This window comes from Coptis chinensis, chromosome 5 (assembly GCF_015680905.1).
Source record: "Coptis chinensis isolate HL-2020 chromosome 5, ASM1568090v1, whole genome shotgun sequence".
Classification (NCBI taxonomy): domain Eukaryota; kingdom Viridiplantae; phylum Streptophyta; class Magnoliopsida; order Ranunculales; family Ranunculaceae; genus Coptis; species Coptis chinensis.
Genome location: NC_141460.1, coordinates 55,246,616 through 55,390,794, shown reverse-complemented (window position 1 = coordinate 55,390,794; position 144,179 = coordinate 55,246,616). Strand labels below are relative to the sequence as shown.

The 144,179-nt window shown below is 36.8% G+C and overlaps 2 protein-coding genes, 2 long non-coding RNA genes and 2 pseudogenes across 9 annotated transcripts; 2 read left to right on the top strand and 4 right to left on the bottom strand.

Annotated features, from left to right (window-relative positions):
- Positions 1 to 67,011: 67,011 nt before the first annotated feature.
- LOC147498017 (calcium-dependent protein kinase 26-like) lies at positions 67,012 to 70,055 on the top strand (annotated as a pseudogene). The gene is made up of 5 exons (XR_015194189.1): positions 67,012 to 67,330; positions 67,974 to 68,115; positions 68,200 to 68,352; positions 69,164 to 69,279; positions 69,770 to 70,055. The product of XR_015194189.1 is annotated as a calcium-dependent protein kinase 26-like (transcript).
- Positions 70,056 to 82,439: 12,384 nt separating this feature from the next.
- LOC147498016 (LIM domain-containing protein WLIM1-like) lies at positions 82,440 to 85,651 on the bottom strand. The gene is made up of 6 exons (XM_086560213.1): positions 85,437 to 85,651; positions 84,968 to 85,248; positions 83,687 to 83,783; positions 83,561 to 83,601; positions 83,345 to 83,434; positions 82,440 to 83,089 (listed from the first exon to the last, which is right to left on the bottom strand). Exons 2-6 carry the CDS (start codon positions 85,103 to 85,105, stop codon positions 82,877 to 82,879), a joined length of 579 nt encoding a protein of 192 aa, XP_086416339.1. The 5' UTR covers positions 85,106 to 85,248; positions 85,437 to 85,651; the 3' UTR covers positions 82,440 to 82,876.
- A 5,965-nt stretch (positions 85,652 to 91,616) lies between these two features.
- Positions 91,617 to 93,857, top strand: LOC147498015 (ATP synthase subunit beta, mitochondrial-like). The gene is made up of 5 exons (XM_086559015.1): positions 91,617 to 92,766; positions 93,001 to 93,066; positions 93,171 to 93,263; positions 93,428 to 93,611; positions 93,702 to 93,857. Exons 1-5 carry the CDS (start codon positions 92,335 to 92,337, stop codon positions 93,746 to 93,748), a joined length of 822 nt encoding a protein of 273 aa, XP_086415141.1. The 5' UTR covers positions 91,617 to 92,334; the 3' UTR covers positions 93,749 to 93,857.
- On the bottom strand, positions 93,281 to 93,868 carry LOC147498014 (uncharacterized). Its single transcript, XR_015194188.1, has 2 exons — positions 93,771 to 93,868; positions 93,281 to 93,604 (listed from the first exon to the last, which is right to left on the bottom strand). It is a non-coding gene; the product is annotated as an uncharacterized LOC147498014 (long non-coding RNA).
- A 3,874-nt stretch (positions 93,869 to 97,742) lies between these two features.
- Positions 97,743 to 101,110, bottom strand: LOC147498013 (uncharacterized). 2 transcript variants are annotated; one of them, XR_015194186.1, is made up of 4 exons: positions 100,747 to 101,110; positions 99,619 to 99,698; positions 98,366 to 98,430; positions 97,743 to 98,218 (listed from the first exon to the last, which is right to left on the bottom strand). It is a non-coding gene; the product is annotated as an uncharacterized LOC147498013 (long non-coding RNA). The 2 variants fall into 2 exon arrangements; XR_015194185.1 differs by lacking the exon at positions 100,747 to 101,110 and having other exon boundaries at positions 99,619 to 99,913.
- A 788-nt stretch (positions 101,111 to 101,898) lies between these two features.
- LOC147498012 (pentatricopeptide repeat-containing protein At4g18840 pseudogene) lies at positions 101,899 to 113,214 on the bottom strand (annotated as a pseudogene). 3 transcript variants are annotated; one of them, XR_015195353.1, is made up of 3 exons: positions 110,969 to 113,214; positions 110,555 to 110,666; positions 101,899 to 102,482 (listed from the first exon to the last, which is right to left on the bottom strand). The product of XR_015195353.1 is annotated as a pentatricopeptide repeat-containing protein At4g18840 pseudogene, transcript variant X2 (transcript). The 3 variants fall into 3 exon arrangements; XR_015195354.1 differs by lacking the exon at positions 101,899 to 102,482 and adding an exon at positions 105,729 to 109,059; XR_015195352.1 differs by lacking the exon at positions 101,899 to 102,482 and having other exon boundaries at positions 109,235 to 110,666.
- Between the last annotated feature and the right edge of the window lie 30,965 nt (positions 113,215 to 144,179).

Here is a 144,179-nt window from a genome sequence, read left to right as displayed (position 1 = left end):
CTCGAGAGGGGGCATCTATAGTGGCAGGATGTAGCACCGGGATATCAATGGTGAGATGGGCTGGGTCAGCATAGCACATAAGTCCACGATCCACCGGATCGGGTGACAGCGATGGTGGTCAGCGTGATACGGAAACCCTACACATGGAGCTAAGAGGACCGCGAGATGGAGGGACAGGTGGAGGGCCATGATGGATGAAAAGAAAGGTATAAAGAGTAATAGTGGGGGAGAGAAAAAGAGGGGGGCGGATCCATTAACCTAAGAAAGGAGGAGACCTAGGAGAGGAAAGGAGAGTGAGAGGGTTGAGAAGGAGAATAGTGCTTAAGGGCTAGGGAATAGTGCTCGTAAGAGAATTAAGGTTGTAACAATTGTCAAGTCTATGATAAGGTTTAAATTTCCAAATACATCTAACGATACCTGTAGAACAATGCTTAACTCAAACTCGTCATCCCAAGATTCCCCTTTATCCAACTTATTGAAAAACACAGACAGGAAATGTTGCAGCCAGTCACCTGAAGAAGTTAGAGCTAATTACAATGTCAGGATAGTATCAGGTCAACATTCTCTGCAAAAGAATAACATGACTCAAACCATACAGAGGCTCAAGATGAGCAGGAAATACCTGATCCTAATAAGTAAATAGCTCGTAAGACACCAAGTTCATCCATCAATCTCCAACCATGCATCAACTTTAGCAAAATATGTTGGCCTACATAATCAACCTAGCACGTAAAACCATAATTTGAGCCAATAAATGGCAACCATGTATATGAATAAGAATAAGAAACACACTTGAACCAATTACCTGTTTCTTGATGTAGAAAAGAAGACATTCCTGTATAATAACTACAGGAAGTGGGGTAGCCTTCGGTACAACAGCTTGAATCCAGTTTAGAACTCTTGATATGAGAGTGTTATTTTCATGAAATGGAAAAATCTCTGTTATTTGGAGATTTTCCTATCTCATGATTACATCTGGGTTTCAGAGGGGGGAAAGGGATACCTATGTACTATAATTGAAGACCTAATCACGTTAAGAAAAATCAAGCAAACCTGAAAGTGAGGTAGAAGAGTTGGGAAGGGATACATCAATTCTAATGCTTTTATGTCATTATTTGACCGAATATGCCCATATTCCATATATTGAAAACCAAACATGTAGTTTGTCTCCTTTGGTGCAGAAGTTGTTCCATCAGTTCTAGAAAAGATAGCCTGTCGTAAGCCATTATCATCTAGTGACGGAAGGTTGAAACTTCCTGATACATTCAGTTTATCATGTGAGGTCCTACTGTTGTCAAGAAGAGTTTGACATACAATAATGATAGGATTCTCAGGGAAAAATGATCTTGCGTTGACATTGCACACCAAAGCTAGAGATGTTGAATCTAGGAAATCACCACAAGGCACAAATATATAGGCCTAATCATAATATACTAAGATGTGATGAACAGATTCCCCAGAATCCCAGAGTCATGGCGCAAAAGAATGAAATCTACAATGTTGTGTTCATTTCATAAAGGTTCAAATGCTGAACATCTATAATGCATTAAGCATCAAGCAGAGGGGAGGGTAAGGGAGGGGACCTGGAAGGAACATTAGCTTCCCATCAAAACTTTAAAGGGTACTGGGGGGAAGGGACACTGGGAGGCTAAGATGATGATGGTAGTAATAATGAAGTATACTGCAATCAAACGATTAAGCACCCAGCCGCCCATTGATATCATGGACCCAAATATGTGAATCTTTGTGCTGATGGAAGATAATAGGAGATTTAGTCCTCTCAACTGAAGAGTCGCATCTCAGATGTTAAAGGTCTGCCTGGCATTCGTCGAATATCAAAATCTTGAATGGGAATGATTTTTCTATTTGCTGCATTATAAAAATGAAAAAGTTTCAACTTATCTACAGAACACCCTACCATCTGAGGCACAAGAACCATACTAAAATAAAGAACACAAACTAGAAAAGCAAAATTATAGGAACTAAATTCTAGCAACATATTTAACTTCTTTTTTGGTAATTGGGATATCCAAAATAAAATTTTATTTTGTAAGTTCCCGTAAAATGTCCCCATAAGGATGACACAGGTAGTAGCAGTGACAAGTACCTATACTGTTAAGAGTTGGCTAACTTTCTTTATCATATTTCAATGGAATAAAGGATAGTAACTAGACACAAGCTAACTCAACGGCATATAATTGTACTTAGATACTATTGAAGTATTCAACCGCATCAACTTTTTGGGTTCTTCTGTGTTACAGAAAGTATTCTTTAGACAATCGTAATAATAACAACATCACTATGTTAATTTCGTACTAGATGCATTTAGGCTGGAAATTATTGCTAACCTAGAAAAGAAGCCTGGCTATATGAACATAATGCATGTAGCCAATGCATGATAATGACAAAATGAACAATAGAAAGTAATAGAGGAAAAAGAAGCACCTTTCAGATGTTACAGGAGTAGGGATAACCATGGTACTCTTAAGAGGAAAACCTGTGTCATTTCTGTAAGATAAGACTTGTAAGTAACATAGTCACTCTTCTCAGCACAAACTAATAGCTAAATGAAAAAGGAAACACGAACTAATTGACCGAAAAGCAAAACGTCTGATCCTATTTGGTTGCCTGAGATGTGCCAACAACTAAAGCATTATGAACCCCTCCTTTCTCCTAATTCTGAGAGCTTTCGGTGCCTGCAAAGAACAATATTAATAAATCATAAAATGTAAATTCATATACAAATTGCAATGTCAGACAAAACATTTAGGTCAGCTTCAATGATAAGACAACAATGACATAATTATGATTTTCTAAAATGAAGATAGAATAACTAATTAACTATACACAGACATGTTTCGTACCTAGTTACAAGCCGGTCTAATAACAGAATCATCACAAAAAGGGGGGGAGAGAATGAAAAACACCCACCCACACACATCTACGAGGTGTCGAGACTAACCCGAGAGATGGACGAGAGAACAAGGGACAGCTGGAAAGGGAACTGGGATGGAGAACGAGGGATGAACGAGAGACCGCTGGGTGGGAGAGCGCGCATGGTGTTAGAATGCCGGTGTGAATTAGTTGGGAGGAATAACGATGAGGTCTCTTTAGCGTTTTTACGAGACAGAGTTTTTTTTTTTTTTTTTTTTTTTTTAACCCTAAATGTTCTTTTTATTGGCATAAGCAATTACTTGTGTCGCTTATTTATTTCAATAATTTGTTAATTTTGTTTCCGGTTTTTTTACACCCAGAAGTGACACAATAAGGCAAACCACTAGTGTCACATTCAAATAATGGGATACAAAAAATAAAAATATTTGTGTCACTTTTCCTAGAAGCAACACATCAACCTTCATTCCATACAAAAGTGACAAATCAAAACTCTGTGTGTCACTTTTTTCTAGTAAGTGACACGAGACAAAAAAAATAAGTGACACAAAAAGCCTTTCTTTTAGTAGTGAACAAGTTGATTGAAAGGAAATAAACAACAAGAAAATAAAAATATGAATTGAAAAACAAGACAAGAAATTAAACAAACCAAATGGTTTAGATCCTAAAACAATGGATGGTTTCTCTCTCCCTTGCTTTTAGCTTATAAACCCTTACTTTTGCCTTTTACAGATTTGCCCTTCTCTATTACAAACTAGACAACTCACACTACACTTTTACTTTTGCTTTTGCTTTTGATTTTTGGTTTCTTCTTGAACAAGGTAGGTTTAGGGAGAAAAGTCATCATATTTTGAGATAATGGCCTCAATATCTGGTCTTCTGATTTAAGGCCTTTAACTTTTTATTTTGACTTTTTCAACACTTTTCCATAGCAGCTACTAGTCTTCATAATAAGCATGATTAAGGCTCCTTTTGGTGCTAAGACGCAACTTTTATGATAAGTGGTCTGAAATACTCTTTAACCTAAAAAGCACAGTGAAAGCTATGAGTTGTCTTTTCATTGTCGTAAGAGAGACTATAATGCAACAATATACTGGTAATAAAATGCACATTTGGGAGCTGATCACCACCTCCAAATAGCATCTTGCTTGTCTTTAGGCAAGGATGAGAGAAAAAACTAAGATCACAAATGAGTGATTTATTATAAGTTATACTAATTTCGTTTCGCAGAGTGCGATTGCATTGATCGACCATATGCAACAAGGCATTAAACCACTAGGAATTCCCTAGTGGACGAGCTTTAAGCCTCTTGAGAGTTTTCCAGTGAAGGTACTCACAAACTTTTTCTATTTAGTACAAATGGTCTTGTTTCCTTATTTATTCTCAGAAGTTCATACATCTCATTAACGGTGAATGAAGACAAGCTCCTTTGAACTTAGAATAACATATATATAGTAATTTAATCATCTAAAGATAAATGTACAAAATATGAGCAATGAAATACAAAAGCAGAGTTGTTTCCGAGGCTTTTGGAGAGCTTCCTTAAGATGGGTTCTCACAGGGGTGTGTTGCAATCATAACTCTCTGATAGATTCACTCAAGGTTCGTTCTCTCAAGTGCAGCGGGCACTTATATTCTTCACATACTCAAATGACGTCTAAAGGAATCGGGGTCGATTGATCACGCTTGCCACTTACTATCACACCATCCTATTCCTAATCGAGTTAGAGGTCTTTTATTATGAGTTACAGGGCTAGGGTGATGGTTTAGAAAGAAAAAGGAAGGGAAAAACAAAATCTAATAAGTTGATAAATTGGGCCTTTAAGATATTTGTAACCAGAGAAGAACCTCGTTTGGTTCTTTTGGTTCCGATTTGTGATACATTCTTTTAGCCCTTTGGCTTTGTGACTCCAAATGATTTTGAATTTTGGGAGTTCTAACTTTGCTTTTGTTTCTTTTTGTTTTTTATGTCGTCTCCTTTTGATTTTTAACTTTTGGGAGATTCGATTTTTGACTCATTTGAATTTTTTTTTGAAGTTTTGGTTTTGGATGGGTTTTTCTTTTCTTTTCTTTCTTTTCTTTTTGAAGCAATTAACTGTTCTGTTTTTGTACAAGGTCTTCTCTTCTCTTTTTTTGATATCCATCCAGTTCTCAACTCATCAGCTGGGTAAGTTTTTTTATTGTGTGTGGTAACGGATTAGGAATTTTTGGTGAAGAATAAAAAGGCTTTTAGAAAGGGTGAAGGCTCAAGAGGGATAACTAGATAGAGAGCAACTATCTTTTTAGGTTTTTAACGTTTATTTGGCTATATCAATCTAAAAAGGGCCTAAATTCTCTCTTAAGATATGGCCTGGTGATCAAGCAAGTGGACATGTGGTCTTTCTATCCGGACATCCTTTGTGTCATCACTCAATAATCATTCAGATAAGGCTTTTGGCTAGATTATCACAAGATATGAAATGTGCAGTGAGACTTGGGGTTTTTAACCCCCTCAAGAAGTGTCTCGACCATTATCATTTCGATGGTCTTCCCGTCTGGGGACTGTTCCGTCTGAACATAAACCTTCTGAGGAATCCCTAGAACTCCACTCACCACCTCCTTGGTGTGCTCCAGCGAGCGTCCATCTTTAACAACCATAATGCAGTCATCCTCCTATTTAAGCATGTAGTTATAAAACGAAAGAGTAAGAGAGGGAGAATAAGCCGCACCTTCCAACAAAACCAAGGGTTCCCATCCTCTTCTTCTAATCTCAGCCATGAAGTGCACTTCAAATAGATCAGAATAGAAGAGGTCCTGAAAATTTTGCTCTGGCACGATTTTAAGAACTCGAGCCATTTAGAGTAGGAATTGATGAAATTGGGGTTTCTTGTTGGAATGGGGGTTGAAAATGGGGTCGGTTGTAAAAAAATTGGGTGGAGGTGTGTTGAAGTGGACAGGCAGTTGCGAGTCGAGTGGGGCAGCTAGGGTTGGGGATTTCGTGATGGAGAAGAAGGGAAGTGGGCGGTCGCGTGGGCTTAATGGTTTGATGGCACATGCGAGGCACGTTCCTCTTTAAAGAAAATGAATTTTTGGCCCAAGCGCAAATAAAATCAGAAATTCCAACCTTGCCCTCAGTGCCTTGCCAACTTCAAGAGCCGATCTACGCTTCGTTACTCGTTCGATCTTAACCCGTGAGTACCAAAACGATCAGCATCGAAAATGCAACGTATCGGTATAGGGTACACTCATATCTAACGTTAGATGAGAAACAGATGATGGAAAGAACTGTATGGAAATATGTACAGATAACAGAAAAAAAATTTAATTAATTTTTTTGGGTTTTGAATAAGTTTGACTGAAATTTTAAAAAGGTGGGTCGTTTTAAGTCAGATCCCCAAGACTTGGAAGTTTTTGAAAACTCGAGTCAATCCCAACCAGACGATTGGATTACTCTCTTCAGCTGTGCTCGATGAGCAGGTGCCTGATACTTGAAAATCGTAAAACCTGAATTATTATGAGGTTCAAGACTAGGGCAAGTTGATGTTTGACAATTCAAGCACCAACCTTCTCTCATAGCTCGTCTCTTACGTGCGTATGAACTCTTATCTAAACCAGGAATGATTTTCGGTATATGTGTCCATATCTTAAGCTGCAGTTCTCTAGGAAGCACTTGCACATGATCATTGAAACTGATCCATCTAGTCTTGATAGGTGGAGGATTTTTGTTTGCTACAGAAAACATTTTTGAAAAGTTTTTGAGAAACGAGAGAGATTTAGAAGGGGAAAAGATTTAAATGAGAAGGGAAATTTTTTTAAAAAAGGAAATTTTTGGAAAATTTTGAGTCTTTTAACGTCAGATTCTCGAGACAAAATAGAGAGGTGGAGGCAAAAAGATAAAATTAAACAGAGAATAGTATCACTTTGGGTTACTTTATTTGTTTAATTCTCGTTTGGAGACGCCTTGTTTTTTTTAATTGGTTTTCTGATTCAAAATATATCTCTATCAATATAGAGGTTTTGCCAAGAAAATAAAATTATATGTTAATCTGATATCATTTTGGTTACTCCGGGCGTATAACTTTCTTTTTTACATCCTCTGGTTTTGAAAACTATGTAGAGATGTTTTAAGAAACTCGTACTCAAAAGTTGTGATTCTAGATGTCACTACTTTAAAACAAAACATGATAGATAATCTTAGACAAATTTCGTGTCGGCTCTGTGGCGAACCCAATCTAGACAGATATAGCTTCAGCTACGCGAGTTAGGGGATTTATTGGGCAAGACATGAAATGTCCTGACCTGGGCGAATAGCTCAGTGATAGAGGTGACTCTTAGTAAGCAAAGTTGATCTCAAATTGCCCCTAGATTGCGTTGTTCTAGGGGTTTGTCTGTGTAAAATCCATTGCCCGTTTTGAAAAATCACTTAACTATTGATGTATCGAGAATCTATCATTAATAGTACAAAGAAAACTAACATTTTTGAAAAAGAAGTGTAAAATAAAGAAAAGAAAAATTGTATACTCACTTCACAGGTTCACACTTACTCCAACGACGAGTAAAAAATGTTTTACAAAGAATATGCGAGATATACTGTGGACTAAGGCTCCGACACTTACAACCACACCCTCCAAGTGGAGAGGTCCAGTTATCTTATTGATGTATCCCCTTAAAGCAAAGATGGAATGGAATGGGAAAGGAATATATCGGGAAAAAAGGATTTAATCCTCGTAGATGGGACCTTGAAGAAGGATTTCTTCGACATCCGTATACCGTAACTCATGAAAATGCTTGAAGTGCTGACCATTGACTTTAAGGGTATTGTTGTCCTTATGGTTCTTTAAAGTAATAGCCCCGTGAGGGGCGACTTCGGTTATATTAAAAGGACCAGTCCATCGAGTGTTCAGTTTTCCTGAAAAAAAATACAATCTAGAGTTTTAAAGCAAAACTTTTTGACAAACTTCGAAATATTTTCGTAAAATATACTTATCATGGATCCTTTTCATGTTGGGTTTGTAATGTTTTGAAAGGTCATAAGCATTGTTTCTAATCTTTTCGAGCTCGCTTATTTGTAGTTTACGCTTTTCACCTGCCGCATAGAGATTATAATTAAGGGTTTTTATTGCCCACAGAGCACGATGCTCTAGTTCAATTGGCAGATGACAAGGTTAAGGTTTTCCAAAGACAAGCCTATAGGGGGACATCCCTATAGGTGTTTTAAAAGCAGAGTAACGAATGCCCATAATGCATCATTCAGATGGAGAGACCAGTTTTTCCTATTTGGATTAACTGTTTTCTCCAAGATACGTTTAATCTCTCGATTAGAGACTTCAACTTAACCACTTGTTTGAGGATGGTATGGAGTTGCAACCTTATGGGTTACTCCATATTTTCTCATGATATGTTAAAAAACTCTACTGCAAAAATGTGATCCACCACCACTGATGATGGATTTTGGAACACCAAACCTTGAAAAAATGTTTTCTTTAATGAAACCGATGACTATTTTGTTATCATTGTTACGACATGGTACGACCTCAATCCATTTAGATATATAATTCACAATATCAGCATGCCAAGGTGCAGAGAGGATCGCGTAAAGGTACTCATCAGGAAAAGAATCTAAAATGGGCTCAGAATCACCATTACTATCATCAGTTAACTTAGATAGGTGGTCAGCCACTACGTTTTCAACACCTTTTTTTTTATCTTTTATCTCTAAGGTAAATTCTTGCAGGAGGAGAATCCATTGGATCAACCTCTGCTTAGCATCCTTCTTCGCGAGAAGGTACCTAAGTGCTGCATGATCAGTGTAGATTAATGTTTTTGAACCTATTAAATAAGGATGAAATTTGTCTAAAGCATAGACAATGGCTAAACCTATTAATGTTTTTGAGCCTCATTTAGTGTTTTACTTGCATAGTAAACAACTGTAGGTCCCTCCCTTATCATATTTTTGACCTAGAATAGCGCCAACAACATAGTCGCTGGTGTCACACATGAGCTCAAACGGTTTTGACCAATTAGGAGGTTGAATTATAGGTGCAGTTATTAAGGCGACTTTCAACTTTTTGAAAGCCTGCATGCATTCCGAGTTAAACTCAAAGGGTGTATATTTTATAAGAAGATTAGTTAAATGTTTAGCAATTTTTGAGAAATCTTGAATGAATCTTCTATAAAATCCAGCATGGCCTAGGAAGGCTCGTATATCACGGATGTTCTGTGGAATAGGTAAAGTAGAAATTTTGTCTATTTTAGTTTTATCTACTTATATACCATTTTTAGACACAATGTGACCTAACACTATTGATAAGAGCCCAAAACTGTAGTTTTAACCCCTTAATAATCATACTGTTAGACCAATTATGTGAATAATAAGTAAGAGTTAATACTGATTACGTGTTTTTATGCATTTTAGGCTTCAAAGTCCATTATGTGCAGAAATGTGCCACTTTAGCGAAATAAAGGAGCAAAAGTCACCGAACTTCCTAATGCCATATCTTTGGACTCAGACCTCGAATGAGGCCTACCTTATGTCAAAACGACCGGCGCGGAAAGAGCTTTGCAATGGTCCAAGCCTTGACCCAATCAGAGGAGCAGAAGTGGACGAAAAGTCTGTGGAAGCCAGCTGCAGCTGAAGAGGCCTTTTGATTTGAAAGAATTGGGTTTTGGGCCCGATTCTTCCGCCCAAAACATGGCTCCAAGCCCATGCACGTTTTTGGATCTGAATGTATAAAACAAAAGCTTAGCTCTTCATTAATGGTAGCCAGTGGTTAGAAAATAATAGTTAGCTTAGAATAGAAAGTAGCCATTAAAATAGCTTCTAGATCTAGTTTCATTTAATTGTTTTGATTAAGTATAGTTTCAATATCTAATTCATTTCATTAGATTAAACCTTGAATCTTGTTCTTCATTTGATTAGATCAATAAAGTAGTATTCTTTATCAATTTCGATTTTGTCAATTCCAATTCTAGATCTAATTTCAATTCATGTCCTTAGTTCAATTTAGTCATTAAATTAGATTTCATTATTGTTTAATTAAATAAATTTCAATGCTTTATATTATGTTTAGTTTTAATATAAATGGAAATGATTATGAATGATTCAAGGCTAAACCTCCATTAGAGGGGGTTGTGAAGCCTTGATGAAAGCTTGATTCCGATTATCGTAGAGTCGTCGTATTTTCTATTCCACTCTAGAAATGATTAGTTCACCATGAGAATGGGTTTAATTGTTCACATGCTAGTTATGAATTGGTAGAAATGCCATGTATAATTAGGGATTAGGAATAACCAATTGTTCTGCGAAGCAGTTCAATTTGGATTACGACGATTCGTCGTTAGTGGATTAAGTTGAGTTAAGGTGGAATCAATCCCCCTCTAACTCCTTATCATAGAATCAACGTAGCCTTCCCATAATTATTTAGATAATCATCTTAGTTGCATCTTGTGGGTAGTTGCATCGTAGTATAATTCCCTTCGTAAAACTCTCATAGACTTAAAAACGACTAGTTAGATTAGAAAACATCCATGCTAGAGCACTAGGAGTGGAACGAACTTATCTACTCCACTATATCTCATAGGATTGAGAGTAGAAATCTTTGATAACTCAAGCACGTAAAAGTCCAGTTTTAGTTTACTTACGTTGTGAATTCATAGTTCATTTCGTAGGTAAACTATTCATTTTTATCATATTCATTATAAATATTCATTTTACGTTTATCAAATGGCGCCGCTGCCATCTTAGTTGCACTTTAGCATTGTTTTCTTTGTAGAAGTAGTTATTTTAAGTCCCATTAAACCCACCCACCCTTGTTTGATTCATACCGTGGTTGCCGCTTTCAGTTTTGGAAAAATTCGCGAGAAAATAATACACACGCTTCAAAAGAGCGCAACCCGCTATATGTTACCGAATTTGATCAATACACCGAAGCGCCACCAGCTTCAAAGAGAGACCACCGCTAAGTTACTTGGACTTTCGAATTTACATAGAAGCGTGTTCGGCTACAAAGATAGAAGCGTGCGGCATGCCAAGCTGAAATTTCCGGATTTCCACAGGTTGATTCAAACTTCGAGTTGTCAAGTTTTCAGTGTTCTACTCTCTTATATACACCGAACACGCGTACACAAGACGCTATTCATAAGCGAAGCAAGGACGCAATCGTATTCCTTTCTTCCACACCTCGCGATCTCCTCGTTAGAGGTTTATACTAGTACATCGTAATTGTTTTTGGAGTGTTGCATGTTTAGTTAAGCTCGACTTAGCCTTGCATGAGATTAAGGTCTGGCCGAACAAAAACACCGAACGTAAATACACAACAACATCAACAATCAAGTCTATCTAGTATACCACAAACTACACCTCTAGCTACTATTCCACACACACCACCGATATAATGGGGAAGAAAGAGAGACTCCTCTCTCGGACTTCTACAAAGCCTTGAGCGATAGCCCCAAATCTTGCATCATTCTAGCAGACCCACCGGGATTTCAAATCCCTCCAAATATTTTAATTTGTTACCCGCTTTTCATGGTTTAGACCATGAAAAACCTTTACCAAAGATACATCGCGTAGGATTGAACAAGTCCTTAAACATTCCACCATCCTACGGTTGGTTCGAACAAATTAAATTAAGGGTATTCCCTTTCACCTTAGCCGATAAAGGCGGTGTTTGGTTAATTAAGCTAAAGCCCTAATTCGTGGACTCGTGGGCTAAACTTGTTCAAATTGTTTATGGAACATTTTACCCACCCCTAAAGACGGATGAGATGCTTTCCAAGATTCATTTCTTTCGACAAAATCCTCATGAATCATTTTCGAGGCTTGGAATCGTTTCACCGATCCGCTTATAGAGTGTCCACACCATAACTTAGCAAAAAGACACGTTAGTTCGTGCCTTTTTCAAAGGACTTCAACATCACCATAAAGAAGTCCTAGACATAATGAATGGGGGTAGTTTCTTAAGTAAAGGAGCCTCGAGGCTTATAAATTTTTAGAGGATCAAACTAAAGCGAAATAACAACCGGGGGTAGTGATGATATCCCCGCTCCGGCTTAGTTCTTCTTCCACGCTAAAGGCTACCGATGTTTGAGGTTAAATCAGATCCTGAGCTTAAAACTCTAATTGAATCCCTCACTAAAAGGTAGATGCCATTTCTGTACAACAAAAGCCAATCCCGTCATGAATGTAAATTCAAATCCATGTAGTTTACGGTTGAGTCCCGAGCATCCCGATTCACATCGCCCTATAGCCTATGAACAGGCTTGTTCCATTAATAGTGAACCTAACGCCCTTGGAGACAAAATCCCAACTTCGGTTGGAGGAATAACCAACAAGTCACACCTCAAGGGTACAATAATCAATATGTTAGGCCAACGCACGCCTTTAACCAAGCTCCACTCACGACAAGGGGCGAGTCGGGGTAATTTTAATAATTATAACAACCAAGTGCAACCCTCGACAAGGTCAAGCACAAGGTCAAGGTAATTATAATAATTATAATGCTAATAGAGGTATCGTTCCGTAAATAATAACTATCAAAATCCACCAATAAATAATTCACGGAAATAGTTCCAAGAATACCACCACCCGTGACCACTACACCCACACAACCGATCGTCTAGACACCTTTATACAAGTGAGCCAAAAACTTTTCCAAACCATGGCTCAATCCAACCAACAAATTTCTACAATCCGTAAATAATTTAACCCAACAATTGGCTCAAGATAAAGCCCAACCCAAAGGTGTGTTTCCGTGTAACGCAATACCTAATCCTAAAACAACAAACACAGCCTTTGAGGTCACCGATAATACTAGTAATGAATATGAAAATGTAGGTGAGATAAATGCCATCACCACTCTCCGCTTAAGCAGAGTGGTTGATAACAAAGTAACTATGCCTATAGTTACCCCACCAAGAGTCCCTACACCGCTATTTTACTAGATAATGCGAAATAGAAACCAAGAGCCTACCACCGTAGAGGTACCCGCTTACAACACAACCTAAGAAACAGAAAGCCACGGTTAAACATCCAGGTGATACCATTGCTAAATATAGACAGAAACCACCGTTTCCACAAAAATTAGCCATGTTAACTAGAGATACAACTTACGAGGAGATTAGGGACGTTTTCAAGAATCTAACTATAAACCTTCCTTTCCTCGAAGCTATAAAAAAGCTACCACACCATGCTAAGTTTCTTAAGGAATTGTGTACTACTAGGCGTAAGACAAATATACCAAAAGACGCCTTTTTATCAGAACAATTCCCAACCTTATCCAACATAATGGAATTGTTAAGTACAAGGACCCCGGGTCGCCCCCACTTGCAAATGCACCTTAGGAGATTCCTATACGACGACCGCGTTATTAGACCTGGGGGCTAGTGTTAACTTACTCCCATTTTATTTGTATAGACAAATAGGTCTAGACAAAATGCAACCCACTAAAATGACGTTGCAATTAGCTGATCGGTCTATTAAGTACCCTAAGGGTGTAGTCGAAAATGTGTTGGTAAAAGTGCAGGATTTCTACTATCCGGCTGATTTTGTAGTCCTCGATACAGAAGTCGCTAACGACTCTGTCCCGATCATTCTAGGGCGTCCTTTCTTGGCAACCCGCCAATGCGCCATTAATTGCCGTGATGGTTCAATGTCCATGTCTTTTGGCCATCTTGTCATTGAAGTCAATGTTTTTAAAACAAGGACACAAGCCGATTCGATTCGCTATGGATGGAGAGGTTAGCATGATCGAGAGCTTTGCTCGAGATTATTCAACAACACGTTCCTCGATAGTCATATGCGAAAATTCTTTCCTTTGGAAAGTCGACTCCAACATTTTCATTCCTACACTAGTCGATACACATATTATTGATGAGGACGGGATAGATAACTTTCTCAAAGATGTAGAGGACTACCATAGTAATGTGGATATGACCAATCTTGATGAGGAATTTGATGAGTTTCTTCGAGTAGGTGACAATTCACCCTATCAAGAACTAACTTGCACAACATCCACCTCGATTCCCCTCCTTCCACCCTTTCAAAGGAACCTCGAGTTTGCACTCGAGCCTCTTGTTTCTCCTGTGCTTCATAATTTTTTAAATCCTCCTAGCAAACGGATACTTCAGAAGGACAACCTATTTGACACCTTCATTTTCAGAATTGAGACAGTCCCTACACACACAATGAATGAGTTCGATGCTAAAACCACATCCTCATTGTGTACAAGCTGTCTTCCTACAACTTATCCATATCCACCATATTCTCCACAACCATTCACTTTTCCACACTTATTTACTAGAACACCCACTCATTCAAAAATGAAAAAGAAGGTGCATGATAGGTTACACAATAGGGTTATCCAACTTCGCTTTGGATTCCACTAGGGTCGTGGTCGTAGGAAATCTTGGTGTTTGATTGTGTTTGGATATGTTTTCTTCGTGATATTTATTTATGGAATGATCCACAACTATTTCGGTTGTTGATATATGATCAACTGCATGTTCATACATATGTTTTAGATAAAGTCTTGAGTATCTGACTATAAACGACTCAAATTTCTGTGTTGGTGCATTTCCTTTCATTCCAATATATTGGTGAGTGCACCATTAAGGTAACCGGGCCCTCCCTATGGAGTGTGTGGCTGTAAGTACCGGATCCTAAGTCCACGGTTCACATAATTCACGTTTTCCACTCTTGCATGTTTTCTTGGATTTTTTAGTCATGTTTCTCTATGGTGTGAATTATGTCATTATTGCTTATTGTTTTTCCTTCTAAAACTAAAATAAAAAAATAAAAATAAAAAAACATAGTAATCTAGGAAGTCTCGAATCGACTTTAAAAAGACCCATCGCTAAAAACAAATTTTGAAGCTTCACAAAAAATTTGTTTGGGGGGTGGGTGTTCATGTTTCCGCATTCTAAATGTTTTATGTCCCATTAGAGTTGCTTAGGCCGTTTTATTGTATTACGATTTGGATTGACATAATCTATTAATTTAGATTTCATTCGTCAAGATAACTTACGTCATGCACGCATTTCGGGCGTTTTCCACTATCACGTATGTCATCTGAAGTCGGAATAGAGTGTTTTATGGATCATTGGATAGGAAATTCTCTCCTGATCATTTCTATATTTCATTCGCAAAAATCGGACCGGTAACGAAGCGGGAATTTTGATTTGAAATTCGCGAAAAAAAAAAAAAAAATCAAAAATTTCGATTTTGGGCTTGGGCCAACCTTCACCACCAGCCATGGAGGAGAAGGCCACGCTCTTACCTTTTTTAGCAACAGTTCATCGTTCTTCCATCTTCCACCGCCATTAACAAGCTCAAAACCTAGAAAAATAAAAATTAAAAAGAAATACCATAAACCCACGCCAAAAAATCAAATCCCAACCCCAAATCGACTTCAAACACCAACCACCACAAACACCACCACCCGATTTCAACCACCAAAACCCACCAAAATTTACAAAATTTGGTGCTTTGCCGCTACCACCACCTCCACCACCACCACCATGTTCTTAAAATCGGTCGAAGTTAAACCACCACCACCACATCACATTTCAACCCTCACCCATTCCAAAACTAGATGGCTCAACGCCGAATCATACCGAGCAAGTTTTCATCACCGACCATTTCGCCGCTTTACGGTGATGAAATGGCTAGTAGAGACTGGAATAGTCTCGGTACTTTCGACGAGGACTTCTACCACGAAGACTTGGTCCGACGATTCTACAACACTAGGGAGTTGGAGGGGAGTAGGATTTTTGTGATGGTCAAGAAGAAGAGGAGGGAGTTGACTACGGGACTGTTGGCTGAGATTCTAGGCATTCCGCCTAGAATCAATCTGGATGCCACTTTACGGGATCCTCGGTTTGATTCGGTTGAGCCCTTGATGGGCATTATCGCCATCAATGGGAGCTACAATCCAAACTCCCATTGTGTTCGCCAAAGCTTCCTCGGGACCAACCAACCGGCTTTCTCGTGGATTGGTCGAATGTCCTAGGCAAGGACAAGGTCGATGACATCGGTCCGACTGCCTCCACGCCCTCCTGGGGTACTCCAGAGCGAAGTATGATTTCAGTATCCCGGAGTTTTTGCCGAACATGATCGGGGGTTCGAAGGTCTTTGGCACCTCTTCCCCGTGTGCTTATCACTAAGATCATGCTGAAGATGAAGGCAACTCCGGCATCTGAGAGGATTTACATTACCCTGCACCGGAACCCGCGCATCTATAGGGAGTGTGTCCAACAAGTTTGGTTGAGGGCTGAGGATAGAGAGGAAGAAGAAGAGGAGGCTGGGGGACAGCAGGATGATTCGGAGGAGGATGAGGAGGATGGGACTTGCTTTGATACGGATGCCTTCCAGAGGTGTTGGTCTGATCTTTGGCGCATGATTATTATGCTACATAGGGGCATCGTTCACTCAACACTCTCTGCGGACCTCCGGACTCGACAGGCGACCATTCACCACAACTTCGAGATCCGCACCCGGAGGGAGGATGAGAGATGGGAGCAGCGGGTCGGTGAGATGGAAGCCCAGCCCGGTTTAGAGTGGATATGCTAGCACGCTTCCCACCTCATACGACTCTGCCTCGAGGACACAAAATTTACGAGGCATGAGCGCCGTCGGACGAAGGACGCATTTCTTCGCTGGACCTTCCGAGCCCGTGAGCCACCACTAGAGATCGTGCCCTCCACCCACCGCGAGGTGTTTAGAGAGGATGAGGAATGATAGTCGTAGTTATTTTTGTTTTATAAGTTGTTGTTTTATTTACTTTTGTTGTTTTTATTGTAATGTAACTTTTATTTCCGTAATTTGAATTTTGTAAGTGAAAGGACCTCCGAATGAAAATTTTAATATAAGGGGTTATTTTCAGTTTGTGTGCTTGTTTCATATTGACCCCACCTTCCCAACTTGTTTGGGGGTGGTTTGATTATGTCAAGCTGTATTTTTTATAAAAAAACCCTAGTGTTAGAATTTACTGTGGAGTAAGGTGAAAATATGGAGTTTAGGCCTATCTATGATTGAGAATCATTGTAGGATGAAATCTAGATTAAATAGGTACATTCAATCATAAAATCCAAATAAGAGATACTGGGTTTGAATCAGAATCCAGGATATGAGTTGTTTCCGTTTTCGAGTTTGGAAATTTTAGGATTTCCGAAACTGCCGTAATTAGTTTTGGCAACTTTCCGATCCATTCTAGCAACTTTAAACCTATATAAACTTGATACAAACTACCCTCACAACTCACACTACACCTAAACTCCATCACTCACCCTTCACACACCCGCGATTCCCCGCGTTTCGACTCCATTTTGCAAATCTGCAACTTCGAGCCCGCCCTCCCCTTGTTGGCGCCATGGCGCACTACAATTCTGTCGAGAAAAATTTGGTCGAGGCCCTTCGCTACAAGTCAAAGCGCGACCAGCTAAGTTACCGAAATCAAAAAAAAGAGCGCCACGCCTCTAAGTTAATGGCGCCACGCCGCGCGACTTCTCCGGACCAGAAATTTTCCAGTTTTTAGCGTAGTATCCGGATCATTCGCAGCTATTCCAAAGCGTAATTTTGAGATGACATCTCCAATATTGATACCGGAACAGTCTTTCGAAGATTTGTTCCAAAGCACTACTTACGGTGCTTGGTTTCGCGAGGTGATCACATATGTTGGCTGGGACCCTCTTATGGTAAGGCCGGCTGAACTTTATTCTCCAGCACTTGCATCTTATTTTTATAATAACTGCATTTTCTTTGAGAGACCGGATGGAGAACAAGTGTTCTCCATCACCATTGACGATGAACCAATGGAAATTACCGTGTTCTTGCTAGCATTTGTTCTTGGACTTGCTATGCCCGCTAAGATACAAGACCCATGGTGCTATTAGATTCGATAATATGCATGTCTATACTTATGAGTCTTTGCACGAGGCTTATGGGCGTGCATTTTTTCAGATTGAGGACCAAGGGGACTATAACGTTGCCTTGGTAGCCCTGTCCATGAACATAGGAACTGTTATGTTTTGGATTATGCTAAACATTTTAGGGGAATGGCGTTTTTCTTCCTGCGTGAATGACGCCACTTGCAGCGCTTTCCTTGCTTTAGCCAATGGACGCCGGTTCTATGACCTTCCCAGACTTTGATGTCTAGTTTAGCACGAGCCCATACCATGAGGCATAAGTAACTTCTTATGCCCGCTCTAATTTCACGTATTATGCTATGTTTCTTTCCCCGTTTTTGTACACGCTTCCGGGATTGGATTAAGGTAGACACGGTCGCGACCCACCAATAGTATTATTCGATCTTTCCGTGCAATGACTTGGCATGGGTGGCGGATACAACCTCACCAGGTTGCACCCTACACCCCATCGGACAAGTGGCACTTAATAGGTTAGCAACCATAGATGATAAATGGCGTGAAGCCCGGCAAATTATCATAGCATGGCAGGATCGCTGAAGGAACCTCACTTCTTTATAGAAGTAGAGGATGACGAAGATGACGATAACAACGGAGTGGAGGTAAGTTTTAGTTCTGTTAGTGTCCGCTATGTCCCAAGCAATTTAATTATGTTAACCCCATAATGGGTAGAACTCTTATAGAGTTGTGTCGGTTTTTATTTCCTATATTAGTACGCGTTCTAACTTTGTTTTGCAGATGTTCCCGAATTTCACGCGTTTTCAATGGTATTTTTCCTACCCTCTTTATTTAAATGCTTTGAGGACAAAGCATGCTTTTGTTTTGGGGGCATAGAAACACGTGTAATTAAGACATCCGTTACGATATAGATAGACATAATATGCATTTGTTTTCTAGTTAAAATTTCAAAATTTAAAAAATATAAATAAATAAGTCATGCTATACACTTAGGAATATTGGTATTGTTTCTTTCTCCATGCTTTTAACAATCTAGAAGTCTCACATAGTCACATTTGCATCGTAATAATTGTTAGAAACTTAGGTTAATCGTAGGTAATAATCTTTGCATCTATCTATAAATATATTACATGAGTATCTATGATTGTTAGCAAAGAAGTTTCTGAAATCTAGGCTAGAGTACTTATTCTACAAATCCTGTGGAGAATATAGCCTAAAGCCTTATATGAGCGAAACATTTGAGAAATGACACAAGGGAGAAGTAAAATCCGGATAGAGAAATCACACGTCCACTTGCTTGATCACTAAACCATATCCTAAGTGAGAATTTAGGCCGCTCTTTGGATCGATATAGCCAGAAATTCAAACCTATGAATTATTTTCCGCTAGTCGCCACTCTGAGCCTTTCATTAGCCCTTCCATAAACCACAATTCCTTTACCCTGTTACAAAAACAAAAACAAAATAAAAAAAAAAAAAAAAGAGAATAAATCAACCTACCCAATTTAGAATAAGTCTGAGAATAGAATGAGTGAAGAAAGAAGAAGAGAAAAAAACCTGTGTAAACAAAAAAATTGTTAGTTGCTTCAGAAAATAAAGAAAAGAAGTTTCCATCCAAAGAAAAGAAAAATAGAAATAAAATAAAAACTCCAAAAAAAAAAAAAAAAATAGAATAAAAGGGAGTCAAAAGCCAAAGAAAAGAAAAAGAAAAATATGGCTAAGGATGGAAACAAAGTATAGAAGCAAAAGAAAATAACAAGGTTTTCTCTAAGTTACATAATACGAAGACTCTATTATCTCAGACTTGTCCTTTTGAATATCCATTTCCTTCCTTCTTAAACCACCTCCTAATCCCCGTAATACCTAATAAAGACCTCTAGCTCAATTAGGAATAGGTGAGTGTGATAGTAAGTGGCAGATGTGTTTGATCGACCCCGGCTTCCTTGTTGTCATTGAGATTGTAAGGTAAAGTGTGCCCACTGTACACCGGAGTAGCTTAAACTTGAGTGCAAAAAATCGAGTGTTGTTTCTTGACTATTATTGTGAGAACCTACTTAAGGACGCTATTCGAAGTTCTCGAGAACAAACCTCCTAAACATTTGATAAGTACTACTCATTGTATATATGTTTATTGTAGATGATTGATTATTATGCATATATTAACTTAGGGTTTTGACTGGTTATTCTTATGTAATTGCTAGAGATGTATAGATAGTTGAGCATGAATAAGGAAACAATAGTTTTATTTTCTTAGTCGTTGTAGTATAGATGAAGTTTGTGAGTACCTTCACCTGAAAAACTCAAGGAGGCTATAACTTCGTCCACTAGGGAATTCCTAGTGGTTTAAGGCCTTGTTGCATATGGTCAATGCAATCGCGACTCAGTGAAACGAGAGTAGTTAGAACTCCATTTTTGGTCACTTATTCTAATTTCTCATATTTGCTTGAGGACAAGCAAAATCTTTGTTTAGGGGTGGTTTGATAAGAGCCCAAAACTGTAGTTTTAACCCCTTAATAATCATACCGTTAGACCAATTATGTGAATAATAAGTAAGAGTTAATACTGATTACGTGTTTTATGCATTTTAGGCTTCAAAGTCCATTATGTGCGAGAAATGTGCCACTTTTAGCGAAATAAAGGAGCAAAAGTCAGGGAACTTCCGAATGCCATATCTTTGGACTTAGACCTCGAATGAGGCCTACCTTATGTCAAAACGACCGGCGCGGAAAGAGCTTTGCAATGGTCCAAGCCTTGACCCAATCAGAGGAGCAGAAGTGGACGAAAAGTCTGTGGAAGCCAGCTGCAGCTGAAGAGGCCTTTTTGGACTGAAAGAATTGGGTTTTGGGTCTGATTCTCTGGCCCAAAATATGGCTCCAAGCCCATGCACGTTTTTTGGATCTGAATGTATAAAAACAAAAGCTTAGCTCTTCATTAATGGTAGCCAGTGGTTAGAAAATAATAGTTAGCTTAGAATAGAAAGTAGCCATTAAAATAGCTTCTAGATCTAGTTTCATTTAATTGTTTTTGATTAAGTATAGTTTCAATATCTAATTCATTTCATTAGATTAAACCTTGAATCTTGTTCTTCATTTGATTAGATCAATAAAGTAGTATTCTTTATCAATTTCGATTTTGTCAATTCCAATTCTAGATCTAATTTCAATTCATGTCCTTAGTTCAATTTAGTCATTAAATTAGATTTTATTATTGTTTAATTAAATAAATTTCAATGCTTTATATTATGTTTAGTTTTAATATAAATGGAAATGATTATGAATGATTCAAGGTTAAACCTCCATTAGAGGGGTTGTGAAGCCTTGATGAAAGCTTGATTCCGACATCGTAGAAGTCGTCGTATTTTCTATTCCACTCTAGAAATGATTAGTTCACCATGAGAATGGGTTTAATTGTTCACATGCTAGTTATGAATTGGTAGAAATGCCATGTATAATTAGGGATTAGGAATAACCAATTGTTCACTGGGCGCTTTCAATTCGATTCTGACGATTAATCGTTAGTGGATTAAGTTGAGTTAAGGTGGAATCAATCCCCCTCTAACTCCTTATCATAGAATCAACGTAGCCTTCCCATAATTATTTAGATAATCATCTTAGTTGCATCTTGTGGGTAGTTGCATCATAGTATAATTCCCTTCGTAAAACTCTCATAGACTTAAAAACGACTAGTTAGATTAGAAAACATCCATGCTAGAGCACTAGGAGTGGAACGAACTTATCTACTCCACTATATCTCATAGGATTGAGAGTAGAAATCTTTGATAACTCAAGCACGTAAAAGTATAAGTTTAGTTTACTTACGTTGTGAATCAATAGTTCATTACATAGGTAGACTATTCATTTTACGTTTATCAACTATTCCTTTTTTTTTACCATGAAGTGACACTTTTCCCATTTAAGGACAAAATTCTTTTCTTGACAACGTGCCAATACTTTGGATAGGTTGGATAAGCAATCATCGAAAGAATCTCCATAGAGGGAAAAATTATCCATAACACTTCCATGAATCTCTCCACCATATCGCTGAAGATGTGTAGCATGCAGCGTTGAAATGTGGCTGGTGCATTGCAGATACCGAAGGGCATATGTGCATAAGCATGTGTTCCAAAAGGGCAAGTTGAAGGTAGTTTTTTCTTGATTTGCTTCATCAATTAAAATCTGAAAGTACCCTAAGTATCTATCCAAGAAACAGTAATAAGCATGCCCTACTAAACGTTTAAGCATCTGATCTACAAATGGCAGGGGGAAATGATCTTTCCTTGTGACGACATTCAGCTTCCGATAATCAATACAAATCCTCCACATGATGGGAACACGTGCTGGTATTAACTCTCCTTCCTCATTATGGACCATTGTAATCCCAAATTTCTTTGGCACCACATGAATAGGGCTAACCCATTCGCTGTCAGATATAGGGTAAATGATTCCAGCATCTAGTAATCTCAGGATCTCCGCCCTTACTACCTCTTTCATAGCTAGATTTAACCGGCACTGTGGCTCTCTAGAGGTCTTGGCATTCTCTTCCAGGTGAATCCGATGGGTGCAAATCTTTGGTTCAATACCTTTTATATCATCAAGAGACCAACCAATGGCAAAATGGTGTTCTTGAATCACTCTAATCAAGCGTTCTTCTTCCTTTTCTGACAACTAGGATGAAATGATGATGGGATGTGTACCATCGGTATCAAGATAGATATATTTTAGGTCAGGAGGGAGAGACTTAAGAGCAGGAGTAGGTGTTGTGGGTAACAATGTCTCTACAGGATTCTATTCTTTCATTGAAAACACCTGGGCTAGTGATGTCTCTTTCTGTTCAAGGAACTCATCATCTGAAGTGCATAAGGGAACTGATCCCAAAGTTACCGAGGTACCTTCTTTATATTGATCCATATCAAACTCTGAATCTCTGAAAGATAAGAACTGATGCCCCTCATTTTCTAGGAAAATCCGGTTACAGTACTTTTGCACTACACTGTCTATCATACTAACTTCGTCATCCAACTCTTCTTCCATCTGCTATTGCATCATCTTGAAAACATTGACTTCTACTGAAAGATTCCCAAAAGACATGGTCATAGATCCATTACGGCAATTTATGAGGGCGTTGGCAGTTGCCAAGAATGGGCGCCCTAGAATGATGGGTATGACATCATGAGCAATTTCGGTGTCAAGGATGACAAAATCAACAGGGTAGTAAAAAAATTTAACCTTGACAAGCACATTTTCAACAACTTCTTTTGGGTATGTGATGGATCGGTTGGCTAATTGCAATGTCATGGTGGTCGGTGTAAGCTCGTGGAAACTGAGTTGTTTAAAGAGGTAGTATGGAAGGAGGTTAACACTTGCTCCAAGATCGAGTAAGGCAGTTGCAGTGTACTTGTCTCCTATAGTGCAAGGGATGGTAGGACAACCAGGATCTTTATATTTGACGATTTTGTTAGTCTCTATGAGGGATGGAAATTGTTCAGTAAGGAAGGCATCCTTTAGAATGTTAGTTTTTATTTTGTTGGTGCACATATTCTTAAGAAACTTGGCATGCTTGGGTAAATGTTTGATGGCATCGAGAAATGGCAAGTTTGTGGTTAGCCTTTTGAACGTTTCTCTGATTTCATCAAAATTTTCATCCTCCTTGGGTGTCATTAGACGAGTTGGAAAAGGTGCCTTTGGTTTGTATTGTCTAACTGGGTTAGGTGAAGGAATTGATGGTTTAGGGACTGGAATATTGCTAGGAATATGTGGAGGTATTTGGTTTTCAATTTCCGATTTTGGTACTGGAATGGTTACCTCTACAGGTGTAGGGTCTTCTGGTAGGACTACTTTGTTGTCAACAGTTTTACCAGATCGCAAGGTTGTGACTGCCTTAATCTCTTGGGTTTTATGGGTTTGAACTTTTTGGCCTGGTAATGAATTTTTCTGGGTTCGCTCTTGGGCTAACAAGTTCAGAGATTGTTGCATGGATGCTAGGATTTGGGTTTGCTGTTGCATGAAATATAACATTATTTCGGTGGGCTTATCTGTTTGGACACTAGTTGATGGGTGTAATGGGAACTAGGTCTCTTTGGTTGTTGATAGGTGGGTTTTAATAGTTCTGGTTAAACTAGGATGAAACCAATGATCTGTTCTGATTGTTATAGGTACCTTGTCCTTGTCCTTGTCCTTGTCTGAATGTATTTGTTGGTTTGTTGAAACCTGGTGGTGTTTGGTTTTGTGGAATGTTGGTCCATGCGAAATTTGGATGTTGTCTCCATGGTGCATTTGGTACATTGAAATCACATACTTCTTCTGGCTGAAGTGATGATAGGTTTGTGATCAAGGAACATGTGTCATCTATATAATTTAAGTTTAGACATAAATTGCATGGTGAGGTATTTACGTTCATGACAGGATGAGGGTTTTGGTATTTTTGTTTGGTTGTGAGGGCATCTATCTTTCTTGTGAGGGTTTCTATTAGGGTTTTGATTTCTGGATCTAATTTTACCTCAAAAATACCACTAGCCTTAGTTGTATTGGGTTGGGCTATTATGGAATTGTATATGTCACCCCAATGGGTACTCTTTTCAGCTTAGTTTTCAAGAAAGGTTAAGGTTTCAGTTGCACCTCTATCTAAAAAATTACTATTACTTACGATGTCGAGGGTTACTTTGTGTTATGGGAGAAGGCCTCTGAAGAAACATTGGACAAGAGTGGATTTTTCTAGTTTATGGTGGGGACATGAATAGAGTAGGTTAGAGAATCTATTCCATACTTCGAAAAATGTCTCACTCAGACTCTGTCTGAAGAACTGTATTTTGCTTCTTATTATATCTCTTATGTTTTCTTTGGCAGAAAGTACTTCTTCATGTAGGAGAACACAACCTTTTCCCATATATCGAAAGAGTCGGCCTTCTGTGAGATAAGCCAAGCGTGACTCTTACCAGCTAGAGTGAAAGGAAACACTCGTATCTTAACCTAATCGTCGGTGACACCCGGATGATGGAAAGTATTACATACTTCATGTATCCGGCGTAGATGCTCATACGATAACTCGTGTTCTAACTCGTGGAAGATGGGCCTCCATCTTGTACGACTCACACCGCTTACGAGCAATTTTAGCCTCCATCTTGCAACGATGTGTAAAAGTTGGAGAGAGGCTCTTCAGCTTGCACTACTTCGTCATCCATCTTATGAGATGGACGACTAGAAATAGGAGATTGTCTAGCACGATGAACTCTTTTCCATGAGTAAGTTTTATTCTTGCTAATACTAGAAGTGCCTAAACGCAGTATCATACACTTTTAGCAAGACCCCAAAACTATCTTAACATGCGCAAACGGTGCAATGTATGCTCAAGCAATCAAAATTTGTTTTATCAAGTATGGAGTTTTGAAAACTTTGCTTTTGGTATATATTTTACTATGCCCTGTTCAAAGGAAAAGCTTGGCGTGAGACTAAGATGGCTCTACTACACGTCTCAGAAGAGTAGGTAGTCACTTCACCAAGTGGTGTGCTACCAAGAATCTCACTCACGATGAATCTGGGGGAAGGGGAGTGAGGTAGATAGTTGATCCACCAGAATCTGGTAACTAATTAGTCTAAATCCTTGTGGCTATATTTTTGTCCTTTTCTGGAGGAGCGTGACTACTTTGGGCTCTAGTTGATTGATTTTAATTAATTTTTTTGGTATAGGGCTTTCAATAATCAAGCAACGTCCAATTCACTTACATTGGATAATGACTTCCCAATGGTTGTTATGTGATTCGGGTTTAGCCTTATGCGTGAATGTAAAGACGAGACTGAAAATGTAAATCACACAATTATCCAAGCATCCTTAGTAACACACAAGTATCCTCTTACTTGGGCTTCGAGGAGGTTTAGAATTTACCTCTCAAGTCGTGCTTACACGCTGCTTGAGGAGAAGGCGACGTCGGTTGGCGCGTGATATGAGAATCAGGCCCAAGCCTGTTTTAAGTTACAAATAAGGCCTACTTAAAAAGGCCACAAATTGGGTTTTTGACAATTTATACAACTTTGCCTTCAATGGCCCAAACTTAAATTAAACTAATATTATACTAATCTAATTATTAACTAGTTTTAGATTAATAACCTAGATTAACTATAGTCAAATGGACTTAGAGTGTTGATTACCAAGTTGATTCAAAGTGTGTGAGTTATGATCCATAACTTGCCTCACACACTTGAACTTCCCAAGGCAATTAAAACTATAATCCTTTGGTAAGTATATAACTTAAACCAAGTTTAACTCATGTTCATCATAAGAAATCAATCAAAAACCAATTTTTCCTAAACTTTTTTTTGTTTTTCTTTTTATCACTAAATATTACAATCAAGTTCCACTATTTTCTCCTACTCTATTATAAAATCGGGGCTCGTGAGTACAACTATTCGTCATAAATCAACCTGAATCGCCAAAAGATCGACACCCTTTCATTGTAGGTGAACTTGCAAATTTCCCAGCCCAAGATTCGCTCATGTCGGTGCCGGTGACTTTCTGTCGGCTTTTGTGTGTGTCTTCAGCTCCTCTCCAGCAGCCTTGTTGTCCCACAACCTGATTTGTAAAAAAGTAGATCAGTACTAAAAAACAATAAAATAAAATGACGAAAAATTGAAAAAAATAGAAATGGAGAGATGAGAATGATGCTCCCTTCTTAGATTCTCAACCAATCACTCTCACACCTTCAATCCATGATGGTGGTGCCATTTGAATCTTTCGATTGTGGTGAGTATACTTCAAAAAGTTTGTTTAAGAGTGAGGTTCATCTTAAATGGTTTAGAGTTTGAGGGAGGGAGATATGAAGAAAAAATGTAGACTATTGGATGGATTAGAATGATTTTAAGCTAATGAAAACTTGAAAGCTTTGATTGTTGTATTGAAATGACTTGAAAACATGAAAGGAAAAATTGATTAAAACATTGAAATAAGAACAAGTAAACAAGATTAAAGATTGAAACAAAGAACAAGTAAACAAGATTGATTGAAATAAGAACAAGAAAATAACAAGTTGATTGAAAGGAAATAAACAACAAGAAAATAAAAACATGAATTAAAAAACAAGACAAGAAATTAAACAAACCAAATAGTTTGGATATTAAGACAATGGATGGTTTCTCTCTCCCTTACTTTTAGCTTATATACCCCTATTTTTGCCTTTTACAGATTTGCCCTTCTCCATTATAAACTAGACACCTCACACTTCACTTTTACTTTTGCTTTTGCTTTTTGGTTTCTTCTTGACCAAGGTAGGTTTAGGGGAGAAAAGTCATCATATTTTGAGATAAGGGCCTCAATCTCTGGTCTTCTGATTTGAAGGCTTTGACTTTTAACTTTGACCGGTTGACTTTGACTTTTTCAACACTTTTCCATAGCAGTTACTAGTCTTCATAATAAGCGTGATTAATGCTTCTTTTGGTGCTAAGATGCAGCTTTTATGATAAGTAGTCTGAAATACTCCTTAACCTGAAAAAGATAATAAAAGTTATGAGTTGTCTTTTCATTAAGTGTAAGAAGGACTGTAATGGAGCAATATATTGGTAATAAAATACACATTTGGGGGCTAATCACTCGTCACTTTCTTATGAAATGGTTTAATGTGTCTTGCTTGTGCTTAATCTTTCATATATTCTACATGTAGACGGGTAGTTCACTAGTTCCCAAGATCTTTGCCTATGCTATTACTAATAACGAGGATAAGAGGAAATCCAATTGCAGAGATTAAGAAGTAGATCCGGATTGATTTTAACAAGATAATTTTAGGATTTGAGTTGATCACTTCCTGGTAAAGATTCTCTGATTTTCGGGTTTCAAAACTTGAGAGATGGACTGAATATAAGGCAATTCTGCTTGGTGAATAAACTATTTTTGATAGTAGCCCTTTATTAGTGCGTACTAAACCATCAATGACGAAGGACCAAATTTACAGTGTGCTCAGCAGTGAGCTCGAATCACAACTTGAGTCTCCCCTACAAATTTCTATAAAAAGATACAGCTAAAGAGTGATTGAGCTTACTATGACTTCTGCACAGGAATGATGAGTGCCCGGCCAGCTCAACAGACCAATTGAATAAGAGCAAACTTATCTAAGATTACTCACACTATATTAGTTAAGGTGCGACTACTAAGGCGTATATCAGCGGTTGGTACCTAAGGGACATCTAGATGTTGCCTAGTAAGAAACGTCAATAACCGATATGCCAAATCATCCAGACATAAAGACAAAAATGGGAGAGAAATGGACTGAGAACGAATTTGTTCCTCCTACAGGGAACCAATATTAGGTGGAATTTCTCAATCACACTCAGTGGAAAGACATAGCAGCTCGATGGTGTCATTATACATCAGCATTTTCCTACATCAAAACACAGAAGAGAGAGGGCTAGGAGAGAAAGTCGGAGAGAGTCTGCTCAATGAGTCTATGCTCGTTGTGTGGACTACACAAATGCAGATCGTCCATAAGTAAAACACAAACCTCATCACCTTCCATGGTGTTTTTGCGCTTGCTATTGAGGCTGTTGTTACCTTTGCTCATACTTCAAAGATAGTGATTTTTTCATTATATGTCTGTCAATAGTAGTAATTAACATCGTAGTCTAAAACTATATCTGTCGCATAATAATTGTGTTCATAACCTTTAACAATTCATGATGGCATTAATTAGAAAAATGGTAGAAATGTAAAAAAATTCCCGTGTTTAATCAGCCATGTCATATGGAGTAGCCTGCTATATATTCAACTCAAAATAGTTCAATCCTACGGCAAGTATATACATAGATTCTAATAACTTGAAGGAGGAAATAAATGATCCAAAAAAGTGTATTTAGTAATTAAAGTTCATTGCTGCAGAACTAACGTCTCCATCTTTTTGATATTTCTCTACAAGGTGTCCAATTCTTTGTTGCTCTGCAATCCACATTCAAGCCTAACGGCTTCCGTAAGTTGAGGAGAAAACATTTCGTGAGCATTGCCTTCCCTACCTGTCATTGTTCTTTTTGTGTTTTTCTAGCTACCCATCATACCACCTTGCTCCTGGTCCATTCTCCAACCCTTTTTCCAACAAGCTCCAACTGCGTAGCTTTGAAAGTGTGACAAATTCATTTCAAGGGTGGTCGAGTGAACATAATGCCTTGTGAGATAATTTTAGCATGTGAAATCCAATGCAAGAGAATATAATCAATGGTACCAGTATGTGTATCATATGTGTGTTGGAACTGTAGGAATATGGTCCAGTTAGTGTTTAATATGGTACATTTGGCATGTAAAGGAAGTTACGGAATTTTCATGGGTTTGGACCTTGGAGTCTAGTGTTTAGGAATTTCATTCTAGTCGATGTAAAGGCAATTTAGTCCTAGGGTTATGTCAAGTTAGCCACTCTAGGAGAACCCAAGCTTCGTTACATATCATCTCTATTTCTTCTTGTTTGCTTATTGGATAACCATGGAAGTGGATGATATATCATATGGAATTGCACAATGGGATATAAATATTTATAAAATAGATATCTATAGTTACAAACTTACAACGGTAATTACGTAATATATATTGAGCAAGTTATGTTTACCATACTTTTTATACCATAGTTTATACCACACCCCCTTACAAGATGAATTAAGTGCTAATAATTTTTGAATGTGATCTACTAATCATAGATAACATCTCCACAAAAATTCATCTCATTTGAAATTCTCTAACCTAGTTAAAAGTTATTGTTGTAAACTTTGATTTTTTTTAACGGTTCAGATTTTTCGATTTTGCAATCGTCTTTTGACATAGTTAAACATTATCAAATGAGGTGAAATTTTATAAAGATGATCTCCATGGTTAGTTGAACACATCCACAAAAAACTATGTTATAATTCATGTTGTAGGCAAAGTTGTGGGGCATGAAAAATATGGTAAATGCCCCACAACTTTGCCTACAATATGAATTATAACATTGTTTTTTGTGGATGTGTTCAACTAACCATGGAGATCATCTATATAAAATTTCACCTCATTTGATAATGTTTAACTATGTCAAAAGATAATTGCAAAATCGAAAAATCTGAACTGTTAAAAAAAATCAAAGTTTACAACAACTTTTAGCTAGGTTAGAGATTTTCAAATGAGATGAATTTTTGTGGAGATGTTATCTATGGTTAGTATATCACATCCACAAATTATTAGCAATTAATTTATATTGTAAGGGGGTGTCGTATAAACTATGGTATAAAAAGTATGGTAAATGGAACCTGCTCGATTTATTTGAGTAGGTTCTGTTTACCATACTTTTTATACAATGCCCCACAACTTTGCCTACAACATGAATTATAACATAGTTTTTTTGGATGTGTTCAACAAACCATGGAGATCATCTCTATAAAATTTCACATGCTAAAATAACAAGAACAAACGTAGCCGATTTAAAACAAACCTGTGGAAGTTTAACATCAACGTCAACTACGTATAGTAACGGCACAAAATCGGTGTCGGTCATCATTATCGCGTCGATCTCCCATTTTGATCCCACATACGCTAGTTGGAAGTCTGACTCATACTGTGTCTGAAAAACCTCAATCAATGAATCATGATATTCACTTATGAATTTTCTTGCTTTTTCATAGACGTATGCATACTCCACAAATTTAATACTCTATTTTAGTTTCAGAGGTGTTTGGTGACCGCCAAAAACAACAATTTGTTATATACCAGCATCGATCACCTGTTACAGTCTAAACCCTATTTTTTTTCTTCGATGGTTTGGTTTTTAGCTGTATGGCTTTCATCTGCCTTTTTGTTAGTTGACGTAGCAATTCTCAACTCTTGGAGCTAGTAGTTTCCATCAACACCAATTTTTTTTCCCTTAAATTCTTCAAGGGCTGTGGACTTCAACAATCGCTTCTTTTGAGGGAACCCTCGAAACCCATCTATACCCGTGTCAGTGTACGTATTGACAATGATTGATCAATTAGGGTTGGGGATATTGGTAATCCTAGAATACGATTGTTTTTGGAAACTTGGTTTTTCAAGTGATCATTTGAAGCTAAGTTGACAAAAAAACTTTCTATTCTGGATTTCTGGTATAGAATGGAACTTTAACGTGCAATTACCGTTCTACCCACATATGGCAGCAAATAATTTAAAAATAAGAAAATTACATATTTACCCCTACAAATCCAAAAATACAAATTAATGACCCAAGACCATGTTAATGACTTAGTATTGTTGCAAGTTTAGTGTTGCCAAGGCCCACATGTACGACTCAAAGGCCTCTTCATCATTTTTCGGTCACAACCAGATGCTTCTATAAGATCCTACCCTCCAAAGAGGCTTGCAGTTACAAGATATTCCTCAAGGTGGCTTGATTCACCATCTATAGTCTCAAAGAAATTAAATGATAAGAACTCTATGTCAGCAAGAGCCAGGGCCGGCTATGAGGTTTAGGTGGCCCTAGGCGAGATCCTAAAAATGGGCCCTTTATCTTAGGAAAAGAAACACGCACAATTGGACCGATGCAAGGATACACTCTTTGGCATGTTATTGTTTTGCGAAGAAGGAGTTAACTGTGGAGGTTGTTGAAGTTGTTTGTAGTGTGTTTGCTCTTAGTCGTAGTAGCTATAGCTATGCTCCAGGTGAATCTAGTAGCTCAGACTCATTGGTGGTTGGTGGTTGTGATAATGGAGAGCATAAACAAGTGGTTGGGTGTTAGCCTTGGGTGAATTTAGTAACTCAAAGGAATGAGGGGAGAAAGTACTAAGGCAGTTTGAAGTTTTGAACTATGTTTTTATTCATTTCTATGTTAGAAAACACATTATTTGTCATAACTCTTCATCCAATTGTCCCTTTTGTGAATTTTGTGTTGAGATACTAGCACATATCTTCTTGACTTGTGAATGGACAAAGAGTTTGTGGTTCGCTAACCTTATCAACTTGAGAGTTGAAGTGTACTCAGATTGGAGCATAAGACAATGACTTGACGAGGTTGTTAATTGGTGTCATAACAAGAATGAGGATAGCAGACAAATGACTTCTAGTTTGTATAGTCATGCATCACATTTGGCAAGCAAGGAACTTGTATAAGCTCGAACATACAAACTTCAACAAAGAAGGCATCATCAGAGGAGCAGTGGCTATATGGCAGAAATGTTTTGAAGCATATAAAACAGACAAAGAAGAAGAGGATTCCCCTCGTATCTCAAACATTAACTCTACTACTTTGAATATGGTTGAATCGCTTATAGTTGTTAATGAATATTGCATTAATATAAGGTTTGATGCCTCTTTTGACAGGGAAGGTGGGGGGGGGGCGAGAGGAGAGGGTGAAACTAGAGTGATAACTTGGAATATGGAAGGAAAGCCAGTTGTTGCAGTCTTCAGAACCTTTGATAAGCACCCAAAACTGTAGTATAAAACCCCATAGAGATATAACATTTCGATTAATTATGTGCTCAAAAATCATGAAATAATTATATTTTGGTGCTTTTGCAGGTTTGCGCAACCAACATAAAAATGATGATAAAGCCAGTATTTAAACACGTAATAGTGAGTATACGTAAAGCTTTCCGATTAAGCCCATGTGAAGCCCAACAAAGCCGGACTGAAGCCCAAAGACTTAAATAGAACAGAATCAAGTCAGAAACGGGATTATGTGCACAGAAGCATCAAACTTCCAAAGCTCATATCTCTTGAACCAGGACTCCGATTTCAGCAAGTGAGCTGCTCAGACAATTAATGCGATGAACTCTACGAAAGGCGGAAAGTTGTAAAAATGCCAAAAGCCCGGCCTACCACTGGGCACAACACGTGGACCCACAAAATTGGATGAGTCATCAATCATGTAGCAAGTCAAGACAAAATATGCAAATAATTGGCACAAATTGACACCTTGCATGACATTAATTAAGTTGGTTATGATTTTAGGTGCTAATAGTGTCAAATTGTGAAAGGTGTCAATTTGTTTTTATTTTGAGATAAGATAGCATTAAATGTGAGTAATGGGGGGAGTTGGTTCACATGGGTGAAATGAGAGAAAACTTGAAATGGGCTGATTTGTATTTCATTTTGGACTCACTCCATTCATTCCATTCCATGCATATTTCATTTTTAGGAAAAAAAGCTTTAAGTTATCTTGAATAATGTTAATGGAGTCACTTGATTTCTTCTAAATAAAATTAGCATTTTCTCTAGGTAAAATCAGTTCTTTCCATTTTACTTCTTCTTCCATTCTTCAATTATCATAGCATAATTTAGCATAATCATTACTCTCATGATCATGAGCTAAAACCCTCCAAGGTGGAGGGTTAATGATGCTCATGTGAGGATCAGGCTATGTATTTTTAGATTACAGAACCACTACTTAGAGACTTAGGACTCATTTGACATCCTACCCCCAAATGGTAGTGTCCGACCAAATTCAAAGCCTGGAGCTCTTGGTGATTTCAGACTTCTGTTTGACAGGTTGATGTAGGATGAATCCAGGAGTTGAGATGGTATTTCAGAGATGAAATATCAGTTCAACTCCTCATGCTAATAAGATGAACTCAGAGATGAGTACATCTTGCTAGGGATCAGTACTCGAGTTCGTTTTCGGGTTTGTCTATGAACCCAAAACGTATTAGAGATGGAAGTGATCATTTTACTATAAAAAAATACGTAGTTAGACCTTGCATAAGTAGGATTAATCCTCTCTCCCTCTCTCTCTCTATAGTTTTCTTGTTAAACAACTAAAGTTTCGTTCTTTTTCCTTATCTTGCACGTTAGATTATCGTAGGAAGTAATGACCTAAAATGTTCCCAACAAAATCCTTCTCACTAGTTCCTTGAGCATATTCTAGTTGTGATGTCATCCTAGTATTTAGGTTGGAACGAAACCCTTACTCTAGCAATATAAACGAAAACACGTGAGTAAGGAATTATTAAATATTAGTATACGGAAATGGTTATTATTGTTTCATAAATATAAACCACCAAAGTGCTAACATCAAATGGCGCCGCTGCCATCCTAAAGACGCAAGGACCATACGTTACAAGCAGGAATAGCTCCATGGGGACCCCCCCCCCCCCTCTCCTACCCTCCATTGTTTTTTTCGTTCTTCATTTTTCTTGTTTCGTTTGTTTTTGTTTTTATTTTCTTCGCGTTTTGCTACTGATCACGTACTGTTATTTTGTTTCACATACAAGTACCTTTGACTCGAACTTGAAACAACAACTACAAAACTATATAAGCTCACTGTGAAAAAAAAAATTAGAGCTTTATAAGTGCGGCTTTCAGTAAAAGAACAACATGTTCTTTGTCACTCCAGTATTGAGTTGAGTCCAGGCTCTCTGTTTTGAATTAGTCCAGAAACTTCAAAAGTTTAGGACGTTTACGGAGTTGAACCGACGATTTCTTTTCTTTGGCGGACTTGCTGGACGCTTACAGGTTCTAATTTTAATATAATATTGCATGATTCACATGTGTTTATCTATTATGTCGTAGGTAATGGACTATTATTTGCGTCTTAGGTTAGAAATATATATGAATCATGTGAATACACCTGTTAATATATATATACGTTTGAGTGATTATGAATTGTATCTTAATGTATATATACATGCCAGTATATATATATATATATATATATATATATATAAAATAAAAAGAGAGAGATCAGGTAAAATACCTGATTAATGCGGAAGAAGATCAGTCAGCAGCAAGAACACTTGATTAAACTGAACTTTTATTTATATTGATGGAAGTTTATATTACAGGGGGGGGGGGGGGAGAAAGAGAGCACTCTTATCACACTTAAACCAAGAGAAAAATGAAAGGTAAAATGAAAGATGCCCCTCAACAAGGGTGATGTATCCCTTTTATACTAATCGGATCTCAAAATATAATTTGGAGTCCGCACAGGAAGTGGCTACGTGTGCTAAAGGAGTCGCAGTCGACTGGGCCACCTTGACAAGGCATACTTGTCTTTAATTTCTGTCTTGAAAGGATAAGAATCCTTATAATGCTCAACTTTTGACTTTAAGAAAAGCAAAAGGTAAAATGTCCATTCAAGGGTCACATCTAGACAAAAGATTGCAAATCCAGCAGTACGGATAAGAATCCAAGCAAAATAATGTTGATTCGATCTGCTTTTGGTCCTTATCATGGGCCATAATGTCAGTCATTATGTTCAGGAGTGCCAAGTTGAGTGTGTAGATTCTCAGCAACTTGGATAAGGATATCATTATCCACATCTTCTAGTTCTATGTCAGAGGAAAGGTATCCAAGATGATTAAGAAACTCATAAGGTCCTTCTTCATTAATAATCTTGAAAATTTCCATAGCTTTTGGGCTAAGAGCCAAAGAACTGGTTCTACTGAATTGTTCATAAAATCTGGTTCTATTAGAATTGTCTAGAGATTCTGTAAGGATCAAGAATCTATCAGATTCAGACAAAAGAGTGAACTTTTGGATACTTTTGTATTGAATTATATCTGATAAACCACTTAATCTGATGAAGACCAATAGCACGAATTTCTGCCATTTCTCTAACTCTGTCTTCTGCTGTAATGGTATGAAATTTCTCCTTAGATTCCGAAAGAGAAAGAGCTTTTGATATATCAAAAGGTCTTTGTTTGTGGATTCGGACAAAAAAAACTGAAGGATAAGTTTCATATTCTGTGTATTCAGGACAAGCTGTTGTAAATTCATAGTAAATAGTTCCATGCCATTTCATCATAGTATTTTCTATGGCATGGACCAATGGATAGGCCAAGAATGTTCTGTTATTCTTTCCTACTTCCAAAGAAACCTCTGTACTGATGGTGATAGATTTAATAAATCCCATCTCTAATAATTCATCAATTAAATACATATCTCCAGGAAGAAAATATTGCCAAAATGTAGCTAGGAGGAGGATATGAAGATTTGGGTGCATACTGTGGGTTCCTTCAGTGATGTGGGCAATACCTTTAATAATTAAAGGACAAGTTCCCAAAACAATTGAATTCCAATTAAGAATCCACTTCTGAAAATGTGAAGGAGGGAGGTTTTGAATTACTTCCGGCAAGGGTGCTGGAAGAGATATTTTGGCTTTATTCCAAAAGGATTCTGAAAAGTCTTTGGAGAGAGTACTCCAAGACACACAATCAAGGGATCTCTTTGACTTACTGGTTTTATTTTTGAAGTCAGACCAGGGCTTGATTAAATTCTGGTTTATCTTGCTAAAATACTTAGCAGTAATTTTGAGGACCTGGAGAAGATCCTTCTTATTATTCTGATCAAAAGAATTGATAACATTGTCCAAAATGGACTTCTGAAAGCTATAAAGCTTCTGATGTGTAAAGAACTTATGTCTGTTATCATGGACATAAGGTAACTCTAGATCATCAAGTCGTACTTTTCTTATAGTAGTACTGTTAGACTTTCTAGAAGGATTATGCGAAGAACTCGCAATGGTGCTGATATAATCAGACTCCAAGGTTTTACCCTTGTTGATGCTATCAGGTATACCAACAGACTCCTGAGAATAATCCCAGTTAGGGAGGCCTAAATTGTCCTCAAGGATGTTGATGAACTCAACATCAGCAGTATCCTGTAAGGATATAGAGGCCACTGGGGGCTGCTCTGTGTGCTGTCCATATAATGGATTCTCCAATGAACCAAATTGGAGCATTCTAGATTCTGTAAAAGACATTAAAGATGCACAGGATATAATCTCGGAGAAATATTCTCTAAATAATGAAGAGTATGTTGTTTCCAAAATATTTGGATACTCAAAGAAACATCTGTTTTGTGAATTATATTTCACAATCTTGAACCTTCATGTTCTGCAAAGAAGAAGAAATAAATTCGAAGACCAAAGGGTGATCCTCAAAGTTAGTGTAAATACCATAATTATCAATTTTATTAATAGGAAGAATGGTATTTAGAAAAGGGCTTCCCAGTATAATTTGCTGGGTAAGATCTTTTATCAATAAAAAAGATAGAGGTATATTAACCTCATTCTTACTAATAGCAACCTTAGTAAGTTTATGTTTGATTGCAATTTTACTACCACTAGCACTGGTCATAGTTTGAGTAGTAGTTTCAAAATATTTTTGAGGAATTAATTCTTCCTGGATGCAATTCATATCTGCACCACTATCAACTAAAACAATATAATCAGTAAGAATATATTCTTTGTTAATAATCAAAGTTATAAAAATATTCCATTTCCTAGAAAATGTAGAGGAAATAAAGTTGTAGTGTTGGAAGTTATTGTCAGACTTTTCTATAATAACTTCCTTAGATTGGTGTTTCTCAATTTGAAACACTCTCTGTTTTAATTGAAGAATCTCCCCATTGAGATTCTGGACCTCTTTATCCAGGTCCTGATAAGAAGATTTTGCAAGTCTAGGTTTATTGCTTCCTAGGCGATCAAAGACTTCTTTCAGATTGTATCCTTCAGAAAGATCAACAACATTATCCTTTACTGCTTTAAAGCAAGTTTTAATTAACTTTAGCTTAGTGTCTGGGTTAGTAATGGAATCTATAAGATTCAGAATAGACTGCTGATCATTGGTTAAAACATTAATAGTCAATTCATCTGTAAGATAGCTTCCATGCTATCACATTTTGATTGCAACATGTTACACTGACATGGTGCTTCATCACCTGAAGAACTAGAATAGAGATCCTCTGATTCATTATCTGTTTCAGAACAACTGGTGTTAAGTAAGATCTTACTTAACTGTAATCTAAGATCTTCATCAATCTCTAAATTATTAAGTTTCTGTTTGGTCTGACACCTGTTGGCATAATGACCAATCTTTCCACATTTTAAACAAGTAACATTAATTTTGTTATGTGGATTTTTATAAAATTCTTTATTAGGTTTCCAATTTTTGTTGAAATCCTTTTTATTTTTTCGAGAGTATTTTCTCTTGTAGGGTTTCTGGGCTTTGTGAGAAGAAATATTCTTTTTCCTCTCTGGAGGAATATCATAAGCAAATTGCTCACAAAATTTCCCTAATTCTTTCCTACCAGAAAGATTTTGTTTTTTAAGCTGATGATGTAGCTTTAGATCATTACAAAGGCTAAGACCTTCCTGAATGACCTGATTAATGAGACTCCCATATGTGTGAGACTCATAAGAAATATTAGATCCTCCATTTAAATCTCTAAGCTTTTTCCTAACCTTTTCTGCAAAGAAGTTAGGGAGACCATCAATAAACTTAGATTTCCAATGCTCACTATTAGCATCATGTAATTGAAGTACTTTGGCTAAGAAGACATCCTTATACCATCTAAAATGAGATAAGGTAGGACATCTAAGATTCTGGAGCATCTCTCTATTCTTTTCAGCTGACAGGCCATCAGGTCCAATAAAATGATGGACAATAGAAAGACATAAAGTATAAACCGAATCAGATATAGATATATCCTGGTTTGCTTCTGAATTAAACTCCAATTTGGTAGAGTTAAAGATTTCAAATCTTTGCTCATTAGTGAGAACATTATCCCACCAACCTTTGAGAATACCAACAAAACGATGGGTAATAAATCTATAGACATCTGCATCTGTATTACCATGGGCTTTGCAAACACTCGCATACATGAGCATCTCCTGTAAAGTGTGATAAATCTAATAGTCAGATTTAGCATCAATATTCCATGTATAAATAGTTTTAGCCTGATAAGACGTTTGGTCATTAAAATAGGCTTCTTCATACAGAATGTCTTGGGGAGTAGGTCGAGGATAATAATTCCTACTATGGCCTACATGACCCATCTTATGAGTATTTTTCTCATAAGTGACCTTGTTAATATTGGGTGAAACAAAATTTGTTTCGATATCCAAAATCTCATTTGGATTATTATCATCCTCATAATTAGATTCCTGAGATAGAATGTTAAGATTCAATTTACTTAATTGAGTATATAATTTCTCAATAAAATCATTTTTGGATGACGATTGATCCAACTTGAAGTTTGGAATATCCAAAGGAGGCTGAATAGATGGTCTAATATGACCAGCAGAAATATGTTGTTTTAAAGAAATATTCTTTAAAGGTTCTTTATCCTTATTTTTACTAGGATCTATCCTAGGGATATGTTTAAGGATATTTTCAGATATATATATATATATATATATATATATATATATATATATATATATATATATATATATATATATATATATATATATATATAAGTGGATTGTTTAGCATATATTTTACCTTATGAGTGGTTTAATATTGCCTAATACCATCTCTATACATAATAAGTGGTATATCTTTGCCTGTTAACATATTCATATCCATCAATGGACTATATTTGCATGTTGGAATATATACATTTTAAGTTGTACACATAGTAATCGCGATCTTTGGCTACGGTGGCCATAACATTGGCTACGGTTGTCTGAATCACACGTGTGGCCTCAATTCGAAAAGATCTTAACAGCGCGCACACTGTCACCACTGAGCTATGCTCAGTGGTAGCCGTTTACGAGGTCAAAATCCACTATTTTCCCTTCCAAATTCATCATTTTAGGAAATTGTCTTATTTAATAAGTTCATTTTGTCATAAAAGAGGAGAACATTCCAATGAGAGTTAAAATTTGAGTTGGGTAAGTTGTTTCTAAATTCTTCGGGGTGAAGCTGCTCTCTATATGACATTCACAATCTCACTGAGTATTGACGAAATCCATTTATTATACAAAACACGAGTAGTATATTAGTCTATATATAATACGTTGCCTATTTAGTTTTTACGTATATGTTACATCTTTGCCTATCAAGATATATATGTATGAGTAATATATATATATATATATATATATATATATATATATATATATATATATATATATATATATATATATATATATTAAGCGTATGAGTAGTTTCAATTTGCCTGTTAGCGTAGATATACGTATATGTAATATATATTTGCTTATTAGCCTCCATATACGTATTACTGATGTATATTTCCCTGTTCGTATAGAAATATTTATAGATGATACATCTTTGCCTATTAGTTAATATATACGTCTATGTAGAATATCTTCACATGCTACAGTCTCTAGCTACATCTGAGTATATTATATTTGCATGAATAGATTGTATATGCCTATTTAGTAATTTTAATTAACTAAAAAAAAATAAAAACAATTAAGACCGTGCATTAATTTTAATAATAATAATAATAATAGTAATATTTTGTGGCTTTATCCTATGCATAAAATTTAAATAAATTAAAAAAAAATTGCATAAATCTTAAACATATTCCAACGGTGTCTAGGAAACTTGAAAGATTGAGATTATTTAATTAGAACCGTTTGGAAAACCTCCCTCATATCTTTCTTGTGACCTGGCTGTTGGTTTATGCACACACATTCCTAGCTTCACTGCTACGTTAGCAGCAGCTTAGGCCTACGTTGTTCCCTTCTAATGCTTTAGAAAATAATAAAATTCAAGTAATAATAAGTTCCTTTTGTGCATCAGATCTAATTTTATGCTTGCATGAGATTAAGGTCTGGTAATAATAAAGAATTTGAACATACTTATCGTAGGAGAAAATACGATAGGCAATTGTGTAAGTTCTCACCTCAACATAGTTCTTCATCTGTTAATAAAAATCATCAAGATCCCTTGTCGCCATTAACTTCATTAATTATGGCTGATGAAACTCCACCAGCTGAGAAGCCCCTTTCAGACTTCTATACTGCCTTACAGGAAGGACTTTCTTCCTGCATCAAACTCGAGGATATTGCCGGCGATTTTTGAATCCTGCCTAACGTTTTTGGATTATTACCTATTTATCATGGTCTAGACCATGAGAAACCTTACAATCACCTCCGTAGGATTCAGCAAGTAGCCACCATATTCCACCATCCATTCGTCTCTATCGAACAAGTCTTGCTTAAGTTGTTTCCTTTCACTTTAGCTGATAAAGCTTCAGTTTGGCTAGCAGGACAACAGCCACAATCCATAAAAACATGGAATAAACTTGTGCAAGCTTTCATATTACAATTTTACACTCAGAAAAAAAACTACTAAAATGCTTCAAAAAATCCAATTCTTTTGTCAAAATCCTCAAGAATCTTTTACGGAAGCATGGAGTCGATTTATTGATCTTCTTTTAGAATGTCCTCATCATCAGCTCGACACCTCTGTCCTTGTTCGTTTATTCTTTAATGGACTTTCCGATCATAAAAAAGAAACACTTGATATAATGAATGGCGGTTGCTTCATGGACAAAGGAGCTGAGCTACTGAGGCATATAATTTTCTTGAAAAACAAGCAACAAGAGGTACACATTGGGGTAACACTGATTCGATCTTCTAGATCATCTAAGGACACTATTACAAAAGTTACATCTATTTTTGAGGTAAAATCTGATCCTAAATTAAAAAATTTGATAGAATCCCTGACTAAAAAAGTAGATGCCCTCGCAGTTCAAGTAAACGATAAACTCCCAAAACAGGTCATGAACGTTAACACCTCCCCATGTATTCTTTGTCTCAGTCCTAATCATCCTGATGCAAATTGTCCCTTATTATATGCATCCCCTTCCTAACCATCAGAAGATGCATGTGCATTTAACATTCCTAATGCACCTTGGAGACAACATCCAAATTTCACTTGGTTCCCGAATACCCAACAGATGGCTCCTCCAGGTTTCGCCAATCCACCTGTTCGACCATCCACCAATTTTATTCCATATCATCAAGGAAATAATTAGCAGTACCAACAAAGTCAAAATCAATTTCAAAGTAATTCCAATGCTAACTACCAAACCAACCGCAGCCTTATTCCAGCCAATCCCAGTTCCGGCTATAATCCACAACTTCTCAGCAATAATTGTGAACTAGTCCCTATTGCACAACCTGTGCCACTCGCTACTGATAGGACAAGCGATACTTTCTTAGCTTACATGAACCAACAATCTCAAATATTGACGTCTATCTAACAATCACTTCAACAATTAGCACAAGAAAAAAGTCAGAAAGGCGTGTTTCCTGGACTAACAGTTCCAAACCCTAAGCCAACAAACACTGCCTTTAAACTCACCAATGCACCTAGTGCAAATGCTCCAAACTAGGGTGAGGTGAATGCAATCAGTACTCTTCGATCTGGCAAAACCATAGACAATCAAATACGTATGCAAGATGATCAACCAAAGGTAATCGGAGGTTCTAATGAATCTGTTTCCGATAATGAACCTACGATGGAAGCACCAAGTCCAACAAAGTCACCAACTCAAAAATTGGGAAACGAGCAAGCGGATCCATATGCCAAATTCCACCCTAAGGTACCGTTTCCTGCCCGTTTGGCAAAGAATAAACCTGACAAAATATTTGATGAAATTCGAGAAACTTTTAAGAATTTGACAATCAACTTACCTTTTCTCGATGCCCTCAAACAATTTTCAAAACATGCAAAGTTTCTGAAAGATATGTGCACCATAAAAAGGAGAACCAATGTTCTTCAACAAGGGTTCCTCACAGAACGGTTTTCGTCCATCACCGAATACAATAGTATAGTCAAATACAAGGACCCTGGTAGACCAACAGTTCCATGTACATTAGGTGACAAATATACGGCTACTGCACTACTAGACCTAAGAGCTAGTGTGAACTTACTTCCATATTACTTATTCAAGCAACTAGGTCTTCATGAGCTTAAACCTACCACCATGACTCTGCAGTTAGCTGATCGTTCCATTAAGTATCCAAAAGGCATTGTGGAAAACATCCTCGTAAAAGTCAAAGACTTTTACTATCTCGTCGATTTTGTCATTCTGGATACAGAAGTTGCTTGCGACTCCATTCCTATCATCTTAGGGCGTCCATTCCTAGCAACTGCTAATGATCTCATAAACTGTAAGGATGGTTCCATGACCATGTCCTTCAAAAATCTTTCGGTCGAGGTTAATGTGTTCAAGTTGATGAAACAAATTCAGAGGCTGACATTGATGGTGAGGTTAACCTAGTTGACAGCCTTGTGCAAAAGTATTTAACAAACGCTTTTCCTAACGATGAAGTACACCAATTTCTTTCCTTTGGTGTTTCTGAATTTGATGTCGATGCTTATACACAAGAAGGAAACACATTATTAGAGTCAATAACACTATTTGACCCTACTACCGTGTTGTCGAGCAATTTGGATGAACATCAATCTATTTTCTCTATGGAAGACGACTTTCCTCAAAAAATTTTGATACCCACTCCTCCCACCCCTGACTTAAAGCCTATTCTTTTGGATTTAAAATACGTGCATCTTGATCCAGATGGTAGTCACCCAATTATCATATCATCACAATTGACTGACGATCAGGAATCCCGTTTAATTAATGTCATTCAAAAACACCGTTCTGCTATTAGATGGTCTCTCGATGATATTAAGGGCATTGACCCTAGTGTGTGCACCCATCGTATACATCTGAAAGAAAAAAAATACAAAGACGTCGCGTGAATTGCAATGTCGTCTAAACCCCGCCATGAAGGATATGGTAAGGGAGGAAGTTTTAAGGTTACTCGATGCAGGTATTATTTACCCTATCTCTGATAGTGTTTGGGTAAGTCCAGTACACGTTGTTCCCAAGAAGTCCTGGATTACAGTTGTGTGAAATGATAAAGATGAATGAATCTCCACTCGTATCCCAGTGAAATAGAGAATATGCATTGACTATCACAAACTTAATGCGGTCACTCGTAAGGATCACTTCCCACTTCCCTTCATCGACCATATGCTTGAACGTTTAGCAGGTCATCCATATTACTATTTTCTTGATGGTTATTCAAGATATTTTCAAATAGTCATAGATCCTGCTGATCAAGAAAAAACAACGTTCACATATCCGTTTGGTACATTTGCGTATAAACAAATGCCTTTCGGCCTTTGCAATGCCCCTGGTACATTCCAACACTGTATGTTTCACATTTTCAATGATATGGTTGAATATTTTATGGAAGTCTTCATGGACGATTTCTCAATATATGGTAATTCTTTTGATAGATGTCTATCAAATCTTGAAAAGGTTTTTGCGCATTGTAAAGAGAAAAATCTCGTTCTTAATTAGGAAAAATGCATTTTATGGTTACAAAAGGAATAGTCCTAGGACATATTATTTCAAAGGACAAAATCAAAGTCGATAAAGCTAAGATTGAAAAAATTACTTCCTTTCCTATACCAAAATCAGTTCGCAACAAACGTGCATTTTTAGATGTCGTCTTTGACTTCAATTTCAATTGCAAACAAGCTTTTGAGACCTTAAAATCAGCCCTAACTACAACTCCTATAATTCAACCACATGATTGGTCTAAACCTTTTGAATTAATGTGTGATGCGAGTGACTACGGTATTGGAGCTGTCCTAGGGCAACGCCGAGATGACAAGCCAATTGTCATTTACTACGCTAGTAAAACTCTTAATGAAGCTCAATGTAACTATACCACCACTGAGAAAGAGTTTCTCGCTGTTGTCTATGCCTTGGGTAAGTTTTGTCATTACCTAGTTGGTTATTCCACAATAGTCTACATTGATCATGTGGCACTCCGTTACCTGCTAGCGAAAAAAGATGCAAAACAATGTTTAATCTGATGGATACTTATATTTCAAGAGTTGACTCTAGAAATTAGAGATAAAAAAGGCTGTAAGAATGTTATTGCAGACCATTTATCACGACTCATCAGTGATGTCGATAACGATACTGAACTCATCTGCGATTCCTTTCCTGATGAACACTTGTATTTTGTCTTTTCATCTCATTGGTACGCTGATATAGTAAATTACCTAGTTACAGAGGAAGTCCCTTCATCTTGGTCTCGTACTGACAGGAAAAAGTTCTTATCCAATGTGAAATTTTATTTCTGGGATGATCCATACCTCTTCAAGTACTATTCAAACCAACTGATCCGTCGTTGCATTCTCGACTGGGAACACAATGACGTGTTATCTTTCTGCCATGAACAATCTTGTGGTGGTCATTTCAGTGGTAAGAAAACTGCGGCCAAGGTTCTATAATGTGGGTTTTATTGGCTAAAACTGTTTAGAGATGCACATGAGCATTGTAAAGCATGCACCCGCTGCCAGCAACTAGGATGCATTCCTCAGCGTAACATGATGCCCTTAAGTCCAATTTTAATTGTGGAAATTTTTTATGTGTAGGGCATTGACTTCATGGGTCCCTTTCCAAATTCTCATGGTTTTCTCTACATACTAGTAGTTGTTGACTACGTGTCAAAATGGATTGAGGCAATGACATGTCGTGCGAATGATCATAAGACTGTCGTTTTGTTTATAAAAGAAAATATTTTCTCTCGTTTTGATGTTCCCAAAGCTATCATTAGTGATAGGGGGAAATATTTTTGTAATAAATTTTTTGAGTTGTTAGTAAAGAAATATGTAGTCACTCACAAGGTGGTAACTCCGCATCATCCTCAGACCAGTGGCCAAGTAGAAGTCTCTAATAGAGAGATTAATGCTATTTTAGAAAAAACAGTTAATCCATCTAGGAAAGACTGGTCTCTCCGTTTATCTGATGCCTTGTGGGCATATAGAACAACATTCAAGACACTTATAGTCATGTCTCCTTATCGCCTAGTTTTTGGAAAACCTTGTCATCTGCTAGTTAAACTTGAGCATTGTACTCTATGGGCCATCAAAAGCCTAAATTATAATACTAATGTGGCAGGCGAGAAGCAAAAATTGCAATTAAATGAACTTGAGGAAATTCGGAGTAATACCTATAAACTCTCAAAGTCCTATAAAGCTAACATGAAAAGAGTGCATGACAAGCACATATTGAGAAAATATTTCAAAATTGGTCAAAAAGTTTTGTTGTACAACTCAAGATTATACATTTTTCCAAGAAAATTAAAAACAAGATGGTCTGGTCCTTTCACTGTCTCTGCTGTCACCCCTTATGGGGCTATCTCTTTGAAAAATTTAAACAATAACATCGAATTTCAAGTAAATGGCCAACGCCTTAAACATTATCATGAGTTGCGTTCTCCAGATGTCGAAAAGACTCTTTTCCAAGATCCAGTCTACAGAGACTACTAGATTCGCTAGTGTACTTCCTTCCATGTGTTTAAAAAAGGGGAAGTACACCATTAGGGTAGTCGGGCCCTCTTTTCTTTTCTTCTCTCAAATCTCTTAGAGTGTGTGGTTATAAGCGCCAAAATCGTAGTCCACAAAAACTCTATTTCAGAACTAAGTATAAATGTCTTCTGATAATCGAACAAACGTGTCTTCTGGTAAAAAATGGGCACCAAAAATTTCCCTTCATTCCATCTCTTCCCTTTTCTATTCTCTTCCTCACGAACTTCAGCTCATCATTTGGTGTAAGTCTCACCCATCTTGAATAGGTAATGGTTGTAGTACTTTTGCTCGTAAGCGACGTACGCGAAAGATGGGGTAGTGTATGCATTGTCAAACACCTTTCTATCCATGTCTTAAATTACTATCCTATATTTGCTGGTATAAGGTATACTTTTGTTTGACACCAATTGTGCAGGATAAACTTCATCGTCACCCCGTTGCTCCCACAGGTTGGGATTAGTCTTGAAGATCTTACGTTAAAAGATTCACAATTGTCTTGAGGATCTGACATTAAAAGACTCACAATCGTCTTGAAGATCTGACGTTAAAAGACTCGCATTCGTCTTGAGGATCTGACGTTAAAATACTCATAATCGTCTTGAGGATCTGACGTTAAAAGACTCAACATGTATATACTCGTGTCTTTTATTTTTCCCTTTGCACTAAGCATTGTGCACAAAGAGATTCGTGTTCAACATCGGATGTCGCCTACTCGGGACGGACAATGGATTTCACCAGGCCAACGCCTAGCTGTTTGCTATTTGATTTCATTTCGGCACAGTTTGAGGCTATACCATATGTAATAAGGGTAATATTATTATTAGACCATTGCACAATGGTCAGGGATGGTACCGTCCTGCACCCGGCCTAGGCCCCCAAAATATAAAGGTTAAGCCACAGTCTGGCTGGATTGGGTTCTCTCCAGAGTCGACATGGCAGTTGCCTGATATTATATGTGGTGAGTCATAAAAGATAAAATTGAATAGTCTACCTACGAAATGAACGATGAACTCAAAACGTAAGTAAACTAAACTAATCTTATGATGCTCATATTTATCAAAGTTTCCTACTCTCAATTCTATCGAGATAGAGTGGAGTAACAAATTCGTTCCACTCCTAGTGCTCTAGCATGGATTGTTTTCTAGTCTAATTAGTCGGTCTTAAGTCAATGAGAGCTTTACGAAGGTGATTACTACGATACTTACTGAATTTGATTACTTGACTTTTAAACTACTAATGCTATGGAAATATGATTGTTTTGAATCTAGATAAATGATTAGAGGGGAATTGAATCCACCTCGAATCCAACTTAATAGCCTAACATAGATTCTTGTATCTCGATTCTTACGTTCTTACGACAAGAAATTCGAGTTCTAATCCCTAGTGTTCATGGCATTTCTATCGAGTACTAACTAGAATGTGAGGTCGTCCACCCATTCTTATGGCGAATCACGACCTTCTAGATTGGAATAGATTCTACAATGTTTCTACACTATACCACTAAGTTTTCATCAAGGCTTCATCAACCCCTCTAATGGAGGTTTTAGCCTTGAGTCATCAAACCATCATTTCCCATTTCATTATAACTACACATCATATTAAAATTCTAACTTAACTAAATTAACTAACAATGGTTCAATCTATTTAAACTACGGAATGATAATCAACAAGAATTAAAATCAGATCTATAAATTGAAATAACACAATTAGAAATTGAGAAAACAACTATTTTATTTATCTAATCAATCAAGAACAATGATTCAAAGACTTAATCTAAAACAAGAATTGAAAATGGAACTAAAGCTTAATTTAATTAATGAAAACAGATCTAGAATTATCTATAATATTTTAGGTCTAACTAGCTACCATTAACAAAGAGCTAAACTCTTGTTTTTATACTTTCAGATCCAAAAATCGTGCATGGGCTTGGAGCCATGTTTTGGGCCAGAGAATCAGGCCCAAAACCCAATCTTCGATCAAAAGGCCTCTTCAGCTGCAGTTGGCTTCCACAGACTTTTCGTCCACTTCTGCTCCTCCGATTGGGTCAAGGCTTAGACCATTGGAAAGCTCTTTCCGAGCCGGTCGTTTTGACATAAGGTAGGCCCAATTCCGAGGTCTGAGTCCAAAGATACGGCTTTCGGAAGTTTTGCTGACTTGTGTGCTGTTTCAGCCCGTGTCAACTTTTCAGCTTTTGACCGGGCTTTAGGAAGGCTTTATCTTCTTGAATCTTGGCCTTTAATCACGGAACTCCTTAGTAACCGACCTTTTCTCCTTTATCTCAATAAAGTGGCACATTTCTGCACATAATGGACTTTGAAGCCTGAAATGCATAAAACAAATGTCGGTGTTAACTCTTAATTATTACTCACATAATTGGTCCAAAAGTATGACTGTTAAAAGGGTTAAAACTACAGTTTTGGGCTCTTATCAAACCACCCCCCAAACAGCATTTTGCTTGTCCTCAAGCAAAGATGAGAAATTAAAATAAGTGACCAAAAATGGAGTTCTATCTACTCGTTTAGTTGAGTCGCGATTGCATTGACCACTATCTGATAAGGCCTTAAACCACTAGGAATTCCGTAGTGGACGAGTTATAGCCTTGTGAGAGTTTTCCAGTGAAGATACTCACAAACTTCAACTATACTACAACGACTAAGAAATAAAACTATTGTTTCCTCATTCATGTCCCAACTATCTATACATCTCACTAGCAAATGAATAAGAATAACCAAGTCAAAAACCTAAGCTAATATATGCATAATAATCAATCATCTATGATACAAATATATATACTATGAGTAATACTATGAAATGCCTAGCGGGTTAAGTTTCTGAAAAACTTCGGAATAAGCGTCCTTAAGTAGGTCCTCACATAAATGTCAAGACAAAACCACTCTGATTTTTCCACTCAAGTTTAAGCTACTCCGATTGTGCGGTGGGGGCACACACTTTACCTTACAATCTCAATGACAACAAGGAAGCGGGTCGATCAAACACATCTGCCACTTACTAATCACACTAACCTATTCCTAATTGAGCTAGAGGTCTTTATTAGGTGTTCTGGGGATTTAGGAGATGGTTTAAGAAGGAAGGAAATAGATATTCAAAAGGACAAGTCTGAGATAATAGAGTCTTCATATTATGTAACTTAGAGAAAACCTTGTTATTTTCTTTTGCTTCTATACTTTGTTTCCATCCTTAGCCATATATATTTTTTTCTTTTCTTTGGCTTTTGACTCCCTTTTATTGGAGTTTTTATTTATTTCTATATTATTATTTTTTCTTTTCCTTGGATGGAAACTTCTTTTCTTTTTCTGAAGCAACTAACTAATTTTTGTTTACACAGGTTTTTCTCTTCTTCTTTCTTCACTCATTCTATTCTCAGACTTATTCTAAATTGGGTAGGTTGATTTATTTTTTTCTATTTTGTTTTTGTTTTTGTTTTTTTTTATTTTTTTTATTTTTTTTGTAACAGGGTAAAGGAATTGTGGTTTATGGAAGGCTAAGGAAAGGCTCAGAGGGGCGACTAGCGGAAAATAATTCATAGGTTTGAATTTCTGGCTATATCGATCCAAAGAGGGCCTAAATTCTCGCTTAGGATATGGCATAGTGATCAAGCAAGTGGACGTGTGATATCTCTATCCGGATTTTACTTCTTCCTTGTGTCATTTCTCAAATGTTTCGCTCATATAAGGCTTTTAGGCTATATTCTCATAGGATTTGTAGAATAAGTACTCTAGCCTAGATTTCAGAAACTTACTGCTAACAATCATAGATACTCATGTAATATATTTATAGATAGATGCAAAGATTATTTACCTATATATTAACCTAAGTTTCTAACAATTATTCTGATGCAAAAGCTACGTGAGGCTTCTAGATTGTTAAGAGCATGGAGAAAGAAAACAATACCAATATTCCTAAGTGTATAGCATAACTTATTTATATTTTTGAATTTTAAAAATTTTAACTAGAAAACAAATGCATATTATACATATCTATATCCTAACAGATGCCTTAATTACACGTGTTTTCTATGCCCCCCAAACAAGAATCATGCTTTGTCCTCAAAGTATTGTAAATAAAGAGGGTAGGAAAAATACCATTGAAACGTGTGAAATTCAGGAACATCTGCAAAACAAAGTTAGAACGTACTACTATAGGAAATAAACTGACGCAACTCTATACGAGTTTCACCCATTATGGGGTTAACAAAAATGAAATTGCTTGGGACATAAGCAGACACTAAAAAACTAAAAACTTACCTTATCTCCCGCTTAAGCATCCTCCTCCTCATTAAAGATATGAGGTTCCTTCGCATCCTGCCAGTCCATTATAACTTGCCAAGCTTGCATTTTATCATCTACTAATGCTAACTTTGTTAAGTGTTATTATGTCCGATGGGATGTGCGGGCGACCAAATGAGGCTGCACCTGCCATCCCAAATTAAGTCATTATTATTATGATGAAATGAACCACCCTATTGGTGGGTCTCATGACTTCAACCCTTTTCAATCGTGAATTGTGCACGTAATCTGGATAAACAACTACACGTTATGCGGCTTACCAACACGGGCATAAGAAGATACTTATGCCTCATGGTTTGGGCTCTCTTAAGACTAGTGACCAAAACTTCGGGGAATGTCATAGTGGCGGCGTCCTTCCAGCCTAAAGCGAGGAAAATGTCACCAGCGATCTTGTTTGCGAAGTGAACGCCATTCCCCAAAATATTCATCGGGATAAATAACATGGTGGTGCCTACGTTTAAGGAAAGGCTACCAAGGGCAATGCTATATAAGCCCACTGTCCATTACTCGAAATACCCTCCCCATAATAATCATGGAAATATGTATAATCATAAAGATATGCATTATCGGTCATATATGCCCATGTGTGAACGAGGATCGGTATTGGTATTCCTAAAACTAAGGCAACCAAATTTTTTATTGAATTCATGTGTCGTGTCATCGACTACTGACGGAGAATTCTTGATCTCCATCCCGATTACAATAGAATTTAACGTGGTCATAGAAATAAGCGGTAAGTTGTGGTGAATATGACTCGTCATCACTTACGATGAGATGGCGCCATCCTAACTGTAGGGATCCCGCGTGTCCGGAACCGGTGTCCATAGGTCTCGGTGCCCAACACATCTTTGAAAGACTGTTCGGTATGACTATAGGAGATGTCATCACAATAACTCTTTGAACAGTTTCACAAAAATCCTGGAATGACCGTCTGAAAATTGGAAATTTCGCGTTCCGCGAAACCCGAGTGGCGCTCGTGTAGAAGCGAAGCGTCGCTCTCTTTATTAAAAATCGCGATTATAGTGTTATGGCGGGCGCGGGTGGTATGGTGGTTTGGTAGGTCTAGTAGATGGGCGGTCACGCTTTCGGTATGAGGGCGGTCGCGCTCGACAAAATTCTTCAAAAAAAAGGCCGAAAAGGCCTCGACAAAGCCTTGGCGGCTTCGTAGCCGAACCCAAAGTTTAGATGAAAAAGAAAGTAAAACTTGGAGTGGATGGTGCGGGATGATGGTGGAATGTATTGTGGTTTGTTAGTGTAGAAAGAAGGGAGTTTAAATAGGTTATGAGCTTCCAAAACAAATCGGGAAGTTCCCTATTTGTTTGAAGGCAATTTCCGGAAATAGGAAAATTCCCAAAACCGAAAACGGAAACAAGCCATTTTCATGATTTCCTAAAAATCCTGGTATCTTTCATACTGGATTTAGAATAGTAACTTCTAAACTCTCCTAGATTTCATGCTACCACCACACAAGTCATAGATATGCCGATATCGGCCAAATTATCAACCTTTCCTCCAAGACAACGTAACATATATATGATCATATAACGACTTATGCTCGGTCTAAATATTTCCACCCCCAAATTCGGAAGGTGGGGATAAATGATAAAACAAGCGATTACTCGAAAATAACCAATTATATTAAAGACAAAATAAAATATAAATCCAAACAACATTAAATAAACACATTACTATTTAAATTTAACTCTTGAATTAAAATCCTTCTAATAAAGCGAAATATGAAATAACAAATAACTCAACCGGGGTGAACACCTAGTTTTGTGATGATGATGGACCTTGAGATGGAGATTGGCTCGGGATGGAGAATGGCTTGAACCATCTGTCGCCCGGCGACGACGCTCATGCTGTCGGACTTCGGCTGAAACAGAGTCCTCCACGGTGGCATCGTCGTAGCATCTCTATTCGAACAAGCTTGGTTTCCATCTCGATCGAAAATCGCATCTTGGGTTTGTTGTTGCTTTGTGGATAGTCTCCATGTTATACAAGATATCGTCGAGAACCCGCTTCGAGTATTTCAAATCTCCTCACGAAGGTTCCCTTGCTTCTTTTGAACTACTATCCGTCTATTTCGGATATCTCCACAAATACCATAAACGCACCGCAAGGCGGTTTGCAACACTTGCATCGTTCTACATTAAATTACACTTCTCTAATGCATCTTCATCCATCCATGTCATATCTTCCCTTTCATCCTCCGACTCATTCATTTTTTCTTGAGACAACGGCCAAGTCTCTTGGATGCAATCCAGATAGATACTTGCATTAGAATGCAATTTGATCTTAATAGGAGCAGATCTTGCGGCGGCTCTAAAGGAGAGCATGATCTTAGTGATCAATACGGGGAAGAGGCTAAACTCTTCCCCACTCCTCGAATCACATTAAACATTAAATCAAGGATGTAGAAATTATACTTCTTTGTTTGCAAAATCCGGAGAACATCTCTCGGACATTGCGGGCCGATATCAATCGACTTTGTTTTTCAGGGGCGTTCTTACCAATCCACCGAGCTCTGGCCGGTTGATTGGTTCTCGAATGGTGCGGCGGACGAATGGGATGTCGAATTGTATTCACCCTCCACGACGGTATCCTTCATCAAAGCGGGAACTCCGATTATCTTTGGGGTTCCCGAATTGTTGTTACTAGGTTGCTTTCAAAGCGTAATTCCTAACAGTTGACTAACAAGCTGTCCGCTTACTTCTCTCCGCGTTCCTCCTAACTTTATGAAAATCCTATCCCTTCCAATTCTCGCTTTTTATAAAACTGTTCTACCAAATCATAGTGATAGAACTCCTCGGTTGAGTACCACAATCCGTTCAATGTCTCTTGAACATCTCCGCGTCATAAAATGGCGCGAAACTGTCGGAAGCAAACGCGTTTTCCGGCAAAATTCTACGTCGTAGCGCCATTGAAATTTCTTAGACTACTAATGGTTTGTAGACTGTGGGGGAGGTGAGTTTGAAGAAAACTACTAAAACGGTGTTGGTGGCGTTGGTGTGGGTGGTGGAAACTATAATTGGTGGGTGTTTTTCGAAGTTGGGTTGGTGGTGATGATTGTTTAGAGAAGATTTAAGGTGGATTTGATTTCCTTGTTGTAGGTGTAGTTAGGTTTTCTTCCCTCTCTCTCTCTCTCTCTCTCTCTCTCTCTCTCTCTCTCTCTCTCTCTCTCTCTCTCTCTCTCTCTCTCTCTCTCTCTCTCTCTCTCTCTCTCTCTCTCTCTCTCTCTCTCTCTCTCTCTCTCTCTCTCTATATATATATATATATATATATATTATTTTTATTTTTATATTTTTGGTTTTCCAAGTTTGATTTAAAATAGGTAACCGGTATTGAAAGGGAAAAGAAAGGAACCGTCGTTTTTTTCTGGGAAGGAAGGAGACGCCGCAACATGCGTCTTGCGGTTTGGGCCCAAGCCGGTTTGAATTAAGAAATTTTCTGATTTTTCGCAATTTCAAACTCAATTTGCCGCTTAAGTTCTTGGCCCGATTTTGGCGAATGAGTTATGGAAATGATCAGTAGAGAATTTCCAATCCAATGATCCATAAAACACTCAATTCCAACCATGGGTGACGTATAAGAGGGTGGAAGAACGCCTCAAAGTCGCGTGTGTGGCGTAAGTTATCGCGAACGAAGGAAATCTAAGTTTAGATTACGTCAACCCAATTGAACTAATGGGCCTACACAAAACCAATGGAAAGTTCGAGCAATCCCGATGGAAAGATAGATTGCCCACCCCAAACAAATTTTTAAACACAAAATTTGTTTACAACGTCAGGTCGTTTAAAGTCGATTCCCAAGACTTGTTGGATTGCTATTTCTATGATTTAAGAATTTTAATTTTATTTTTATTTGTTTATTATAAGAAACACGAAAAACAATAAATACATAATTCACTCCATAGAGGAACATGACTCAAAAACCGAGAAAACATGCAAAAGTGGAAAACGTTAATTATGTGAACTGTGGACTTAGGATCCGGTATTTACAGCCACACACTCCATAAGGAGGGCCCGGTTACCTGAATGGTGCACTTATCAGTATATGGAAATGAAAGTAAGTACACCAAATGTCAAGGGTCGATCCTCATAGACGGTCTGTAAAAGGACTTCCTCTACATCGGGGGGCGAAGTTCATGAAAATGTTTTAACCGTTGACCATTAACTTGAAAGATCTTGTTGTCATTTGGATTTACCAAGGTAATTGCCCCGTAAGGGGTGACTTGATAACTAGAAAAGGCCGCACCAACGGGTTTTAGTTTGCACGGGAAAACATGTAGGCGGGGAGTTGTAAAGCAAAACCTTTTGACCGACCACAAACTCTTTCGCAAGATATGCTTATCATGAACACGCGTTTCATGTTAGCTTTATAATCCTTCGCGAGATCGTGCGAATCGCTCTGGGGTTTCTTCAAGCTCATTCAATTGCAACTTCGTTTGACACCTGCCTCATCAATATTGAAGTTAAGGCTTTTATAGCCCACGACGAGCCGCGGTGCTCTAATTCAACGAGCAAAAATGACATGGTTTCCCAAATACAAGTCTAAAGGGAGACATACCTATAGGAGTTTTGAAATCAGTTCTATCGCCCCATAAGGCATCCGATAGGCGCTTTGACCGATCTTTCCTATCGGGGTTTACAGTTGTTTCTAAAATCTTTTTGATTTCTCTATTAGAAACTTCTACTTGTCCGCTAGTTTGTGGATGATAAGGAGTTACTACTTTGTGTGTAACTCCATACTTTTTCACTAGGGATGCAACAACTCATTGCAAAAATGTGTTCCACCATCACTAATGATGGCTTTGAATGCCAAACCGACAGAAAATATATTCTTTAATAAAAATACAACGGTCTTATGGTCATTGCTTCACGACGGCAAGCTAGGGCCTCTATCCATTTTGACCGTAGTCCACGGCAACTAGAATATAAATGAAACCGTGGGAAACCGGGAAAGGACCCATGAAATCAATGCCCCGTGCGTCGAAAATTTCTACTATCAAGATTGGATTTAATGGCATCATATTACGTTTAAGATTAAGCCCAAGTTGTTGGCAACGAATACACGCTTGCAATGCACTTGGGCATCCTTAAAAAGGGTAGGCCAATAAAATCCACATTGAAGAATTTTAGTGGCTGTTTTCATCCCACTAAAATGGCCACCACACTCTTTGTCATGGCAAAACGATAGAACTTCATTGTATTCCCACCGGGAATACAACGACGAATAATCTGATCCGCACAATACTTAAAAGGTAGGGCTCATCCCAAAGTATAACTTAACTCGGCCAAAAACTTCTTCGTTCATTTCTTGACCAATTATAAGGCATAACATCAGCCGCTAGATAATTTACAATGTCGGCATACCATGATCTTTGAAAAAATGGCATCTGAGATGCAATCTGTATAATTGGTCTGAGAGGTTAGGGCGGCTTTTAAAGTTTCAAAAAGCCCCTGCTACGTTAAAATTAAAATCAAAGATTGCATCTTTCAAAAGCGAGATTAGTTAAAGGCCTAGCTATTTTAGAAGTCTTTAATAATAATCGCTTATAAAACCTGCATGGCCTAGAAAGGCTCTAATATCACCGGACAATCCGTGGTTTAGGTAGAATTCGCTATCTTATCTAGTTTGGCCTTATCTACTTGATGCCATCACTAGATACAATGTGACCTAGTACTATGCCCTTTTTCACCATGAAATGACACTTTTCCCAGTTTAAAACGAGGCTCTTTTCTTCACACCTTGTCAAAACCTTAGACAGGTTAGACAAACAGTCTGTGAAGGAGTCTCCATAGATAGAAAAATCATCCATGAAAACTTCCATAAAGCGCTCTACCATGTCACTAAATATATGAAGCATACACCGGAAGGAAGGTTCGGGGAGCATTACAAAGGCCAAAAGGCATTAGTTTATAGGCATCGTTCCAAAGGGACATGTGAAGGTAGTCTTTTCTTGGTCATCAATATCAATAATAATCTGAAAATAGCCTGAGTAGCCATCCAGAAAACAATAAAAAGCATGACCAGCTAGGCGTTCGAGCATTTGATCTATAAAGGGTAAAGGAAAGTGATCCTTTCATGTCATAGCATTTAAACGTCTGTAATCAATACAGATCCTCCATTTCATAGGACCTTGTGTGACAACATAGTCACCCTTTCCGTTACGAACCATGGTAACTCCTGATTTCTTAGGAACTACATGAATGGGGCTTACCCATTCGCTATCAGAGATGGGGTATATGATACCCGCATCGAGTAATCGTAAGACTTTTTTCCTAACCACCTCTTTCATGGCGGGGTTCAAAGCGGCGGCGAGGTTCGCGAGAAGTCTTCGCGTTATCCTCCAAATGGATACGATGAGTGCAAACATTAGGGTTAATTCCCTTAATGTCAGCTAGGGACCAACCAATCGCAGACCGATGTTCCCTAATCACCCGGATTAAATGTGTCTCTTCATCCTTAGATAACAGAAGATATAATTACGGATGATTACCATCCGGATCAAGTTGTATATATTTTAACTCGGGGAAGGGGTTTTAAGCAGGCGGGGTGGGAGGAAAATCAATAGATGTTTAAATCGGGGTCCTCATTTTGCATAATGAATACTTGCTTAGGTAGCAAGTCTTCATACTCAATATGTGGAGCAACCGAAGTGTCTACAATTGGTGTGGACTCAAGGATTGTGTTGACTTCCTCTAAGTAAGAGTCATTTACAAAATCTGACTTTCCAAAAGAAAGGAATTTGTACATATTGTTTTCAGGAAACGTGTTGTTAAAATAATCTTGAGCTAAGCTCTCGATCATGCTAACCTCCCCATCTATAGACGAATCTGGTAACTGTTTCATCATTTTAAAATCATTTACCTTAACTGTGAGATGGCCAAAAGATAAGGACATCTTACCATCGCGGCAATTAATAAGTGCGTTGGCGGTTGCTAAAAGGGGCCCTAAGATGATCGGTCTGAGTCATTAGCGACTTACGTATCGAGGATAACAAAATCCAGCGGGGATAGTAGAAATCCTGAACCTTAACAAGCACGCGTTTTCCACTACACCCTTAGGATACTTAATAGACACGTCCGCTAATTGCAACGTTATTTTTGTAGGTTGCATTTCCTGTAGACCTATTTGTTTATACAAGTAATACGGGGTAAGTTAACACTTCGCCCCGTGTCTAATAAAGCGGTCGTCGTGTGGGGAATCTCCTAAGGTGCATTTTACTGATAGGGCGACCGAGGGGTCCTTGTACTTAACAATTCCATTATTTTCGGATAAAGTTGGGAATTGTTCAGGTTAAAAGGCATCTTTAGGTATGTTGGTCTTACGCCTAGTAGTGCACAACTCTTTAAGAAACTTAGCGTGATTAGGTAGCTTTTTAATAGCTTCAAAAAAGAAGGTTTTATCGTTAGATTTTTGAAAACGTTCCTAATCTCCTCGAAGTTGGTATCCCCGGATAGCATGGCTAATTTTTGAGGGAATGGTGGTTTTAAGCTCTATATTTAGCGTATGGCTCGACTTGATGTGTAACCTTGGCTTTACGTTTCTTAGGTTGTGGTTTAACCGGGTACCTCTACGGTGGTAGGTTCTTCGGTTTCTATTTCATTATCTAGTTCGATATCCGTGTAGGAGAGTCTTGATGGGGTAACTATAGGCATAGTTACTTTGTTATCAACCACCTTTCCAGGCGGAGAGTGGTGATGGCATTCAGTCACCTACTATTGTCGTTTCCGTACTAGTATTACCGTTTACCTCAAAGGCTGTGTTTGTTGTTTTAGGGTTTGGTATCGCTTGTCACGGAAACCGAAACACGGTTGGGCTTTCTCTTGGGCTAACTGTTGTATGCCCTGATTTATGGAATGTAACATCTGTTGGTTTGATTGAGTCATTGATTGGAAAAGTTGTTGGGTAACCTGTATAAAGGCGTCGATACGGTCCGGTTGTGTAGGTGTAGTAGTCACAGGTGGTGCGACTAGAACTATCTCACGTTGATTATTTATAGGTGGGTTTTGATAGTTACTATTGTTAACCGGAACGATACCTTTATTGGTATTATAATTATTATAATTATTCTGACCTTGTGCTACACCTTGTCGTCGGTTGGTTTAAGCTTTGTTGTTATAATTATTATAATTTCCACGACCTTGTCCCCCCTTGCCTAGGTGGAGCTTGATTATAGTTGTTTGTTTGCCTAACATTTTGGTTATTAAACCACAGGTTGTAACTTGTTGATTGTTTAAGCCAACTAAAGTTGGGATGTTGTCTCCATGGGGCATTAGGAATAGGATAATTATTAATGGAGCAAACATTATCTTGCTCGATTGTTGTTGTTCATAGGCGAGAGGGACAATAGGAGTCGGGGTGCTTTCGGGACTCAAACAAAAATTACATGGGTTGGAGTTGACATTCATGACGGGAATAGGCTTTTGTTGAATAGAAATAGCCTCTACTTTTTTAGTTAGAGATTCGATTAAATTTTTAAGTTCTGGGTCGGGTTTCATCTCAAACATAACGGCAGCCTTAACTATTGAAGAAGAACTAGCGAGGCGGGGGATATCATCCTCCCAATTGTTATTGCGTTTAGTTTGTTCTTCTAAAAATTTATAAGCCTCTGAGGCTCCTTTACTTAGGAAATTACCCCCATTCATTATGTCAAGGACTTCTTTATGGTGATGTTGAAGTCCTTTGAAAAAGGCACGAACTAACGTGTCTTTTGCTAGGTTATGGTGTGGACACTCTATTAGCGGATCGGTGAAAGCGATTCCAAGCCTCGAAAAATAATTCATGAGGGTTACGTTTTAAGAAATGAATCTTGGAAAGCATTTCATTAGTCTTTAGGGGTGGGTAAAAATGTTCCATAAATAGCTGAACAAGTTTAGCCCACGAGTCCACAGAGTTAGGCGCTTGGGCAGTTAACCAAGACACTGCCTTATTGGCTAAGGTGAAGGGAAATACCCCGGTTTAATTTGTTCCGCACCAACCGTAGGATGATGGAATGTTGTAAGGACTTGTTCAATCCTACGATGTGTTGGTAAGGTTTTTCATGGCCTAAACCATGGAAAACGGGTAACAAATTAAATATGTTTGGGGATTCGAAAATCCCCAATCGGGTCTGCTAGAACGATGCAAGATTTAGGGCTATCGCCAAAAGCTTTGTAGAAGTCGGAGAGAGGAGTCTCTTTTCTTCACCCATTATGTCGGTATGGTTGGTGGGATAGTAGTTAGAGGTGTTATGATTGGTATACTTGATATGTTTGTTTGTTGACGGTTAATTACGCTTGGTGTTTTTTCTCCCACCAGACCTTAATCTCATGCAAGTCTAAGTCTAAACACGAAAAAAACAACCAAAACAATCTTGATATATTAGTATGAACCTCTAACCGGAGATCGAGGTATGGAAGAAAGGAATACCTGAAGCGTCCTTGCTTCGCTTATGAATAGCGTCTTGTTTACGCGTGTTCGATGTAAATAACAAGTTAGAACACGAAAAACTTAAAAAATCGAAGTTCAAACAAACTCAGTAGAAATCCAAAAAATTTTGCTTAGAGCAGTGCGCCGGAGAGAAGCGGTCGCGGCTCTAGTCCAAGACGTGAGTCGCGGCTCGCTTTTAGTAAGAGGGCGGGTCGCACTCGAAGTCCAGTAAGTTAGGGTGGGTCGCGCTCAGGAAGAGGGCGGGTCGCGATCAAAGTCCAGACTATAGAGCAGCGCCGCTCCTTATAAGCGCTGATCGCTCCCGTAATTTTTCGAAATTTTTTCAACGCTGAAACGAATAACCACAGTATGAATCAAACAAGGGTGGGTGGGTTTAATGGGACTTAAAAATGACTATTTCTACTATGAAAACAATGCTAAAGTGCAACTAAGATGGCAGCGGTGCCATTTGATAAAGGATAAAATTGAATAGTCTACCTACGAAATGAACGATGAACTCAAAACGTAAGTAAACTAAACTAATCTTATGATGCTCATATTTATCAAAGTTTCCTACTCTCAATTCTATCGAGATAGAGTGGAGTAACAAATTCGTTCCACTCCTAGTGCTCTAGCATGGATTGTTTTCTAGTCTAATTAGTCGGTCTTAAGTCAATGAGAGCTTTACGAAGGTGATTACTATGATACTTACTAAATTTGATTACTTGACTTTTAAACTACTAATGCTATGGAAATATGATTGTTTTGAATCTAGATAAATGATTAGAGGGGAATTGAATCCACCTCGAATCCAACTTAATAGCCTAACATAGATTCTTGTATCTCGATTCTTACGTTCTTACGACAAGAAATTCGAGTTCTAATCCCTAGTGTTCATGGCATTTCTATCGAGTACTAACTAGCATGTGAGGTCGTCCACCCATTCTTATGGCGAATCACGACCTTCTAGATTGGAATAGATTCTACAATGTTTCTACACTATACCACTAAGTTTTCATCAAGGCTTCATCAACCCCTCTAATGGAGGTTTTAGCCTTGAGTCATCAAACCATCATTTCCCATTTCATTATAACTACACATCATATTAAAATTCTAACTTAACTAAATTAACTAACAATGGTTCAATCTATTTAAACTACGGAATGATAATCAATAAGAATTAAAATCAGATCTATAAATTGAAATAACACAATTCGAAATTGAGAAAACAACTATTTTATTTATCTAATCAATCAAGAACAATGATTCAAAGACTTAATCTAAAACAAGAATTGAAAATGGAACTAAAGCTTAATTTAATTAATGAAAATAGATCTAGAATTATCTATAATATTTTAGGTCTAACTAGCTACCATTAACAAAGAGCTAAACTCTTGTTTTTATACTTTCAGATCCAAAAATCGTGCATGGGCTTGGAGCCATATTTCTCTGGCCCAAAACCCAATTCTTTCAGTCCAAAAAGGCCTCTTCAGCTGCAGTTGGCTTCCACAGACTTTTCGTCGACTTCTGCTCCTCCGATTGGGTCAAAGCTTAGACCATTGGAAAGCTCTTTCCGAGCCGGTCGTTTTGACATAAGGTAGGCCCAATTCCGAGGTCTGAGTCCAAAGATACGGCTTTCGGAAGTTTTGCTGACTTGTTTGTTGTTTCAGCCCGTGTCGACTTTTCAGCTTTTGACCGGGCTTTAGGAAGGCTTTATCTTCTTGAATCTTGGCCTTTAATCACGGAACTACTTAGTAACCGACCTTTTCTCCTTTATCTCACTAAAGTGGCACATTTTTGCACATAATGGACTTTGAAGCCTGAAATGCATAAAAACACGTAATCAGTGTTAACTCTTAATTATTACTCACATAATTGGTCCAAAAGTATGACTATTAAAGGGTTAAAACTACAGTTTTGGGCTCTTATCAGTGAGTCTTCTGGTTGTCCGGTGTTGTTATCACGTTAATCTCCCCTTGTACATTTGAACAAAAAAAAAAAAAAAAGGTTGAGTTTTGTTTCCACAGGATTCAACCCCCTAAAAAAATGAAGTTTGAATGTGCACTTGCCATATCCCATTGGATGGCATTTTTAATGCCGATCATTTTGGCAGCTCATTCGTTCCATTTGGAATTGAAACGAATCGAGATTTCACGTTTTTTGGACCAGTTCGGGACATAATGAGAAATTATTTATGTCTTCCTACTATAAATAAATTAGTTTGTTCCTTTATGCATTGGGCCTAATCTTTAAGTCCAACGGACTGATTCAAATAGTAAGTCCATTGGACTTATCCAAAGTAGGCTCAATGGTCAGATACCCCACTAGGCCCAACGGCTTGATTAGGCACACTAATCCACAAACGGTCAGATTTTCGCCTATAAAATCCAACACTCCTCATCAAACTTCACTCATCCCATTCTCTCACTCTCCACAACTTAATCTTCACAAATTCTCATCTTCTTTAACATAATGGATCCGATCGAGAAATTCGAAAAGCGCGCAGCAACGTGATGCTGCATTCCAGGTCTTCCTGATAGCAGTATTTATCGTTGTGATACTGTTAATCATGCATAATATCCTCCAAAATATCTAGATCTATGTAACCTACATCTCTCTTTTCCTTTGTCGCTTTGTATATTAGTGTGGTGTGTTAAATAATTCTCAAACATTTGTACAGTTTACGTATTAAATGGAGAAGTCCCCTATTTAATATATATGTGTAGTAGTTGTATTTTTACCTTATCATAAACATAAAAAAAATCATAAAAACCATAACAAATAAACAAAATCAATAACTCACAAAAATACATCAGTCTCGACTCATTGTGTTCATAGCAAGTCACGTACGCTACACGGTAGGCCTAACACATGTCGCACACACAACTTTATCATTCTATCCATTTGCCATTATTGAAGTTTGCTACATCAATTCAGAAATTACCTGTAGGTCTAACTATAACGTGGCTACTTCACCTCCGTACCTTTTATCTCTTTGCATACCTCAGTAACAGTCTTAGGGACGTTATTTTCAATACCCTATTCGACAACTCAAGATAGAAAATATGTGTTGGTCTAACTGCCATGTGAAATCTTCCTTTGCATTTTCTAACATTGTGAACACCTCATTAATTTTTTTGGGAATTTGACATGAAAATACCTACTATGAATACCCATAGTTGTTGTTACATAATTGTGTGTAACAACAACACATGTTTCACTTGTGTTTTCCACATATTAATTCGGGATCTAACTACACTTGCCATCCTGATTCGTAAAGGCTCATATATTGGCTATAAATATCTTCTTTTCAGCCATTTTCATTTCACGCATTCTTCATTATCCTTCCCTCACTTATACTCTCAAACGGATCAACCAAGAAAGATAGTACCCGAGAAAAATTATTTGATTTTTTTTTATGAAAGCCTATTTTCTCCATATTTTGACACATAAATTGTACGATGAGGATGGATGCCTCTTCTATATCATTTAGAAGCTGCTTATTCCAGAGAATTGGTTTTGATGTTCTACCAATTTAGCGGACCTGAACATGGTAAATTCTATTTCCATGCCCATGGACAACGATTTGAATGGACTAGGAAAATTATCTTTGACATACTTCAAATTCCAATGAATAACCTAGAGTTCCATATTCCAGAGTCACCATTTGATACCATCAAACAAATACTACAGACCACACTGTATCTCGTGGAGAAATCGGAAACAGACATTACGTTGTTCTTCAACGTTCTTTGAAACAAAATCAACAAGCTGTGCTCCACTGGTTAGGACACAATGTGACAGGTACATCACAAACAACTGAAGTGACAAAACCTCAACTCCACCTACTTTGGATTATGTAGAATCAAAGGGATGATGTAAGACCCCAAATTATTTTACATTATTTCGTAATAATATTTAACATTTCGGAATTTTATATTTATTTCTGGGTCAACGGGCTAGTAAAGGTGGGCTTGACTTTTTGATAGAAAATAGAAAAGAGGGAAAACAAGTATTTTGAATTTTGAATTTTGAATTTTGTGTAGAGATTTTTAATAGTTGGAAAGTTTTCAAAAGAGATGTTAATATAAGGTATGTAATAAATAGAATATTTTTAATAGAAAATAACATTCTATATTAGGAATAGAAATATTTGCTAAAATAGGAAGTTTCTAAAATGTTAAACATAATATAAATTCTTAAGAATGGAATGGTTTATCATAAATTTAGGACTTTTCAGAAAAATAAGTTTTTGCTTAGAACTAGACAAGTTAACTAAAAGAATGAACGGAAACATGGATCGTGCATCTTCTAGCTGGCTCGGAATTGATTTTCTTTCATATTCTAGATACGTTTTTCGCGATACAAAGTGAGTAGTTATTTTGCTATTTCATCAAACCTATAGTTTAGTTTTAATGTGTAGACAGACATATTTCTTTGTCCAATGTTTCATCCATTTTTACTGCTCATTCTCCTGTTATTTTTTGGCATCCTATCGCATTGTTAAACTTAGTTAATTTGATTAGGACAATGGGTTGAACTGTTTTAAACATGGGTTTGGGTTAGGACCTGTTTGGATGAACACCGGTTTAGGGACTGGTGACTGACTGACTGTTGGGCTTGACCTGTTGACCAGTCAACCCTTTGATGGTTGACCGTTGATTGTTGACTTTGTTTATTTTATATATATTAAATTTTATGGACTAATCCAATGGTAGCATGTTGTGGAAGTCTGTATAAACTGTTTTGTCATTATCTAAGAAAGATTTGACATTGATATTGTGTATTTTTGACACGTGACGAGATAAAAATTTTAGAAGACATAATATTCCTAAAACGCTATAAAAATGTTATGCGGTACGTTTGGAGCAATTGTGACGTTATGTGGTATGTTGAAATTGTTGTTCTGTTAAATGATATCATATGTTAGAATATCTATTAAATGCAATATCTTTGAGAAATAAATGTAAACGCTCTATCATTATGTCTGTGAGATGCTACTATGAGGCAGTATAATATTTGTGGATATTTTCCAAGGGATTGTGGCTTAGTGCAATAATTTATTTGGCACGTGAAAGAATGAAAGTCGTTATGAGATGTATTGAGATATTTCTAAATATTGTGGCTTAGTGCAATGATGTATTTTGGCATGCACTTGATAGAGTGAAATGATTATGAGATATAAATATGTATGATACCTGAATAAATTACGTAACGAAAATCCTAGAACCTAGCTACCATAACTCATGTGATTTGGCCCTTGTGTTGGGCGTATGTGATATGATTGGCCCTTGTATAGGGTGTATATATGAGATGTTGATTGACCATTGTGAAGGGCAATCATAGCCGAATAGTGGCTTGATTTTCTCGTTCGCAAAATTAGAACGAGACGCGCGATATTTTATGCCGAATAGTGGCAGTACCCGCGTAATGACATTCGTGTGGGGGCTACCTGGCATGCGATATCTCGCTTAGGGTAATTATGCACGGTGTGGTTCATTACGTGAGGGGAGGCATGTGGATGTACATGTTCGGCGTTAGGGAGCGATTGTGGTAGCCAGGGAAACTAGGTAAAACATAGAGACGACGTGATTCTAGAGACACTTGAAGAAACTTTAAACAATAATTGTGATGATATATCAAAGTGTACGTTAAATCTATAATAAATGATTTATTGTAATTTATGTTGCATTCCCAATGGTTTTGCAGTAGGGTGGGTTGAATTGATTATTTATGTAGGTGTGACCCACCCTGTGATTAGGCCTACACCAGAGTAAGTATAGAGTAAGTTTTAGTTTTGTTACTTTATTATTAGATGTAGTTGATTTAGTACGGTTTGAAGTTAAGGCACCTCAGTGGAGGAACTAAATGCCTTATTAGTATTGAATTGGAAGATACGGTGCCTCGGTGGAGGAACTAACTGCCTTATTGATTGTGTATATACACTACAACAAACTGGTTCTTTAGCGACAAAAGTTTTAGCGACACAGGAAAAACGTAGGTAATGATTTCCTTTGGCGACATTTGCAAGCGTCACAAGTAAACTTTTGTCACGGTGTTTAAAACCAATATTTGGCAACGTTTTTAATGTCGCCAAAAATCATAATCTAAATTCTGTAAAATAATAAAATTGTGAGTTAGTTTTAGGCGTCGTAATGAGCGTTGACAATTTTTTTTGACATAAGGCGACATTTAAAAACGTCGTCATTGGTGTGGGTTTTACACAACATCCTGAATTTTATTGCTTTTGGGACCAAAATTTCGTCGTGAAAACTTTCCTACCCATTGCAAAAAAAAATTTAGATCTTGCCGCTGGGTTTTGGTATCTCGCCCTCCTTCTATTTTTGCAGTATAACGAAATAATTTGAATCAAAAAAAAAATGGAAAAATAGTGTACCCAGTTGCATAAAAACAGGAAAAATAAATAAAGAGAAAGACCTAAAAGCTAAGGAAACAAACCACCACCGTCTCTCCTGTCTCACCGTCGTCTCTCTAAGAAAGGAAACAACATCGTCACTCCAACGAAGTCTCTCAAAGCAACTAGAAAGCACGTCTCTTTCTCTCCTCTCTCACCTAGTTATTCTCTCATTCTAGCTAGTCTCGCTCACTTGTCAGTTTTCCCCACCCTTAAATCTAGAATATTTTAGATTTAGAATTTCTAATAGTTTTGGTTTTAATTAATAGTTTTGTTGTTGATTAATTGGTTACACTACACCATAACAACTTTTTTGTGACAGGGTTTTTTTTGGTTTTGTCGTCAATTTCGCCAATTTCTCGTTCGATCTCTAACCTCAAAATTTTCGTTTAGTTTATTTATTTATTTTTAATTTTAATTTTTATTTATTTTTTTGTGTTTTTAGGAAGAGGCGAAGTCAGTTGGGCTATTGATAAATGAGAGGTTAGCTAATTTGATTGGGTGTTGTTGTGAAGGAAATGAGAGGTTGTTAGTTGCTGAGTTTATGCCGAACGAAACGCTAGCTAAGCATCTTTTTCACTGTAAGTAGTTTTTTTTAGTTGATTTAACAAATGTAGGTTACTACTTATACTTAAGTAGTAATGTGCTTAGTTATAGACTGTTTTGGACTATTTATGCAGTACATATGAGTTTGATTGTGTGTGTTATTTCTTATATTTGAATTGGTTTAATTGAAATGAGTTTGGTTGGAAATGGTTAAGGGGATGCACATCCCATGGAATGGGCTATGAGATTGAGGGTAGCGTTGTATTTGGCTCAAGCTTTGGACTCTATTGCAGCAGTAAAGGGAGAGGTGTGTATCATGACCTCAATGCATATAGGGTCTTGTTTGATCAGGTATAATGCTTCTTTTAGAAAAATGCTTATTTTCTCAATGAAAGGTGTTGCTTTCTATTGTCTGGACCTTATTTTTTAGACGGTTGTTGACATGATGGTAATCCCAGGCTCTCATGCTTTGGTCTAATGAAGAATAGCAGAGACGAGAAGAGTTACAGTATGAACTTGGCATTTACACCTCCAGAGTACATGAGGACAGGTAAATACTACTTAATGAAAAGGCGATTAAATGGGCGTATGAAGATCCGTTGTATGTTCATATTGTGATGGAATTATGTTATGGGGGAGAGTTGTTTGCTAGGATTATTCAGAGAGGGCATCATAGTGAGAGAAAGGCAGCCGAGCTGACTAAGATTATTGTGGGAGTTGTCGAGACTTGTCATTCGCTTGGTGTTATACATAGGGATTTGAAGCCGGAGAATTTTTTGTTGGTTAATAAGGATGATGATTTTTCGCTTAAAGCTATTGATTTTGGACTTTCGGTTTTCTTTAAACTAGATATCGATAACTATTGATTTTATTTCCTTTTATGCTTTAAGTGAATTTGAGTTTGAGTAAATGCGCATCAAGGATCTTGAGTGTGTATTATATATTTGTTATGCATGTTATACTAAAAGGCAATGTTTTGTTGCTGTCAGATAATAAACCATTTACAGAATAGTATTTGTTGATTTATTGCTTCGAGAAATTGAGAAGCGGTTTGTGTTGTATGTTTCCTTTGAAGGGTGTTTTTGCAAATCATCCTCTCTTTATGCCGATGTAGGGCTATTATGAATCATGCATATAAAGAAAGAAAGCCCCCTTTGGATGGTCTGATTTCTAGAGAAGTAGAGAATTATATTATAAGGTGCACCTAACTAAGAGCATGCCACTGATAAGTGATAGGTGGGAGCATTTTAAGATCATTAAGCCATTTGTTTCTTCTTGTATTGTTTATGGTTGTAGTGGGAACATCATGTTTTAGAGGTGAATAGATGTTCGACTGCCCAAATGGATAGAGAATGTTGGGAGTTGGGAAGATATTGAAGATAACTCTTTACATGCTTATTGACGGATGCATTATGTTCATAAGGATATATTTACTTGTTTTAAGAATACGTGCCTGGGTTGTTTAACTGCATTTGATTTTTTGGTATTGCAGGTCAGATTTTCAGTGATGTGGTTGGAAGCCCATATTATTTGCCCCTGAAGTACTTTGCAAGCATTATGGTCCGTATGGATGTTTGGACACCGGGGTGATAATCAGATATTTTGTTTGAGTGGTGTACCACCTTTCGGCGGTGTGTGTGTAAGATGTTTGTTAATATTGCTCCACACTTTTTAGTTCAACAGGATTAGTGATTTTTTTTCATATTAAAATACAGAAACGCAGCAGGGGATATTTGATTCAGTGTTGAAGGGAATCATTGACTTTGAGTCGGACCCGTGGCCTTTAATCTCTGACAGTGCCAAGGATCTTATCAAAAACATGCTCTGTTCTAACCCGTCAGATCATTTGACTGCTCATGAAGTCTTATGTATGTTAGCACATTTTATTCCTAGGAATAGTTTTTTTCATCTATATTTTGTATAATATATGCAGGAACATGGTGATGAAATTCATTTCCGGTTGCTTCATTTGGCAAAAAATTCATTTTACATATGTTTATCTTGATACGGATAAAAAAATGACATTTATTTCTTTCTATGTTTTCTTAAATGTCTGCTATTCGACGTTTTTGATTAATACTTTTCACATTTTGTAATAGAGTGTCTTCATTCCTAGGCTATTTATGTCTCGTTATGACAGTGAAGTGTCTGCAATCTCTGATGAAAAGGTATTATTCATATAAACGTAAGTTCCTACCATGCTACAATGTCAGGCTCATCGCATTGCGAGAGCCTCTGCACTGGATTAGCTGTTTTAGGCCTCCTTGTGCACCCGACAAACATTTAAGAAGAAAAATTATTCTGGTATGCTACAATCTTGTGAAGTCTTATGTCTCACTAAATTTAGTGAGGGTAAAGCTGGAAATAGAGTATACGTCAAGATGTAGATGACTAGTCCAGCCGTCCAGGGCTCCCTTTTGCTTATATATGAAATGCAATTCAAACTATGCCCAAAACAGACCTTAAGTTTGATGCAATACTAATCTAAAGATGCAGACTTGAACAGATTGATGTATATACGTATCTTATTTCTATTTTTATATTTTGAAGTTATCTTGTTCCTTCACTAAGGCTAATAAAGAAGAAGGATATGCCTCCTGAGTCCTTCCAGAATAAGTGACTTGTTAACAGTTTATTATCATCACTAAGATGCATTATTTTCATTCCCTTTTTATTTAGGTCATCCATGGATATGTGAAAATGGAGTTGCTCCTGATCGTGCGTTAGATCCAGCTGTCCTTTCTCGCCTTAAACAGTTCTCGGCTATGAATAAGTTGAAGAAAATGGCATTACGGGTAACTCTTTACATTTGTATATGATACTGAGGTATTTCTATATTTAAGTAGCTATATACATATTTTAAGAAATCACCCAAGAGGAGGGCAGGGTTTTGGCGGGATCCCTACCAATTTATTTAAAAATAAGAAACAGACTGATTACAAGGTGTTAATACTACATGGATGCGTAGTATTAACACCTTCCCTAAAATCATTGGGGAGCGGATAGTATTATTTCCATTATTTGTATTGTAAATATGTAATGCACTATTTATGTCCTTGTGTTCTTGCTTAAGAATTCTATTGTTTGAAATTTTTATCAACTACGAGAGTGAAGCTTATTCATATTTGGTTGATGCTTCATATCATTATTTAGAGTTGCTTCATACACTCACACACTTTCATAATTGAATACATAGATATGTTTTAATTGCTTGTTCTAGACACAAGTCATTTTTTTCCTTAAATAAAAGTAGTAATTCTTCAATTAATCTTTGTCTGTTATTAGGTAATAGCTGAAAGCTTATCAAAGGAGGAGATTGCTGATTCGAAAGAGATGTTCAAGGCAATGGATACTAACAACAGTGGTGCAATCACATTCGATGAACTAAAAGCTGGTTTGAAAAGATACGGCTCTACCTTGAAGGAGTCTGAGATCCGTGATGGATCTTATGGATGCTGTAAGTTTTGAAAAAGTTATGAGGACTTGCTAGTTGATTTTTTGGCATATATTTGGTATGTTTGACATCAAATAGTGTGGTTGGATATGGGCATCCAGATGTGGATTAGTTGAGGGCAAGGGCAGAGGAGGCAGAGTCTCAACTTGAAGAGTTGCGAGCATGGAAGGTAGCGGCTGAAGAAACACAAGCAGCACACAAGACACAATTTAAACAACAACAACGACAATTGGACTATCTCATGGAGAAGCTTGGTGATCCTCTTTCAATGTGGTATGATTTATGAACTTAATTGTTTTCTGATCTATGGTGGTGTTGATTGATTGGGTTTTAATTGTTTGAAGTCCCATAGAAAGCTAAATTCACTACACCATTGGAATGAATAAGCCTCCGTATCATGCATTGCTATCTGGGTTGCCTTCATTGAATTTTCTGCCTGCGCTTTTCACTATGATGAAGTCAGTGTAAACCTGAATATCGTACTTGTATCTCCTCAAAGGTATAGCGGAATATGTATTAGCAATGTCATCACTTCCTAAAATAGGAGTGAATGATGGCTATATTACTGTTCTACACTAGTGGGATCTGATGTTGAATATGCTTGTTCAGTTTATTGGCTAAGTGAACTCTCCTTGATCAAATGCTATTAGCATGTAATGTGTATGCACTATATTAGCATGTATATGTATTTCAGATTGGGACATGATCACTTAGTTAATATATTTAGTTAAATATGTTTGACAGATGCCTAATAAATTGGGTGAGTGGATTAAGGCAGTATTGTTTTCTTATTTGTTATAGGAGTTTGTCATGTGGTTGTATGTGAACTAAACACGTACTTTATGAATCTTATTAGTTTGGGATATGGGGGACTTGCTAGGTGTAGTTTTCTACTATATTGCATTCTGTTTTATTTCACATGACTTGTCCTTGATCTGCATGTTATAGCATTGAACTACTTGTAACTTTTGTTTTTGCCTGTAAGACTGCTACCGGTCAATGAGCACTTAACTGACACTATTCCAGTGAGTATATGGGCAAAACAAAAAAAATAATTTAATCTTTAATCCTTCATCTTTTTTTTATTTTGCCGATTGGATACCAACATTGGCAAATGGGTGTAAGTGTATTTATGTCTCTTGGTAGTGGTGCTGCATTATGTCTGGTGGCCTATCTTAGTTGAATTCTTGCTTTCTTAGTTGTGTTCACTGGATTTTAATTTTGACGTGACGAAACTATTATATTTTTGGTTTCACATTTTTTTCTATGTGATCTAATGGACAATATTTTAATGTGCAGATAATCTTACGTCAAAAGAGAAGTGATATTATTTTTTGTGAAGAAATGGTGATAAGGAATTGCAAGAGGCTTCCGATAAATTTAAATGCTATTGGTCAATTTTTTATTTTTTTTGTGAAGATGGTTTCATTCGCATACTTGAGGGATGTTTAGAATTATGTTTGTTCAAGTTAATATTTTTATTAAGATGACTTTAGAAGAAAAAATTTATGAAAGGGGATGATGTAACTCTCTTTTGTTTCTAATTGAGTGAATTGACTCATTTTCATTAATTGAAATTTTGTTGTGTATTACATATTATTAAATAATTGATGTTAAAGTTATTTTATTTTAGGTTTATTTGTTGAACGGTAATTGGATGGGAGGGGGGACAGGTGAAAATTGTACAAATGGTACAAAATTGATGACATTATTAGTAATGAAAATAGTTTCATATCTATTGTCTCTAGCGGCGATTAGAATGTTGTTTAAAACACTCAAAATTCAAATATTTTATAGCTTTGACGACGATAAAAGCGTCGCTCAAACACTCAAAATTCAAATATTTTATACTATTGACGACGATAACAATGTCGCTAAAAACACTAAAAATTTAAATATTTTAGATTTTTGACGCCGATAAAAACGTTGCTAATAATACTAATTTTTCAAATTTTTAGATTTCTAGCGATGATCAAAATGTCGCCAATAATACTAAATTTTTCAAATTTTTTGGGCATTTACCGACAATAGAAACGTTGCTAAGTAAGGCCTCATTATCGACGATTTGACAAACGTCACAAAACATTCACCTTTTGCGACGTTATTGTATTGAGAACGCGAAAATAAATTAGCAACGAAATTAGGACAATGGCGACAGTTACCATCGTCGCTGAAGGTGCCACATTTAGCGACGTCAAAAAAGCGCAACTCTATATAATTGCCGACTATATCATTGGCTACGATGTGGAAACACTCCAACAATCGTCGCTAAATATCATGGGCGACGTTTTATCAATATTCAGCCACGTTTATTTTTGTCGCTAAATACCCTGTTTCTTGTAGTGATATATGTATAAGTATGATTTGTATTTTAGGGCTACTCATACCATCGTTGTTTATAATGCTGACCCTATTTGCATGTTTGCTTATCGGGTGTATTCATAAAATGAACACAGTTGATAAGTCTTGACAGGATTAGTGTTGAAGACGGTTGGTTGCTGCTTGTGGTTTGCGTTAACGTCGCATTACATGATATGTTTTGTTTTCTCGTGAGGTGCAATAGATTTTCAGTTGAGACAACGTTTTTTGTATTTTTAGTTGTAATTATAATTAAAGAGTTGTTGAAAGGAAATTTGTAATTTAATCATATTTGTGAGTTTTTGGTAATGAAGAGGACTTTTGTTTATTTAAAATTTTTACTGGTTTCAAATTATTAGAATAATTAAATAGATGATGGGTTTTTGGAAGTTGAGAGTGCATCACACCTCGAAAATCGAAGAGTCGGGAACAAATATTGTTTTTCCGATTTTGTCGAAATTCGGGGTGTGACTGATGACTTTTGCATAATCCAATATCTCAGGAACTCAATCACCAAGCCAGAAAGAACGGTTAGCACCTCTACCTACTCTAGTCACGAAAATTATGTTGCTTTGGGGTTATCCAGCTGTTTATCCAGAAATACCTCTTCAAATAGCGGGCCTTATTGTAATTCACACAGAATGCGCCGCTGGTTTTTGAACTCCAAATACACTGACAGATGAACAAGAAGACCAAAGCTTATACTCTTAACATTTCTTTAATGAAAATGCCATGCATAACATTTTTAATCTTATGGAAGACATTCATTTTCTTCACCAAGGCATGCGGGAACTGCACGCACGCCAGGAAATCATCATCAAAAGTCTTCTAGAATTCCAAGAACATCAAGCAATGCACGACATTGAACATGAGAAAATCTTGGAAAATCACTCTCAGTCCTTGGAAAATCACGCTCTCCTAATGGAGAATCAAACTACGCTCTCTACCAACCAGGGGGACATTCAACTTCAACTCAACCAACAAATTGATGAACTAACCAGTCTTGTGCATGATCTGCGTTGCAATAACCATCATCATCGTCATCGTGGTCCATGATCTTCTTTTTAAATAAATAATAAAAATAAAAATAAATAATAAATAAATTATTAATTAAGTTTTTCGTCATGTGCTCTAATAATAAAAAATTTGTTGTTATCTTTATGTCTTCTTCTGTAAGCAATGTTTAACGAGTATGCCTACTAGGATTGTCATAATTCAAGTTGTTATTAATAGCCAATAATCAAATTTTAACCAATTATTTTAAATTTGATTACAGGAGGGGTCTATCTTCTTGCATACTCTTTCATCCATCCAGTCAGACTTTAATGGAGACTTTTCTTCATATATATCCTTATCCATCAGGCGTGGGAGACATACTTGAGTTCCTTCCAATAAGACCTTCACGTTGCTTTATGCAACGTGGCTACTTCATTTTGGATGTTTCCTCACACTGATTGATAGTCTGCCAGGACTCTCTGCCTTACCTATCTCTCTGCTTTACCTATCTCTCTACTCCTACTGAATTTTCTTCATCAAGCATGGATGCACTTAAAATCATTTTGGAGCAATCCTTCCAGGCTATTGATAAACATAAAAAGATAGTCTTACTCACAAATAAAGCGATGAAACTCTAAACGCAAGTAAAACTATAAACTGAACTGTTACTTATCAAAGATATTTGTTTTCTACTCTCGAATCTATTGACGTAGAGTTGGAATAGAAGATTCGTTCCACTCCTAGTCCTTTAGCATTCAAGTTTTCTACAATTGACGAGTCTATCCAAAGTCTAATGAGAGTAATGATAGAATTTATACTACGATGTGAATTCAAATAACAAGATACGAATAAGCGAAATGACAGGATGCTAAGGGTTTGAATCTAGATAAAGAATTAAAGGGAATTAAATCCACCTTAACTCGACTTAATCAACTAACAAAGACTCGTCGTGATCCAAATTGCAATGCTTCGCATATCAAAATGGTAGTTATAATCCTTAATTATACATGGCATCTCTACCAATTAATAACTAGCATGTGAGATCGTCCACCCATTCTCATGGCGAATCAACGACCTTCTAGAGTGGAATAAACACTCACGACGATTTCTAAATTAACAAAGATCAAGTTTCATCAAGGCTTCTTCAACCCCTCTAATGGAGGTTTAGCCTTGATTCATCAAGCAATCATTTCCCATTGAATTAACACTAGACATAATATAAAGATTTGAACTTTACTAATTTTGATTAAACAATACTTTAAATCTAATTAATAACTAAGAATTGAATAACAACAAGAATTGAAATTAGATCTACAAATTTAAATGACAAAATCGAAATGAACAAGAATAAACTATTTTATTTATCTAATCAATGAAGAACAATGATTCAAAGAATTAATCTAAAACAAGGAATGAAACTAATTGAATTCAAAAACAAGATCTACAAGCTATTTTAATGGCTACTTTCTATACTAAGCTATCTAACCCCCTCTTTTTTAAGAGCTAAGTCTTGTTTTTTGTAAAGAAGGAGACCAGATCCACAATTTCGTGCATGGGCTGAGGTCTCATGTTTTGGGCCGGAAAATCGAGCCCAAAGCCCAATTTCTTCAGTCTATAGAGCCCATTTCAGCTGTCTTTGACTTCAGCAGATTTTTCGTCCACTTTTGCTCCTCTGATTGGGTTAAGGGTTTAACCATTGGAAAGCTCTTTCCGAGCCGGTCATTTTGACGTAAGGTAAGCCCAAATCCGAGGCCTGAGTCCAAAGATATGGTCTTCGGAAGTTCTAATTGACTTGTCTTCAAGCTTTTACTGTGTTGACTTTTCAGCTTTTGACCGGGCTTCATAATTGCTTGTCTCCTTGAATCTTGGCCTTTATCACAGAACTTCTTAGCAACCAACCCTTTGCTCTTTTATATCGCTAAAGTGGCACATTTCTGCACATAATTGAGTTCCATGCCTGAAATACATAAAAACACATAATTAGCATTAACTCTTATTTATTACTCGCATAATTGGTCTAAAAGTAGTATTATTAAGGGGTTAAAACTACAGTTTTGGGCTCTTATCAGCTATGCTGGATTCCAATGCTTATGGCCTTCATTTCCGTGATTATATCACTAACATCGGGTGGTATTCCCTTGTTCTTCGACCTTACCAAACTTATTCTCCAAGTTTGGCTACATACTTTTATGCCAATATGGGAGACACACCAGCATTCAACCATGCACACGGCTTCTTCTTAGACGGGTTCACAATCCAAGTTGCTGGCACACAACATATCTTTTCTGAGCCAACGCTTGCCCTAACTTTGGATCTTCCCTATCACGAGTCGGCAACAACATGGCCATACATCAGCCAGAACTCTACCCGTTCCTTTTCAATGCATGCTTTTCTTGCAACATACGGTGATGGTCTTGCCATTAAAGACGAAGGAGCTGCACCTGGCAAATGGCCAGACATCACCATTCCCTTAGCAAGCATGACCATGAACGTGGAGAATGCGATGTTGTTTATCCTTTTGAACATCATGGGAGATTGACATTTTTCTACTGCCAATGATGCTGCCTGTGTAGTATTCAATGCGCTTGCTCAAGGTCATGCATTCTTTGATATCTTAAACTGTGTTATCTCCAATCTGAAAAGAGATCGCACTGTTCGACATCAGTATCTACTTTTACCTGTAATCGATTGCCGAATTATGAGGACACATTTCCCACAGTTCTCGGCTACTTTTCACGACTGGGTTAAAGTAGATTCTATATTACCGACGAACAGAATAATTCATTCATTAAGGTTTCGGCAATGGCGTGCACGTTCTTCACGGTGCCTGAGGAAAGTTCGTTGCTACCCGGACGACGATAATATGTTGGCACATTTGAATGAGTCGGGTGAACAACAATGGAGTACCATTTGGCATGCCATTATCTATTGGCACGATGCTAAGGAAATGCATTTCACGTGGGATGACGCGAGAACATCAGGACCTACTGGATGGTAAATTTGATGATGGCTAATGTGTATATATATCTAATTGTCTATATTGGTCTTTCCTATGTTATTGTTGTTCTTTGTTATTTATGTATAATATATTATGTTATAATAACTTTCTTTTACAGCAATCTAGCCCTTATTTTGCACACAGTTCTCAGGTAATTTCTTTATTTATCTATTGATACTTCGAGGACTAAGCATCATTCAGTTTGGGGGTGCTTTAAACCTGTAGCAAAAATTAGGCAACTTATAGGTTGTATATAGTTTATAATTTCTTATTAGTGAATGTATTTAGTACAAAGTCTTGTTTCCTTTTTGATGATGAAAATTGTCTAGAAATCTCACATTAGCATTCGAATTAGGGTTTGTTTTTAAGAAACTTAAGATAATACGTACGTAATAGTTTTTAAATCTTTTCATGAGTATTTATGCACTGAATATCATCGATTGTACATAGAAATAAGTTTCTAGAACCCACGGTTAGTCTACTTAAATTATCAATCTTGTGAGAATCTAATCAAAAAGCTTCAATATGTGTGATATGTGAGTAACGACACAGAGGAGTAGTTTTTCCAAATAGAGAAAATCACGTGTCTACTTACTTGATCACCATCCGAACCCTATGATAGAATTTAGGTTGTTTTTGGATCGACATGGCCAAAAATTCATACCTGTTACAAATTTTACTGCTAGTCACTCCACTGAACCTTTCATCAAACATTTCACTTTCACCAAAAATTCCTTACCCATCTATTAACCCTAAATAAAATAACCTACCTAAATGATGAGTATGAGAAACATGATGAAATGAAGAAAAATAAAGAGAAGGACTTGTCCCAAATAAAAGTTAGTTACTTGCTTCAGGAAAGAAAAACAGAATTATGTTTCTTAAGTTTTTGAAAAAAAAATCATATAAAAAGGAGTCCAAAGGCTTAAGAGCAAAGTAGGAAAACTTAAGTAGAAGCAGGAAAAGAAAACAAGAATTTCTCTAGTGCAAATATCTTGAAGACCTTATTCTCTCATACTTGTCATTTTTTATTTTCCATTCCCATTTTCTTCTACATCACCACCTAAGCCCCACGAGACCTAATAAAGACATCTAGCTCAATTAGGAGTAGGATGGTGTGATAATAAGTAGTAAATGTGATTGATCAACCTCGGCTCCTCTGACTGTCATCGAGTGAGTATGTGAGGAAACGTGTGCCCACTGCACACTGGAGTTAGCAAAACCTGAGTGGAAAAATTATGAGTAAATTTGTATTTTGACACATACATGTGAGAACCTATTTAGGGACACTCTCCAAAGGATCCAGAAACGGCCCTGCTTGTACAGTTCAATGTAAGGTTCACTGTGTGCATGTTCATATGTAGATGTTTTAATTATTGTATGCATATTAACTTAAGTTTTAAAATAATTAATCATCGTTCCCTACTAGGGAGATGTATAGATATCTTAAATAAATTTATGAAACAAGCTTTTGTTACTGAGTCGTTGTAGTATAAATGAAGTTTGTGAGTATCTTCTCTAGAAAACTCTAATGAGACTATAACTCGTCCACTAGGGAATTCCTAGTGGTTTAAGGTCTTGTTGCATACGGTCAATGCAACCGCACTCTGCGAAATGAGAATTAGCTTATGACTGCACATTTTTTACCACTTATTTGTATATATGTCTCTTCTTTGCTTGAGGACAAGCAGTGTGTTGTTTGGGAGTGGTGTGATAAACACCCAAAACTGTAATATAAAATCCCGTAGATATATAACATTTTAGTTAATTATGTGCTCAATAATCATGAAATAATCGTATTTTCATGCTTTTGCAAATTTACGCAACCAACATAAAAATGATGATAAAGCCAATATTTAAGCACAGAATAGTGAGTATACGTAAAGATTTCCGATTAAGCCCATGTGAAGCCCAACAAAGCTGGACTGAAGCCTAAAGACTTAAATATGACAGAATCAAGTCAGAAACGGGATTACGTGCACAGAAGCATCAAACTTCCAAAGCTCATATCTCTTGAACCAGGACTCCGATTTTGGCAAGTGAGCTGCTCAGACGATCAGTGCGACGAACTCTATGCAAAGGCAGAAAGTTGTAAAAATGCTAAAAGCCTGGCCCGCCACTGGACGCAGCACGTAGACCCACTCTGTGGGCTCACAAGATTGGATGAGTCATCAATCATGGAGCAAGTCAAGACAAAATGTGCAAATAATTGGCACAAATTGACACCTTGCATGACATTAATTAAGTTGGTTATGATTTTAGGTGCTAATAGTGTCAAATTGTGAAAGGTGTCAATTTGTTTTTATTTGGAGATAAGATAGCATTAAATGTGAGTAATGGGGGAGTTGGTTCTGTAGGAACCGTTATGGTTTCACCGAATAATTTACTACGAACCGCGAAACACCCACGCACAGTGGAATAAGGGGTGTCACGGTTTGGTTAGAAATTTACCTATAGATCAACTGTGATAACTCTGAGAATCCAATAGCTATGAAATCATCAACCACCTCTTGATCTTCTGTTGTATTGCTTTCAATAGATTGGACGTTGTGTGGGCAACGATTTACCAACCCCCTTCTTTTTCACAAAGCTATAACCGATTTTAGATCTATCTTTTCTTGCCTCTCTTTTCAATCTAGATGAATAGTGAATTCGGCCAGGAGAGAAGGGTTTCTATTTATAGGCTACAACAGGGACCATGAGGAGAAATTAGGGTTGGGCCTCCTACGGGCTTGGGCTTCCCATGTTCCCCCAGAACACATGACCCAAGTCCATCAACAAATGGCTTATTCCACTAAAGGCCATTGTTGCACTACTACCCTAATCCCAAATTATGTGTTACGTTTTTGGGCTCCATATTATATGCTCGTTGATCTCCCCGTGTTTAAGATATCGAATGTCCGTTGATTAAGTTTACTGACAACTACATTAATCAACTTTTTATGTCCTTGAGTAGTACCACTCAACCTCATTGTCATGTCGGATTAAATCCACCTGCAGGGTTTACATGACAATCCTTATGAGCTCCTCAAGGGGATATCATTAATCAGACTTCTTGCGGGTCACGGATTCCTTCTATAATAAACAGCACACCTTACATATAATGTCATTACCCAATCCATCGAGTTTGTTAATTCACAAATGAATCTCACTCATTGATGATTTAAAGCAATGTACAATGTACGGAAGTGCCCATTATTATATCCGGATTAAGAGGACAAGCATTCATAATAACAGAGGTGTTTGTTTTCTTATATAGTCAGTATAAAGAGAAACAACCACACTTGGTCATGTTCAATACACACAAAGTGTACTAGTGTAATCCTATAGTCAAGATAGACTAATACCAGATTATACTACAACCGTACCAATGGTTTGTCCAAATCCATTTAGATTGTGAACGTTTACTTATACTTTATAAGGTACTGATGATATGATATTCTGTGTGTCACCACACATCATATCATCTACAACATAAAGTATTAGACACATGCATATAACTAATAACATATATAATATGTATAACATTTGCCCATATAATTCTCATTCAAAATATAAATAATTAGAGTTAATACAAAAATAATGCTTTTAGTATATAACCCGCTATCAAGTTCACGTGGGTGAAAGGAGAGAAAACTTGAAATGGGCTGATTTGTCTTTCATTTTGGACTCACTCCATTCATTCCATTCCATGCATATTTCATTTTTAGGAAAAAAAGTTTTAAGTTATCTTGAATAGTGTTAATGGAGTCACTTGATTTCTTCTAAATAAAATCAGCATTTTCTTTAGGTAAAATCAGTTATTTCCATTTTTCTTCTTCTTCCATTCTTCAATTATCATAGTGTAATTTAGCATAATCATTACTTCCATGATCATGAGCTAAAACCCTCTAAGGTGGAGGGTTAATGATGCTCATGTGAGGATCAGGCTACGTATTTTTTAGATTACAGAACCACTACTTAGAGACTTAGGACTCATTTGACATCCTACCCCAAATGGTAGTGTCCGACCAAATTCAAAGCCTGGAGCTCTTGGTGATTTCAGACTTCTATTTGACAGGTTGATGTAGGATGAATCCAGGAGTTGAGATGGTATTTCAGAGATGAAATATCAGTTCAACTCCTCATGCTAGTAAGATGGACTCAGAGATGAGTACATATTGCTAGGGATAAGTACTCGAGTTCGTTTTCGGGTTTGTCTATGAACCCAAAACAGATTAGAGATGAAAGTGATCATTTTTCTAAAAAAATACGTAGTTAGACCTTACATGAGTAGGATTAATCCTCTATTTTTCTCTCTCTCTCTCTAGTTTTCTTGTTAAACAACTAAAGTTTCGTTCTTTTTTCTTATCTTGCACGTTAGATTATCGTAGGAAGTAACGACTTAAAATGTTTCCAATAAAATCCTTCTCACTAATTCCTTGAGCATATTCTAGTTATGATCTCATCCTAGTATTTAGGTTTGAATGAAACCCTTACTCTAGCCATATAAACGAAAACACGTGAATAAGGAATTATTGAATATTAGTACATAAATGGTTATTATTGTTTCATAAATATAAACCACCAAAGTGCTAACATCAACCTTCAAAGTTCGAAGTGTTGAAGAAGCTGAGTTTGTGCCAACTGAAACTGCTATCCACTTGGCTGGAACTTTATCTACAAGTTGTTTCTTATTGAAGTAGACAACCAAACAGTGATTCAAACTCTAGCAAATCTGGCACCTTTTACTACTTTTGAGAATCTAACATGGCAATTAGAGTCCATTGTAACAGCTTCAAAACTCTCTCTTAATTATAAGGTTATGCCTGGTAGTATAGTTCATATGCATTGGATTAGTATGTTATTTAACGGGGAGGCCCATGAACTTGCTAGGTGGGCTATGAGGTATCAAGACATGAGGCCTCTTCCAAAGTGTACTGCATCTCTAGATTGTGATCTCACTCAAGTTTAAATTTTAATGTGACAGGTGATTAGCGAAAAAAAAACAAAAAACAAAAAAAAAAAAAAACTGTATTTCTATTTCAGTTGGCATCACTTGGAAGCTGGAAAAACGCGGGGAGCCTTGGCTCTTCCAATGCAAGGAGGACCATTCTTAAAATCTAGGTATCCTTTTGCATTGAGAAGAATACTTTGTGCATTTAAAGACTTTGAAGAAAATAAAACCATCAGAAATGCTCTTATGTATACAATCTACTCAACCATAACATTTGCCTTTAAGCACTTTTTCTTACTATATGCTGCAGAATCAATTGATATTCCATAAACAAAATATAGAAATATTAACTTCTGGTCTTTGTACACCTTTGTAGAAGACTTGACAAATGTACTATGATTTACATTGAAGAGTCCAACCCAGGAACATATCATAATCTATGCTGTATGAGCAAAGGTAGCAGTGTAGCATCAGCTTCAATAGCAAGCGCAAAAACACCATGGGAGGGATAAGGTGTATGCTTTACTTATGGACTGTGCGGTCTGCATTTCTGTAGTCCACACAGCAAGCACAGACTCACAGAGCAGACTCTCTCTTTTGCGCTGGATGTAGGAAAATGCTGATGTATAATGACACCATCGAGCTGCTCAGTTTTTCCACTGTGATTGGTAAATTCCACCTAATGGTTCCCTGTAGGTGGAACAAATTCGTTTTCAGTCCATTTCTCTCCTATTTTTGTCTTTGTTTGGAGGATTTGACATATCGGTTGTTGACGTTTCTTACTTGGCAACATTTAGATGCCCCTTAGGCACCGACCGCTTATATACGCCTTAGCAGTCGCACCTGAGCTAGTATGGTGTGAACAATCTTGGAGAAGTTTGCTCTTGTTCAATTGGTCGGTTGAACTGGCCCGTCACTCGTCACTCTTGTGTAGAACTTACAGTAAGATCAACCACTCTTTGGCTGTATCTTCTTATCGAAAACTGTGGGCAAGACTGAAGTCGTGATTTGAGCTCATTGCTGAGCACACTGTATATTTGGTCCTTCGTCATTGATGGTTTAGTAATTAGTACACGCGAATAAATGACAACGTACTATCTAAAATAGTTTTACTTGCCAAGCTTATCTAGCTTCAGTCCGTCTCAAGTTTTGAAACCCCCGAAAATTAGAGTATTTACCAGAAAATAATAAATTCAGATCCTAAAAGTCCCTCTTGTCAAAATCAACCCGGATCTATTTCACAATCTAACATATGCACGAGTAGCATTTCTGGTTTATGCAAGAACGTTTACATGTAACAAGACAAATTAAACCAATAGATAAGAAAAGTGACAAGTTGACAAACAGATACAAACCAAGCACAAGCCTATGGTATACAAGTAATACAACCCAACACGGCCAGTAGTGAACATAGTAGCAACAACTACTTGTAAACTATCTTCAAATCCTTGCGCCTCAAAGAATTAATGACAGAATGAAGCTCTCTAGTTCAAAATTCATCTGTGAAACATACTTACTTATATATTATATGCCTCAAACAAATTCTTCAAACCGAAACTGCATGCGGATATGATCGTATGGACACTGGGACTTAAGCTACAGGGGAAGGCAGACACCCTTCCAAAAGATGATACACGGATTTCTTGAGCTTCAATTGGCAATAGTGGCGGTCTCTGGGACCACATTAAGGTTGACATGTTTATCAAACTGACTAAAGTTCCCTTTAACTTTGAAGAGCTGGGTGTGGTGGTGCTTGCAATAGAGTTTCTGCTCATGAGCAATGTAGTTGGACGGGCTAATCAAACAACCTCCATGAGCACACCTAAAACAAGGCCTATGATACGAGTTGGCATCAACTGTTACCTGAAAACCAATAAAGTCATGCTAGTAAGCAAGGAAATAAACCTGAATTCAAGATGTTCAGAATCAGCATAATGTGTAAAAATCGATTCAAGAATTGACCTACTAGGTACTAGTCTAAAATATTTAATTCGGATAGTTGTAAACCACAAGTTCGGGAATTAATTAGGTCATCTTTCGTAGCACACGCTGCACTAAAATCTTACAAAGCATCATGACTGGTATGAAAAGGCTAAAAGCTGGTAAGCTGGTACATACCTTTTCAATTGGGTACACAGTCTTCTTGCAAGTAACACACTTATCTTGAGTTCCAGCAAACATACTTGAAATTCTGTTGTTGACATTACCCTATATGATTTAACAGGAATGGGAAACAACTTGAGATCAATCCAGTAAAATGACAATCTTGTGAAGCAACTTGTTAGTGTAAACATACAAAAAATTGCAGTCATCAATATTAACTATCTGAAGTACCTGACCAAGAGACCTCGCAACTTTAATAGTTTTTGGAGCACCTAGAAAAGAAAGATCACATTATTTATCAGATAATTTTTCTAGGCAGAAATGAGTACTACTAAAGAAACATCCAGTGTCACTCACTTTCGAAACTCCTATCCAAACTTCCTGTCATCTTAAGTAGTTGATCAAAATGAGGCTTGCAATACAGAACACCTTGAAACGAGGAATAATTTCCAAGCTGAAAAAGACACATATTATTTATTGTGAGGATTCTAGAATAAAATAATTCTCCAAAAATGTTCTATAGAAAGGGTAGCTCATCCGTGTGTATTCGTGTATTATCTGAAGGGGGAAGGGCATAAAATATTTTAGATACTATGGGCAGGTGTGTATATAGGAGGGGCAGGGATTTAAGAGAGATATGCACAGCACATATGCACGGAATCAAGTAAAAACGACAACTGGATTGAATGCATTCTGAGAGTATGCAGCTTACTTGCTAGAATCAGTTTTATGGCGTATGAATGTTCGGAGAATGGCAGAATTGTTGAACTATTATTATGTTATTTACGAGAACAATGATGCACCAATAAAATTTAAAATTTATTCTAAATGAATCTTTAGTCTACAGTTACGCAACAATGATATGTTGCTACCAAAGTGATATATCAATCTTAAGTTTACAACCTTCCTGTTTATTTTCTACGTTGGCAGATCACCGTGATTATATTATTTTTCAGAGACAGACACTAAGCAGTTAGGTTTTCTTCCTAAGACTTTTAGTAGAATTAGTTCGTAGATTTATGCAATATATTCACAATCGACAGTTCGCAATAGTCAGATTTTAGTGTGCAGTTTGATCTGAATAACACACTTTTATGTATGAACTCTAATGGTACACCTAGTGACAACACAAGGTATGAGTCACACAGATCCCAATGCGGGATAGAAGAGGAACAACCCAAAAAGGAATTCCTCAGCACGAATCTCCTATTCAATCATCAATAATTACATCATGCAAAGTGATTCTCCCCAACAAAACACATACAAAGAATAAGAATTAAGAAAACACGCAGGAGACAAGAGTAAACTGAAGGTCAATATGAAGAAATCCAAGTGGGGGAAATTAAAACAATAGAGTCTACCGAATGAAAATATCTTCAGATTTGCTATGCAATATTTTTTTAAACAACCAAAAACCATGACATGGAAAGAAAACAAGGACTAGGCTCTTGCACTCATCATCAACTTCAAATACAGTAGGCGGAAGAGAATTTTTATTATTACAAACTCAAATATCTTTCCATCTTCAGAAAGACTGACATGATCAAGTAGTGATGGAAAGAGAACATAAACATCATCGTAAAACAAACGAGGAAAAGCAGATCATTGGAAACAAATATAAGAGAGGAAGTGTTTTACCTTAAGAGTACCCTTGCAGTGATGACAACGAAAACAAGTCTTGTGATAAACTTTGTTATCAGCTCTAAGCTGATCCACCAAGTACACAGTCTTCTCACATGCTTTACATTTCTGTTTTGTCCCTGCAAAGGTTGTCATTGCAAAACAATTTCTTCTGGTTCTCTCTTTCTCTGTTCTATATTATTCTTCCAAAGAGACCAGAAGTCTTCTAGTCTCTACTTCTGAATTTTCTATGCTTTCTCAATTCTCTGCCTGACTTAGAATTACAGGTAGTTTTCAAACTGAAAATTAAATAAGAGAAAGATAAATGAATAAGTATGCTAATGCTATAAGACTCAGATGAGGTAGTTTTCAAGCTGAAAATTAAATAAGAGAAAGATAAATGAATAAGTATGCTAATGCTATAAGACTCAGATGAAGAAAGAGTAATGAGTAGACAAAATTCCTTTTTAATAAGTTTTGAGTAGACCTTCATTAAAAATGTTTATAGGTAGTAGGTAGACTTGCTCAATGTTTAGACTTTCATGATATGTGATCAATCATCTGATTACAGAGGTTTTTATCAAGAACATTTAAGTGCACCATCAATTATGAATTGTGATGTAATCTTGCTTTTAAGATAATCTTTTGGGGTATAATGGAGTTAGTCAAAGACATATAAGTTACAATGTTACATTCATGCTTGTTTTCATTTAGTTGGACTACGCATTTTTATATATTATGCTTTTCCTTTCCTTCTCATCTCTTTCTCCCTTTTTCTTTGGGATGATTTTGTGAGAATCCTATTATTATCATTTGCAATTCCATGTTCATTCAACTCTGTATTCAAACGGGTATTTATGAATCCAGATTGGTCTAGATGTATATAGATCGAATCATATCATGATAAACTAATACATGTGTCATGAGAATCATTATTCCAAAGTTTATTGCATTACGTTCAGTATAACTCCATACTGTTTGCTGTAAACCTGATTATATGGTTAACCTGGATTATATAGGTGCCAATCTGGGTCCGCTTCAGCTAATAATATTTTACCAAGAGTTGTTAAAATATTATGTATGGGTCACTTTCTATTAGGACCGCATATAACCATCTGTTGACAGTTACATATACAATCTTTATTCTCACCATTTTTATAAATGAGTCCTATAAAAATTGTTTCTTCCTTTTTCCCTTCTTTTACTACTGATGAAAGAGTCGTGCTCCACATTGTCAAAACTAGGCTGCTGAACGTTTAATCATTCGTGCTCCACATGCTTCAACCAAAACTGAAGTCGTGGGTTTTGTTCTGTCACATACTCACATGTAAGGACTGAAGCAGATACATGGTAATCCAGTTACATTGTTCAAAGATGTTTCAAATTTCATGCCAACTACCAACCATTCTGGGCCACAAATAATCTTCATTCATGGCAACTACTGCCTTTGAATGCATCCTATATACATTCCTACGGGTTAAACAAATTTAATGTTAATTCAAAATGACCATCTAAATTCACCTATAATTCTCAAATTTTATAAATTTATCCTATATTGGTTTGATCACTTACAATTACTCAGTTGGAAAAACAGTTAAACGATAAATTAGTTACAATATAATTTTTCCCGCAGAACCAATTCTTCTCCTTTTACTTAGGGGTCGTTTGTTTTCTCGAGCCTATGAATCTTTGAATCTTTGAATCTTTGAATGGCTCATCCTCTCCGAATCTTAAATGTTGATTCTTTGAATTTAAAAACATGTTTGTTTTACGTTAGAATAACACTGGCTCAAGAGAATTTTGAATATAAATCATTCGGACAATTTTACTCATGCTATCTATTTTAAACACTAACTTGATTTCTTGTTAAACAAAATATATATTATATTTGAGGAGAAGAGATGGATTATCAAAAAAAATAAATGATAAATAAATTTATTTAAAATATGCTTTCACAAATATATTTTAACGGTTTATTTTCATATTTTGTTTATTTTCATAATATATATATATGTAATTCTATTTTTAACAAAGTGGATATCATTCACCAAAAAAAAATGAAAAAACCCGTGATGCCAACATCAAATTTTGAAGAACCTATTTTGAAACCATAAAAGTTAAGGTAGGAAAGTAGATGGGTTCTTAAGATTGGGTTCTTAAGAAAAGACAAGAAGAGACTTTTTTGTTTCAAGTATTAGAATTCAGCATTCAGAAGAAATTTTGGTGCTGAATGTTGAATGCTGAATGCTAAAAGTACCACTTAATGCTTAAACTACTTAAAAAAAACAAACAAGTTTTGAGCCTCTGAATGCTTAAAACTTAAGTTTAAAAAACAAACAACCCCTTAGTCACATACTAATACCTACACTCACTGTTTTGTTTGTTCAACAAAGGAAATACTGGTTTACATCTTGTTTATTATTATACACTAACAGTTTAAAAATTACAAAGATATATTTCATCAATTGAGAACGTGAAATTATGAAAACTCACACAGGGAATACATGGGGAACTTTCATGTGCAAATTCTCCTGAAAGCTTTCGAAAGAGGCGCTTTTAGGTTCAATATTCTCCAACGAAAGGTGCTTCCATCTTATCAACATATTCCAACAAAAGGTGCTTTTACCAGGAAAATGCCCTCTCCGTCGAACACACTTCGATTTTGAACTCTACATTCCCTTCAACTTTTGATTTTCCTCAACTAGTTAGAGATATGATTTGCAATATAGAATAATAACTACAGCTGCAGGCGATCCAAATTCTATTCCCTGAGAGAAGATATTGCTGTCGAGCCATAAAATCTTTGCTGCTAGCAGTTGTTCGTTGGCTAAATATTTGGTAGCTCAAGAGTCAAGACTCAGCTCAAGCGAAAATTTTGTCCAAATAGAGAATAGGCTGGGCCACTAAAAATAATTAAGTTGATCCCCAATGGACACTAGCGAAACAGGAACACCTAGTAAACTATAGAAACATGCCATAAAATACTGTATCAGTCCAATGAGATTATGAGGTTTCGAACATAAACGAACAGTCCAAAGGAAAAAGTGACGAGAGCGATTATGTGTAGTGTAGAGTCAAGATTCAACCAACCAAAAAAGACTTCTACTGATAGAGCACTTTAAGTGGCGGTTTGAATTTTTATCAGATCAAAGGTCGGCATCAAAAATTAGGATTGAAAAGGGATGAACATTCCAGACCGGCATAAAAAATTGGGCTTGAAAAGGGATGTACATTCCAATTCGACTGTCCTCTTTATTATCAGCTGATCAGAGGCAACTCCAAAATAAATCTGATCATATCAGTCAGCTGCTGATGATACCATGTTTTTCTTATCCTTCTCTTAAAACTGTCTTCTTCCACCATTCTCATCTTTTATTGACTGTATTTTCAAGGTAGTCAACTGTCAAATTCTTACATAAAAAAAAAAGGGTTCTGCAATTGTTAACCATCAATAACGACCTGATAGGCTGATACTTATTGCTGGAAATAAGCACCTGTAGTTAGAGTTTGTTGGTTTCTATTGTATTTGCAGCGTGAAAATGTGTTCTAATTATTGTACTATTCTTTAATCTAGAAATTGGGCTCTACACACTTTCTTTAGTGTGTTTTTTGTCTAGAACTAATATTATCTTTTGATTCTACTCTAATTTTAACAACACGTCATTTTTTGGGTGTATTAACTGTTTTTAAAACTTTTTATTTATCTTTTTTACCCTTTTATTTGTAACTGCCAATTTCTTCTACAAATAAATAATACAAAAATCTAATGTGCGCAGGCTGTAGGTTGTAGGTGTGTGTGTCAATTGAGGCTACTCATCAGGCAAGAGTGCGTGTGTATTGTTCCAAGATGTACTGCAATCAAATAATACAATTGTCTTATAAAAAAAAGTCATTTGTCTTTTACAATTTCACAATTTGAATTACATCAAGCTTAAACATGTTATTCAAAATTATCATAAATGTATTCTAAATTGTTAAAGCTGTATTGAAATTAGTTATAATCAATATACATTTTTTCCGTTTTTGAAGTTGATGTTTTCCACATTGTTTTGGTCTCTCCAGAAATTCATCTCACTTTTAATTGGAATTTTATAGATTTCGGATGATTTTAGTTATTTTGATTAACCCACTACTCTTTTAGGGTGTGTTTGTTTAGTGGCAAACTTATAGTGGAAAAATATTAAATTTGCCAATATTTTCCCACTAGAGTTTTGTCAGGCTAATTTGTAGTGGGAAAATATCAGTTTGCCAGTGTTTGTTTGTAAAAATTTATAGTGGGAAAATATGAGATTTGCCAGGTTTGTTAGTGTTTGTTTGCATGATTTTTTCCAATGGCAAATAATATTTCAACTTTTTGAAAATATATACTTTTGGTTTTCAAACTCAATGAAGTATATAGGTAGTGTGTGTATTGTCTTTACTTTTATTTATTTTTATATATATATATATATATATATATATATATATATATATATACAAAATAAATAAAAGTAAAGACAATACACACACAACCTATATACTTCAAATTATCTAAAAGAAAATGAAAAAAGAAGTGCATAATAATGAAGTTCTTAGACAGTGTTTATGTACCAAAAAAGAGCACCAACAAAACTAGAAGAAAATCTAAAATACCCCAGACAATCTAATATCCGCCTTTAAGATCAGTAACAACGTCGTACGGGATATGTGTGACAGTCTCAAGAGAAGCACCTCCACCATAAAACCGGGCTTAGGACCCCCGGTTGCCTCTTTGTGCTAATCTTCTCGCTACAAGCTTTTGCCTCGCCCTACTAAAAACATAACCACATGCCAACAAAGAAGCACCGGTGAGCGGCAACAACACCTAGAACCGATGGCGGCCGCGTGGACCCGTGGACCAAAGGCAACAACAACAACTAGAACCAAAGAACAACAACAACAACAACAACTAAACCCGGAAGACGACCCAACACCACCCACACTACCACACCACACCAACAAAGCAGCTGCGGCACCACCACCACCGCTCACACACTTACCACACTACCACCACCACCACCCGGCAAACATACTCACATACACACACACACACTACCAGCCGACCACACACCACACATCCACCACCTTCCGGACACAAAGACACACCTACCACCCACACACACACCACACCACACCACACACACACACACACACATCATATCATCATTCCACGAGTCCACAGGCAGCTTGTACCCCTTTTTCTAAAACACATCGACAAATAGTTAAATATCTCAAAGGATAAGTATAATTAAGGATCTTGGTGGGTTTGAACCACCATCACCTTGAGATACATGAAGATACACTCCAACTCCCAAGTGCTCTACCATTTGAGCTAAAGATCCACTACGTGTTTATTAAAACAACTTAACAAGCAACATTCTAATTATAGAATGAACTTCCGTCTCCCATTGTCCACAATCTTCTCAAGTAACTCGACAGCTACGACTAGTTTGCCCTGCAAAGAGAGTCCCTTAAGAAGAGTGGTGAAAGTAACAACATCTGGCTCCAATCCAAGTTTTAACCCCAGTAATATCCCCATGAAAAGCCTAAAAGGATCACATCTATGCTTATGGATAACCTTACTAATGAAGAATAAGTGGTATTTATTTGGTGCCTTACTTTAGTTGTTCCAATCTTAGAGAACCTTCAGTCTCCATTCTTATGCCTTCATAACTTTAGTTTTAAGACTATCTAGTCTAGTTGAACAAATACCAAATTATCTCCAACTAACTACGAGAAAAATTACACCTCCATGGCTCCATACAAACGAAAACAAAAACCCTTTGTTTTCAATCATTACCACAAGATAGCACTAATGATACTATGAGCTCCCTTTTTATAAGAGGTAAACATTTTGTGTCTGTACTACATTGTCGCGATCATTCACTTTCGGTATCCATAGAAAGAAACATAACATGTTTCGAGATCATATAAGAGATGTTGGAGTTTTATCCTTGATCTGAGAAAGAAACTTCTACTTTAATTGTTGAAGATTTGAAGGTGTACGTACTTATTTTGAGCATACGTTCATCCCATTCTCAGGTATCGATATCGGTTTTCTTCTATAAGTAATGACTAGTTTGTTTCTAAAGCTTGAGTTCCCTGCAATGCACCAATAAAAAAATCATAAAACACAACAATGCAACATCAAAGGAAACTAATTTTTGAATAAAAAGTTGAAAGAGCAATTTCCCCAAGCTCAAAATACGAAATTTCAAACAAACAATCAAGTTTCCACTACAATGTATTGGAAAGTGAGAGTAAAAAGTGTAAATTTTTAATACAAAAAGCAGAAAACTTACCAGAAGAAGGCGATTGAATTATCCTGTGGAATTAAGAGTGGGGCATTGGTGCCAAAGAGAGTTCCAATTGTAAATATAAGCAATCATGAGAAGAAGAGCTACTATCACACTATGGCGGTAATTAACAACACATTCAAATTCACTAATCTTCTACTAGGGCCTAAAATTTTAACCCCATTATTAACAACATTGGTTCAAAAATGAGAACAGGAAGTGTGACCATGGAGGTGATATCTGCGCCAACATAGTCTTGCATCATCCTCCAATAACTATCACGATCCTGGAAAAATAAATTTTGGGTGAAACATACTTCATAATACTCTAATTATTTCATGTTTTCTTGAAAGATCTATCTAATAAAACACAATGGTGTGGGGCCCGCAGGGCCTCCATCCAGTGGTTACCATTGTCTTTTCTAAGTTGTGACATGGCACTTTCAAATTCATCTAGGTAGTGTGCTGCATTTCTAAGTTAATAGCAGTTCTATGATATCTCTTCTTCTCTAATTTAGGGTAAAAAAAAGAAATAATCATTTCCTTCCAACATCTGCCCTAACCGCCGCCATCACTCCCACCCATTTTCTCATCTTGTCGAGAACCGCGGTATACGCCTCAGTTTCGAGAACTCGCGACTCAGCAGGTATCCATGCCTCATTGTGCTTTTCTTTCCACAGCAACCACAACCCCTGGTGAGTAACGAAGACCTTACTTGCAGATGTTTAGATCTGAGATCTGGAGCATTTAGATCTTACCTATCATACGCACTACTTTAGTTGTTCATTTGTATATTATATGATGTTACGTGATCTTTAGCACTACTTTGCTTCAAAAAAAGAAATGCTAAAACATCTTCCCATTTTAAGCCATGTACCCCACTATAATAGCCATGTTACGTGATCTTTAGCACTATTTCGATTTTTTCCCACTTCTATATCAAGTTGTTTGGGCGTGGTTATCGATGATTTGTTGAGGTTTTATGCGATATTTAATCTGTTTTTCAAGCTTTTTTTCCCACTTCCATATCAAGCTGTTTGGAAACACATGTGATGATTGATCTAGAAATGTTATGAAATTAAATAAACCCACATGTACATCAGTGGAAGACCAATTATCTTCGAAGATTTCAAACCTTATTAAAGTTGGATTAGTAGTTTTCAATCAAGACTTAAACCGTTACCTTGAATACTCGGCCCCGAACAACGGTGGTATGGCCGCCCGATTTTTAATAATGAATAATAATAATAATAATAAAGGTGGGAAAATAACGGATGAGTTTACAGGTGCGGGTGCGATTGGGAGTGTGTGTCAAGTTATTGGTGTTGTGGTTGATGTTAGATTTAATGAAGGGTTGCCACCTATTTCGACTGCTTTAGAAGTTTTGGATAATTCGATTCTGTTAGTTTTGGAACTGGCTCAACATTTTAGGACTATTGCTATGGATGGTACTGAAGGTCTTGTTAGAGGTCAAAGGCTTCTTAATACTGGTTCTCCCATCACTGTAAGTATGACCCATTTATTAACTTTAGTTATTTGTTGCTAATGAGAGGTAATGTAAGGAAAATGTTGTATAAATTCATTTGGGATTGTTTCAAACATTGAGATTAGTTTTCCACTGCATATCATGGTATTCGACAGTGGTTAAGATGTGGCGGATAATTTTTATCTGTTTTGGTTGTGGTATTATTGATGGTAATTACCCTTCCTTATCTGTGGGTTGTTGGTGTTTCATTAGGCAGGGCTACTCTTGGTCGTATTATTAACATCATTGGTGAACCCATTGACCACAGGGGAGATATCAGTAAGAATTTTTGAGACAGTGCTCATTTGCTCATCATAGTTTTGTCTTGGTACATATGTTTTGGTTTGTTCACTGTTTTGACATGTTATTTCCTTTTTCACCAGAAACCGATCATATCTTGCCCATCCATCGTGAGGCCCCAGCCTTTGTTGAAGCGGGGCTACCGAAAGCAAGAAATCCTTGTAACTGGTATTAAGGTATGAAGAGCTTCATGTGCTTATGTAAATATTGTTTATTATCAGTTGTACTGAATTTACGAATAAAAGTAGCACGCAGTGTCTGTTTCACTTAATGTTACAAGAGTTTGAGAGGAGGAAAGATTATGTCTCAACTAAACGTGTATTATTGCTGCATTGTACAGGTTGTGGACCTGCTTGCACCATACCAGAGAGGAGGAAAGATTGGGTTATTTGGTGGTGCTGGTGTCGGAAAGACTGTGCTTATTATGGAGCTGATCAAAACGATAACTCGGGTCGTTTGTTCGCACTATGCGGCCAACACGCTTCTTGAATGCATCCTTCTTATCTCTCCATTCTATCTGCAAAGTATGTATATAATGATATGTCAGGAACTAACTCTGTAAAACCAAACTCATATAGTTAGCATATTCTAACAAAGCTTAGATATTTCAACAGGCACACCGTGCAGCACACAGATATTTAAGCCCAATTATTATAAATAGTAGTGGGGACATGCCAGTTTACCTCAAGAATAACTCTTCGAGCGTCGATGTAGGTAGCACCGCAGGCGTGTCGACGCATCGCGGGCCGTAGGCACGGGCATACCCTAGTTCTTAACAATAGCCTAAGCAATAATAACTTTTTGATGGGAAAAAAACAAAAAAAAAACCTCTTGCTTCTATATTCCTTTATGAGCTTCTTCTTCTGCATCTTCTGTTCTTCCGTCGGGGTTTATAACATCTAAGCCTTCATAACCAATCAATCTGGAAGGAACAAAGTTGAATTTTTTTTACTTTTAAACTATAGATGTACAATTGACTTGAATTTTCTGAATCATACGATTGAATAGACCCAATGCCTCGTCATAGCCTAGGTCACCATTTTAAAACCTGTTTAAATCAGTGAGAGAAAAAAAAAACATGAAATTGAGGGAGTCTTGGAGAGAGAGGCGCTCTTCGAAATGAGAGAGAGAGAGAAGAACTCGAGAGATAGATCGGTGGCAAATTTCCGCTGGCAAAAGAGTTTAGGGTGGGAGGTGGATTGTATTTTCCCACTTCTAGTGGGAAAATTTCATTTGCCGGCAAAATGTAAATAGTGTTTGTCATTGCCCTTAAATGCAGCCAAACACTGTCAAATGGTGCATCTAGTGGGAAAATATGGTTTGCCACTCCCATTTGCCAGTAAACAAACACAGCCTTAGTAACTAATTTAGTTCGTAGTTTTTTTTGTTGGTAGTTAGTTTCTTTAGTTGGGACTAATAAAAAAGGTCAAAATTGTAAAAGTCAGTTTGAAATTTGAAACAGATGTCAAATTTCAGTTTTTATGGAGGAAAAAAAAAAATTATTATTTCCTCTGAACTTAAAAAATTTGCGTCTGTATACCTGTATAGGACCTATTGATGACATGTGGAGTCAGAGGTACAAAAAGGTCGTACGCAGTATTGTGAAGAGAAAACCTAATGCAGCGGATCAAGTCCGCGGTAACCTAACTGCCATATAAAGAGTGGGACAGGTGGAGAGCTAGAGGGCGAGGGATGGAGTGGAAATGAACGAACCTGATGAGAGAGGGAGTTAGAAAAAAAGGAGAGTATAAAAAGAGGAAAGAGAGAGAAGAAAAAAGAAAAAAAATTGTAATTTTTTGAGTATACAGTACCTATACCCAATTTCCTGATTCTTTAATTAACCTTATGTATGTGATAATGGTCAATAAAGGACTGTAATTGTTGTATCTTATGTGGAACAACCCATCAACAGTACGAACTTGTAGTGTTTGTGACCGTTTTTCAATGAAAGTTTGTTTTGGTTTAGTCTTTTCTGAATATCCTTATTCTTTTACACGACTACTACGCTTCATCAAACATGATTTTCGAGTTGACCCGTTTGACAATGTTCTTTCTTATGAACTAGGATATACCCGTGACTATAGCCCGCGAGATCTCGACGCGCCTGCGGCACTACCTCCACAACTCATCGTGCCTTCGTTGCAAGGCATACACGCATCTTAGGTGCAAAATATTCGGCGCATCTTATATAAATTTAAAAATCAAAAGTAAAGATAGCAATTTACAAGTACAAAATAACAAAAACCATACATGGCTGGTTTGAGCAAGATATTTTTATGTACAAAGCCACAAGACCCAAGTGAGAACTTTACATTCTTTCTGTCTCCCATCTGAGCAAAATAAAAGTCGCTCATATATACCATAATAAGTCCCGACAGAAACGTAACAAGAAGAGCTAAAATTGGTCTTGAAACTAAAATCGGACTTTGAGATAGGATCCATGAGACAAATTTGTGTCCGTCCGGACTTCAAACTGGAAAAGCTACTCTTTCTAATCAAAACTAGCTTTCGAACCCGTCTTACAAACGGGTGTCGTTATATTAAATTATTTTGAAAAATATTTACAATTATGCAGAGTTATAAGATATAAATATCCCCATATTATTATATTCATCACTCATTTAAATTTCTTGCAACGTGAAAATCTCACTCTCAATAAAAAAGAAAGAGCCCACCCTTGATAAAACATTTCGACTTCTTTTTGTTGTTAATAAGAGAAGTTCGATTAAAGTTTTGTAAGAATGCCCAATGAGGTAGGGGTGTGCATAAAACTGGCTGAATCGACAAAACCGACCAAACCGAATTGAACTGGTCGGTTCCTGGTTGGTTATATTTATGAGTCGGTTCGGTACTGTAAAACTATATTTGTCGAGACATTCCCAATACAACTGTGTTTTGAGGTTAGTTCAATGCATTTACATCTAGTTTTCAATTTCATGTTAATTATTTTTTGAGGTTGGTTCATTGTATTTGCATCCAGTTTCTGATTTCCCATTAATTATTTTTTTAGGTTGGTTCAATGCAATTGCAAATCTAGTTTTCAATTTCCCTTTAATTGTTGTTCTTTGAGGTTAGTTCAATGTGCATTTGCATATAGTTTTCAACTTCCCGTTAATTATTCTTTAAAGTTAGTTCAATGCAGTTGCATCTAGTTTTTTATTTTTCTTTTAATTATTCTTTTTTGAAGTTAGTTTAATGCATTTACATCCGGTTTCTGACTTCCGGTTAGTTATTATTATTTAAGGTTAGTTCAGTGCATTTGCATCTAGTTACTAATTTTCCGTTAATTATTCTTCTTTGACGTTAGTTCAATATATTTGCATCCAATTTTTGATTTCCCGTTAATTATTCTTTATTGAAGTTAGTTTAATACATTTGCATCCAGTTACCAATTTCCTGTGAATTATTATTCTTTAACGTTAGTTCAATACATTTGCATCCAGTTTTTTTATTTCCCGTTAATTATTTTTTTTAGATTAGTTCAATGCATTTGCATCAAGTTTTCAATTTTCCGTTAATTATTATTTCTTTAAGATTAGTTCAATGCATTTGCATCTAGTTTCTGATTTCCCGTTAATTATTCTTTTATGTTAGTTCAATGCAATTTCATCCAATTTCCGATTTTATGTTAATTATTCTTTGAAGTTAGATTAATGCATTTGCATCCATTTTCTGATTTCCCGTTAATTATGTATTTGCATCCAATTTTCAATTTCTAGCTATTTATTCTTTAAGATTAGTTCAATGGATTTATATCTGGGTTCTAATTTCAATTCCCGTTAAGCCATTATTCTATGATATTAGTTCAATGCATTTGCATCAAGTTTTTGATTTCCCGTTATTTTTTTTTTTTTGGGTTTATCAGTTGCAATGTTGCATCCAGTTTCCGATTTCTAACTTTGTGGGATTCTCAAAAAATACCTTGAAATAATATAATAACATGTGATAAGTAATAGCATCATACTCTAATTAATCTGTGATTCTTTTTCCATATTGTGTATGTTTTGTGATTTTAATTCGTGAAATTCTAGCATTTCCCAAGTTATAAACGTCTTAGTAGGAATCAATAATTTTTTTAGTTGATTTTACATGCAGCAGTTTCAAAATTAATTAAAACAAATATTGGTAAGAAAAACTAATGACAATAATTAGTAACACCTCTTATGTTTTCCATGTCGTATATAACATTTTTTATAGACCAAAAAAATCGACAATTTTCTATTGGGTTTAATTTACATATCACAGTATCAAAATTAATTAAAAAAATTCGAGTAAGAAAACGTAATGATAGTAATTAATAATACCTCTTATGCTTTCAGTCATTTAATTTTGTCACGTCATAATGCTGTATGTAACTTTTTATAGACCCAAAAAGGGGAATTGTCACGGACAAAAAAATATTTTATATTTGAGCACACGTTGAAGAGATATTTGAATGCACAAAATAATCTTATAACATATTTTAAATTATAGTCTAAAGAAAACTAAAATTTTGCTTTATTAGGTATCAATAAGTAGGTAAGCACAACTTTCTCAAAAGCAGGCTTCTTCATTTATTTCATTTGGACACAAAAGACTTGAAACTGATTATTTAAGGGTGAGGGTGATGAGAAGAACTTAGAAAGTAATAACTATTTAATTTACTTGCCGAAACATAAAGGACTATTTGATGTACAACATTAGTGTACGCTTTTGTACGCTTTCTACAGTGCTCATCTTTATAGAGAATAACCATAACAACCTTGCTATGCTTTTATAACTTAGCTAAAACAAAAAACTACTTAAATATTTGAACTGAAGTGACTTTTTGCTACGGAACAAAATTTTGAGCCTAACAGGCTTGTCTATGGCTTCACATTGTCTTTGTCCGTAGGTACATAGTTGTTGATTGGAGGCTTTCTCTTACAGTTTCCATTCCCAGTGTAATCCATATGCATCAAATGGTTTCCTCTAGGAGCCTTCTGTATTCAGTAGTTTCATGCAATGCTTCATCAGAGCGTGAGACTGATTTTCCCAGTTGCAAGCTGCCACTATGATAAATGTCAGATTTTTGTGACTTGAGATTGTTCCTGATTGAGAGATCAACTGGTTCACTATGAAGATTTTTCTTTGTGGCTAATTTGCGATTGTTCTGTGATTAAGAAAATTGTTAGTAATGTAGATTGCCTAAATCTATTCGATCAGCAACAAAATGAGCAATAATTGCCCTGAAAACATGTAAAATCGCTTGCAAACGAGAGAGAGAGAGAGAGAGAGAGAGAGAGAGAGAGATGCCTACTTTGTCATTCATCATCTTCTTATGTGATCCTCTGAGCAATCTGTTTGAAGTATAAATCGTATCCCCTGCATTCAAGCATATATATCCAAATATTCAAATTGATCCTTGGAAACCATCTAGCTTGAGCCTAGCTAAGTAGTTTCTTTAGTATATAAAGCATTCACATTGTAGATTCCATATAACTAAAGTTCGTATCAAATCTCGCTAAACAGTGCATACACATACACAGTAATTAAGAAAAATATAAATATATAATATAGCAATTTGACACTAAGAAACAAAATTAATTGCACATGGTCATCAAAAAACTTTTCTTTAAGCATATAATCTCTGTTACATACATACACATTTAAGGTATCTATCAATAATGTTACTATCATCTTATCAATTTTCACAAAAATTATCTTAATTATTAATGAAAGAAGCATCAAAGAACAAAGTTAAACCCATAAATACAAAGAGTGCATTTTACAATGTATGATTCATTGTTCAAAGAGTGCATTATACAATGTATGTATTGACATATTTATTAAACACTAAACGAATGACAGGAAGTAACAACTCTGAAAAGGCATGGCTTGACCATAATCTACAATGGATACAAACGGCACCCAACCCCACAAAATTCAAAATACCTACTTTAATTTGCAACTAAATAACCTATGACTTATTAACACCAAAGAACAAATTAGGAAACTTGTTTGTTAATTTCCCAGTGGAACTAAAATTTAATTCATACAAAAATGAAATAAGAGAGAAAATCAGACCTAGAAGGCGGAACGTCCAGCTAACTAATCCAGTTTGAGAGCGAGTGCTTTGATGATGCCAAACCTCTATGTTTCTTCTCTACTTCATAGATAATATAAGCATGGACGACACAATATCAAAGGGGAAAATAGTGAAGAGTAGGGTTTAGTTTATCACTTGTGGAACAGAGAAGGAACATTTTTCGTGATATAAATTAAATCGTTGAGTTTTTGTTGGGTTTAGCTTTCCTTTTTCAGTTAAAGACTTCTAATTTAATCTTCCTGATTTCTCATAATCCCCCTGTGACGTGGATAGCCTCACTGAGCTGAAAAGAGGACCAAGTCATGGTTTCTTGCTCTATAGCACATACTTAACTATAGAATAAAAGAAATCACACAATAGATTATAAGCACAGGATAACAACGCTGCGTTGATTTAAACCAATTCACACTTTCAAGCTCAAGTTCAAGACTCAGGTTATACCAAATTAAATAGGCACCAAGTACCTTAATAGGCATGGAACATCATTAAGTCTCCATTGAAGGTACTTGAAGTCTCATCACTATCTGTGTAGAACCGTAGCATGCTGAAAATATAGAAGCGTATCATAAACTGTGGCATAACAATAGTTTTAGGCATCCACTCACCACATATTATATTGCCAGTACCTTTGACTACCTTACATGCCAAAAATAGAAGTAGAATTCATGCTTTTACACCAAGTACATAGAACACCCCCTTATCAAGCATCATTATATAAATTTGAATTTGAAAAATACATCATCATATAGAAATGCAAAAAGCAGGGGAGAAAGAGAGAAAGCAAGTATAGTACTTTTGGCTTAGTTAGTTTGGTCCGAAACAAAACTATAATATAGATCGTGATTTTGTATGCAAAAATAGAACCAACCCAAGAAATCCAAGTTGCACTATACATGTATATACTTAGTCAGCAAAAGAGTTGAACGATATGAGCAGTCAGTGATGATGTATATACATAGCTCATGGCAACATACTAACTGATGACTAATTCTATCCGTCTAGATGAAGAAGTATGACTCTGTTGGGACTATTGATCTAAGTGGCGTATAAATTGCTTTGTTGATGTATATTTAGAATTAAAGGATGAATGCCAATGCAATGATGTCTGTCTCGAACCCATTTCAAAAGCATCCAACTTAACCTGGGACACTAAGTACTATAAGAATATAAAAATTAATGAAATGAAACAAAACATATAACACTACCCCCCATTTTTTGATCGATAACAAAAGCTAAAAACCAAAGGACTAAAATCACAGTAATGGGTACCCACATACGTTAACCCGAATCACCAGTTGGTATTATGACATGCAATTGCCACATAATTGTAACTCAACTTATGAAATTATTCAAAGATATATACATGATATGTCATGCGAGAAAATTGGTTTGAATTTATCAAGATTTACTCCCTGTCTTTTGCTTTTTGCCACAAATTCTTGGTATTGGAGCAGTACGTGGATTTAGTCTTTTTTTTTTATGGTTGGCTTCCTTTGGGGCTAAAATTTCCTACTTCCTAGATGGTTTATTAAGAACTTTTGAAGAAGAACCATTTGAATTTGAGGAGAAAGAAGAAAGAGAAAGAAACGTACCTGAAAGAGGTGAGGCTGATGAGAAGTCCTTAGAAGGTGGTGAAGTGCATTGAACTCGCAAACCCAACCATCTTTCGTGTTGGGCTTTACATTCACATTGTTAGTGAAAAGATATCAGATGAGGTGGTGGGGAAATGGCTGTAGAGGCGTTGGCAGAAATGGACTTCTAAGAGGGTATACATCATTCCTCAATTGTAAAAGCATTAGCTTTTATATTCGTGCATATATATTAAAACTTCTAGTCGTATATATTGGTACTTGTGATACATATAGTATAATCCCACACAGGGAATTTAAAGTTTGCATAATAATAGTTAAGTTCCAAGAACAATTTGGGTTTTGTGTTGGATGCTCCAAATTTAAGATCTGTGCATCTTACTCGATTGATTTTTTTATAAAAAAAAACAAAAACAAAAACAAAATAGTAAAAAAGCAAATTTTACACTTTCTCAGAGTGGAAAGCTAAATAGAGTTTGCGCACACAACTCCATGAAGATTCCCATTTTCCATCACCACCGGTCATTCACCATAAAAGGTGTTTCAATCAATAGATAATTGAGTAAAGTACAAACACTTTCGATTCCTAGTATCCGAAGGTACAAGAAAAATTCACAAAGTCGTGAGGGAGTGTATGGTTGAGAACCATTTTGGAGCTTCGGATGGATCAAATGAGTTGTTGCTCAAGTCCCCGGGTAATAAACAAACAATAAGCTAGGCTGCATCCAAAGAGTTAGACTTAGACGCGTAAGAAGGAGACAACGGGATGCAAAAAAAAAAAGATCAAATTTAATCGGATCTATTTAACATAAACTCTATCTTACACATAATTGAGGAAGTTTATTCTGTTAGATCGTCTTGGGACTGTGGAGCAGATTGTTTGCTAATTGCCTTGAAAAAAAGAGAGAATAGTGAGAAAGGAACATTGTCGGAAATCTCGACCAACATGCAACAGAACTACTACAGGTTCAAGCAATAACATAGTTTTCTCACAGTTCGTTGAGGCTAGTAAGGTTGTTAAGGTTGGAAGGAACTCCCCCCGCTAGAGCGTTCCTATCAAATCGATTTGTTGAAGAGCGGAGAAACGATGGGCATGTAAACCAACATAGATCAGAAGAAGTGAACAAACTATATAAAGGTGAGCACATATGATCAGAAGGCAACTTACAGAATCTCGAGAGTCTTAACAACTCCCAAAGTGGTTGGAATCTCTCCAGTTAACCGATTGTCATTCAATATACTGCCAACAAAGACGCTCAGTGATTGCCCATAGAACAACAATTCTGAATAAGCGTTTCATATTTCATGTCTTCATTGTGTTGAAAGAATTTGCTAAACAACAATAATTTCACCGGCCGCTAACTTCGAACCTAACCGGACTTAATTTAGTTAAATTTCTTCGTCCGGGCGAGAACTACGTCGATATAAGCTAATGATGGATTACAAATTTTAGGTACTCACTTGCATCATTTTGAAGATATACACAAAGGAATTCCTCTTCATCGCTGACCATTCCCTTGAAAAGCAAGCTTTCAAAAGCTCTTTTTTTGTCGACACCATACTCAAAAGTTGTCGGCGGGGGTGGCTCTTTCTCTTGTCAAAGGGGTCTTTGAGTTCTTGCCCTTGCTTGCGGCCAACATGGAACGGCCCGGAATCGTCCTCAAATTCCCGGACGTAAACATAGGAATAGGGTTAGCCTTTATTGGCCCATCTTGGTGCCGATCTTTTCTTGATGTTACCTCGTATAAGAAGAATTACAGTCGATCTTAACATTCTACTTAGTTTGACAGAATTGACAACTAAAAATGCGTACAAAATTTATAATTCAAATGATAGGAATAGAATGTAATTGGTTGAGTAGTCTGCAACCCCCTTTCTTTCAGGACATCTAAAACCCTTGGCTTCAATGTCCGTCTGAAAGTAGAATAATATCATCGAAAAGATCATAAGTTTCTGGTGCTGGCTGAAGTAGAGCAATTACTACAGTTCCACCAAAAATATGGACAGACTGCCGCAGGGAATTCACAATTTGGAGCTTTTCTACGTGAATTCAGAGGTGGAGAAAGAAACTTTTCGGGGACTCGTGGGGTTTAGAATCTTATTTGTGGGGGAGTCACCGTATAATTCCTTTTTTCTCTTCTTATTTCCCGCAATTTTTTTTCCATCTCCTAATTTCTCGTGAGTAAAAAGGGTACTTAAAAGTTGCTGACATGGACACCCTTAGAGACCAGGAAAAGGGACTGCTATTATATCTCAATTAGTAGAGTATACCATAATTAACATGAACATTTAAATTGGACCAGCCTTTTTTCTACCATGAAATACCCTTGATAAAATATTAAAATCAAATATCCAATGCCTTTAAGAAGGACTACTTAGTCATTTCAAAATTTACTACCATCTATACCCTTAAAATTATATAGTAACTTAAGGACGTATGTGTAAATTCAGGTCGGAAATCATCTATACGCCCCTATTCAATTGTTCGCGACTTACCTTCATTAATTGCCAAATAATGAACTTTTATACCGAAATTAAAATCAAGAAACCAACCGTCACTCTTCTTCTTCTCTCTCCCAATCAGGTATTTACTTCTGGCTTCTCTTCTCCCTCTTTGTCCTCTATTGATAAAAAAAGATAAACTTTTGTTCCCTTCCTTTTCTCTTGATTTCTTCCAGTTTTGAAGAAAGCAAAGCAAGTAGGAGAATACCGACTTTAAGAAGGGTGGGAAGAGAATTGAAAGCAGGAAAAGGAGTGAGAGCGCGACGATATCGTGGTGTTATAATAGCACGTGTATCATCAAGGGCATTGGTCAGAATGGTGAGTATTTTCCATTTGCAATAAAATTTAAATTTTGGAGTGCTTGGTCTGATTTCCTAATTTTAGTGGGTTGTATGTTGTTTCTTTTCCCTTCTCTCCCATCTCTTCTGTTTCTTATAATTTTTTTTTCTCACAATGAAACTACTACTCTCATTCTATTGCAAACTATATTTTTTGTGTTCCAAAGCAAAAGCATTTAATCATGGATTCTGGAGTGAAGTTGGCATTGGTTGTGAAGGTGATGGCCGGGTCGAACACGATCAAGTGGTCAGGTGACTCAGGTGAGAGTGAAGTTTATGGATTATCGAACCGCCTCATCATGAGGAATGTCAAGGGACCAAATGAGAGGGGGATATCCTTACCCTTTCGAAATTCGGAGATTGCGTTGATGGGTTTTCGTTCTTTTGTTCTCAACGGACCGCTTTACTTTCGATCTTATATTTCCCTTCTTCAAGTCTGTTGTCTTTACCAATGTTCTTATGTTGAATCTGGATTTACATTTTTGTTATGGATTTAAATTTTAGGTATGGATTAGACTTGGTTATGTTTTGGATTATGATTTTTGAGAAGTTATATGTATGGGTTTGCTATCTTAAAAAAAAAAGAACTTCGAATTGATTACTTAACACGTCCATTTTTTTTTATAGGTGTATTGAGTTTGATTGTTTCTTCCCAAGAGCAAAGAATAAATTTCGGGTATGCATATTCATCTTCCCTCTCTCCGCCTCTTTGTTCAAAACATTCTTATTGATTTACGCTCACAAGATTGTTGGTGTTTTCTTTTTCAGAAAAATCTCTTATATCCGTTGTTTATGCATTAGTTAGATATCAAAACTTTAGCAATCATTTTAAACATCTCTAATGTCTCACAACAATCATCTGTTGTCGTTGAATTGAGCGTATGAGTTTTAATCATTTTATTCGCTCCATTAATATGATTTTTTTAATGGTATTATGCTAATGCGTTATGGGTTTGGTTCAATTCACGAGTTTTGGTTACTTGAACTTCATTATTCTTATATTGTGTTCGTGAATCAACCACATTGTTCAGTTAGATTAGAATTTAATTGGGCCTTAATGGGCGAAAACCAAAAACCTTCGAAACCTTTGGGGTTCTCTATTGTTTTCTCACCCTCCACCTCTCTCTCAGTTCTCAAATCTCAAATTGATTCCCAGGTTTCTCTGAATCTCTTCACCGCCTTCAAAACCCCTCTGATTGAACTAATTGAAGACTACGCCAAAATCGCATAAGGTTCCCTTACCCCCTCTAACTTTTTTGCTTCTTAATTTGTTCTGTTTGAGTTTTCTACCCTGATATTAACTGCTGAAACCTCTGGGGATATTATTGTTGTGTGATGTTGAACTTCTTATCTCTATTTTGCAGGTGAGGATGGTGGTTTGTTACTTTCTCTGCCATAATGTTCTTTCTTTACTTTTTTATTTGCTTTGTGCACTCAGGAATTACCGACCTCTGCACTATATATCCTTGCTAATCTTATATCACAAATATCATTTTTTTTTTAATGCTCTACTCCATTTAGATCTTCCTTTGGAGTAAAATTTTTACTTAATTCTTCAATCCTTAGTAGAAGCTAATGGATCGACGGTTCTATTAGTTTCAGTGTACACAGGGGTAATATGTGGTCATGTACTCATGTGGAATACATCTAGCTGGTTGGTCAACTCTCAATTTCATTAGTGTGTTAGAGCAATGCCATGGCGGCCTTTCTTTCTACAACTTGGTTTTTCTTATAATATAAGTCGCAATAGATTTTAACTTCATACAACACAGTGGTGAACTGCATGTAGCTGCTTTTATTGATTGAAAAAAAAATTGTTATGCTTCTACAAATTTATTTGAATGTAATATTGCAACACATTCATTTTACAGAAGGAGGAAGAAGGGTTTGAGCACCAGGAAGTTACAATGCCATCTGTCCACTCTCTCTCTCTCCTGCGCACACTAGATTTTCTCAAAATATAACCCCCTCTTAGAATCTCCTACTGTTCCTCCTCAATATTACTCCCTCCTTCGTCAAAGTCTGCCTAAGCTCTGACGGCACCTCCATTCAACTCAGCTTTTCAATATTGGTGTCGATACTTGCTACTTTTCAACCCGAATTTTCGGACCTTAAGGTGTGTAATTTTCTTCTAATTCTTCTTCCTTTTCCTGTTATTTATTTGGAGCTGTTTTTTTCATATATATTTATTACTCTCCTCAATCACCTTCCTCATTTGGGTATTGATTTTGTAAAGTGTGTAGGGGGTTATTGGTTTCATTAGCTATTGACGTTGTTCTACATGCACTTAAAATCTTTTCATTTCGTAGTGCTCAATATTTAACACTCTCCTGTATCACCTTGCACGTATACGTGAATATGTGTTTTGTGGTTATAGGTGATTGATTTGATTATTTAATTTGCATTGAATAAAGTTATTAAACTTTTTTTTTTCTTTTATTGATTTATATTTGCTATTGATATGATTATATTGTTATTATAAGTCACTCAAATACAGATTCTCCATAAGTCGTATCTCTCCTCATTGTAAGTTCCCTTACTGTGGTCATCTTCTCTGATTCCAATAATTTATTTTGCAATTTCCCATATACTATATGTTCTTTTCTTGCATCTTTTGCAACTTCTATTTCAAGATCGCAATAATCCCTATTAAGCACTTTTGACTCATCAAAGATGAAGATCATAAACTTGGCAAGCAATTATGTGTTGTTCTATTATTCTATCTACTTCAATTGTCAACGACTGTGAAGTTCGTGCTTTCCTCATGCCAATTTTTTAGATTCCACTTTTTGGTGTTCGCTACGTCTTTTTTAAGGTACACAATGTCCATATATAAGTAACATATAATCTGAATAATTTTTTTTCTGAGTGTTAACAGTATCACTACTGAGATTATCTCTATGACAAGTGCACATATGGCATATAGCATGTACGTTGGGCCTCTCTTCAATAAAAGCTTAGTACCTACATGAACCGTGATGTATGTCTTGAAAAGAATTATATAGTACCAGCCTCCATCTATTTTCGTTTGTAATTTTTGCAACTTCTGTTTGTGTTCCAACCTCCTCTACTTTTGTTTGTAATTTTTGCAACTTATGTTTGTGTACCTTTTGTTTGTAATTTGCATTTCTCTTTTTTTGGACGCATTATATAGTTTTTTTGCTGAAATTTGATACTGCTCTCTTTATTTGACTTTTGCTGAGCTGAATTCTAAAGAAAAAAAAAATACTCACGATCCATTAGGCATGTCAACAGCTCACGCCTCACGGACATGACTTTGGAGCCAGTTGGAAAGAAATGATTGGGAGAGCGAATGCTGAATGTTTTGTCACAGTCTTTATTATAGAGAAGTGCATGTTTCAATAGGTTTGATATACTTCAAAATAAGGTTAGAGGATGACAAAATAATTACTTTGTTTAACTATAGGAGTCAAATCCTATTGTTTCAGTTGGTACGTTGAATTTTATTTGTTTTGTTCTCTGAATATATATGATTCTAGACTTCCCTTTACATGATGTTGTATACTGCTACTATACTCAAGAATTTGCTGAGAGCCACTGTATTATTTTTTTAGTCTGACTCTTGAAATGAAGGGATGCCTTCAAAAGGATAGGGTGGAAGTTTTCATTGCTTTGGTTGTTTCAATATATCCATTACTTCTGGTCACAAGTTTTTTCCAACTTCTAATTATGTGAAAATTATATTCTATGATGTTCCACTTTGCAGTTCTCATTGCTGAGATTTAAGACTTTTTTTTTTTTTTTTTTTATAATTTGCTTAGTACTGTTATTTTCGTTAATGATTAGCTTAGTGCATATAAACAGCTGAAGGTCCAATTCACGCTCATCGAGCGTGCCCAGATGGCTAGTATATATAAAGAAGCTACTCTTCCTCATAAACGTAAGACAGAAACATTGGTCTTGAAACTGGAAAAGCTACTATTCCTAATCAAAATGGAGCAGGGAATCCCTCACAAATGTAAGACAGAAGCATTCATATAATTGAGAATCAATAGTAGAAATACTTTCCAAAAATATATATAAATAGAACTGAAAATTAGTAGCTATACATTCAGTAGTTCTCAAAACTAACCCAGTAAAACAAAATTTAAGAATAGAATCATCCCTAAAACAATTACTCATCGAAATTAAAGTACCATTTCATGAGAACAAAAGGCACAAGTGAAGCACAACACGCATTGAAGCGTGCAAACCTATTGAGAAAGCTGTCCCAAAGACCTTCCCAAACAATCCTATAGTGCCCCCCCACCCAGCCCAACCCAAAAACAAAGGTGGTGGACATTAGAAAGCTAGAAAGATCTAATACTCAAAACTTGTTGCAACCATGAAACCTAGAAATTCCCATACCCAATTCCTTTCATAACTCAAAATTGAACAAATCAAACCAAAATCATAAAATTATGATCATAAAATCTTTATCACCAAAATTTATTTAAGAAAAAAAACAACTGCAAAGCTCATTTCTCTATCCTAAAAAAGACAAACACAAAGTTGTTCCTACCCAATCCTTCCTAACTCAAAATTTAGATAAAAAAGAAAAAAAACTCATTGCTTAATGAATTGGGCCAAACTAAAGAGATGGTTGATAATATAGAAATCAAAAAATCTTTCCATAACTCAAAATTCAGCAAGTAAAAATCAAATTCAACATAAACATACAACAAATATCAAAACTTTATAAGTAATTAAGGAGAAACAAACTTCCTAACAGAAAATCCAAAAACTCCAATTACCCAATCCTTCAACAACTCTAGCTCAATTCCAACAGAGTCATACAAAGAATAACAAATTAATTGAAAAACTCAACAATTCAAAACCTTGTTCTGCTTCCCACATAAACAAATCTGATACTAATCACTTCATAGTTGAAGAGGGGAGAGAGGACTGAGGAGATGAAGACAAGCTCTGGAATTGGAAGTGTTCAGTACTTCACTACTTCGAGAGTTTATGGGTAATGGGTTATGTTTTTTTTTTTCTAATTCTAGTCGGGTTCCAATAATATCGGCACTGTTTTATTCTCAGTTGGCCCGATAAATTGGTGTTATCGGTAGATACGACCGAATATATCGCTAATTGAGTACTAAATGATAAATCGGTCAAAAACATCTCGCTCCAGTACCGATATACGATTACTCACCGATTAAATCCGATTTTAACTGCTTAGCTTTAAAGTAGTAAGATAAAATATAAAGTTAAATGTAATAATCAAACCTGTTCAGGGGTATAAGCGGAAATATTCACTGTTAACCGAGCCTTTCTCATTAAAGTAGCTAGATATGATTAAGGAACTGGAAAATCATATAAACAGTGCTCAAGGCGCGGAAACACAGTGACATGGACATAATAATTTTAGAGAAATATGAGAAATTAAGTAGCACAACTCACACAGAAGCATTATATGTTCAATGAGACGGCTATTACACACATTCAACAAGCAGAAACCTGACTGCATAGGCTGCAACTAATATGACCATGTATCAAAAGTCTAATAATTAATTTCACTGAAGTTACTTTAACTGCATAACTAAATACAATAGGACATAGAGGAACATTAGTAAATGGTGAAAAGAACACAACTAGTTGATCTACTGAGAAGAAAATGTAAGTTGAAAAGACAGCAGCAGTACATATTTCACATGAAAGCAAATAGATTAGATATAAGACAATGTATACTAAACGAAATTGAATCCACAGGTATTGGTATTCGAACTACCGACAGTGAACAACTGTATTCTTCAGTACAAATTTTATAATCCACAGAGAATAAAGCCACTTCTACCATTTATAGAAGCCCAGCTTTAAACATATCCACAAACATATACCAGACACCCCATCTTCCACTCGTCGCTCCAAGGATTCAAGTAAATGAAGTTGATTACCGGAAAAAAAAAAAGGTAAATGAAGCTGAAAAATAGGTGCCAATTATTTATGGTCCATCAATTATCGGAAAAAAAATATATTTATGGTTCGTCATATGTACACCACCGAAAACGCTAACAGCACCCCTTAATCCTAAATCAATGGCTTCATTTTAAAGGTTGTACAGAAACACTTTTTTGTTCATCTTACTTGTAAACGGTTTCCTGTTGTAGTTCAGAAACCCACCTATCAGACACCCCCTATTGGTGATCCAAATGATAATCACATGGGATAGATGTAGGAGTTCTCAATTTACTTGAAAATGCACATGTATCGTCAAAAGCGAGTAATCACTCAATCTCTCACTGTAATATTAAATAACTAGCTTTAACTCATTGAAAATGGGTCTTTCAAATTTCTCAAGTCAATCAAAGACACTCTCACGCCTTTAGCGTGTTAGATGACTCAAGCCATAGTTTGAAAGCAAAATTATGGAGTTATGAATAAAAATGCTGAAGTCGGCAGAAACGAAGAGGATGTAGAGAGTTTGTTAGCGGGTTTCGCATAACAGGATATTTGGGAGCACTGTAAATTGAATATATCTTTTCTAGTGGTTCACTACCTTTTAGGTTGACCTTGGCAAATATAGGTGGTGTAAATCTGAAGACCCTTAGTTATTTCACTTGAAAATCTCAGGGAACTAAGCCACTAAGGTGATGAATAACTTCAGTTCTCACACCGACACACCCTCCTCACTTGTAGCTTATTTCAGATTTTGACTTTCAAGTTCCTTCTCGCATTACTTTTTTTTAACATGAGTCACTTTAAAACTTAGGTGCACCAAGTGAAGTAAAGAATAACATATCGGTTCTAACCTCAAAGATTAATATCTAGGACCAAAGAACCTAAATATCCTATGGGTCTATGGAATTCTCAGTTAGAGCATTGCACCTGTTCAGCTAGCATAATGTATACAATGAACACAGTATACTCTCTGCTGACTGTCCGTGGCTTATTCCTTACTAGCTAACAATATTTGTACGTAAAACTCAGTTTACTCATTCAATGTTTATAATAAATTACTGGCATACCAAAAATAGAAGTACCAGCAGCAGCAACACCAACAAGTGGAGAGCAATTTTGTAGTCCATATAATACTCCTCTATTGTGTCTACAAGCACTTTCAAACTTCCCCTACAAGATCTGTAAGGTAAAAAACTACTCAATTAGTATAACTTTAGTAACAAACATTAGATGTGAGATGTTATCAATGAAAATATATGTTATATGAGCACCTCATCAGGACTTGAAAGTATGAAAGAAAGATAGATTACAGTATACGAGAACGAAAAACATGCATCTTATGATAAGCTGCTACACATCAATAAGATAAACACGACTGGGCAATGAAGACGCTTAGTGAAAATAAAATTTAACATGCATATGCCTGTATGGAGAACAAAAACACGAAACATACACAGAAGGGGATTGAATAACTATTTCACCTTCAAGGTTAGGCGTGGTAAGCAACCTCAAGAGATTATGTTCTCCACATATACATCCAGGTATAATCTTCTGGACGAATCACTGGCATTGTGAATCACACTCTTTTGAAAGAGACAGTAAATCCGGATTGGAGTTTAAAATCCCATAACCCACAGGAGAAATAAGGACCATCCTAGTTTGGGTGTGCGCGGAGCAGTATGCCTCAAAATTTGCCAAGTATCTAACTCTGTTCAGAATCCATTGTCTGCCAGTATGGCGGTTAGAATATTAAAGGATCAACTGTGGAAGATAGCAATGAAAGCATAAACATGATTGTACCAACTTTTGTCCACCTTCATATAACAACATATCTGCGTAGTTTAAATTTCCAATGTCGTCACAAAGAACTCAAACCAGCCTGCTTTTTAATCTGATTGGTTTCCAATATACCCCTTACATCAGAAGCATCAACCCATCTACCAGCAGCAGCATAGATATTTGAGTATAGAACATGGCGACCGGCTTCAATGGACTCCAGCTCAAGGATGTCTTTACGCAACCTATCTGCCATTTCAACATTCCCATGAATTCTACAAGCACCTAGCAAAGCACCCATAACCGTAACATCTGGTTTCATTGGCATGCTTTTAACAAACTCTTCAGCCTCCTCCAGCAGACTAGCTCGCCCCAATAGATCCACCATACAACCATAATGCTTCAACTCAGGCTGAATCCCATAATCCTTCAACATACTCTTGAAGTGATAACGTCCTTCCTCTACCAGCCCTCCATGGCAGCACGCCATTAGCACCCCCAAAAAAGTAATCCTGTCAGGCTTTGTCTCCAATCTCAGCATCTCCGTGAAAACTTCAAGTGCCGCATGAGCAATCCCGTTAACGGCCAAACCTGTAATCAATGCATTCCAAGTGGAAACATTCCTGTGATCCAGCTTTGAGAAGACTTCATAGGCCGTTTCTACACATCCACATTTCGCATACATATCAACCAATGCCGCCCCAAGGTTATCGCTCAATCTCATCCCATTCCTCTCAATATACGTGTGAACCCACTTCCCTTGATCCAATGCTGTGAAATGGCCACAGACTGATAGCACACTCACCAAAGTAACCTCATTCGGCCTAACACGGCTCTCATCAACCATATTCTGAAACAACTTCATAGCATCTTCACTACGATTTCTCCGTGCATAGCCAGAAATCATACAACTCCAAGAAAAAACATCTTTCTCCGGCATCTCCTCAAACAGTTTCCTCGCTTCCTCAACTTCCCCACTCTGAGCATAAGCAGATACCATCGAATTCCATGAAACAATATTCCTCTCTGGCATTTCATCAAACATTTTTCTCGCCAAAGAAACAAACCCGCCCTTCGCAAACCCCGAAATCATCGAATTCCAAGTCACAGTATTCCTACAAACAGGCATTCTCTCAAACAAAGATTTCGCAACATCCAAATCACCCTTTTTAGCATACCCCGATATAATCACAGTCCAAGAAACCTCATTTCTCTCAGGCATTTTATCAAACAATCTCCTAGCCATATCTAAAACACCCAATTTCACATACCCATCAATCAAACTATTCCAAGACACAATATCCAAAGTCCCACACTCATCAAAAACCTTTTGACCCAACCCCATTTCCTTAAAACCACAATACATACTAATCAAAGTATTAACAACAAACACATTATCTCCAAACCCATTCCTAAAAACATGTCCATGCACTTGCATTCCTTCCCATATTGACCCTACCGTCTTTAAAACAAAAGGGTATGTATAATTATCAGGTCTAGTTAAACTCCTTAACATTTTAACATAAGTTATTAAACCTTGTTCGGGAAATGAACTACGAGAATACCCTCTTATTAAAACGTTCCATAAATAAGATGAAGAGTTATTAGGTTCAGTTTGTATGAGGAGATTTGCGTAAATTAGGAATGATGTGTTTTGAGATAATGAGAGATATTCAATGAGTTGTGTGAGAATGATGGGTTTGCGGATGAGTCCATTTGTTATGAGTTTTGAGAGGAGTTGTTTTAGGTGGGTTATGGTTTTGCATGCTTGCAATTGGGATTGAATTTGCATTTAGTTTTTTTGTCGCGGGGAGTTTGAATTGCTTTCAAGTATCTTTCTTTCTAGGCAAGTAATACAAGTGAATAAAGAGTTGCACGGTTCTTAATCAACTAATAAAAAATAGTTGCACTGTGCTATCCAAGTTGCCGGGGTCCAGCCCTACAACTCGTCATATGATCGTTAAAAAACTAATTGCTCTTTATCTTGTTTCTTAACTTGTTTTTCTTCATTATTGGTGACTTGGTGTATCCAGATTCTGTGTGCGATCTTTTATTGATGTTGACCATACTTTCGCAACAATGGAACACATTCTTTGTCCATGTAATAGCGTATTTGGTTGCTTTTACTATAAAGTAGGTAGAGGAGTACAGTGATGTTACTATTGGAGTTATCCCTCACCCTCACATCACATAAGGTGAAAAGGATTTATGATTGCGTGCATAAGCCTGAGTGCGACCGTGCTAATAAAGGCGCGACCCGTACTTATGCCTTGTTCGACCTCCATTTCAGCTCGACCCACATTCAGTTTGTTTTTGTTCGAGGCGCGCCCCGCGCCCATGTCTATTTTCAAAAGAATTCTATTTTTTGTGGACCGCGAGTTTGCAATAAGAGTTAAAGTTTTTGGCAAAACCTAACACCCAGAAAAGACACGAAAATACACAAGAACAAAGAGAGAAACCAAATCTTGAAAGCAATCAAGATTGAGAGACAACCTTTATAGAGAGACAACCCTGTAAAGAAAGAAGAGTAATCTAGTAAGGTGAGAGACTGAAAGGAGAGATTGTAATCTTCCTTCTCACTTTATAAAAGGACTAGCTCTTGTGGAAGTAGGCATCATTGGCCGAACCACAGTATATCTTTGTGTTGTGGTATGCGTTTAATTCTGCTTTACATTATTATATGTTATTAATAGTTGTTTAGCGAGTTGGACGTGTTAGCATAGGTTGTAGTTGATATTTAGAATTTGTCTGGAGTTGAATTATGTTCAAATACAAGTTATCTGTGTAGTGGGGAAATCGATTAGTATTCGTATAAACCCCAACAAGTGGTATCATAGCCTTGGTTAGATTGTTATCCAAATCTTGGTCGGAAGGTATTTGACAAAACTCCTGAGAGAAGATTTGAGTTTAAATAACTTGTAGAGATGGACAATTCTGTGAACACTTGCATGACGAGTCTGAATAGGAAGAAATACACCATCTGGAAAGCCAAGATGGAAGACTTGCTATATTACAAGGACTTGGCACTACCCGTTGAGAATGAGGGAGTAAAACCAGGAACGACTGATGAGGCTGAGTGGAAAAAGTTTGACAGAAAAATGATATGATACATTCGACAGTGGATTGACGACAGTGTCTTTCACTATATGTCCCAAGAGACTACAGCCTTCAGTTTGTGGAAGAAACTCAAAGACCTTTATGAGAGAAAATCGAGCAAAAACAAAGTGCTGGTCGTCAAGAAGTTTGCCGAGACAAAGTACCAAGAAGGTTCTTCAATGTCTGAGCATCTTAATGAAGGGCAGAATATCATCAATCAGATGCATTTGATGAAGATTAATTTGGGAGACGAAATTGAGGTTTTGTTTCTATTAGGCTCTCTACCCGAAAGTTGGGAGACATTAGCAGTCTCTCTACACGGAGCAGCCAAGGATGGAATCGTTATCATGGAGATGGCTACCGCGTCTTTGTTGAATGAGTAGACTAGAAGGAGTTTAAAAGGAAGCTCCTCTCGCTCAGAGATCCTTATCACAGAGAAACGGGGGAGAGGTAAATACAGAAAACCATCTCATTCTAGAGGTGATGATAGAAGTAAATCTAGGGGTGAAGCTATAACTCCTAAGGTAGAGAGACAATGTTACTATTGTGCCACCAAGGGCCACTTCAGATATGAGTGCAGAACACTGAAGAGGGATGAGACGAATAACTATGTACATGAAGACATGGTGCAGAGGAACGGAACACAGGGAGAGATACTACTGCACTAGTCGATGACCTAGTGGGAATTGTGTCAGATTGTGGTGTGTGTTGTTTTAGTACCTCATGTCAGGATACAGAGTGGGTGATAGATATAGGAGCATCCTATCACGTCACACCGCGCAGGAAATTTTTCACTACCTACAGCTATGGTGAATATGGTGAAGTGAAGATGGGTAACAGTGGTGTCTCAAAGATTATAAGCATTGGTGATGTTCATGTAGAAACCAATGTCAGCTACACCTTGACACTCAAGGATGTAAGACATGTCCCTGACATTTGGCTAAGCCTAATTCCGGTTGGGAAGTTAGATGACGATGACTTTGTAAACTCGTTTGGTACGGGGTATGGAAACTGAGCAGAGGTTCCATTGTAGCAACCAGAGGGAAGAAAACTTGCTCTTTTTACAAAACACAGGCTAGTTTGTGTAAAACAGAAGTGAATGCGGCAGAAAAAGAAGCTTCCTCCTAATTGTGGCACAAGAGACTGTGTCATATGGGCATAAAAGGGATAGAAGTTCTTGCTAAGCAAAAGACCTTGCCAGACATCAAAGGTACATATTTAAATACATGTACTCACTATTTGGTAGGAAAGCAACACAGGGTGTCTTTCCAAAGATTCCCGTCTCACAGAAAGGACAATGTCTTTAAACTAGTGCGCACAGACTTATGTGGTCCTATGAGAGTAAAGTCCCACCAGGGAGCTTTGTACTTCTTGACATTCATTGATGATGTGTCAAGAAAGATATGGGCTTATAGTTTGAAGACCAAGGATGAAGTACTTGGCGTGTTCAAGACATTCCAAAGTATAGTGGAAAGAGAGACTGAGAAGTTGTTAAAGTGTATTCGCTCAGATAATGGAGATGAGTATATTGGGCCGTTTGAAGAGTATTGCCAAAGTCCTGGGATTCGTCATGAGCAGACCGTTCCCAAGACACCGCAACAGAATGGAATAGCAGAGAGAATGAACCGTACCATTGTAGAGAGGATGAGATGCATGATATCTCACTCTAAGCTACCTAGAAGCTACTGGGTAGAAGCAATGCGTACAGCCGTGCATGTGATCAACCTATCACCGTCAAAGCCTCTGAATAGTGATTATCCAGAGAGAGTATGGTCAGGCAGAGATGTTGATTATGGATACTTGAGGGTATTTGGGTGCAGGGCATTTGTGCATATTCCAAAGGATGAGAGATTCAAGCTTGATAACAAAGCCAAGCAGTGCATTTTTCTGGGTTATGGGGATGAGAAGTTTGGATACAAACTCTATGATCTGATTAACAAGAAGGTAATCCGAAGTCGAGATGTTGTGTTCTTGGAAGACCAAACCATAACAAACTTTGAGGAAGGTGAGAAGTTATAGGCTTTCACCAATGATCTTGTTGATTAAGAACCAGAAGTTCCTACTGTGGAACGTGCAGAAGGCATTGAGAATGCAGAGAACCATGAGTTTGAAGCTCATTATGAGAATCTTATTGCTCATGATAGGATATAATCTATTGATATAGAAGATGCAAATGAAGTGCATGAACCACAACCTGAGCAAGCAGAAGTGCATCCTCCTGAGGCACCAGCAGATGGGGCAAGGAGGACAGACAGAGAGAGACAAGCTTCAACCAGGTATCCACCACATACGTATGTTCTACTATCAGATGGTGGGGAACCTATGTACTATCAAGAGGCACTTGAGGGTACAAACAAAGAGAAGTGGTTGAAGGCCATATATGACGAGATAGATTCTTTGCATAAGAATCACACTTATGAGTTAGTTGAGAAACCGTAAGGACAAAAAATTCTCAAGAATAAGTGGATATACAAAGTCAAGCATGAGGAGAACAATTCTCACCCAAGGCACAAAGTTCGCCTTGTTGTGAAGGGATTCGGTCAAAGGAAAGGGATTAACTTTGATGAGATTTTCTCTTTTGTAGTGAAGATGACTTCTATCCGGGTGGTATTGAGTATGACCGCAAGTATGAACCTAAAGGTTGAACATCTAGATGTTAAGACAACTTTTCTTCATGGAGACCTTGAAGAAGATGTCTACATGGACCAGCCAGAGGGGAGGTCAAAGGCAAGGAGCACCTAGTATGCAAGCTGATAAAGAGCTTGTATGGGTTGAAACAAGCACCGAGACAGTGGTACATAAAGTTTGACTCCTTTATGGCGAAGCAAGGATACAAGAAGTCTGCTTCCGATCATTGTGTGTGATATTAGCTTTTTTTACTACGTTAGATATTTGACTCTCTAATTTGATGCGAAAGCGAACTCAAAGTTCCTTACTCACGATCTTCGTTTCGTAAAGTTGGAATAAGGATTCGAACCAACCTAAAGTCTAGGACAACTACAAATTGGTTGTTACTCTTAGGGAACTAGTGAGTAAGTTTACTACTACTGCTAGGTTTCTTTCCTATACAAACATTAAAGAAAAAAACATTAAGATTTGAAAATCATGCAATTAATACAAAATTCAATTTACTAAAGAAAAGGTGGAGAGATAATCGTCCTCATGTGAAAATAACATTTAGTTGTTAATTTGAATAGGTTCATTTGATTCTTCCTAGAATCATAGACAAGCCCTAATGGAAGAAAACTTGATCCCTAACATGTATGGCTCATTAAAGAGTTCATACATGCTAGCAAGTGGAACCAAGTAATGACTTATCTCTAAGCTCATTACTTTGATTCCTAACTAGACACTACACCAACTATCATTTTGGGATAGGATGCAGGTCTAGTTGTTCTTCCTAACAACCTGCCAAGCCAACCACAAATATTCTCCCTCATATGAGATGTATTAACTCCCCAAAAGAGAAGTTAGCTCATGATCCTTGGGATGATGAATTACAAGCTAGAAGAACAAAAGAGAGAGAAAGAAGAAGAAGAAAAACTAACTAAACTCACTTGCTTTTTATTTTCTAGAAGAAAACTAAGGTTTCCTCCATTAAAAATTATTACAAGCTTTCTTACAAAAACTAAAACTAAAAACTAAAAATAGCTAAGGAACTAAAATAATACAAGGTAAGGAAAATAAGTCAAGGGAGTAAATGGAGTGTCCCCCTTGTTTTGTTTTCTTCTCCATTTGAGAGACATCTCATTTCCTCCCATGTGAAACATCAAACCACATTTACTTCATTTTTATCCACCACATTAAAACAAAGTGACACCTTGCCTTTTTTTCACTATTAACACCTAATCTAATTAATTACATGCAAGGTGTCAACTTTGCACCAATAATTTGTCATTTTTGTCTTGACATGCTCCATGATTAATGACTCATCCAATCTTGTGGGCCCGCATAGTGGGTCCTATGTGTAGTCCAGTAGCGGTCCGGTCTTTGGGCAATTTTACAACTCCGCCTATGCGTAGAGTTCATCGCCCTGATTGTCTGAGCAGCTCACTTGTCGCATTCGGAGTCCTGGTTCAAGAGGTAGGAGCTTCGGAAGTTTGATGCTTCTATGCGAATTTGGAAGAATTCATATATATGTCGTTCCTCATGCTTTATTGCAGGTTTAAACCATATTTCCATGTTTACTGCGAATACCTGCAAAAGTATGAAAACATATTTATTTCATGATTATTAAACACATAGTTAACCAAATTTATATGTCTCAACGGGGTTTCATAATACACTTTTGGGTTCTTATCAGTGTGTTTGTTAGAGATTTCATAGTGTTCTTGTTGTATGTGGATGATATGACCCAAACATCAACAAGATATTCAAGCTGAAGAAAGACTTGAGTAAGTCCTTTGAGATAAAGGATTTGGGTCAAGTAAAGCAGATACTTGGGATGCGGATCACTCATGATAGAAAGAGTGGAAAGTTGTGGCTTTCTCAAGAAAGCTACATTGAGAAGGTGTTGAAGAGATTCAACATGGATCAAGCGAAACCAGTCAGTTGTTCGCTTGGTGGCCAGTTCTGCATGACCTAAGAGATGTGTCCAAAGGGTGAGCATGAGTAGAGTCAAATGAAAAAGATTCCTTATGCATCCGCAGTGGGCAGCTTGATGTATGCAATGGTGTGTACAAGACCGGATATTGCTTTCGCCGTTGGTGTTGTAAGCCATTTTCTGTCAAATCTGGAGAAGGAGCATTTGGAAGGTGTTAAGTGGATATTGAGATATCTCAAGGGAACTTCTAAATTGTGTTTGTGCTTTGGTGGAAGTAAGCCTTTACTTAAAGGCTACACTGATGCAGACATGGCAGGTGATACTGACTCGATGAAGTCCACCTCCGGTGATCTGGTTACTTTTGCAGGGGGAGCAATTTCTTGGCAATCAAAGTTGTAAAAGTGTGTTGCCCTCTCCACTACAGAAGCCGAGTATATTGCAGCCACTGAGTGTTGCAAAGAGTTGTTATAGATGAAGAGGTTCTTCGATGAACTAGGGCTAAAGCAGAAACAGTTTGTAGTTCTATGTGACAGTCAGAGCGCCATCCATTTGAGCAAGAATCCGAGTTTCTATTCTAGATCCAAGCACATACATGTGCGTTATTATTGGATTAGAGAAGTACTCGAAGACAAGAAGATCCATACTGACAAGAATGGGTCGGATATGATGACCAAAGTCTTACCGAAAGGTAAGTTTGAAATTTGTTGTGCTACCGCCGGAATGGTAGTCGACTCCTCCTGTTGATTTGGAAATTGTATGGAGGTATCCCCCCTTACTGTTCGGGAGGGGGAGATTGTTGGAGTTATCCCTCACATGAGGAGAAAAGGATTTATGATTGCGTGCATAAGCCTGAATAAGCCTACCCAAGGCGCGACCCGCTCTCATGCCTTGGTCGACCTCTAGTACTTTCAGCGCGACCTGCGCTCAGTTTGTTCTTGCTCAAGGCGTGCCCCGCGCCCATGTCTATTTTCAGAAGAATTCTATTTTTTGTGGACCGCGAGTTTGCAATAAGAGTTATAGTTTTTGGCAAAAACCTAACACCGAGAAGAGACACGAAAATACACAAAAATAAAGAGAGAAACCCAATCTTGAAAGCAATCAAGATTGAGAGACAACATTTATAGAGAGACAACCCTATAAAGAGAGAGGAGTGATCTAGTAAGGTGAGAGACTGAAAGGAGAGATTGTAATCTTCCTTCCCACTTTATAAAGGACTATCTCTTGTGGAAGTAGGCACCATTGGCCGAACCACGGTATATCTTTGTATTGTAGTATGCGTTTGATTCTGCTTTACATTATTATCTGTTGTTAATAGTTGTTTAGCGAGTTGGGCATGTTAGCATAGGTTGTAATTGATATTTAGAATTTGTCTGGAGTTGAATTGTGTTCAAATACAAGTTATCTGTGTAGTGGGGGAATCGATTGGTACTGGTATAAACCCCAACAGTTACCTCCGAGTCCTACAGCAGTTTCAGTACTTGTTTGCTTGTTGATTCTGCTCTACAGATGATACAGCTAGGACCCTTGTACATTGACATTTTCATTTGTTACTCTTTTTCAACTAACCATGGATAAGAAAGGAGGACGTCTAGGGTGTGCAGGAATTTAGACCACACATTTTGAAAGGCAAAACCGGAATAACCGGGTGAAAAAGTTTCAATTGGGTCACTAAGCTATCCATTAAACCACTAGTTCTAGCATACTTTTGTTAAACTACTAGAGATAGCATATACGTTAGTATCAAATAATAAATGACATATTGACTTTAGTGAACGAGATTAGGCACAGCTGGAAGAGGGAGATAGTGTTGATGGAAAATTCGGTGGGACAATTGGAGGAACTTCACAAAGCACCTGTGACCTATTAGCTCGAGACATAGTTTGCATGTGGTCTTTTGAAAATTAGGGTGTGGTGAAGCACTGTGTTGACTATTGTAGAGAGTCCATGCTCATTGTCCTTCTATAGCTCGTTGTCTTTCCTCTATAAAAGCAAAACTTTCGTGCAAAGTATTAGGAAACCCCGTTACTTGCTTGTCGCACTCAAACCATGGTATGATACTCTTACAACCCACATAATTAATAATATGATACTCAAATATGATACAACCCAGGATTACGTACTTCAGTAATATGATACTCTTACTCACATAGTCAATAATATGATACTCAAAGTTACATATATTTCAATAGTATGATACTATAAATCACATATTCCATAATAAGATAATATTAGTTACATATATTTCAGTAATATGATACTATAAAGCACATAATACTTCAATAATATAATACTCTTAGTCACAAATTCAATAATATGATACACTAAGTTACATATACTTCAATAGTATGATACTATTAATTCCATATTCAATAATATGATACTTGTAGTTTCATATATTTCAGGAATATGATACTATCAATCGCATAATACTTCAATAATATCCTACACTTAGTCACATATTCCATAATATGATACTCGAAGTTACATATAATTCAATAGTATGGTACTATAAATCACATATTCAATAATATGATACTCTAAGTTTCATATACATTTAAGTGCTACAAAACTAGTGTTGAGATTAATAAGCAATCACTTAAAAGAAGTTTAATCATATGATAAAACTTTTTGTGTTTAATCATATGATAAAACCATTGTATCTCAAACTATTTTTCCTAAAAAGTTGGCATACTACCTGAGATTGCATCTAGTTAGTGCAACTTTGTTTTGTATGTCACTACATTATGGATTTCATATAGTAAAGAAGATTCATGTTAAAAAGAGAGTTATGGAGTTATGACAGGTTACTTTCATACTTGTCATGTGTTCACAGTGCAAACGTGTTACATCAGATTGTATCTTAACCGCTAGCATGGCTGAACAGACATAACAAAATGGGCTATTACTGAAAAAGTTACAGCAAAATGAGCAAAAAGACACAGATAAATGCTTCAATTTAAAAAAGTTGTCAAGTGCTTGTTGAGTACTTCAAATACATACATCGTGAGCATTATAGACTTGCAATCATAAAAATGTCAGATTACATCTTACCAAGCTAAAACTTGCAATCACAAAAAGAGAGAAAAATGTTAGAATACATCTTACAAGGAGCCATCTTACAAAGCAATAACTGTGCAGAAGTTCAAAATTGAACTTTGCATTACACATTACATTTTTCAATTTATTTTTAGGTTTGAGAATTCATACAGAGTCATTTTCAATGTTACAATGGGTTCCGTAGTCAAAATGGTTGTTTTCTTTCTTGATGCCATCTTCACTGCATCACAAAGCCATTAAAATCCCTGGCAGCTCTTGCATTTCAAATACTTTTCTCCAACATTTAATCCATACTTGGTAGTCTTAACAGTCCTCCTCCTCTTACAGTATTTTGTATTGCATTCACAGTTTACCCAAGGGCACTCGTTCATCCAATGGCCTGGCTGACCACACTTAAAGCATTCGTTTGTTGATGAGCTTGATCCAAAAAGTTGATAAGAAACAACTTCATCCAACCATTGCAAATAACTTCGACATGAATCATGTTGGCACTTCAAGTACTTCCTTCCTGGATTGCTTGTTGTTTGCGATATGCCCAACAATCGGATCCCATCACATGTAGCTTCTTTATAGTGAGAGTACATAAATTGGCACTCAATAGCTGAGTGTCCAAGTTGATCACATACCTGACATTCAACCTGTCGTGAACGAAACATGTACTTCTTAATTTGAAACTCATGAAGATAGAGACAATGAACAAATGTCTCAGCAACTAATACAGAAATTAAACTTCTTAATAGGCTAGTTCAGACCAATAGCTCAATCAAGTTCAATTATTCAAGAATTACTAATCCATGAAGGAAGAAAAACCTTCACACAACCAACAAATTTTTTCATGCTCTCTATACTTGATAAACTAAAATCCTCAACTAAAATTTATCTTTGTTAACATTTCAAAGATCAAATTCTTCGTGCTCTTTATACTTGATAAAATTTGAAGTGAAGAATAACACTCAATAACTCTAAATTTTCTCTTATTTACCCCTAAAACTTAAGCTTAATCAAACTCGTGAATTTAAAGGGAAATTACCTTCATTTTTGCAAAATTAATGTGCTCTTATGCAACAAGGCCTTAAACCACTAGGAATTCCCTAGTGGACGAGTTATAGCCTCGTGTGAGTTTTCCAGAGAAGATACTCACAAACCTCATTTATACTACAACGACTCAGTGACAGAAACTCGTTTCCTAAATTAATCTCAGATATCCATACATCTCCTTAGCAGGGAACGAGGATTGATTTCTTTGAAACTCAAGTTAATATGTATTCAATAATTAAAACATCTACATATGATCATGCATGTAGTGAACTTTTCATTGAAATGTACTAGCAGGGTTGTTTCTGAATCCTTTGGAGAGTGTACCTAAATGGGTTCTCACAGGTATGTGTCAAAACACAATTTCACTCAAAAATTTTCCACTCAGGTTTTGTTAACTCCAGTGTGCAGTGGGCACACGTTTTCTCACATCTCAATGACAGTCAGAGGAGCCGATGTCGATCAATCACATCTACTACTTATTATCACACCACCCTACTCCTAATTGAGCTAGAAGTCTTTATTAGGTATTGCGGGGCTTAGGTGATAGTGTACAAGAAAATGGAAATGGATAATTAAAATTTATGAGTATGAGAGAATAGGGTCTTCATATATTTACACTAGAGAAATCTTTGTTTTCTTTCCTTTTTCTCACTAAGTTTTCCAACCTTGTTCTTAAGCCTCTAATGGGATTTTTTTTTTTTTTTTTTTTTTTTTTTTTTTTTTTTTTAACTGGCTTAAGAACATGACTTTATTTTTCTTTCCTGAAGCAAATAACTGACTTTTATTTGGGACAAGTCTTTCTCTTTATTCTTTCCACATTTCATCCTGTTTCTCATACTCATCACTTAGGTAGGTTCTTTTATTTGGTTTAATAGATGGGTAAGGAATTTTTTTGGTGAAAGTGAAAGGTTCAGTGGAGTGACTAGCGGTAAAATTTGTAAAGTAAGAATTTTTTAGCTATGTCGATCCAAAGATGGCCTAAATTCTCTTTAGGGTTGGTGGTGATCAAGTAAGTAGATCGTGATTTTCTCTAATCGGAAAACTACTCCTCGTGTCATCACACACAAATCACTCATGTCAAGGTTTTGGTTAGATTCTCACAGGATTTATAGTTTAAGTAACTAACTAACCGTTGGTTCCGAAACTTATTTGCTATGTACAATCGATGATACTCAATACATGAATGTTCATGAAAAGATGTATAAACTATTGCATACATATTATCTTAAGTTTCTTAAAAACAACTCCTAATTCGGATACTAATGTGAGATTTCTAGACAATTTTCATCATTGAAAAGGAAACAAGACTTTGTCACTAAGTACAATTATTATCATGAAAATAAAAACTATATACAGGTTACAATTTGCCTAATATTTGCTACAGGGTTAAAGCACCCCCAAATGAATGATGCTTAGTCCTCGAAGTATCAATAATTAAAGAGAGAAAGTACCTGAGAACCGTGAGCAAAATTAGGGCTAGATTGCTGGAACAGAAAGGTTGGAGAACATAATATATTATTCAAAAAGAACAATAAAATGTTCAATAGCACACTAAACATAGCACACCTAAATAAAAACAATAGCATACTAAACATGAAAAACAATAGCACACCAAACATAAGGTTTAGCTAGATATATGTACAATGGCAAACTCAAGTTTACCATCCAAATAGATGTGAAGTTCAAGGCCCTCTTGAAGGAAATGCATTTCCTTAGCATCGCCAAAAAGATAATAGTCTGCCAAATTTCTGTCCATTCTTCGTTCCCAGCTTTCCTCAAATATGTCTTCATAGTTTCATCCTTCGAGTAACAACGAACATGCCTCAGGTACTAAACCTCAATGAATGAATGATTCTGTTTTCTGGGCACATAGAATCTACCTTGACCCAGTCATGAAAAGTAGCTGCAAACTGTGGGAAATGTGTCTTCATGATTCGGCAAGCGGTGACCGGTAAGAGTATATACTGATCCTGAAAAGTGCGAGCTCGTTTTAGGTTGGAGATAACACAACCTATGATGTTAAATAATGTATGACCTTGAGCTAGGGCACCGAATACAACGCAAGCAGCCTCATTGGCAGTAGAAAAATGTCAATCTCCCATAATGTTCAGGAGTACAAATAACATCGCAGTCCCCATGTTCATGGTCATGCTTGCCAAGGGAATGGTGACGTCACGCCATGCCACATGGCCATTTCCTTCTCGTTTAATCTCAAGACCATCACCGTAAGTTTCACGAAACGCTTGCCACTGAAAGGAACGGTAAAAATTATGATAGATGTAATGCCATGATGCAATAGGATCGTGATATGGAAGATCCAAAGTTATTGCAAGTTGTTGTTCAGAAAAGATATGAGGTATGTCACCAACTTGGATTGTGAACCCGTCTAAGTAGAAACCATGCGCATGGTTGAATGCTGGTGTGTCTTCCATATTAGCATAAAAGTATGCAGCCAAACTCGGAGAATAAGTTTGGTCAGGTTGAAGAAGTAGGGAAGACCATCCGATGTTTGTAATGTAGTCACGGAAGAGATGACCATAGGTATTGGAATCCATCATAGACTGAAAGGATTGCTCAGGAATGAGTTTGGGAGGTACCACGTTTGATGAAGATGCAATTGATGAAGATGCCATAGTGGATAAAGTAGAGAAATAGGTAACGACAAAGGCAAACTGGATGGATAAATGAGTATGTAAGAGAATAGACCCTCCTGTAAGCACATGTTAAATTATATTAGTCACAACGCAAATGATGACAATCCTATTAAGCATTTCATACAAAAGAAGACACAAAAAAGTAAGACAAAAAATACATAATCTGATGAAAAAATGTAATAACATATATGAGTTTATTTATTTATGGACTTAGTAATAGTAGAAAATTATGGATTGTTATGTTGATCTTGGAGACGATATCGCACCGTGATCGCTTTAGTTCTTCCATTTGTTGGCCGAGTTGCATCCGAATGTCCCTTTGGGCTGGCAGAGAGTACAGTTTGATTTTCCATTAGGAGAGCGTGATTTTGCAAGGACTGAGAATGATTTTCCAAGATCTCCTCCTGTTCAACATCATGCATTGCTTGACGATCTTGGAAATCCTGAAGAGTTGTTATGATGATATTCTGACGAGCGTGTAGTTCCCTCAAACCCTGATGAAGAATTTTAATGCCTTCCATGGGATTAATAATGTTCAGCATGGCATTCTCATCAAATAAATGGTCAGAATTTGAGCTTGGGTTGTTCTGTTCCTCTATCAGAGTATCAGGAGTCCAAAAACCAACGGAGTAATCTGTTTGGAGTACTTTTATTTGTACTCTTTGAAGGGGTGTGATAAGAGCCCAAAACTGTAGTTTTAACCCTGTAACAGTCATACTTTTAGACAAATTATATGAGTAATAATTAAGAGTTAATACTTATTACGTGTTTTTATGCGTTTCAGGCTTCAAAGTCAACTATATGCATAAATATGCCACTTTGATGAGATAAAGGAGCAATGGTTGGTTGCTAAGGAGTTCGGTGATTAAAGGCCAAGATTCAAGAAGACAAAGCCTCTGTAAAGCCCGGTCAAAAGATGAAAAGTCAAAGTCAACGCGGGCAGAAACAGCACTCAAAATCAGCAGAACTTTCGAAAGCCGTATCTTTGGACTCAGACCTCGGAATTGGGCCTACCTTATGTCAAAACGACCGGCTCGGAAAGAGATTTCCAATGGTTTAAGTCTTGAACCAATCAGAGGAGCAGAAGTGGACGAAAAGTCTGTTGAAGCCAACTGCAGTTGAAGAGACCTTTCTGGACTGAAAGAATTGGGTTTTGGGCCTGATTCTCTGGCCCAAAACATGGCTCCAAGCCCATGCACGATTTTTGGGTCTGAAAACATATAAAAACAAAAGCTTAGCTTTTTGTTAATGGTAGCTAGTTAGACCTAAAACAATAGATAATTCTAGATCTAGTTTTCATTAGATAAAATTAAGTTTAGTTTAAATTCAATTCTTGTTTTAGATTAAACTCTTAGAATCATTGTTCTTCATTAGTATTGATAAATAAAATAGCTAGTTTGTTAATTTCGATTTTTGTCATTTCAATTTATAGATCTAATTTTAATTCTTGTTGAGTATCATTTCGAAAGTTGTTAAATTAGATTGAAGTATTGTTAGTTAAATTAGCCAAGTAGAATTTTGGTATGATGTTTAGTTTTAAATCAATGGGAAATGATAGTGGTATGAATCAAGGCTAAACCTCCATTAGAGGGGTTGAAGAAGCCTTGATGACGCTTGATCTTTGTTAAACTTAGAAATCGTCGTGATAATTATTCCACTCTAGAAACGATTAATTCACCATGAGAATGGGTTTAATCGCTCACATGCTAGTTATGAATTGGTAGAAATGCCATGTATAATTAGGGATTAGAATTACTATTTTGATATGTTAAGCATTCAATTTGGATCACGACGAGTCTTTGTTAGTAGGATTAAGTCGAGTTAAGGTGGATTCAATTCCCTTTAATTCTTTATCTAAATTCAAACCCTTAGCATTCTCTCTTTTCATTATTCGTAACTTGTTAATTTAATTCACCTCGTAGTATAGAATTCCCCTCGTAAACCTCTCATTAGACTTAAGACCGATTAGTTAACCATGAAATCATTCCATGCTAGAGAACTAGGAGTGGAACGAATTTGTTACTCCACTCTATTTCGATAGAATTGAGAGTAGAAAACTTGATAAATATAGACTCGTAATAAGTTTTAGTTTACTTACGTTTTGAGTTCATCGAACATTTCGTAGGTAAATTATCATTTAATGTTTTATCAGGGTGTCTCTGGAGAAATTACTGGATAACCCCAACGCATCATAATCTGCGTTACTAAAGTGGGTAGCGGTGCTGACCTTCTTGTTTTCTTGGTGATTACGTTCCAGAGGTGTTGGATTAGACAAAAGTCATCTTTTTAAGTCTGCAAAATCCAAAGTAGGTGAAGTTGAAGCTTTGTGACTTCTGATTGGTGTGATGTACCTACCACATTGTGTCCCAACCAGTGGAGCACAACACGTTGATTCTGTTTCAAAGAGCGTTGAAGGACAATGTGATGTGTATTTCTGACTTCGTCATGAGATACGGTAGCTCGTAGTAAAGTTTTGGCGGAATCAAATGATGACTCTTGAAAAAGGGACCCCTGGGTATTCACTGGGATTTGAAGTATGTCAGAGATCATTTACTTAGTCAATTCCGAACGTTGTCCATAGGCATTGAAGTAGAATTTTCCATTTTTCAGATCCGCTAAATTGGTAGAACATCAAAACCAATTCTCGGGAATAACCAGCTGTTGAATGATATAGAAAAGGCGTCCATCCGCGACGTATGATTTCGGTGTCAAAATAAGGAGAAAACCGGCCATCTTCGAAAGTTTTCAGGTAGTCTTTCTCTGCCGTTATTTTTCGTGGTTGATCCATTGGTAGTATTACTGAGGGAAGGATAGGGAAAATTGTTTGAATAAGAATGGCTGAAAAAGAAGAGATTTATAGCCAATCTATGAGTCTGTACCAATCTGGAGTCCAAGTGTAGTTAATGACCCATGTGATTATGAATAGCATCATAGGGGATCCACAGTAAGTCTTTGTCATGTCAGATATCCAAATACAATTAATGAGATGGTTTAATGTTAGAAAATACGGAGGAAAGTTTCACAGGGTAGTTAGACTTACACGTAATTTCAGAAATGATGATCATAACTCAGTAATAGAATATGGATAGAATAATCAAGCTGCATGTGTGACAAGTGTTATGCGTACCTTGTAGCGTGCGCGATTTTCTCTGAACACCATGTGTATCCATTAATTATTTTGGTGAGTTTTGGATGGCCTTTCTTTGTTATGGTTTGTTTATTTATTTACTTATTATTATTTTTTTATTATTTTAATTTTTTATTATTTTAATTTATTTTTAGAGAGGAAAAGACAACTAATATATACAAATATTTAATACGGAACTTCTCCATTTAATACGTAACCCGTACAAATGTGTGAGAATTATTTAACACACCATACTAGTATACAAAATGAAAATCAGAAAAAGAGACGGTTACATAGATCTAGATGTTCTGGATCATGTTATGCATGAGTGACAAGAGAATAATGATAAACATTGTTATCACGAATACTGTGATAGCCCATTCGCGTTGCTCCTTTTCCCATCGCTCTATTTGATTCATTATGTTCAAGAAATTGAGAATTTGTGAAAAAGAATTTGTGAAGAGGGAGAGAAGGGAATGAGTGAAAGTGGAAAAGGAGAGTTGTATTTATAACTTGATTTCTGACCGTTGGGCATCTGACCGTTGGAATCAGTCCGTTTGGTTCTGACCGTTGGGCTTTGTGAGTAGGCCCAATGCATTAAGGGACAACTAATATAGTAGGAATCCATTATTTTGGGTTAGGTCCAATATTTTTGCCCAAGCCCAAATGATTTCCAGAAATTCCCCTTATGTCCCAAATTGTTCCGAAATTTCAAACTTGGAATTTCCATTCGGTTTAACTCCAAATTGAACCAATGAGATATCAAAACGATCGGCATTAAAAATTCCATCCACTAGAATATGACATAATCACATTCAAACTCAATTTTTTATTTTATTTTATTTTATTTTTATTTATTTACACTTTTATATACAAATGTACAAGACGAAAGGAACATGTCAACAACACCGGAAATCCAAATAAAACAACACATCACAACAGCTTAACTCAGGCAACTTTCATGTCGGCTCTAGGGCGAACCCAATCCTGTCAGACTATGGCTTAACCTTTATGTTATAGGGGCCTAGGGTTCAGGACGGTACCATCCCTGACCAATGTGCAATGGTCTAGTAATAATATTACCCTTAGTACATATAGTATAGCCTCAAACCGCCCCTTGATACAGTCACATAGAAAATCGATCGGGGTTGGCCTGGTGGAATCCATTGCCCGCACGAACTAGGAAATGTCCGATGTTGCATATCACGACTTTCTTTGGGCACCATGCTTGATGCTAAGGGAAAAACGAGTATATACATGTTGAGTCTTTTAACGTCAGATCCTCAAGACGAATGTGAGTCTTTTAACGTCAGATCCTCAAGAAGAATAGGAGTCTTTTAATGTCAGATCCTCAAGACGAATAGGAGTCGTTTAACGTCAGATCCTTAAGACGAATCCCAACCTGTGGGAACAATGGGACGACGACGAAGTTTATCCTGCTGAGCTGGTGTCAGACAATAATATACCTTATACCGGCTCATCTCGGATAGAAGATCAAGACCTGGACAGAAAGGAGTTTGACAGTTCATACACCACCCTATCCTTTCACCCGTCGCTTTCGAGCAAAAGTACTACGACCATTACCTATTCGAGATAGGTGAGATTTGGACCAAATGATGAGTTGGAGTTCGCGAGGAAGAGAATAGAAAAGGGAGGAGAAAGAAGGAGTTGAAATTTTGGTACCCATTGTTTTCCGGGAGAGGCACGTTTGCTCGATTATCGAAAGACATTTATACTTTCGGTTCAAAGTAGAGTTTTTGTGGACTATGGTTCCGGCGCTTGCAACCACACACTCTAGGGATTTAAATAAAAGAAAATAGAAGAGGGCCCAGCTACCCAAATGGCGTACTTTCTCTGTTTAAACACATGGAAAGAAGTACACCATCGAATCTATTAGTCTATGTAGACTGGGTCATTGAGAAGAGTCTCTTCGACATCTGGAGAGCGCAACTCATGATAATGTTTAAGGCGTTGGCCATTTACTTGAAATTCGCTGTCATCATTTACGTTTTTCAAAGAAATAGCCCCATAAGGGGTGACAGCAGAGACTGTGAAAGGACCAGACCATCAAGTCTTTAATTTTCCTAGAAAAATGTGTAATCTTGATTTGTACAACAAAACTTTTTGACCCACTTTGAATTCTTTTCTCAATATGTGCTTGTCATGCATTCTTTTCATGTTGGCTTTATAGGATTTCGAGAGATCATAGGCATCACTCCGAATTTCCTCAAGCTCATTTAACTGCAATTTTCTCTTCGCGCCTACCGCGTTAGTATTATAATTGAGGCTTTTGATGGCCCATAGAGCCGCGGTGCTCAAGTTCAACCGCGGATGACAAGGTTTTCCAAAAAACGAGGCGATAAGGAGACATCCCTATAGGTGTCTTAAAAGTCGCTCAGTATGCCCACAAGGCATCGATAATCGTAGAGACCGATCTTTTCTAGATGGATTAACAGTTTTTCCAAAATGGATTTGATCTCTCTATTAGAGACTTCTACTTGACCACCGGTTTGAGGATGATACGGAGTTGCCACTTTGTGTGCGTGACTCCATATTTCTTTACTAATGATTCAAAAAATTTATTGCAGAAATGTTTTCCCCCATCACTAATTACAGCTTTTGGAACACCAAATCGAAAGAAAATATTTTCTTTTACGAACAAAACGACCGTTTTATGATCGTTAGCACGACATGCCAATGCCTCAATCCATTTTGACACGTAGTCAACTGCTACTAGTATGTATAGGAAGCCATGTGAATTTGGAAATGGACCCATGAAGTTGATGCCCCATACATCAAAGATTTCCACAATTAAAATGGGATTTAAGGGCATCATATTGCGTTGAGTGATAAGTGCTCAAAAAGTGCTATTTAACCCTCGATTATGCCTCTTGTTTAGCCATCTTAGTGGACTAATAGTGTTTGTAAGTTATGTTTTAAGATTCTACAGGTGAAAGAGAGAGTTTTGTGGAATATTAGAGAAAAATGGGTAAAACGGAGCAATTCGGAGCATTAAGGATCACATGGGAAGCCCGTGGACAATCATGGAGAAGGCCAAGGAATTGAAGCTTTTAAAGATGCGACTTGGACCTATTTTAAAGCCTATTTGGAAGCCCAAGGCCAAAGGATTCGTTGCTTGGACCAAAGCCCGCAAAAGAGGATAGAAGGATGGAGCAAAAGAGGGAAAATAGACTTCTGAGTCTGAGACTCAATGCTTTCGAATGCAGGGACGATAGATCGTGAGTCCAGACGCATTGCTTGAGTCCGAGGCGCATGGATAATGAGTCCGGACGCATGAATCGACATTGTAGCCAATTCCTTCTCGGTTTTGAAGACGAAGTTGGACTCTGAAAGAAGTCTATTTGTATTAGGAAACAAATGACGGTTTGGAATGCTTCTAGAGCTCATTGTAACCCCTATAAATAGAGGACCTAAGTGCCTCATGTAATGGGCCAATTCACTTATATTCTTGTCTCCAGAACTTGAGGCAGAGAGAGATTAATAATAAAAGATCGGTTTTAACTAGCTGAGTCTTAATAAATTAGTCTTTTTAGTCTTATGTTCTTCGACTCTTCTTCTCGTTCTTTGTGTTCTTCTTTCTATATGGAAGGCTAATCTTCTCCTTCAAGGGAGGAGATGAAGCCGGTGCTTAAGGTTTAATGATTCTTCTGGTTTATGGTGTTCTTCAATCAGGTTAGTTCTTTATGTTTTTAGTTATTAGTTCCATTGCCCACACCAGGGGATGGAAGTATAGATTAAGGTTTTTATTTATTACAATTGAATATCATGCTAGTTTAGGGTTTTATTTATTACAATTGAATATTTGCTAGTAACATGCTTTTATTTATTGCAATTGAATATAATGCTAGAATAGAGTTTTATTTATTGTAATTGAATATTATACTATTATTCTCTACTTTTCTTCTAATTGTGTAGTGTTTTTTAGAGTAAGGGAAGTATTCCTTGTGTTTTGCCCTTAGATAGTGATTCATTGAATAGCTGCCCAAGTTCACATAAAAGGAAAGAAGATACTAGTAACATGAACATAGGAACAACCTTAAGTAGAGTTAATTGTTTAACGATGTTTCACCCAAAAAGGCATCGGCACTCGCTCGATTGCCCGATTGTAGTCTACTTAGAGAACAACATGAAGCAAAAGGTCATTGAATCAAAAGCATTGGTGGATTTGAATCTTTTGAATCTATCTCTCTCATATTCTCTCCCTATTTCCAATTCTTAGTTTTAGTATAAGTTTAGTTAGTTAGTTTAGTTTAGTTTAGTTTAACATTAGAATCTATAATATCTATAATAATAGTTTTAATCCCTCAAACCCCTTTTTCAATCCTGTCCTTCATATAAACATACACTTAAAAGTGGAACGATACCTTACTCATCCTTTACTTATTGAGGGATAATTAGGTTTTGATACGCTTCTATTTTGTTCAACGACCATCATCTATCTACATTACCCATATAACATCTCACACACAAAAAGAGGCAATGTCAAATGGCGCCGCTACCGTTTTAAGTTGTTTATGTTTAACATTTTCTTTCAAGATTAGAATTTTGGATCTTGAGGTAATTTTAGCCGCATAATCCATCCTTTTGAGAAAGAGAGAAACTTGAAGGACATCTCGAAGACAAGATCTACCATCCAGGTTAGTCGAATCTTCATTCTTTTTATTTCATTCTTAGTTTAGTTGCATCATAATTAGTTTAGTTTTATTGCTTTCTAGTATAATTGAATTTAGGATCTTTTCAACAATTGAAGTTGTAAGCCAACACAGTGAAATATCAAACTCTAGTGTTTCTTGTCTGAATCTTGACAAACGGACTATCGTCTGTGGGACGTGGTACTTAAGCAATCCAAGTGATTCACCATAACCCTAGAAGAGACAGCACTCTTTAGACAATGGGCGAGATACTAGCTGCAAAGCCCAACCAAGTTGAAGGAAAGTAGTTTTGCATATTAGTATAATTTAGAATAGTTGCATATTAGTTTAATTGCATTCAAGCATAATAGGATAGTTTTCATCATCTTCGCATAGCAAGAATACTAGATAGGATTGATATAATGCACGCACGCAATGATGGAGGTGTTTTGGACACCAATAATCCTGAAGCTATCCCACCCATGCAAGCACAACAGAGGAAGAAGTTGAGCGATTTCTATTGGCCAATCATTGGAGACCCACCCAGCAGTATTGTTTTTCCAAAAACAGAAGCTAACCAGTTTGAGCTTAGAGCATCAGTAATCTCTATGCTTCCAAAGTTCAATGGTTCAGACAATGTTCAGCCTTATGTTCACATGAACAAATTTCTATCGATCCTCGAACTTTCAAGAACCGAATATCGGGGATGAGAGTATCAAAATCATTCTGTTCCCACTCTCACTCTCGAAGGTAAAAAAGCATCCGAATGGTTAACTGCATGCCGATCAATTCAATAGACAACCGGGAGAAGTTGAGAACAAAGTTTATGAACAAGTTCTACCCACCCCGTAAGATGCCATGCAGCAAGCCATCAACAATTTCAAAGGGAAGGTGGTCAAGAATATCATCAAAGCCGGGAAAATTCAATAATCTGCTAGTCTCATGTCCACATCATGGATACGATAAGAGCACACTTGCTCATTTTTTCTATCGAGGACTCTCGATGATGAACAAGCGGATGATGATGATCAATGCACAAAGGCAAGTTTACATCGATGGATGGAGAGGAAGCTTACAACTTTCTCGAAATTTAGTCAAGAAACACAACAATGGACTACTAGCAACGAGGATGTCGCTAGCATGGAGGGGAGCCAAAGCAATTTGGTTACCAAGCACATGAACAATCATATCAAGAACTGAAGTCTACATTGGCCAACCTGGCCACCAGCATTGAAACTCTGAGTAAGAAATTTAATCAGTTCTCTATGAATCCCTCCAAGTTCAACAAGTCTCAAGCTAAATCTCTCCCAGTCATGCAAGCTAGCCAATACTGCGAAGTCTGTTCGGACACTTCTCATGCAACTCTAGAATGTCCTGGTTACTATCAACATGCATCAGTTGGAGAGTACAATATAAACTCATTTCAGAGGCCCAACCAAGGTGGTAATAACTTTCAAGGTAATTATTGGAGATAGAATGCTGGACCACCAGGTTCTCAAGATCAAACTTATATTCCACAGACAAGTCAACTTTCACAGTTGGTCCCTCAACAACAATTATACTCTCAACAGAATTCCAATACAAGTGGAGAGTTAGTGCCTGATCCTAGGAGAAATTATGCCACACCTGCCAACCTGGAGAATTCAATTACTTTGCTATCACAGAAAAATCAGAAGTTTGAAAGTGTTCTAGAGCTTCTTACACAGTCTCAGCTCAATCTCTAGCAATCTCAGGCAAGTCAATGTTCTAGAATGGAGTCTCTAGAGGCTAAGGTCGACCAACTCACCACTGTTTTGTCTGTAAAGACACAAGCCACTCAACCTAGCTTATTGGAACCAATATTGAAGAGTGAAGATGTATGCCACATTGGGACAACTTCTAGTATTTATCACCTCCATGATCATGTTAGCTCAGTTACTACTCTTAGATCAGGATTGAAGATAGACAACAAGGTTGACTTACCTTCTCATGATGACATTGCTACAGAGCAATCGGTCAAGATTTCAAATGAAGTTCAAAAGGAAGTGGGGGAAATCCTTTCCACTCCCATTTGTCAAGATGACCAAGACAAGATATGCAAGAATGCCAAAGAGAAAGAAGAGCAAACACATGTTGATGTGTTTGTACCGAATGCACCTTTTCCTATGTTTTTTGCTCAAAGCGAAAAGGACAAGCAATTTTTAGAGATGAAGGAGGCATTTGAGAAAGATAACATCAATATCCCCTTTCTCAAAGCGATCAAGCAGTTGCCATCACATGCCAAATTCTTGAAGGATGCATGCAACATAAAGAGAAGTACTCATGTTCCAAAGCGAGCGTTTCTAGCTGGACAAACAACATCTATTATCTATCAGCAAGCTCCAGTCAAGCTCAAAGATCCAGGAAGTCCTACAATATCATGCAAGATAGGAGAAAAATTCACGGGTAATGCTCTCTTAGACCTTGGTGCTAGTGTTAATCTCTTGCCATATCATGTGTACCAAGCGTTGGGCCTGGAGAACCTAAAGCTTACACAAGTCAAATTGAAGTTAGTTTTTGCTCTACCAAAGATTCCCAGAGGCATAGTTGAGGATGTTCTTGTTCAAGTAGCTGATTTCTACTATCCAGTAGATTTCATTGTAATAGATACCGAGGAAGCCTTTGATAAAATTCCAATTATTCTAGTCCGACCTTTCCTCGCTACCGCAAAAGCTTTGATAAATTGTCACAACGGTGAAATGAAGATCAACTTTGGTAAGATGTCCATGGACATAAATATCTTTCACCTGTTGCATAAAGATTGTGATGAAGCCGAAGGTGGAGAGGCGTACTTCCTTGATAATATGATACAAGAATTCGTCCCATTCGAAGATACAATTGAAAGTGCTCAATCTACAGAAAACTGTGATGAACCTGAGAACCCCACCACAGAGGCGTTGCTAGCCATGTTCTTGGAATCTCTGCAGAAAATTCAGAATTTAAGTGAGCATAATGGAAAATTGACAGAGAGAGTATCATATCTTGAGAAGATGAACTCTACATTTCAGGATGAACAACAAACTTCTGCCTAGAAAAATTAGTTACTAGAAAATCAGCTTAAAGAAGTTTTGGAAAAACAACAGAATCTAGAAACTGAAATGAGTCTTCTAAAGCAGAAAGTGAACCATATTGATAAGGAGAATTGCCTTTGAAGAAGCTTCTACACCATCATTGTCAACAAAGAAAGAAGTATGTGAACCAATCCATCGCCCACCACCCGAAATAGTCGGCCGGACATCCATTATCATTATTGTGGTGGTAAAGGGCACATCAGATACTATTGTCCTGTTAGAAAGAAAGATTTTCGTCAATCTTCTACACAGAGGAACCACACGGCCTATCACACAATCATCAGACCTGAAATAGTTCAAGGTAGAGAAGCAACTTCACCAACAATCTTTCCAGCATATCAAGGGGTATTTTTGACGACCCACAAGGTGAGACCTCCTCGTCCTCCAAACATTCGTCAAATTTGGGTAAGAAAATCTGATCTCCTCACTCCAAATTGATAATGCATGATATACAAGTCTTGAGAATCTGACTTTAAAAGACTCACATTACGTCTTGGGGATCTGACGTAAAAAGACCTAAAAATTTGTTTCTTGAACTAATTCTGATATTATGCATCAATGGTAATATCCTACCTTTTTCTCATCCATTTCATTTACTTCTTTATACATTGAGGTCAATGCATGCATAAGTAGGGGGAGGGTGTACTTGAGAAGTACTTGAGAAATGAATTTCGAAAATTAGTTTTCAAAAATAAAAATATTTTTGTTTCTATATCAGTTGCATGAGAAAAATGAATTTTAATGATGAGTCTGGGATATATATTCTATACTGCTTAGTGTTGAGTTTGATAGATAGTTGATATTATTGATTTCATTACCGCTTAGACTATTTATTATGCTCGGACATAGTTCTTGTTGATAGAATTCTTTATTAAGGCACCACCATAATACTTGATCAGTTTGTATACTTTTTTGCTAGAAGAGAGATTTAAACCCCTAGTAAACCGGAAGTAGAATTTTTAGACTTAGCCCGTGAGACTTGAGCTTTATACCCATTCTTTGAGAGAGTTCTTCTTAAAAATCGAGTCTTAGTGACTCAACATCTTTCAGTTCTTTATGTCGTTGTAATATAGTCTCATTATTTTGTTGATTTGGTTAATCACGAAGTGACATCAACTGAGGAGATAGCCATTAGGTCTTGTAGTCTATTCGAAACAGAGTATCATACTGATAAGTCAAGTAGTAAACCCATTCAGCCTTTATCCCACCTAGTAGGACCATCATGTTAAACCCTTTTGCACCTTATAATAAGCCATTTTCTTTCATAAAACCCTCTACCCTTTACCCAACTCCAGACAAGGAGTATAGCCAAAATCTTTATCAGCCATACCCATATGTTTCTGAGAATACGAGGGGCACAAGGAGGAAGAAAGAGCACAAAATGAAGATTACAAGGAAATATCAGAGAGATACAATGAAGACCATTATTCTGTTCAAAGTGAAAGAAGCTAGTGGAAAACAAGTATATCCAGTATTAATCAAGGATATACCACTGAGTAAAAAAAAAAAAAAAAAAAAAACTGAATGGATGGAAAAGCTAAGACAAAGGAAGAATTTTCTCCAATCTGAGAATTTGAAGAAATCTTCCAAAGAAAGAAGCAAAACCCTTAGTGTTTTTCAGAAACAACCTTAGAATCCTTTTTACCTTTCCTTCATAAACCAATACCCAAGCCAAGTTACAACTCATGACTTATCACTACAGTATGGTACGAAGTCTAGAATAGGTGAGAGGATGCTAAAGTGAAGGACCCGACACTTCATATGTGATTGACATTCTTTCCATGAGACTACTTTTATTCAGAAGTTTATTTTTCAAAGTAGTATGTGGGATGTTCATATGCATTATTCTTTTCCCCATATACATGAGGTAAAATAGTAGACCATCTTCTGAGAGATTATTTTCTGAGAGTATGACCGGTGAGGATTGAAAGTCGAGATTATCTACCTATGGTAAACTAGGGATTCCGTTTCTTGGATAGGAGAGTATAGGAGATTGACTAAGTACACACATAAGCCTTGATTGAGAATTTTGTCAATTTTTACTATCTCCCATCATAATCTATGAGTCTTTGCAGCAATGTAGTTAGCAATGGATACCGTCTGTTGGAGTAAGCACTAAGTGGGTAAGGAATTTCTCTCTCTGAAAAATACTATCATTCTTGAACAATGCTATTGATTGATTTTGTGGGTATATCACCTGAAAACCCTCACGAGACTATAACTCGTCCTTTTTGGGGAACTTAAAGGTTTAAAGCCTTGTTGCATATGGTAAATGCAACCGCGATGCCTGGGAAAGTGAGTTAGGATTTTATTTTTGTTATTAGGATGTGATTTTGATCACTTATCTATTTTTTTTTTATCTTATTTGCTAAGAAACTAGCAAAAGGCTAGTTGGGAGTTGTGATAAGTGCTCAAAAAGTGCTATTTAACCCTCGATTATGCCTCTTGTTTAGCCATCTTAGTGGACTAATAATGTTTGTAAGTTATGTTTTAAGATTCTACAGGTGAAAGAGAGAGTTTTGTGGAATATTAGAGAAACATAGGTAAAACGGAGCAATTCGGAGCATTAAGGATCACATGGGAAGCCCGTGGACAATCATGGAGAAGGCCAAGGAATTGAAGCTTTTAAAGATGCGACTTGGACCTATTTTAAAGCCTATTTGGAAGCCCAAAGCCAAAGGATTCGTTGCTTGGACCAAAGCCCGCAAAAGAGGATAGAAGGATGGAGCAAAAGAGGGAAAATAGACTTCTGAGTCTGAGACTCATGGATCGTGAGTCTAGACTCAATGCTCGCATCTGGGACGCATAGATCGTGAGTCCAGACGCATTGCTTGAGTCTGAGACGCATGGATAATGAGTCCAGACGCATGAATCGACACTGTAGCCAATTCCTTCTCAGTTTTGAAGACGAAGTTGGACTCTGAAAGAAGTCTATTTGTATTAGGAAACAAATGACGGTTTGGAATGCTTCTAGAGCTCATTGTAACCCCTATAAATAGAGGACCTAAGTGCCTCATGTAATGGGCCAATTCACTTATATTCTTGTCTCCAGAACTTGAGGCAGAGAGAGATTAATAATAAAAGATCGGTTTTAACTAGGAAGTCTTAATAAATTAGTCTTTCTAGTCTTATGTTCTTCGACTCTTCTTCTTCGCTTCTTCGTGTTCTTCTTTCTATATGGAAGGCTAATCTTCTCCTTTCAAGGGAGGAGATGAAGCCGATTGCTTAAGGTTTAATGATTCTTCCGGTTTATGGTGTTTCTTCAATCAAAGTTAGTTCTTTATGTTTTTAGTTATTAGTTCCATTGCCCACACCAGGGATGGAAGTATAGATTAAGGTTTTATTTATTACAATTGAATATCATGCTAGTTTAGGGTTTTATTTATTGCAATTGAATATTTGCTAGTAACATGCTTTTATTTATTGCAATTGAATATAATGCTAGAATAGAGTTTTATTTATTGTAATTGAATATTATACTATTATTCTCTACTTTTCTTCTAATTGTGTAGTGTTTTAGAGTAAGGGAAGTATTCCTTGTGTTTGCCTTAGATGGTGATTCATTGAATAGCTGCCCAAGTTCACATAAAAGGAAAGAAGATACTAGTAACATGAACATAGGAACAACCTTAAGTAGAGTTAATTGTTTAACGATGTTTCACCCAAAAAGGCATCGGCACTCGCTCGATTGCCCGATTGTAGTCTACTTAGAGAACAACATGAAGCAAAAGGTCATTGAATCAAAAGCATTGGTGGATTTGAATCTCTTGAATCTATCTCTCTCATATTCTCTCCCTATTTCCAATTCTTAGTTTTAGTATAAGTTTAGTTAGTTAGTTTAGTTTAGTTTAGTTTAACATTAGAATCTATAATATCTATAATAATAGTTTTAATCCCTCAAACCCCCTTTCCAATCCTGTCCTTCATATAAACATACACTTAAAAGTGGAACGATACCTTACTCATCCTTTACTTATTAAGGGATAATTAGGTTTTGATATGCTTCTATTTTGTTCAACGACCATCATCTATCTACATCACCCATATAACATCTCACACACAAAAAGAGGAAGTGTCATTAAGTAATGCGTCCTAGCTGCTGGCAGCGATTGCATGCTTTGCAATGTTCATGTGCATCTTTAAACAGTGTTGGCCAATAGAATCCACATTATAGGACCTTGGCCGCAGTTTTCTTACCACTAAAATGACCACCACAAGATTGTTCATGACAGAAGGATAACACATCATTGTGTTCCCAATCGGGGATGCAACGGCGGATTAGTTGGTCGGAACAATACTTGAAGAGGTAGGGATCATCCCAGAAATAAAATTTCACAGTGGATAAGAACTTTTTCCGGTCATTCCGAGACCAAGATGAAGGGACTTCTTATGTAAATAAGTAATTTACTATGTCAGCGTAGCAAGGAGACGAAAAAATAGAGTACAATTGTTCATCTGGAAAAGAATCACAGATAGGTTTACAGATCGATTATCAACATCAACATCACAAGTCGCGGATAAATGGTCCGCAACCACATTTTCGCAACCTTTTTTATCTCTAATTTCTAAAGTAAACTCTTGCAAAAGGAGAATCCATCGAATCAACCTTTGTTTTGCATCTTTTTTAAGCTAATAGATAACGGTGCCGATGGTCGCTGTAGACAATAGTTGGAAAACCCACTAGGTAAGGGCGAAACTTATCCAAATCATATACAATGGCGAGAAACTCTTTCTCGGTGGTGGTATAGTTATGTTGAGCTTCATTAAGGGTTTTACTTTCGCATAGTAAATGACAACCGGCTTATCTTCTTGGCGTTGCCCTAGTACAAATCAATATCATAGTAAACTCGCGTCACATTAATTCAAAAGGTTTAGACCAATCGGTGGTTGAATTATGGGAGCGGAAGTTAATGCATTTTTAAAATTTCAAAGGCTTGTTTGCAATTGAAACCGAAAATAAAAACAACATCTTTAAGCGGGGAGATTAGTTAAAGGTTGAGCAACCTTTGAGAAATCTTGAATAAATCTCCTATAGAAACCTGCGTGTCCTAAAAATGCACGAATGTCTCGAACTGATTTTGGTATAGGAAGTGAAGCAATTTTTTTTATCTTACCTTTGTCGACTTCGATTCCGTCCTTTGAAACGATATGTCCTAAAACTATTCCTTTTGTAACCATGAAATGACATTTTTCCCAATTAAGAACAAGGTTTTTCTCTTCACAACGTGTAAAGACTTTTTCAAGATTTGATAGACAACTATCAAAAGAATCTCCATATATGGAGAAGTCGTCCATGAACACTTCCATAAAACGTTCAACCATATAACTGAAAATGTGAAGCATGCAGCGTTGGAAAGTACCAGGTGCATTACAAAGGCCGAAAGGCATTCGTTTATATGCAAATGTACCAAATGGACAGGTGAATGTGGTCTTGTCTTGATCAGTAGGGTCTATGACTATCTGAAAATAACCTGAATAACCATCAAGAAAACAGTAATATGCATGACCAGCTAAACGTTCGAGCATCTGATCGATGAATGGGAGTGGAAAGTGATCCTTACGAGTGACGGCATTAAATTTGTGATAATCAATGCATATTAAGCCATTTTATCGGATCTGGCGAAATGCATTCATCTTTATCATTTCTCACAACTGTAATGCCAGATTTCTTGGGAACAACGTGTATTGGACTTACCCAAACACTATCAGGGATAGGGTAAATAATACCCGCATCGAGTAATTTTAAAACTTCCTCTCGTACCACATCTTTCATGGTAGGGTTTATTCGACGCTGCGGTTCACGCGACGTCTTAGCATTTTCTTCAAGGTGTATGCGATGGGTGCACACAGTAGGTGCAATGCCTTTAATGTCATCGAGGGACCATCCAATAGCAGAACGATGTTGTTGAATGACATTAATTAAACGAGCTTCCTGATCGTCAGTTAATTGTGAAGAAATGATAACTGGGTGACGACCATTTGGATCAAGCTGTACGTATTTTAATTCCGAAGGAAGAGGTTTTAAATCAGGGGTGGGCGAAGTGGGTATTAAAGATTCTTGAGGAAAGTCATCATCCATGCAGTAAATAGATTGATGTTCATCCAAGTTACTGGACATTACAGTCGTAGGGTCAAATAATGGTATTGAATCTAATAACTCATTTACTTCTTGTGTATAATCCTCTTCCTCAAACTCGGATTCGCTAAAGGAAAGAAATTGGTACACTTCATCTTCTGGAAATGAGTTTGTTAAATACTCTTGCGGAATGCTGTTGATAAAACATAAAATGAATAGTTTACCTATGAAATGAACGATGAACTCAAAACGTAAGTAAACTAAACTAGGTTATGAGCCTATATTTATCAAAGTTTCTACTCTCAATTCTATCGAAATAAAGTGGAGTAACAAATTCGTTCCACTCCTAGTTCTCTAGCATGGAATGTTTTATAGTATAATTTGTTGGTCTTAAGTCTAATGAGAGATTTACGAAGGGTGTTATACTACGATACAATATGAAATTGATTATGTTGAATTTAAACTACGAATGCTATGGAAATATGATTGTTTTTGAATCTAGATAAATGATTAGAGGGGTATTGAATCCACCTCGAATCCAACTTAATAACCTAGCATAGATTTTTGTATCTCGATTCTTACGTTCTTACGGCAAGAATTTCGAGTTCTAATCCCTAGTGTTCATGGCATTTCTAACAAATACTAACTAGCATGTGAGGTCGTCCACCCATTCTCATGGCGAATCACGACCGTCTAGAGTGGAATAGATTCTACAATGTTTCTACACTATACCACTAAGTTTTCATCAAAGCTTCATCAACCTCTCTAATGGAGGTTTTAGCCTTGAGTCATCAAACCATCATTTCCCATTGAATTATAACTACTCATCATATTAAAATTCTAACTTAACTAAATTAACTAACAATGTTTCAATCTACTTAAACTACGAAATGATAATCAACAAGAATTAAAACTAAATCTATAAATTGAGATGACAAAAATCGAAATTGACAAAATAACTATTTTATTTATCTAATCAATCAAGAACAATGATTAAAAGACTTAATCTAAAACAAGAATTGAAAATAGAACTAAAACTTAATTAATCTACTGAAAACTAGATCTAGAATTATCTATATGGTTTTAGGTCTAACTAGCTACCATTAACAAAGAGCTAAGCTTTTGTTTTTATATCTCCAGATCCAAAAATCGTGCATGGGCTTGGAGCCATATTTTGGGCCAGAGAATCAGGCCCAAAACCCAATTCTTTCAGTCCAAAAAGGCCTCTTCAGCTGCAGTTGGCTTCAATAGACTTTTCGTCCACTTCTGCTCCTCTGATTGGATCTAGGCTTAGACCATTGGAAACATCTTTCCGAGCCGGTCGTTTTGACATAATTTAGGCCCCATTCCGAGGTCTAAGTTGAAAGATACGGCCTTCAGAAGTTCTGCTGACTTGTGTGCTGTTTCAGCCCGCGTCGACTTTTTAGCTTTTGACCGGGCTTTAGAAAGGCTTTGTCTTCTTGAATCTTGGCCTTTAATCACGGAACTCCTTAGTAACCGACCTTAGCTCCTTTATCTCGCTAAAGTGGCACATTTACGCACATAATGGACTTTGAAACCGAAATGCATAAAACACGTGTCGGT

Bases quoted from the DNA above. Each gene is read 5' to 3' on its own strand.
- LOC147498016 (XM_086560213.1), bottom strand. From the start codon at position 85,105: ATGACAACCTTTGCAGGGACAAAACAGAAATGTAAAGCATGTGAGAAG. The intron at 83,435-83,560 runs GTACTTCAGATA...TAAATCATATAG, and splicing joins TTGCGAGGTCTCTTGGTCAG to GGTAATGTCAACAACAGAAT. The intron at 83,090-83,344 runs GTATGTACCAGC...ATTGGTTTTCAG, and splicing joins CTGTGTACCCAATTGAAAAG to GTAACAGTTGATGCCAACTC.
- LOC147498015 (XM_086559015.1), top strand. From the start codon at position 92,335: ATGAAATTAAATAAACCCACATGTACATCAGTGGAAGACCAATTATCT. The intron at 93,067-93,170 runs GTAAGAATTTTT...CTTTTTCACCAG, and splicing joins TGACCACAGGGGAGATATCA to AAACCGATCATATCTTGCCC. The intron at 93,264-93,427 runs GTATGAAGAGCT...TGCATTGTACAG, and splicing joins TCCTTGTAACTGGTATTAAG to GTTGTGGACCTGCTTGCACC.